The sequence below is a fragment of the Schistocerca americana genome, chromosome X (genome assembly GCF_021461395.2).
Source record: "Schistocerca americana isolate TAMUIC-IGC-003095 chromosome X, iqSchAmer2.1, whole genome shotgun sequence".
Taxonomy (NCBI): domain Eukaryota; kingdom Metazoa; phylum Arthropoda; class Insecta; order Orthoptera; family Acrididae; genus Schistocerca; species Schistocerca americana.
The window spans coordinates 343,160,510-343,304,688 of NC_060130.1; the positions used below are offsets into that span (position 1 = coordinate 343,160,510).

General features: G+C 40.1%; 1 protein-coding gene across 1 annotated transcript; it reads left to right on the forward strand.

The window, feature by feature from the left end:
• Positions 1-24,013: 24,013 nt before the first annotated feature.
• On the forward strand, positions 24,014-87,840 carry LOC124555514. Its single transcript, XM_047129460.1, has 4 exons — positions 24,014-24,206; positions 58,940-59,100; positions 59,536-59,932; positions 86,822-87,840. The coding sequence occupies exons 1-4, from the start codon at positions 24,135-24,137 to the stop codon at positions 86,891-86,893; spliced, it is 702 nt and encodes a 233-aa protein (XP_046985416.1). The 5' UTR covers positions 24,014-24,134; the 3' UTR covers positions 86,894-87,840.
• Positions 87,841-144,179: the final 56,339 nt, after the last annotated feature.

Sequence of the window (144,179 nt, forward strand, 5' to 3'; positions counted from 1 at the left end):
AGAAGGACCTTTCTGACAGTTTCACACAAGTTTATATGACCATTCTGTGCATTATCCTTGAGAGGAGGGAGACCATGTAGAATACCTGAAGCATTTAAACTACCACCTTAACATTTCTCTATTTTTTATTAATCTAGTCTCAAAACTTTTTGGACTGATTTGGTGTGACAGTGCTGTACCAGTGGAGTTCAGAAGCTGGCTGTGTATCATTATTATGAACAAAAGTATTGCTAACATTCAGTTACACAATTCTTCACCAGTTGCAATGGAAACTAATATAAACAAACTGCCTTTCAATCTGTTCACATAACTTGAGGAAGCACTGTCAGTGATAGAACGTGAACAACAAATGGGAACGTTACCTTAAATAATTTATCTATGTCACCTTTAATAGAGGCTTCACAGTGTTTGCTATGTCTCTGTTGCACCACAGGATATATTCCTTCCAAATACATCTTCATAGCCAAATCACTTGGACATCCTAGGGGCAAGATGATGGTTGTGTCCCTAAAACCTCTGGGTGGATTGAGAAACTATCTCATGATAGCTTAATCATCCCTTCAGATAACTGATATGAAGTAGTTAAGCAGTTAGAGGTGTTACTTTTAATTTTTGCAGCAGCAGTCTTTGAAAATAAGCCAAAGTCATCAAAAACCTGATGAGACTTTTACAGAAGGCCAATTGAAGACATCTCTGCATGAAGTCAGGATAACTTTTGGGAACCTGTGAAGCATCAACACCACTTGTAAAACATTATGACAGTTCAATCTTTTATTCCCATTGTTTACAAGTAGTCATTCTTTCACACCAGCCTCAGTTGTTGCTCCTTCAGCTGCGTGTTGGATTCTAGCTGACATTCGTTGAGTCAGCTCAGAGGATGCACATCAAGGCAGGGTTTAGCAATCTCAGTGCCACAGCAGGTTGCCAGCAAATACAAGGGGGGGGGGGGGGGGGGTCGAAAAGTTTCTAGCCTAACACATAAAAAATGACAGAAATTTCATAATACCAATTTAAATTTCAATATAATACCTGTGTACACTAATACACTTGCGGGCATGCTCAGATAACTTCTGAAACCCATTCAAATAAAAGGTCTTCTATTTCGAATCCAACCAAGTTTTCACAGCATCAATCACTGCATCATTTTTTCAAATCATTGTCCTTTGAGATCAAGTGCCAAGAGATGAATGGTGGCCACTTTCAACATGTGCTGTAGTCAGATTAGTACTGTATTTCCTCTACTTTGCTGTGTTTCTTTATAGCCTGCAACTTTGTTCTCCAGGCCACTTTTATTTGCCCCACCCTGTATTTCTGTTAACTGTTGCAACTGAGACCTCCATTTCTCATACGAGAGTTTTAATTCATGATACTCATTCTACATCTCTTCCAATAATTCTCCTTTCCTGCTTCTTTCTGTAATGCCGTGAACCATTCCTGTAGTCTTCATACGTCACTCCTTACTTCCCAAATACTGAATGTAAATGGGACTGTCCATCTGTGACTTGGTAGCTGATCACCTGACGGCTCAGCAAATAAAATTCCATTTTACAGAGGCTGATTCCGTATCACATCTCTTCTGCAATAGCATGGTAGTACTCTACTTGAAATACCTTGGTATGCCACCTGGAATGAAAGGAAATGCTGTTAATTCCTTCCCTCCCTTTTACAAGCAAATAAATACAGAACATGACAAGTAAAGAAAATTAAGACTAATCTAAGTAACTAACAAATACCGTATGTGCATTTTACATGAAATAATACTATTTCCTAGATCTAGGTGCATGAAGTACATTTCCATGATGTTTCTTTTTCCTTGATAACTTTTTTTCTGCAAGGGTTGAATGAATCTATGGCAATGTGTCAATCTCACCTCTAAATAATTAGACTCTGATTACATGGACTATAGCAGTTCTAGTCGATAACTGTAATTTTACTTTAACTGGCAAAGTCATTTCAGTAACTTGGTAAGGTCCATGATATTTCATTAAAAACTTTTTTCTTTCACTCTTTAGGGGATACAGATTAGCCAGTAGTACCCATTGCATTTATTTATTTACATGTAGGGCCAAATTGAAGAGCAAATCTCCAATGTCATGGGACATGTCAGCGCATGAAATTACAATATAAAAGTAATAAAGGATAAAAATAAAATGTTTATGAACTGAGAAAAAGTCAAGCCATTAGTTTAAGTAAATGCAGTCAACAATATAACATAAGAATCAGCTTAATTTTTCGTGGAACTCCTCAACAGAATAGAAGGAAACTCTTCAGTTTTGATTTGAAAGCATGTGGATTACTGTTAAGATTTTTTAATTCTTGTGGTAGTTTATTGAAAATGGATGCAGCAGTATACTGCACACCTTTCTGCACAAGAGTTAAGGAAATCTGATCCAAATTCAAGTTGGATTTCTGCCAAGTATTAACTACGTAAAAGCTGCTTATTCTTGGGAATAAGCTGATATTGTTACCAAGAAATAACATTAAAGAATACACGTATTATATGCCAATACATACATTATATGCCAACTAGTTCCACAGATGACAAAGAGATTGATGAAATGTATGATGAGATAAAAGAAATTATTCACATAGTGGAGGGAGACGAAAATTTAATAGTCACGGGTGACTGGAATTCAACAGCAGGAGAAGGAAGAGAAGGAAACGTAGTTGGTGAGTATGGAGTGGGGGCAAGGAATGAAAGAGGAAGCCACCTGGTAGAATTTTGCACAGAGCATAACTTGATCATAGCCAACACTTGGTTCAAGATTCTGAAAGAAGGTTGTATGCATGGAAGAACCCTGGAGATATTGGAAGGTTTCAGATAGATTATATAATGGTAAGACAGAGATTTAGGAACCAGATTTCAAATTGTAAGACATTTCCAGCGTCAGATGTGGACTATGACCACAATCTATTGGTTATGAATTGTAGATTAAAACTGAAGAAACTGCAAAAAGATGGGAATTTAAGGAGATGGGACCTGGATAAACTGGCAGAACCAGACATTGTAGAGAGTTTCAGGGAGAGCATTAGGGAACGATTGACAAGAATGGGGGAAAGAAACACAGTAGAAGAAGAATGGGTAGCTTTGAGAGATGAAATAGTGAAGACAGCAGAGGATAAAGTAGGTAAAAAGACAAGGGCTAATAGAAATCCTTGGGTAACAGAAGAGATATTGAATTTAATTGATGTAAGGAGAAAATACAAAAGTGCAGTAAATGAAGCAGGCAAAAAGGAATACAAACGTTCAAAAAATGAGATCGACAGGCAGTGCAAAATGGCTAAGTAGGGCTGGCTAGAGGACAAATTTAAGGATGTAGATGTGTATATAACTAGGGGTAAGATAGATACTGCCTACAGGAAAATTAAAGAGACCTTTGGAGAAAAGAGAACCACTTGCATGAATATCAAGAGCTCGGATGGAAACCCAGTTCTAAGCAAAGAAGGGAAAGCAGAAAAGGTGGAAGGAGTATATAGAGGGTCTATACAAGGGCGATATTCTTGAGGACAATATTATGGAAATAGAAGAGGATGCAGATGAAACAGGAGATAAGATACTGCATGAAGAGTTTGACAGAACACTGAAAGACATAAGTCGAAACAAGGCCCCAGGAGTAGACAACATTTCGTTAGAACTACTGATAGCTTGGGAGAGCCAGCCCTGACAAAACTCTACCATCTGGTGAGCAAGCAAGATGTATGAGACAGGCAAAATACCCTCAGACTTCAAGAAGAATATAATAATTCCAATCCCAAAAAAAGCAGGTGTTGACAGATGTGAAAATTACCAAACTATCAGTTTAATAAGCCACAGCTGAAAATACTAACACGAATTCTTTACAGATGAATGGAAAAACTGGTAGAAGCCAACCTCGGGGAGGATCAGTTTGGATTCCGTAGAAATGTTGGAACACATGACACAATACTGACTCTACGACATATATTAGAAGAAAGATTAAGGGAAGGCAAACCAACGTTTCTAGCATTTGTCGACTTAGAGAAAGCTTTTGACAATGTTGAATGGAATACTCTCTTTCAAATTCTGAAGGTGGCAGGGGTAAACTACAGGGAGCGAAAGGCTATTTACAATTTGTAAGAAAGCAGATGGCAGTTATAAGAGTCGAGGGACATGAAAGGGAAGCAGTGGTTGGGAAGGGAGTGAGACAGGGTTTAGCCTCTCCCCTATGCTATTCAACCAGTATATTGAGCAAGCAGTAAAGGAAACAAAAGAAAAGTTCAGAGTAGGCATTAAAATCCATGACGAAGAAATAAAAACTTTAAGGTTCGCCGATGACATTGGAATTCTGTCAGAGACACCAAAGGACTTGGAAGAGCAGTTGAATGGAATGGACAGTGTCTTGAAAGGAGGGTATAAGATGAACATCAAAAAAAGCAAAACAAGGATAATGGAGTGTAGTCGAATAAAGTGGGGTGATGCTGAGGGAATTAGATTAGGAAATAAGACACTTAGAGTAGTAAAGGAGTTTTGCTATTTGGGGAGCAAAATAACTGATGATGGTCGAAGTAGAGAGTATATAAAATGTAGACTGGCAATGGCAAGGAAAGCGTTTCTGAAGAAGAGAAATTTGTTAACATCAAGTATTGATTTAAGTGTCAGGAAGTTGTTTCTGAAAGTATTTGTATGGAGTGTAGCCATGTATGGAAGTGAAACATGGACGATAAATAGTTTAGACAAGAAGAGAATAGGAGCTTTGTAATGGAGTGTAGCCATGTATGGAAGTGAAACATGGACAATAAATAGTTTAGACAAGAAGAGAATAGGAGCTTCCGAAATGTGGTGCTACAGAAGAATGCTGAAGGTAGATCACATAACTAATCAGGAGGTATTGAATAGAATTGGGGAGAAGAGGAGTTTGTGGCACAACTTGACCAGAAGAAGGGATCGGTTGGCAGGACATGTTCTGAGGCATCAAGGGATCACCAATTTAGTACTGGAGGGAGTGTAAAAATCATAGAGGGAGACCAAGAGATGAATACACTAAGAAGATTCAGAAGGATGTAGGCTGTAGTATGTACTGGGAGATGAAGAAGCTTGCACAGGATAGAGTAGCATGGAGAGCTGCATCAAACCAGTCTCAGGACTGAAGACCACAACAACAACAAATTTAAAAAATCTCAATGTCGTTCAACTATTACAGCAACGCACAATGTCAAGTTACGCATACATATAAATACACAGTATATGCACAAAAAAGAATAGTTCATAAAATCTAAATCTGAAATAAGTCATAAATTTTCAGTAAAGTATAATATTTAAGCTAAAACACTTTCAAAAAGACCTCTTACACTAACAATGTTAAAGAAATTATGGTACACTCTCCAAGCAATTACAACTACTCTTTTGTTTTCACATTTGTAAAATTCATTGACTGAGTAAAAAAGATAAAGAACTGTGCAACCTGTGACTTCATACGTTGAATGGAACTTCTACCTAGTCTAGGGGCAGTCTGTTGAACATTTTCATATCCACCACCTCATAGGTGTTCAATGACTTAAATAGTTGATAGTAAGGTATATCAATATGCCTATTATTTGTAGTATCCTGTCTAAGCTGGTATTCTGAGAAGTTATTCTTTGCATACAAGAGAACAGTGTAAATGTATAAGTTTATTACAGTTAATATTTTTAGGTCAACAAGCAATCTTCTGCAGTAGGCAAGTTTTTTTTCTGAGTTTGTAATGTTCCTAATAACTTTCTATTGAAGTACCAAAAATGTCTTGAATGTGTGTGCTATTGCTTCAGAATAAACACCCACAGTATATAATACTGTGAAAAAAAGCAAAATATACTGATTTTACACGAGACAGAGGTAAATGATTTTTTAAATTTCTTGACAAGCACACTACTCTAGACAACCTTGCACTAATGTATTTAATGTATGGATCCCAAGACAATTTACTATCAATAACAATATTGAAAACTTAACACTACCTAAGCTGTTTTCTACAGGCAAAACTCTTAAACTTAATACAGTTTGTTGAGTCTTACTCTTATTGAGCAAAAATCTATTTGCTCAAAACCAGACTGATACTTGTGAAAGGGTGTCTTCAGTCATAATTCGAAGGTTATCGAAATCTGGAGTGACACTGAAAAAATTGGTATCATCAACGTAGAGAATGGAGTGAGTATTTCTATAAAAACGGCAAGTCATTTAGCACCATAATAAATAACAAAGGTCTCACAACTCAACCTTATGGCACGCCACACTTAATTACAGCTTTCTATAATCAATCCTTTTCCATACAAACATTTATTAAGAGAGTTAGATAGTTACATATTCCATGGATAACTTTGCACACCACATGGGGTTGCTGTGCAGTCTGAGGCGTCTTGTCACAGTCCGCGCAGCTGCCCCCATCGGAGGTTCAAGTCCTCCCTGGGGCATGGGTGTGCATGTCGTCCTTAGTGTACGTTAGTTTATGTTAGATTAAACAGTGTGTAAGCTTAGGGACTGTTGACCTCAGCAGTTTGGTCCCATAAGATCTTACCACAAAATTCCAATTTCATTTTGCATCGCAAATTAATTTGTATGTACAGTTACATTCTGAACATTTCTAAGGGTTTTTTTTATGAAAAGAAAAAGATATACAGATGTGAATTAGTAATTCATACCCACCATCTTTTACATATTACAATGGTAGAAATTCTTCTACAGAATAGAAGGAGTTGCGAAAGAGAAACTTTCTTAGTTTATTATAAAATTTTACTTTGCTGTCTGTCAGACAGTCAGTGATCAAGAATTTTTGTTGTAGCATTGAGCACCCCTTTTTGAGTTAAAGACAACCTTAATGTGGACACCGAGCGAGGTGGCGCAGTGGTTAGCACACTGGACTCGCATTCGGGAGGACGACGGTTCAATCCCGTCTCCGGCCATCCTGATTTAGGTTTTCCGTGATTTCCCTAAATCACTTCAGGCAAATGCCGGGATGGTTCCTTCGAAAGGGCATGGCCAATTTCCTTCCCCATCCTTCCCTCACCCGAGCTTGCGCTCCGTCTCTAATGACCTCGTTGTCGACGGGACGTTAAACACTAATCTCCTCCTCCTCCGACCTTAATGTGGAATAATGAAAGTTATTTTTTCCTTCTTATATTGTAATTATGTACCTGTTTGTTTCTTTTGAATTGTAGTGGATTATTTACAACAATCTTAATGAGAGAATAAATGTACTGTGAAGCAGTAGACAGAATGCCCAACACCTTAAACAGATGTCTATAAGATGATCTTGGGCTAGCACCACATATTATTCTTACAGCATGTTGTGCAATGAAGACTTTCTTTCGTAAAGGTGATTACCCCAGAACATTATTCCATATGACATTACTAAATGAAAATATGCAAAATATGTCAATTTACAGATTTTTCTCTCCCCGAGGTGTGCAATGATTCTAAGTGCAAATGTGACTGAACTAAATTGTTTTAGGAGTTCCAATTTTTTTTTCCTGTTTCAATTCTTATTAATATAGACCCCTAAGAATTTTAAAATTTCCACTCTATTTATTATTTCCTCACCATGTGTTACACTTATCATTGGTGTAGTACCACTAGATGTGGAGAACTGAATATGTTGTATCTTTTTAAAATTGAGGGTGAGACCATTCACAGAAAACCAATGATAATTTTAAGAACTTTGTTTACTGTTTCTGTACATATACTTGGATTGATTATAATACTGGTGTCATCTGCACAAAAAGTGGACCTAAGACTGAAACTTGGGCAACCCCACACGATTTCTCCATCAGAATTCTGTTCCTGGACTATATTGCCTGCATTACTAAGTACAACCTTCTGCATTCTTTTGGTTAGATCTGACATTATCCTTTGATTGTCTATACCACCAGTCTCATAAAATGTCAATTTATCTACGAGAATGCTGTTATTCACACAGTCAAATGCCTTAGAAAGGGTGCAGAAAATACCAACCAGCGCTATTTTATTATTTAGTACTTGTAAAACCTGGTGACTGAACATGTAAATGGCATCCTCAGCACAGCAACCCTTCCTAAACCCAAACTGTGATTTGCTAATGACAATATTGTTGCTAAGGTGAGATACTACTCTAGAATACATAATCACCTCAAAAATTTTGGAGAATGTTGTCAGTAGTGAAACAGGTCAGCAGTTATTGTCATATGTTACCAACTTTGTTGTTAATTATTCCATAATAAACTAATTTGTTGAGAAACAAATCATGCCGTGCACAGTTGAAGGCCTTGCGAAGGTTGCAAAAAGTAGCCTGAGCAAAGTTTTTCTCGTCATAAGCACTTAAGCACATTTTTAATCAAAGAGTAAGTGATTTTCCCTTCCTGCTATTTCTTGCCACCTGAAACCTTTTCTTCAGTGGGAGATGTTCAATCAGTTCTTACTTCTCAGAACTCTACATGACCACAAAAGTTGACAGACACACCCTAACAGTCGAAGCAAGGCATGTACACATAACAGTGATGTCAAGGAGAGGTATGACTGCAGTAAGCCTGACTACAAGATTATGTTCCTTTTCAGTAACTCTTTGCATTTCATAGAGGAATATTTATTTGGAAACTTGTAGCTTGTACAGTGCAAAAGAATTATATACCTCACTCTCCTATTAAATGAAATGTTCATTTTTGATGAGAACTCGTCAGCATGGAACTAAAATATAGTCAGTATGGGGCCATACTTAAACACAAATTAATTTAACAGCCTGTAAGCTGATTCATTACACACCATTATGATACAGTACATTGTTGCTGTATGTAAAGAAAGAAAGAAGGTTAGCGTTTAGCTTTCCGTTCATGATGGAGTTACCCTTAAGACCAATTCACACTGGCAATCACGTCATGTCACCATCACGTCAGGGTCTATTCATGTCAATTTGCTTAGCCCCATACCGAATGGTGAAAGTGATTTTATGAGAGATCATCCATCATGCAAAAAGTCAGTTTATTAAGTTATTAGTTGTATAAGAAAAAACATGTAATGGAGGAGGTGAACAGGGGCTATTTATTCCCTTATAAATATTATTTGATGTAATTGTATATATATATTTATGCTAGCAAATGAATGTTGATGTTTCCAAATGTTGGTTCACTTCTCACAAGGGAACCTCCCCATCGCACCCCCCTCAGATTTAGTTATAAGTTGGCACAGTGGATAGGCCTTGAAAAACTGAACACAGATCAATTGAGAAAACAGGAAGAAATTGTGTGCAACTATGAAAAAAATAAGCAAAATATACAAACTCAGTAGTCCATGTACAAGATAGGTAACATCAAGGCGAGAGTGAGTTCAGGAGCTCTGCGGTCCCGTGGTTAGCGTGAGCAACTGCGGAGCAAGAGGTCCTCGATTCAAGTCTTCCCTCAAGTGAAAAGTTTATTTTCGCAAAGTTATGATCTGTCCATTCATTCATTGACGTCTCTGTTCACTGTAATAAGTTTAGTGTCTTGTGTTTTGCGACCGCACCGCAAAACCGTGCGATTAGTAGACGAAAGGACGTGCCTCTCCAATGGGAACAGAATACATTTGATCGCAAGGTCATAGGTCAACCGATTCCTCCACAGGAAAACACGTCCGATATATTTTATACAACACTGGTGACGGCATGTGCGTCACATGACAGGAATATGTTGTCGACCCACCTAACTTGTACACTTGGCGAACGGGTAAAACGAGTCTTCTACCTTGCTCGATTTAGGTTTTCTTGTGAATGTGATAATCACTCCCAAAAAAGTGATGAAAACATAAGAGTCTGTCACATAAACTGCAACAAATGAATGCAACAGTTTCACAGCTGCACAGTTTTCCCTGTGCTCTGTCAAAACATATGTTTTTCAACGTTTTCAAATTTTTCCGTGTGTAGACCGGCAAATCCTGCATATGTCCAAGCAAATCTGAACATGTCCTGGAATTTTGGAGAGCGAAGTTGATTATGTGTGAGTGCCTGATCTTTGATAATTGTCTGAAAATAAAAAATTAAAGTTTTCGCTTGAGGGTAGACTTGAACCAAGGACCTCTCATTCCGCATGGACTACTCAGTTTGTATATTTTGCTTATTTTTTTCATAGTTCCACAAAACTTCTTCCTGTTTTCTCGATTGATCTGTGTTCAGTTTTTCAAGGCCTATCCACTGTGCCGACTTATAACTAAATCTGAGGAGGGGTGCGATGGGGAGGTTTCCTTGTCAGCACTTTACCACACAAAACTGACCAAGAACATACATTATAAAGTTTGCTTTGGCTATTAATAAACTTTATCACTCTTAGTTCCTCAGTTCTGATACCATACTCTGACCATAATGGATGGTATTTCATAACATCACTTTCACCAATCAGTGCTGGACTTCAGCAAATTGATGTGATATCTAGTATGAGTATACCCTTATATGACATCATGATCCGTTAACATCTAGCGTAAATCAGCCTTCATGGGAAAATTCAGGTGAGTCTTGTCATTTTGAAAGGAACTAAGGGACAGTTGGTGTCAATGACATTACAGTTCAAAATAGTTTCAAAAAATCTGGTTAGTGCAGTTTTTAGTGAATATTAGTCAATGTGTTTCATGCCAAATTCAATTTCCCACAGGCAAGAGCTTCAAATTTGATTTGGCTTCTATATAGCTACTATGGCATGATGGGGGGAGTGTTCAAATGTTATTTATGAAATTCTATCTTAAGTATTCTACACTTTTGACAAGTGATGTAGCTGGGTGCTAGAAACATTTAGTTGCACCAGTTCCCCAAGTTTATTTCAAAAATGGCTCTGAGCACTATGGGACTTAACATCTGTGGTCATCAGTCCCCTAGAACTTAGAACTACTTAAACCTAACTAACCTAAGGACAGCACACAACACCCAGCCATCACGAGGCAGAGAAAATCTCTGACCCCGCCGGGAATCGAACCCGGGAACCCGGGCGTGGGAAGCGAGAACGCTACCGCACGACCACGAGATGCGGGCCCCAAGTTTATTTAGCAGCATGAGTTGTTACATAGGTAACTGTAGGTTTTCAGTACTGGTACAATACATATGTTTGTTTCATTATCTGACCCCACCCATACCATCAACAATATCATTCAGAAATTTTGTTCACACAAAGTTTTAGAAAAGAATGAAGAACTGCTTGATAAACTGGAGGCTCAAGTCTTCAAGAATTCTCTCGGAAAGATTCAAGGGAAGAGTGAGAAACATCTCTTTAGTGCAATGTTATGCACCGGCTGAAGAAGCTAGTGACGAATTTCAAGCCAACTTCTATACAGAACACCAGAAAACAGTCCAGAGCACCAGCAGGAATGATATTTTGATTAAAATAGGTGATTTTAATGCAAAGGTTGGTGCAGACGATCTTGCATTAGAGCAAGTGATGAGATGACATGGAGTGGGCAATATGAATAATAATTAAGAACTTTTTGTGGATTTATGTGCCAATAATTATCTAATTATTGAAGACACAGTTTTCCCTCATTAAGAATGTCATAAAATATCGGAGATGTCTCCAATTCTTCAAACTCAGAATCAAACTGACCACCTTGTTTTTAGCACAAAGTAGAGAAAATCCCTCATGGAGAATCCAAAGACGAACAGACATAGGCAGTGACCAACATCTTATGACTGCACATGACCGCATCAATATAGCCACTACAAGAAAATGTTTCCACACTCAAAAGAAGATATTTGATGTTGGAAAGTTAGAAAGTTGGAAAATGAAAGTACCAGCCAAGAGTTCAAACTAGAGCTGAGAGGTTGGATTGACGGCATTTGTGTGAATGAAGATGAGGTCATTGATGAACACTGGGAGAAGGTGAAAATAGTCTTTACAGGTACGGCTCAAAAGATTGTTGGCTTCAAGAACCCAAGGAGAAAGGAAGAGGTGTCACAAACAACCTGAAATTGTATCAGACTACTGAGAGGAGTAAAACCAAAACTGGACAGTTGCAAGACATGGCTCCAGAAGATTAAACTACAGGAGGAATATATAGCCAAAGACATGGAGGTGAAAAGAGTGTTAAGGCTAATCACAAGAAGTGGGTCTCAGAACTGGCTGAGAAGGCAGTGATGGCAGCAGGTGCTCACATGAAGGTGCTCTATGATGTCACAAGAACCCTCACCAGAAAGGGAGATTCCTGTGAATAATGAACAAGGTTATCTCCTCACCAGCTAAGATGCACAACTTTCAAGATGCTGAGAGCATTTTATGGAGGTGCTGAATAGAGATGATTACAGAGAGGCTGAACAAGAAATGGAACCTGAAGATGAAGGTAATCTTGAAATGGTAGAAAATATGGTTAGTCTGGAGCCACCTTCAAAGGAAGAGATCTTGGCAACAATCAAGCAGCTAAAGAACGGAAAAGCCCCAGAGGCATATAACATTGCACCAGGACTTCTGTCCACCAACCCAGACACAGCCACTGACCTTCTCAACCCTCTTTTGATAAAGAGCTGGAACTTGGAGAGCATGTCACAGGAGTGGAGAGAACTCCTCATCAAATTGCCCAAAACAAGAGACATCACCAACTGCCATAACTGGAGGAGAATCACCTTGCTTATGAGCACAAGCAAAGTGTTGGCACAGATAATCCTTCACAGAATCAAGTGTTAACGTATCAGAATTGGCGAGGAAGGGAAAGCAGTGAGAACCCATTGATGGTTCAACATGTGAGTTTCAAAGTGGTTCTGTCCGGTTTTCCAACGTGACTGATCTGCTGCAACCAGCCAACAGGCAGAAGGTACTGACTGACATCAAGTGAAAAATAAAAATCCAATTTTATACTACTAAATCCATTCAGTATCGGCCCCCACTGTACACAATGTGCAAATTGAACTGCGGATAAGAAAGGACCAAGCCAGTTTGGTTGTAGAAGTGACTATTCTTAACATGCTTAGAGTCATTGTGGAACAATCAAATGAATTCATCACTAGTCTTCAAAACATTTTTGTATACTTTGAAAAGGCCTTAGCCTGCATTAAAAAAGTGATATGTGGAAATCTTTGAAAAAGTATGTGATACCAGAGAAGATATTATCAGGAGATTTACAATAACTACAGATGTCGAGTCGTCCACGAGGATAAAGCTATGGAGACCTTTCTAGTTAATTCTGAAATTTGCCAAGGATATGTTTTATCTCGAACTATCTTTTTACTGGTGCTGGATGAAGTGGTGATAAAAGTGATGGAGAAGTAGAAGAAAGTAATACATTGGGGACTGATTGAGCAGTTGGAAGATCTTGAGGTTGACAATGACATCTGCCCCCTCTCTTAGAACCATCTGAGAAGGAAAGAAAGCTGCGGGACCTTGAACATGAAGCCAGTATTGTTGAGCTGAAAGTGAATGCCGCGAAGACAAAGATTATGAGAATCAATAAAAGAAATATCAGAAAGCTGAGAATGAACAACAAGGATGTTGAAAAGGTAAACAAGTTCACACACACTGGGAGCTTAGTTACTGAAGACATAGGAGCAGCTCATGATGTCGGAGCTAGAATCCAAAAGACTAATGGGGCGTTCACCCAGCTGTATTCATTATGGAGGGCAAGAGAGAGTTCCATATCAAATAAACTATGAATATTGAGAGCAAACATGAAAGCAGTGCTGCTATACGGATGTGAAACTTAGAAGTTTAACTCTACAATCACCAAGAGTTTGCAGGTCTTCCCCAGTAGATGTCCGAGAAAAATTCTTAAAATATTCTAGCCAAATGTCATACCCAACGAAGACTTTTGCAACAGAACTAGAGAAGACCCTATCACAATCTAAATCAAAAGAAGACAGTGGAGCTCGACTGGACACACACTCTGAAAAAGCCCAGACACTGTAGACAGATGAGAATTCTGGAACCCACAGGGGAAAAGGAAACGAGGAAGGCCAAAGACATCATGAAGGAGGACAATGTAGGAAGCAGCCAAGAAAGAGGGGAAAACATTTACAGAGTTGAAGATCCTTGTCAGAAATCAAGTGCACTGGTAGAGTTTCATCAAAGCCTTATGCTCTGCAAAAGAGCGACAGAAAATAAATGGTAAGTGAAAGTATTTGTATGAATATACACTGAGGTCACAAAAACCATGGGATTGCAATGTGCACATATACAGATGGCGGCAGTATCACATACACAAGGTATAAAAGGACAGTGCATTGGCAGAACTGTCATTTGTGCTCAGGTGATTCATTTGATAAGATTTCTGACGTGATTATGGTCACATGACGGGAATTAACAGTCTTGGAATGAAAAGTGGTAGTTGAGACATTCCATTTCGAAGCTCATCAGGGAATTGAATATTCGGACATCCACAGTGTCAAGAGTGTTCCAAGAGTACCTCTCAACATGGAAAACGCCGTGGCTAACAGCCTTCACTTGACGACTGAGAGTAGAGGCGTTTGCGTAGTGCTCAGTGCTAACAGACAAGCAACACTGTGTGAAATAATGGCAGAAACCAATGTGGGACGAATGAAGAACATATTCGTTAGGACAATGCAGTGAATTTTGGTGTTAATGGGCTATGGCAGCAGACGACCAACATAAGTGCCCTTGCTAACAGCACAACATCGCTGGCAGCACCTCTCCTAGGCACTGTAAAACCATGGCCTGGTCAGATGAGGCCCAATTTCAGCTGGTAAGGGCTGATGATAGGGTCTGAGTGGGGTGCAGACCCCATGAAACCATGGACCCTAGTTGTGGAGGAGGAGGAGGATATTGTTGTTTAACGTCCCATTGACAACGAGGTCAGTAGAGACGGAGCACAAGCTCGGATTAGGGAAGGATGGCAAAGGAAGTCGGCCGTGCCCTTTCAGAGGAACCATCCCGGCATTTGCCTGGAGTGATCTAGGGAAATCACGGAAAACCTAAATCAGGATGGCCGGATGCGGGATTGAACCGTCGTCCTCCCGAATCCGAGTCCAGTGTGCTAACCACTGCACCACCTCGCTCGGTGGACCCTAGTTGTCAACATGCCACTGTACAAGCTGGTAATGGCTCCGTAACGATGTCGGATGTGTTTACATGGAATGGACTGGCCTCTCTGGTCCAACTGAATGATCACTGACAGTAAATGGTTATGTTTGGATACTTTGAGATCATTTGCAGCTATTCATGAACTGCTTGCAAACAATGATGAAATTTTTATGGAAGGCAATGCTATCTGTCACTGGGCCACAGTTGTTTGCAATTGGTTTGAAGAACATTCTGGACAGTTTGATGATCATAATGATGATTGGTTTGTGGGGTGCTCAACTGCGTGGTCATCAGAGTCCTTACAAAGTCCCAATTTCTTCACAGTCCAATTTTGTCCACAGTAAAATCAAGCCAGACACGAATGATGAGGATGATGATGAAAAGATGAGGACAACACCAACACCCAGTCCCTGGGCAGAGAAAATCCCCAACCCAGCCTGGAATTGAACCCGGTACCCTGTGATCCAGAGGTACCAATGCTAGCCACTAGACCACAAGCAGTTGACAGGACAGTTGGAGCCAATGATTTAACCACCCAGATCACCCGACATGTATCCCATTGAACATTTATGGGACATAATTGAGAGGCCAGATTGTGCACAAAATTCTGCATAGACGGCTATAGAGGCAGCATGGCTCAATATTTCTGCAGTGTACTTCCACATTGAGTTGATGTATTAAGCCAGGCAAAAGGAGGTCCAACATGATATTAGGAAGTATCCATCATCTATGGTATCTTATAACACCACTTTCACCATTTGGTCAAGCTTGACACGACGTCTAGTGTGAATACACTCTGATGTGGCATGATGATCCATTGATGTCTAGTATAAATCGGCCTTTATGAGAAAATTTAGATCAGTCATTCATTTTGAAAGGAACTATGCCGGCATTTGCCTAAAGAGATTTAGGGAAACCAAGAGAAAACATAAATCTATAAGAGCGGATGGGAATGTGAACCGCCGTCCTTGTGATAGTCTTACAACTGTGCCACTTCACTAGGCATATTGTTCAAGTTGCCATGGAACATAAAATTAAATTATGACTTCATGTACAAGTAAATGTCCGACTAGATTACATATTTCAACATATAGGTAGTACTGGGCATTTCCCTTTTCTAAGCAACAGTGTGGGACCACGTCACAGACATCAAATGCTTGTTGTTCAAAATAGTTTTTATAATATATGTTTAGTTCAAATTTTAATGACTATTAGTGTTTGTGTTTCATGCCAAATGCAATGTCCCACAATCAGGACTTGCCTTCTATTACTACTATGACATGATGGAGAAGTATTCAAATGATATTTATGAATGTCTCTTTAATTTTTTGTCCAGATACAAATTACAAAATGTTTCAAGCAAATTTTCTTTGGCCATCAGGGGGACATCAATCAGCATGATCGCCTTCATTGTAGCTTTGTTTTTTTACAAAGATCAGCGGTACGACTTTTTTAAATGGCACCTTGTATTTTTTATTCGGTAATTCATTTCCTCTCCTAAAGACCAATTCAAAAATGTATCACAGTGTACTGTGTTATTAATTATGCTATCAATTACATGACATAACATTGACGTTGATGCTCCCAGCGCTTAGTGCAGGTACTCGGGGTAATGGAACACATCCACGTGCTGACGTTGACAGATGACAAATGTAAACCTAAGTAGGATGCACGCCCTTCATTCTGTCAACCATCGTCAGTTGAAGAGTTGTGCGAGTAGAATGTACGCCAACGAAGAGAAGGTTGAAATGCTACATATCTACAGGGTATGTAAATTAGCAGAACAGTAATTGCAATACTGTTTTCTTATGTACGGGTACATTTAGTACAGTAGTATAGTCCTTTTAAGTACTGTTGTGCTGAGTAGGCATACAGTAAACGCTGTCCTTCCTACGAACTGCATCAACATAATGTTTCTTTTATTGTTGTTGTCGAAGGTAATCAAGGTGCTACACAAGCAGCGGAACAGTACAGAGAGCGATATCCTGACAAGACCTCACCTTCCCGACAGATGTTTTCTCTTCTTGTTGCGACGCTTCAGAAAAAGGGAAGTTTCAACTCACGACAACGCAATCATTGTAGCACTCGCAAAGATGAAGCTGCTGAAGTTACTGTTCTTGCATCCGTTACTATGAATCCACATGTGAGCACAAGACAGCTCGAACACGAGATTGGCATTCCTAAAACCAGTGTACATTGTATTCTTACACATTACTGGTTCCATCCTTACCATGTACACCTACATCAAGAATTGCATGGGAATGACTTCCAGAATTGTGTACAGTTCTGTCACTGGGCACAGCAGCAAATCCTCACCAACCCCAACTCCTTCTCCAATGTTCTATTTTCCAATGAATGTTCCTTCTCAAACAAATGACAGGTAAATACAAGGAACATGCATTATTGGTCCAGTGACAACCCACGATGGCTTTGACAGGTGGAACATCAGTGTCAATGGGGAGTTAACGGCTGGTGTGGGATGCTTGGTACTACAATTATTGGCCTTTATTTAACCAATGGTAGTCTAAACGGCACTTCTTCCTCTTCTGGATGAAGTGCCTCTAAGAACCAGAATGCTTATGTGGTATCAACACAATGGATGTCCAGCACATAACGTCTTGCATGCACGTCATGTTCTGAACTGAAGGTATCCTTCCAGATGGATTGGTTGAGGAGGAACAGTTACTTGGCCTGCTAGGTCTCTTGATTTAAATCCTCTGGATTTTTTTCTTTGGGGATGCATTAAAGACATTGTCTATCACGACAGTCCAAAAACTCCAGAGGACATGTAGGAACGTATCGTGCTTGCTTGTATTTCTCTTCAGCAGGAAACATTGGAAGCAGTAAATAATTCTTTCATTCAACAAGTGCACCAGTGTATCAGTGTCCAGGGTCACCACTTTTGAGCACCTTTGAATGTTCTACTCCGGGTCAATGGTACAGGACAGTCAAAGTCAATTTAGTGGTATATTTTTACTTGGTTTTTATTTGTTTTCTGACAACTCCAGCAAGTGGATGAGTTTGTGATCCCAGGTTCAAAGTAAATGTTGTGTTATGTAATTAATAACATTGTGTTTCAGTGAATGGCACACTGTGAATAGGTCTTAAAGAGAGGAAATTAATTACTAAATAAAAAATACAGGGTGTCACTTAAAAATCTCATACCACTGTTCATATCTTTGCAAAAAAAAAAAAAAACAAAGCTACAATGAAGGCAATCATGCTGATTGATGTCCCCCTGATGGAGACAGAACATTTGCTTGAAACATTTTGTAATTTGCAACCGGACAAACAGTTATTTAGGGTGTTCAAGATAAATGGAACACTATATATAAAAACGGCCATGATGGGTACTACACAGGGAGCAATTTTTGGTCCTTTGGCTTGAAATTTTGAAGACACACTTGTGAAAATCCAAAACAAACTATCTAGATTTTGATGGGTGTCAGGCGATTTCAAGGTAGCCAAATGTCTGTTCACAATTATGACTTTATGCTGTGCTTCAGACCGCAATATTGGGCCTTTTGATTCGAAACTTTGAAAACAGACTTGTGAAACATCAAACTGGAAAGACTCCTTGTCATCTGAGGCCAAACATCTGATATAAAAGCAATATGTTCTACCTATTGGAATTTTTTTCTTACAGGCTATATACACTCCTGGAAATGGAAAAAAGAACACATTGACACCGGTGTGTCAGACCCACCACACTTGCTCCAGACACTGCGAGAGGGCTGTACAAGCAATGATCACACGCACGGCACAGCGGACACACCAGGAACCGTGGTGTTGGCCGTCGAATGGCGCTAGCTGCGCAGCATTTGTGCACCGCCGCCGTCAGTGTCAGCCAGTTTGCCGTGGCATACGGAGCTCCATCGCAGTCTTTAACACTGGTAGCATGCCGCGACAGTGTGGACGTGAACCGTATGTGCAGTTGACGGACTTTGAGCGAGGGCGTATAGTGGGCATGCGGGAGGCCGGGTGGACGTACCGCCGAATTGCTCAACACGTGGGGCGTGAGGTCTCCACAGTACACCGATGTTGTCGCCAGTGGTCGACGGAAGGTGCACGTGCCCGTCGACCTGGGACTGGACCGCAGTGACGCACGGATGCACGCCAAGACCGTAGGATCCTACGCAGTGCCGTAGGGGACCGCACCGCCACTTCCCAGCAAATTAGGGACACTGTTGCTCCTGGGGTATCGGCGAGGACCATTCGCAACCGTCTCCATGAAGCTGGGCTACGGTCCCGCACACCATTAGGCCGTCTTCCGCTCACGCCCCAACATCGTGCAACCCGCCTCCAGTGGTGTCGCGACAGGCGTGAATGGAGGGACGAATGGAGACGTGTCGTCTTCAGCGGTGAGAGTCGCTTCTGCCTTGGTGCCAATGATGGTCGTATGCGTGTTTGGCGCCGTGCAGGTGAGCGCCACAATCAGGACTGCATACGACCGAGGCACACAGGGCCAACACCCGGCATCATGGTGTGGGGAGCGATCTCCTACACTGACCGTACACCACTGGTGATCGTCGAGGGGACACTGAATAGTGCACGGTACATCCAAACCGTCATCGAACCCATCGTTCTACCATTCCTAGACCGGCAAGGGAACTTGCTGTTCCAACAGGACAATGCACGTCCGCATGTATCTCGTGCCACCCAACGTGCTCTAGAAGCTGTAAGTCAACTATCCTGGCCAGCAAGATCTCCGGATCTGTCCCCCATTGAGCATGTTTGGGACTGAATGAAGCGTCGTCTCACGCGGTCTGCACGTCCAGCACGAACGCTGGTCTAACTGAGGCGCCAGGTGGAAATGGCATGGCAAGCCGTTCCACAGGACTACATCCAGCATCTCTACGATCGTCTCCATGGGAGAATAGCAGCCTGCATTGCTGCGAAAGGTGGATATACACTGTACTAGTGCCGACATTGTGCATGCTCTGTTGCCTGTGTCTATGTGCCTGTGGTTCTGTCAGTGTGATCATGTGATGTATCTGACCCCAGGAATGTGTCAATAAAGTTTCCCCTTCCTGGGACAATGAATTCACGGTGTTCTTATTTCAATTTCCAGGAGTGTATAAACCTTCTAGATAAGATTTGCAGATTGCAAGACATCAATCATAGACACACCTCGTTTTGGACAGAGCAAATTTAACTCTTTGGATGGGGGGAGGGGGCTTAGTGATGCATCAAACGCTTCACGAGTTCCTATCAAACAAAATAAATCTTTTTTTTTTTTCTTTATTGTGATTTTAAAACCTGTGGAACAGGTAGGCTGGCAGCGGCACAATACGCCGCTCTTCAGCCGAAGAGAGTACAATGACATAAACAGAGAAGATACATCACTTGGAAAAACGGCGGGAAAAAACAGTAGACACATGAACATAAAAAAAACATGAAGCCGTTCACACTCGATGACAATCCACACTACGAACTGTTGACACGACGCACAAACACTGAAGAAGACGATGGCACTGGTGAACGATGGAGTGTGACGGTGAACACTGAACACTAAACATGACGGCACACACGAAACACTGATGGCAGTGATCTTGGCTCTGAGTACTATGGGACTTAACTTCTTTGGTCATCAGTCCCCTAGAACTTAGAACTACTTAAACCTACCTAACCTAAGGACATCACACACATCCATGCCCGAGGCAGGATTCGAACCTGCGACCGTAGCGGTCGCGCGGTTCCAGACTGTAGCGCCTAGAACCGCTCGGCCACACCGGCCGGCGGCAGTGATCTCCGGCGCGCGAATGTCCACTTAGCGTGTGCGAGTCCGGGGATCTGCCAAGAGGGGAACAGGGGTGAGGTGGGGGAGAGGGGAGAGAAAAGATGCCAATGGCTGAGGAGATGGGGGCAGGAGGAGAGGGACAGGGGAGGGGAAGCCCAGGGGAGGAGGGGGGAGAAATGGAGGAGAGAGGGAAAAGGGAGAGAAGGGAGGGAGGGTGCCCAGAGGAGCAAACACAGGAGGAGGGCGGGAGGATCAAAGTTGGTAGGAGGGGTAGATGGAGGGGAGGAGGGCATCATCAGGGAGGGGGAGCTGGCGGAAGCCACCTTGGGAGAGGGTAAGGAGGGTGGATAGATGGAGACCGGGTGGGACGTGGGAATACAGGCGCGGCAGCGGGCGGGGGCGGGAGAGGATGGGCGAGACAAGCGGGTGAGGAGGATCGAGTTTGCGGGAGGTGTACAGGATCCGTATCCTTTCAAGGAAAAGGAGGAGGTGGGGAAAGGGGATGAGATCGTACAGGATCCGAGTGGGGGAGGGGAGACGAATGCGATAGGCGAGGCGGAGAGCATGACGTTCAAGGATTTGGAGGGATTTATAAAAGGTAGAGGGGGGGGGCGGAGATCCAAGCCGGATGGGCATAACAAAGGATAGGGCGGATGAGGGATTTATAGGTGTGGAGGATGGTGGAGGGGTCCAGACCCCACGTACGGCTGGAGAGGAGCTTGAGGAGACTGAGTCGGGAGCGTGCCTTGGCTTGGATTGTCCGGAGGTGGGGAGTCCAGGAGAGGCGGCGGTCGAGGGTGACGCCAAGGTACTTAAGGGTGGGAGTGAGGGCGATAGGACGGCCATAGATGGTGAGATAGAAATCAAGGAGGCGGAAGGAAGGGGTGGTTTTGCCTACAATGATCGCCTGGGTTTTGGAGGGATTGACCTTGAGCAACCACTGGTTGCACCAAGCGGTGAACCGGTCAAGATGGGATTGGAGAAGGTGTTGGGAGCGCTGTAGGGTGGGGGCAAGGGCAAGGAAGGCGGTGTCATCGGCAAACTGGAGAAGGTGGACGGGGGCTGACAGCGGCGGCATGTCCGCCGTGTACAAAAGGTACAGATGGGGGGAGAGGACGGAGCCTTGGGGCACACCGGCAGAGGGGAAAAAGGTGTAGGAATCTGTGTTATGGATGGTGACATAGGAAGGACGGCAGGAGAGAAAGGAGCCGATCAGACGGATGTAGTTAATGGGAAGGGCGAAGGTTTGGAGCTTGAAGAGGAGACCGGAATGCCATACGCGGTCATAAGCACGTTCGAGGTCCAGGGAGAGGAAGATTGCGGAGCGACGGGAATTAAGCTGTTCAGAAAGGAGATGAGTGAGGTGAAGGAGAAGGTCGTCAGAAGAGAAGGACGGCCGAAAGCCACACTGGGTAATGGGAAGTAGGCGGTGCTGGCGGAGATGCTGGTGGATGCGTCGGGTGAGGATAGATTCCAGGACCTTGCTGAAGACTCAGGTAAGGCTGATGGGACGATAGGAGGAGACGGCGGATGGCGGTTTGCCAGGTTTAAGGAACATCAGGATACGGGAGGTTTTCCACAGGTCGGGGTAGTAACCGGTGGACAGGACTACATTGTAGAGCCTGGCCAGGGTGGAGAGGAAAGAGACAGGAGCTTCACGAAGGTGACGGTAGGTGACACGATCGTGACCAGGAGCGGAGTTGCGTTTCGTGCGGAGTGTAACAATGAGATCTTGTGTAGTGATAGGGGCATTGAGTTCCGTGTGTGCAATGTTGTCCAAGTACTGGAAACCAGGAGCGAGGGGAGGGACAGAGGTGTCAGTGCGATCGCAGATATCCGGGAAGAGGGAGTAATCGAACTGGGGATCATCGGGGATGGAAAATACATCGGAGAGGTAGGAGGCAAAGTGATTGGCCTTACTAAGGGTATCAGGGAAAGGGTTATCATCATGGAGAAGAGGATAATAGGGGGAGGGTTTAGTTCCGGTAAGGCGACGGAAGGCCGACCAGAACTTGGACGAGTTGATTGGTAGGGTAGCATTTAAACGGGTGCATGTCTGTCGCCAGTCCCGGCGTTTCTTAGCCGCGAGCAAATTACGAATAAATCATAATAAGCTACTGCACTTTTAAAGATCACTGTAAATAGCGTCCCATTCTGTAGGAATAGACTAAACTCAATTCAACTCGGGTTCAGAGGGCGCGACGGCGGCAAACTCCAACCTTGTGCGAAACCATCAACAACAGGGGCGGCCGCCGCACACCGGATTGAACTGATTTAGAGTTATTACCAAGCAAACTCGGGTTGACTTTAAATCCCCTCAACCTGAGCTAATCCAGTTTGGTGACTCAAGTTGCACCTGTTTCCCCCCCCAGTTCATTTAGCAGGCTGAGTTGTTCCGTAAGTTCGGTAACTATAGATTTTCACCACCGGTACAATAAATATGTCATTTCCATTTTTTGATCAGTCATATCAACAACATCGCTCGGATTTATTGCACACTCAAAATGCTAGAAATCCTTCATAATTCTCATATGTCACACATTTCATTTGCACACCATAGTTCATTCAAATTAATTACTAGCTTACCAGTTACCCTTTTCACCCACAAACATTGGATTAGACACATTCTTATAAATTTAATGCCAATCAGCTTATTTTACCTGCAATCTCGAATCATCGTTCTCTGTCGTGGATATCCCAACACATTCTTCCAAAACCAGGGCCTACGCATGCATTCTCTCTGCGACGTCTCTTAGTGAAACTTTAACTAGCTCTCACAATCAGACTATAAATTAGTCCCTGACAGCTACCCGTTCTACGAAATTCTTTACACATCAGAGTTCCTCCCTTCTTTTTCCCATTGCTAAAGGCCATCTCGCGACTTGTACAGTACATAAAACCATAAAATCTCCTCTACATAAAATATACAAAAATTTTCGTGTCATTTGTATAAAAATACAAATAACCCGCCCCACAGCTGATCTACAAACCTCCAAAATATAACAGCAAGTTTTGAATCGTTCAGGAACTTATAATTTCATTTTGATTTTGTAAAACTTATGTAACCCTATACCTGTAATCATCTTTATTGTTTATGTAGACAGTGGTTTAATCAAAATTTAAGATGTAACACATTCTTTTAATTGTGTTAAAATGTTTTACGAAGAATGTGTGTCGTACTGACGACCGGCCGTCTCACTGCCCATGTGGACAGATGAGCATAAAATTATATTAGTTGGAAAAAAATGTCGTCCGATTTCCTTCTTTATAGATTTTACTTTGCAAAATGTTGAGGTTTTTAGGCCTGCTGTGCAGTTTCTGCATGAATTGAATGACTACATCTTGGTAGTCGAAGAACTTTGGATTGTGTGGTTTAAGCCTGTAGTAACTTTGTTTGAGCTCGAAAAGTAATTGTAAACACTAAACGCAGCATGTTTACGTACATTGACGGTCGGCGATGATGGATGAGCATATATTATTACATCCAGAGTTACTGGACGAAGATGAGCTCTATCGGATACTTAAGGATGTAAGTACATATATGTCGATAAATAATACTTAGATTTTGTAAACAAAGTGAGGAGATAGTGGTACATAAAGCACCACGAATAGTGAGGTATTGTGAGTGGAATACAGTTTTGACTCTTTTTACGTAGTTGAGCAGCACACTGTCATTTTATAAACTGTTACTATTCGGCAGTGTCGGAGGGGTTGAGAGAACATGTAGATGCGAGCCGTTTGTAGTACACTGTTGCACGTCGAGTAATAATTAGTTTCAAGTCAGGGTCAAGATAGTTATGTAAAATTCTATGGAAGTGACCGGTGGTTTGCAACTCATTCCAACAGATCATATCGTTTGTTGAATGGCATCAATTGGCCCCCATGGAGTAAACTAGCTCACTGACATTGTATGTACATCTGTGACTTCTCTTCGTGTGTTACGTGATTTACCTATTAACTAATTACTATATATTAGATTCTTGCTTTTAAACATGAATCTCCTAGTATTGTACCTTGCCATTTTATGTATGTAGTCCTCACATATATGAATATGAGATTTAAGATACTGATGCTTTAGAAAATTTCATACTGAGATAGTGGTTGTTGTTGTCTTCAGTCCAAATACTGATTAGATGCAGCTCTCCATGCCACTGCAGCTTAAATCCTTCTGAATCTGCTTACAGTTTTCATCTCTTCATCTCCCTCTATGACTCCCCCCCACACACACCTCCAATAATGAATTGGTGTATCCTTGATGTCACAGAATGTGTCATATCAACTGATCCCTTCTTTTAGCCAGGTTATACCATAAATTTCTTTTCTACCCAGTTCTCTTCAGTAACTCCTCATTAGTTATGTGATCTACTCATCTAATCTTTGGCATTCTTCTGTAGCAGAACATTTGAAAAGCTTCTGTTCTTTCATTGTCTAAACTGTTTATTGTCCATGTCCAAATGTGGCTACACTCCATACAGATACTTTCAGAAAAGACTTCCTAACCCTTAAATCTAGGTATATTCGATGTTAACAAATTTCAGTTAAAGTTATGTATTGGAACCCCTGGAGACCTTGGTTATTTGTGGTGACAGAGCGATCTGTAATGCAGCCCGAGGTGTAGGTTAGGTGAGAAGCTGACAACTTGGTTGAGAGTTGGCGAAACCAATGAGTGTGATATCAGAAAATATGTTGTTGGTAACAAATTCACTGGTAGTGAAGCCTAATGTTTATGTGCACACCATATTGAAAAATGTAAAGGGGTGGTGAGTTCCAATTCCTATCTTTTATCCAAATTTCTCTAGAAACACTTTTTTTGCCATTGTCAATCTACATTTTATATCCTCTGTACTTTGGCCATCATCAGTTGTTTCACTGCCCAAATGTGTCCCATTTCCTAATCTAATTCACTCAGCATTTCCTAATTTAATTTGGAAACACTCTATTATCTGTGTTTTGCTTTCGTTGATGTTCATCCCATATCAGTGTGATGGCAAAGAGTTTATGTTTAGGTAATAACAGAAATAAGAAAATGAAGAAATTTTAAAGGTGCCTGATTATACTGGCACAAGTGGGTTGTAATAGCATCACATCTGTTCTATATTTTCATGGACTGGAGGGTCTGATATTTTCACAGTTAACTTCAGATTAAGCAATGAAGAATGCTGATTATCCTCGGATGCCAATTTCACCTGCCTTTCCATAAGATGTGTTAACTAAGATAGAAGTTTGTCAAACTTTAGGCTTAAAACAGTGGTATTAAAAGTATAATTATGCGGGAACAGAGCTCAGTATGTTAGTATTGACTTCACAACACTAAAAGTTGTGGTTTTGATTGATATTTGTTAAAATAATTTTACTGCTGGTCATTTCATAGTGTACATATTGATATGCATTTGTGAGTAAAACAGAGCTTAGTTTTTGGTCTGGTTATTTATACTGCAGTTTACTTTTCCACACTCATTGTAAAGGCACTGTTGTAGTGTAGTGATTTGAAGGCAAATAACAAAACAGATTATTGTCCTCTTATAGGTATTTGTGCCATGACCTTCCGTCCCTTGACTTCGGGCTTCTATGCTCTGCATTTCTTAAAAGTCAAGTTTTACTACCTGTAATTGCCACAGTCACATCCTAAAATGGGGGGTGACTTACTAGACAAGCAGAAAACTCTTAATGACGAAACCATAGAATGCTCACAAAAGATACAAGTCATGTGAATGTGGATGCTGATCTTTTTTTATTGTGGTGTATTCAAAATTAGATGTGCTTAGCTTCATAGGAATCGTAACGTACATATTTCATTTACTGTGAATTCCATGTTCGTGAATGTATGTGTCAAAAGTTTAGTCATAAAAAGTAGATAGGAAACAATGTCACTTCTTAAATTTCATAAACCTATGAAACTACTGATTAGTCAGTCTTACTAATCATCGAGGTCACACTTGAGCACTGTGCAATTCATGGAAGAATGTTTATTAAGTTGATTTGTGATTTTTTTTTTTTTTGCTGTGAATTGACCTTGTTACAGCTGAGCATATTTGTGTAAGCTTCATAGTGACCGCAGGATCTGTCACCATCTAGCTGCTACAGAACTTATTCTCAATATAGCTGTGCTGTAATAGGAATAACAATTATCAGTTAAAACTAAGTGATCTCTTCCAGCTCAGACATTAAATTTTATTTGTATAAAGCTCACACACACAGTTGAAGACCCCCATGGAAGAAATGCGATAAGTCCATTTAATTTAAAAATGATGTTGTCACATTCTGATGGCCAGCTGTTGGTACTGCAACACAGTTAAAATGACTTTCAAATAACTTGGCAAATCACTGAGATACAAAGGGTTTCACTGTTAGTGGCAATGGAAAGAACACACTAAGTCAATCCTCCCATGGAAAGAATGGGACAAGTCCAAGATTTGCTACTGAGGTTTACATTACACCTGTTAGGTCAGTTTGATTGTGACTGGAGATATGTTCGGTTGAGTTTCTTACTCTGTGTTATTTTGTTACAGCAGTAGCGTTTAGTGTGAACTGTGATAGTAATGTAGTCCTCTTAGGATCTTTAAAATGTGTGGATCATCATGAGATGAATGTGAGAAGCCATTTGTTAGTCACTCAGCTAAAAAGAGAAAAAGCTATGGCAGAATGCATAAGATTTGTAGGTACCTCAGGGCAATGTCTCATGAATTAGGCAGTGACTGCAAATGCCCAAACAATGGATGTTTAAAACAAATCAAACACCATGAAAGAAAACAGCTGGTCAAGAATTTTAATTTGTTTGGTAACTGGAGTGATCAATCTTCTTATTTAATCAGCTTAGTATCTGACATTAATTGCCCATAGAAGGTGTAGGCATGACAATTTTAATGCTACAGATTGCTCTTTCCTATACATTATAAGAATCAAACAAAACGGTACCATGAGAGATTCATGTTTGCCAAAAGGCCTTCCTTGCCCCACATAAAATAATAAAGCACAGGTTACAGACTACACAGTAGTGTATGAAGAATACTGGAATATCTCCCAAAGACAAAAAAAGACATGCATGCTAACTGGCCATGGAAACTATCCGAAGAAAAGGAGGCAGCCATTGTAAACGAAGTAGCTGCTTCTAAGGGAGGAAGTAGCTACTATGACAAGGAAAATACTGTTGAATTTACCTTCCAGAAGAACAATCAATAAAAAAATGCCTTGAGTTATATAAAGAAAAAATACTCTGAACTTCCTATTGCATAAGGGACATACAAGAAAATATTTAACAGCAAATTCAGCTAAGCATTTGGGTACCCATATACTAATACCTTCTCAGTGTGTGACATTGCCCTGAGGTACCTACAAATGTTATGCATTCTGCCATAACTTTTTCTCTTCTTAGCTGAGTGACTAACAAATGGCTTCTCACATTCATCTCATGATGATCCACACATTTTAAAGATCCTAAGAGGACTACATTACTATCACACTTCACACTAAACACTACTGCTGTAACAAAATAACACAGAGTAAGAAACTCAACCGAACATATCTCCAGTCACAATCAAACTGACCTAACAGGTGTAATGTAAACCTCAGTAGCAAATCTTGGACTTGTCCCATTCTTTCCATGGGAGGATTGACTTAGTGTGTTCTTTCCATTGCCATTGCCATTGCCATTGGTTTGATGCAAAACTTCTACATAATAACTTTGAAAGAGAAAAGTTAGAAACTACAAATAAAATTGAAGTACTTAGTATGGAAGATCAGGTTCACAGGCAAAGAACTGTTACATTTTATTCAAGAAAGCAAAAAGCGAGGCAAGAAAGTAAAAAGGTAGGGGAAAATGAAGCAGTATGCAAGAACTATCAAAAAAATGTAGCCTTGGAAAATCTCCAAGCACTAATCATTTTACAGTTTCAACATTCATCAAATGTCCAACAGTGAAGCAATACTTTACACTTACACTGAAGGTGTAGGACGTAAAGGAGCAAATGAATTTATTAGCTGTTTGCACAATTATGTGAGTGAAATCCTTTATCCAAAAGTGAGGTTTTTTGTAATGCTCTGAGATTCATTGCTTTTGGACAGAATAAGAACTATGGAATGCTGTTATACCTTCACTATGTCTTTCATACCATTACAAGATTAGATAGTGTCAAAATAGTATGTCCAATGAGCAGACACTGTTATTTGGAATGTGATAAAAACTTTGGTTTCATAAAGAAGAAAACTATCCCAGAGTTACCAGAAGGCTGGGTTAATGCTTTTGAAACTGCAAGAGTGAATTGAAGGCCATACAGACTCATTCCTGATCAACAAGAAATGGTATGAGATTAGATGAACTTTTTAAAAGTGTGTTACAAACTATAGTATTCTTTCACCACATAATCTCTCAGGGAAGTTCTGGTCTAGAAGGAAGATCAGATGTTCCAAAACAGGATTATTTATCATTGAGACTCGACACCAGTAGATTTGAAACATGCTGATGGTCTTCAAGTAGATGTCAGGCCTGAGTATCAATGCAGCAATGTGATGAATTCTTATGGCCCCATTGAGTAAACAGTAGTGTTTTGTAATATAAACTTTTTATATGGTAAATCAAGATTCTTGTAGGAGTATATTTTCAGAGCTCGTGCCAATATCTTATGAAAAATATGCAGCTCTTCAGAAACTTAAGCAGTTTTCTGCTCAAGACAAGAAATTTGTATTCCATTCTACCACATAACGAACCAAATCCAAGACCAAAAAAAAGAAACTTCCAAAGCTAAACAACACAAAGAAGGGACAAAAGCTTACCAAAAAGTGATGGACTTATCAAGTCCTGTCTGCATCAATGATATACTTCCTCTGCTCGTTTTGTCTTCATCATATTATTTAAATTTTTATTTTTTTCTAATGTACTTCCTATTTGGTGTCATAATTATGTTGGCTATGCTCAAATGGAGTTTAAGTTTTTTTGCTTGAAGCTTGAAAGCTTAAAATTCCTCTCCTAATAAAAGTACAAAATGTGACTCATCCCATTTTTTTCTGTGGGCTTGTCAATTATAAAAATCATTCTCATTTATCATTGAAGTGTGAGTGTAATAGTTTTGTTTTATGAGTTTCTTTGTGCATTTTGTGCATCATAATGTGCTCTCAACCTGGTACCTTGGAAAGTATTCCGTGATAGAAATAAAATGAAATATTCTTACATTTTGGGCCTCTATGCTTCTGCTATGCAAGTACTGTCCTTGACATAATTGTTTCATGAGCCATTTCAGCATTAATTGTTCCTTCAACACTTCCCCCATGTATCCTCTTGAATGAAGTCATGCTTGGGTGCTTTTTTCTTTTCTTTTTTTTCAGTTGTGCATTTAGTTCTTTATGTATTTGCTGAGAGTTCATTCATTTTTAACCAATTTTTCACTTTTTTGTAATATTTCAAAGGTTTCCTGATCAATTCGGTTTTCTTCTGCAGTCCCTTGAACTCAGTTTGATTCGGGAGTTCCAGTTAATAATGATTTTTTCCCAGTCTCCCTCTCCCCCTCCCCCTCCCTCTCCCCCTCCCCCCTCCCTCTCCCCCTCCCCCTCCCTCTCCCCCTCCCCCCCCCCCTCTCTCTCTCTCTCTCTCTCTCTCTCTCTCTCTCTCTCTCTCTCTCTCTCTCTCTCTCTCTCTCTCTCTCCCCCCCCCCCCCCCAACCTCTACCCCCCCTTACCCCCAGTTTTTTGTTTTGCTGCTGCCTTTGTAATGGCCAGACATCTTTCTTAGACTTTCTTCACTTATGCTTTAGAGTTCTTTGTGTTTTATCATGTTTTTATTAACTCACTTTCTTGTCTCTTCGTTCGATACAGATTTTGCAATTGATAACATCCCAGTGAGCTAGAAACTTGAAGTTTTAAACATAGTTCAAAACTGGATGATAGTGCAATATTAACTTACTGTTCAGTAGTGGTGGAAGTGAGGAAAATGGATAATGCCTGACACCTACATTGCTCTGCATGTTTGATGTATTTTTTATGGTGGTATCAAAATGCGTTTCGGGGAGTGTATGCATGAACGGGCACACTGGGGTGGAGAAGAGGAAGTGGAGATGTACAGAACAGCAGTTTCAGGACATTGGAAATCCAAGTATCTGAGAAATCCACACATGAGCCCTGTGTGTGACTGCTGTGTACGGACGCAGGAGGAGCTGGCCACTGTTCGCGAACAGCTGAGCGTGTTGATGGCCGTGGTCAGCCGTCTTCAGGCTGCTGCCTCAGAGTGTAGCGGCAGTGGGGAGTCTGGTGCGTCGCATGGTACACCCCAGGTGTTACATGCTTCACCCACTGTCCCTGCTGTTGAGAAATCTTCGCGGGTACAGGGCGCGGTTGGGCCACCCTCTCCCCAAGGGGAGTGGCGGGTTCAGCGGCATTCGCGGCGCACGAGGCGGAGGGTAAATGTGGAGGCTGGCCGTGTCGCATCGCCCGCTCTGCCTGTAAGTGGACATGTGGCTGCTCTTTCAGCAAGGTCCGAGCAGGCACATGGGGGGAGGGATTTATTAGTTATTGGGAGCTCCAACGTTAGGCGGGTGATGGAGCCCCTTAGGAAAATAGCGGAAAGGTCGGGGAAGAAGGCCAGTGCTCACTCTGTCTGTTTGCCGAGGGGTCTCATCCGAGATGTGGAGGAGGCCCTGCTGGCGGCGATAGAGAGCACTGGGTGCACCCGACTGCAAATTGTTGCTCATGTCGGCACCAATGACTCCTGCAGTCTGGGTTCAGAGGTCATCCTCAGTTCGTACAGGCGGTTGGCGGAATTGGTGAAGGCGGAAAGCCTCGCTCGCGGGGTGGAATTAGAGTTAATTATTTGTGGTATCGTTCCCAGAACCGATTGTGGTTCTCTGGTTTGGAGCCGAGTGGAAGGCTTAAAGCAGGCTCAGACATGGTAATTGGATGTCTCTATAGGCCCCCTGGCTCAGCAGCTGTTGTGATTGAGCACCTGAAGGATAATTTAGAAAATATTTCGAGTAGATTTCCCCAACATGTTATAGTTCTGGGTGGAAATTTTAATTTGCCGGATATAGACTGGGAGACTCGAATGTTCATCACGGGTGGCAGGACCAAAGAATCCAGTGAAATTTTTTAAAGTGCTTTATCTGAAAACTACCTTGAGCAGTTAAACAGAGAACCGACTCGTGGCGATAACATATTAGACCTTCTGGTGACAAACAGACCCGAACTATTTGAAACAGTTAACGCAGAACAGGGAAGCAGCAATCATAAAGCGGTTATGGCATCAATGATTTCAGGCATAAATAGAAATATTAAAAAAGGTAGGAAGATTTTTCTGTTTAGCAAAAGTGACAAAAAGCAGATTACAGAGTACCTGACGGCTCAACACAAAAGTTTTGTCTCAAGTACAGATAGTGTTGAGGATCAGTGGACAAAGTTCAAAACCATCATACAATATGCGTTAGAAGAGTATGTGCCAAGCAAGATCGTAAGAGATGGAAAAGAGCCACCGTGGTGCAACAACCGAGTTAGAAAACTGCTGCGGAAGCAAAGGGAACTGCACAACAAACATAAACATAGCCAAAGCCTTGCAGATGAACAAAAATTATGCGGAGTGTGAGGAGGGCTATGCGAGAGGCGTTCAATGAATTCGAAAGTAAAGTTCTATGTACTGACTTGGCAGAAAATCCTAAGAAATTTTGGTCTTATGTCTAAGCAGTCGGTGGAACAAAACAAAATGTCCAGACACTCTGTGACCAAAATGGTACTGAAACAGAGGATGACAGACTAAAGGCCCAAATACTAAATGTCTTTTTCCAAAGCTGTTTCACAGAGGAAGACTGCACTGTAGTTCCTTCTCTAGATTGTCGTGCAGATGACAAAATGGTAGATATCGAAATAGACGACAGAGGGATAGAGATACAATTAAAATCGCTCAAAAGAGGAAAGGCCGCTGGACCTGATGGGATACCAGTTCAATTTTACACAGAGTAGGCGAAGGAACTTGCCCCCCTTCTTGCAGGGGTGTACCGTAGGTCTCTAGAAGAGCGTAGCGTTCCAAAGGATTGGAAAAGGGCACAGGTCATCCCCGTTTTCAAGAAGGGACTTCGAACAGATGTGCAGAGCTATAGACCTATATCTCTAACGTTGATCAGTTGTAGAATTTTGGAACACATGTTATGTTCAAATATAATGACTTTTCTGGAGACTAGAAATCTACTTTGTAGGAATCAGCATGGGTTTCGAAAAAGACGGTCGTGTGAAACCCAGCTCGCACTATTCGTCCACGAGACTCAGAGGGCCATAGACACGGGTTCACAGGTAGATGTCTTGTTTCTTGACTTTCGCAAGGCGTTCGATATAGTTCCCCACAGTCGTTTAATGAACAAAGTAAGAGCATATGGACTATCAGACCAATTGTGTGATTGGATTGAAGAGTTCCTATATAACAGAACGCAGCATGTCATTCTCATTGGAGAGAAGTCATCTGAAGTAAGAGTGATTTTAGGTGTGCCGCAGGGGAGTGTCATAGGACCGTTGCTATTCACAGTATACATAAATGACCTTGTGGATGACATTGGAAGTTCACTGAGGCTTTTTGCAGATTATGCTGTGGTGTATCGAGAGGTTGTAACAATGGAAAATTGTACTGAAATGCAGGAGGATCTGCAGCGAATTGACGCATGGTGCAGGGATTGGCAATTCAGTCTCAATGTAGACAAGTGTAATGTGCTGCGAATACATAGAAAGATAATTTAGCTACAAAATAGCAGGTCAGCAACTGGAAGCAGTTAATTCCATAAATTATCTGGGAGTACTCATTAGGAGTGATTTAAAATGGAATGATCAGATAAAGTTGATCGTCGGTAAAGCAGATGCCAGACTGAGATTCATTGGAAGAATGCTGAGGATATACAATGCGAAAACAAAGGAAGTAGGTTACAGTACGCTTGTTCGCCCACTGCCTGAATACTGCTCAGCAGTGTGGGATCCGTACCAGATAGGGTTGATAGAAGAGATAGAGAAGATCCAACGGAGAGCAGCGCGCTTCGTTGCAGGATCATTTAGTAATCGTGAAAGCGTTACGGAGATGATAGATAAACTCCAGTTGAAGACTCTGCAGGAGAGACGCTCAGTAGCTCGGTATGGGCTTTTGTTAAAGTTTCGAGAACATACCTTCACCGAAGAGTCAAGCAGTATATTGCTCCCTCCTACGTATATCTCGCGAAGAGACCATGAAGATAAAATCAGAGAGATTAGAGCCCACACAGAAGCATACCGACACTCCTTCTTTCCACGAATAATACGAGACCGGAATAGAAGGGAGATCCGATAGAGGTACTCAGGGTACCCTCCGCCACACACCGTCAGGTGGCTTGCAGAGTATTGTGTAGATGTAGATGTAGATGGTTGTTAAGTTGGTGTATTGGACAGATTTTTGTGCACAGTCCACAGAAGTCTACTCAGCATGTCAGTCCATAGTTATCCAACCCTCATGTGTCTGTCTGGTGTATTTTGTGATGACATTTGTGTTTAAAGTCATACAGTTGCTACAGGCCTTAATGATGGTGATAAACAACAGTGTATAGAATTTTGTTAATTCATTGTGGGCATGGAGATGAAAGATTCCAGTTTCGTTTCTCATTTATTCATCAAAGCCTCATGTGTTTTCTGCTATTTCCCAAAAAAGGGTTTATGGGTTGTTCTTTTTTGCAATAAAGACTATTACAGAAACTGTGTACCTAGGTAAGATGTCAATCTGGCTTAATCCACAAATGCAAGAACATGCTGAAAATGTCATTTATCAACAGGACAGGATACCAGTGCACTGGGATCTTCTTGTAAGAACATTTATTTGCAATCATCTTCCACAGTGCTAGATCAGTCCACAAGAGGGGTGGGGATCTTGCATTACACTTTGGCCTCAGAGGTCACCTGATTTAACTGTGTGTGTGTGTGTGTGTGTGTGTGTGTGTGTGTGTGTGTGTGTGTGTGTGTGTGTGAGTAAGTAAGTAAGTAAGTAAAAGACTCTGTGTGAACTGTGATGCCACATAGCTCCAGAAGTAACTCCAGGCAAGCCCACAGAGTTATGGGATGGGTTTGATTATTACCTGGATGTTTTTTGTATGTCTGGTGGACGATGCATTGAACATTTGAGAAAACTAAATGAAAACTTTGATACTAAATGCAACTGTAAAGAGAAGCCCAAGGTTCTATGTGCATGCATGTAAATGAAATACCCTTGTAAAATTGGATGGTTCTTTTGTAGATAAATACACAGTAGTCCAATGTATAAGTTAAAATTTACCCAAAGTTTCTTCCTTTGTGTGGAAGGAATTCTCTTGTGAAATTGTATGAATCTTTTTCAAAAACAAATTGCATTATTGCCAATTGTGTACATTGGCTGAGGGTAAATTTGAAAGTGTTGAAGTTATCCACCATGCTTCATGTGCTGCCATTAAGGTTAAATCTCTGTTACTTCCTTTAGTGAAGGTGTTTGTAGTGATTTCTAGTATATTTAGATGCAGAATCTCTTAATTCATAGCATGATTAAACCTCATTTTACCTCACTCAGTGCTGGCGCAGTGGTTAGACGCTGGACTCGCGTTCGGGAGGACGACGGTTCAATCCCGCGTCCGGCCATCCTGATTTAGGTTTTCCGTGATTTCCCTAAATCGCTCCAGGCAAATGCCGGGATGGTTCCTTTGAAAGGGCACGGCCGAGTTCCTTCCCCAATCCGATGAGACCGATGACCTCGCTGTCTGGTCTCCTTCCCCAAACAACCCAACCCAACCTCACTCAGTATTAAGGACAAACATGCAGTAGCCTATTGAAAATGGTAGTACACAAAACAATGGTAGTTAAGTAAGTCTTTTTGTGGATAATAATGGAGAGGACTCTGCACTTCCACTTGTGGCAGATGACTGTTGCAGTAAAACAGAGCCCTGCTGAAACCAGATATGTGACTACAAATTGTGAAAATGTTTATTCAGTCAACATGTCTGTATGCACATTTATGTTGTCATGGTCTTCTTTCAAACGAGATCAATGTAAACACCACTCTACACCAAACAACAGCTTTGACTATTGTGCTAATATTCCCAAAAACCATGTAGATGTTGTAAATCCGGGTTAACTGAAACGTTATGTACTGTGTCGCGAACTTGCATCCAAACTGTCACTTTTAAACTTCAGGCAATGCTACAGATCAGCATGTCACTGCAGGTAAAACCAGAAAAATTGATTTCTTCATAGTTTCAGAGTTGGCAAATTTCAGAAAATAAGGAACTTGGGACCTGCTTTGTAGGCCTGTATGAATGTCACCACCACAATCTAAACATTATATATATTGATGAATCAAAGTGGGGAACTGTTTTGGCCATTCGGATGATTTTCAGGATCTAAATTTGAAATGAATTTACCGTATATAGTGCAGAGCTTCATACAGCCTTGTAGGTGCTGAACCATATGTGACGTGACTATCAAAAAGTAAGGTTTGTATCTGTCCTGCATTCCTCAGCACCTTTCTAGTCCTTTGGCAAATTTGCCAAACCAATACAGTTGTTAAGATTATAGAAGACTGTCTTTCTATTAAAAAAGCAACGAAGGATGTGTCAATCTTTCTAGGACCAGAAAAATTTGGGTAAATGTATGAGCTGACTGAAAACTTGAGATTTGCAGACTCATACAGTGTTGAACATTATGCAGTTCTCCTCCTATGCCCTTTTTTGTAGCCCATAACTACCAGGGTGTGGAACATTTTTAAAAAAATATTTTCAGTTTGCATTACAGGCCACCTTTTTAGGCCGGAGATTAGTATATTACCACTTGCTGCCAAATTCATCGTTATCTAGTGATCAGCAATCCCCAAGTGCTTCCTACTTTCTTTTCTATTCCATTAATACACAAAGCAAAGAAAAAAAAATGACTGATTGTATGTATGGGTAAAAACCTTTGTCCCTGTTTGGTTCCCTGTATGAGATACTCTATACAGACAGCAAGGTTATTGTCCTATCTTCTTTGAACAGTGGTTGTCAAAATTTACTTAACAGGGTTTTGCAGAAATATAACCTTCATTAAAAAAAAATAAATCAATCAGCTGTTATGAGCATGTGTTCCAGGTTTGTATGGATTTATAATGGTTGTCACAATGCTAGCAATATATATCTATGAATTCCTTGACATCAGTTGTGATGCCTGCTGATAATGATTATTAATGCTGTGGCAGTATTCCAGAATAGACTGCACTGTTCTCTCATAAACTGTTCCCTTTGAACAGGTGTCTTTTTCACCATGAATGTATAAGCCAGATATGTAGCCATTTAGGTTATATAGTCAGTGAAAGTAACTATATCTACTAATGTGCACTGAAAAACATGTATTCCATGTCCAGAGAGAACTGCTGTCTGTGAGGCACTTACGGCATTATTTGATAATAAAGAGAACTATCTATTGCCATTAGAATGTGTTTGGACTACAATTACAGTCTCATATGCACAACTCTCCATCAATCGTTCAGTTTCATGAAGGCATGTAATCATATGCATTTGTCGGCAAGATCAGCATTTATACAGCTGCAACTAGTTTCGAGAATATGAAGGACTACCTAACAGTATTAGCCAGGTCTCTAAGTGCCATATCACCATTGAAGAGCTCTACTTTTGCAAGTAGCAAAACACAAAATTTGCAAGAGGGACAGGAAACTGCCTGGGAAGTGTGAAACATACATAGAGGCATATTTGTAGCACTAAAATTCAGTTTTGGATCATACAAAAATTTTTAAACAAAGATTCATTGTACAACTTAATTATGTCATGTACAATGTATTCTCAGTATTGGTGAAGGACATGATATTTCCATTGTAATCATTTCTCTAAGTATACTTCATGACTTATTACTTTTATGAATAACTACACAGAAACATACACACACACACGCGCACACGCACACACACACACACACACACACACACACACACACACACACACACACACACACACACACCATCTTACAGTCATGATACTGTACCTTCATAGCTGTTTTTTCTTCTTCCAAGAAAAAACTTTCACGCAAATTACTTTTTGTTCAAGACAGTAATCTGGAATCACGTGTCCTAACAAGTTCCTTCAGCAGCAACAAGAGATGAGCCTGCACAGTCACTGCTAAGTCACATACCTCCGATGATCATTTGTAGGGGATACTGCATTGTTCTCAGGTCCATAACAATTAGGTGATGTCTTGCAGTTTGTGAAGTTGTAAATTTTGTATCATAGTCACAAATTCTTCTTTGCCTGTAAAATTAGTAATCAAGGTAATAGATTACACAAGATTTTATTTTTTTCTTGCCTCTCTAGATCACAATGCATATTGTCTATAGGTGTAGTTTCATGTTCTTTAAAGCTGCACGCAATGGAACTGTGCATTGAGTCCCATTCCATCCAAGTATGACGTTTCTCTGGCTAATTGATACCAGCGTACCAGTTGCCAATCTTAGTTGAGTGTTTTCTATTACATTTCTGTTCTGATGCATGCAGCTGTCAGAATACAAAATGACTTTGACCAGATTTTCCTTAATTGCTATGGATAGGTTGTCCAGATAAACGAGCAAAACTTGTTGCAACCAATTCACCATGAGTCCTACTGAATGAGAAGCCCATAGCATCATGGCTGTTATAGGACTGTACATTGTAAAATTATGAACAGCCAGTTATGTTTCATAATTAAGTGCACTTGTTTATATATATGTACCTAATTTCATGGCTAGAGTCCACGGTGCACACAGTGAAGAGCTTTCACTGGGCAGCTTTATTGCGTACATCTTTCTTGCAGCCTTTCCTACTCTTCCATTCTGTTTGCTGCTTATGAATGTCTTCGCTCTAACTGCAGCACAATTTGCACTGATCTCTCTTTTGAGAAATAAGCTGAAATAATCTCTTTGAAAATCAAGTTTAATTTTTAGAAGAGGAACAGTCTGTTGGTTGCACTTTTCTTTGGAGAGTCTGTAAACCTGTAGTTTGGATTGTATAACAGGCTTAAGATAAGGTCTACAGGAGAATTTTCTGCACTAATGCTATGGCAATTTTGGAAAGTTCTCCAGAAATACTTTCAGGAACTATTTTGCATAATTTTTCTTCATTTGTTCTTTTAGAACATGACATTTCTGAATCGTGGCTCATCCCATTGGAGGAATTATACATCCAAAAAGTGTGTGTATTCTTTGATCTTGACAGGATTGAGAAACATCTTTTTGTATACTTTGTTTTCCCATCTCATACCTCAGAGTGGTAAAAGCCTTTACATTTTCTCCTTGGTTCATCAGTAATCTCATGACCTTTGGTTTAAATAATGTCCACAGGACAGGTTACATAAATCTTCCCCTGCTTTCAGAAAGTGACAGATACTGCCTGCCTATCTTCAGCAGAAAATTCATGACACTTTCTTTGCAAAGATTTATGACACGTTTGAAGAACACATTGGTCCTTATTTTCTTGGTCCTGTTGGAGAGTAACTAGCAATTTTGTCGTTTTGACTTCTTTGTATCCAGTTTATGTCTGTCAATGTATTCTCAGAATTTTGTTGCCATTGGAGGTTTGTGTAGGTGTGACATGGCCATAAAGTGCTTGGTATTCACTTACAGTGTCCTTACTGTCATCACTTTCCAATTTTGTTCCAGCATAAGTTACTGTCATCTCTAGTGGCAACTATGACTGCAGAATTATTTCGGGCCTTCTTGGGTACAACCAGTGAAATCTCTTGATGAAAAACATTTAGTAGCTATTTAGAGAAGATTGAAGATGAAGATGAATATGAAGTTTATGTACACTGATCAGCCAAAACTTTATGACCACCTACCTAATAGCTGGTACGTCCACCTTTTATCATGCCCTTTGCGGGTCCTGGGGTAAGAATAGGACGGAGGTATTCCTGCATGTCATAAGAGGCGACAAAAAGGAGTCTCACATGTTTTGGCCTTTATGTGATGGCCCTCTTTAGGGTTTGACTTCCTTTCTTCAAAATTTTTCCAAAGAGCGAGCCAATTGGGGAAGGGCGCCTTACGTAGTGCACCATGGCCCTCGTGCCTTGAGATCTGTAGCCTGCTTTCTCATCGTCGCATTGCAGTCCCACTTATTCTCCATCTCTTGGGCGAGGACACCTTCCTGTGTGCGTTTTCCACCATGCACTATGCAGTGTCGCTTTCTGCGCCGATGATGACCATGGACTTGTTTGCACCTGATATCCAGCACACTAGCCAGTCCATTGTGGTGGGGCCACCATGTACCCTGTTGGTTATAAGCCCCCTGACAACACAGAGATCACTCCATTGATGCCTGCGCTGTTAACTCCCCATGTATACCAAGGAGTAGATGCCTGTCACCCTGGGCATCGGGAATCCTGGCAATGGTCATCCTGCCAGGTGGCCTTTGCTGTGGCTGGGTGGCGCCCGTGGGGAGGGCCCCTGGTCAGAGTGGGTGGCGTCAGTGAGAATGACGTGATGAAGCATGCCGCGCCATCACTTGTTGGTGATAAAACACCAGCAGTCTCTAAGCATTCTAAGTCTCAGTACAATGCAAGGAAGTGCGACCCTAAATCATTCCCATCCCTGGCCACACCATGGGAACCTATGTTTCAGTGAAGCCACAGTTTTTTGTAGAGCATTTAGAGGACAAGTTTGGGGAGGTGGAGGGCTTGTCCAAAATGCGCTCCGGGTCAGTCTTGATAAAAACAGCTTCCCCTGCACAGTCATGGGCTTTACTTGCATGTAACAAGTAGAGGGACGCCACATAAGAGCTTAAGTATGGTCGAGGATATTATATTCCACAGGGACATTCTTTTGCAGCCTGACCATGAGCTGCATGCCAATTTAGAGTGGCAAGGTGTTCATTTCGTGCAGCGCGTCCATCAGGGTCCGAGGGATAATCAGGTTGCCACTAGTGCCTTCATCTTGGCCTTCGAAGGTGACACCTTACCCGAGAAGGTCAAGATGATGGTCTACTGCTGTGATGTCAAGCCACATATCTCTCCCCTGATGCGGTGCTATAAGTGCTGGAAGTTCGGCCATATGCCTTCATGCTGTACTTCCAGCGTCACATGTCGAGATTGTGGACGTCCATCACATCCCGATACTCCGTGTGCCCCACCTCCCATCTGTGTCAACTGCGGACAGCATCTTTCACCTTGCTCGCTAGGCTGCAGAATTTTACAGAAAGAGAGGAAAATCATGGAATACAAGACTCTGGACTGACTGACCTACACTGACGCTAAGAGAAAATATGAGCACCTACATCCTGTGGCTATGACCACCTCATATGCCGCCACTACAAGAACAGTTGTAGCGCCATCAGTTTTTCGCATTTCGGCCAGAATGCTACACCTGCCCTCTTGGTGAGGGGCAATTCCCCCCGCCCCCTCCCCATAGCTCCTGCATCACCTACCTCGGGAGCACTGCCCCCACCATCAGGGACACCAGTCCCCACTTCCAAGCTGGAGAAGCGTAAGTCTTCTTCGGCTCCTCTCGCCAGGAAGGGATCCCATGGGTCACTCCCTTCCCAGGTTTCTGCTAGTGCGAAAGATGACGCCCACCAGTGACTGAAGTGCCCAAAAGAAGCTGATCGTTGGGCTTCACAATCCTCCTCAGTGAAGCCCTCTCAGCAAAAGAAACCCAAGGAGCAGCGAGAAAAGTCCAAAAAGAAGAAGATCCCTAAGACCAAGGAAATTGCAATGGCACCCACACCACCATTACCTACAAGTTCTGTGTTTCAGGATGAGGTGGAGATTCTGGCGTCCGCTAAGGACCTAAATCTCACTGGGCTTTCAGACACAAGGGATGTCAATCACACAGGTACTCATCTGGTGGCAGCAGGTGAGCCTGAGGTGTAGACTGCCTCATTGAGTGTTTTCATGCCTCCCCAGTCTCACGGTATCGTCCTCCAGTGGAATTGCGGCAGTTTTCCCACCACCTGGCTGAGCTATGGCAACTGTTAAGCTTTACACCTGCTCTCTGCATTTCCCTCCAGGAAACCTGGTTCCCGGCAATGTGGACCCCTGCCCTCCGTGGCTAATAAGGATATTACAGGAACCATAGTGACTATAATCTAGTGTTAGGTGGAGTTTGCGTTTATGTCCTAAACTCAATCTGTAGTGCAACTGTGCCCCTTCAAACCCCTGTTGGAGCTGCAGCTGGCAGAATGACGACGACACATGAAATAACTGTCTGCAATATATATCTTCCTCCAGATGGTGCAGTACCCCTGAATGTATTAGCTGCACTGATTGATCAACTCCCTAAACCTTTCCTGCTTTTGTGATATTTTAACATTCATAACCCCTTGTGGGGTGACACTGTGCTTACTGGCCAAGGCAGAGTTGCCGAAACTTTACTGTCTCAGTTCGACCTCTGCCTTGTAAATACTGGGGCTGCCATACATTTCAGAATGGCTCTGGTAGCTACTCAGCCATTGATTTATCCATTTGCAGCCCAGGACTTCTCCCATCTATCCACTGGAGAGCACATGACGACCTGTGTGGTAGTGACCACTTCCCCATCTTCCTGTCACTGCCCCGGTGTCAGGCCCACAAATGCTTGTTTAGATGGGCTTTAAACAAGGCAGACTGGGGAACTTTGACCTCTGAGGTCACCGTTGACTCTTCCTGACATGCTAACATTGATGCGATAGCTGAGCAGGTGATTACAACAATCGTTAATGCGGCGGAAAACGCGATCCCTCGCTCTGTAGGGTGCCCCCGGTGAAAGGCAGTCCCTTGGTGGTCGCTAGAAGTCACTGAGACAATTAAGGAGTGTCGGCAAGCTCTACAGCGGCATAAGCAGCACTCTTCCCTGGAGCACCTCATAGCCTTTAAGCGGCTCCGTGCCCGCATTTCCAGCTTATCAAAAGATAGAACCAGCAGTGTTAGGAGAGATATGTCTTGACCATCAGATGCCATACGTCACCTTCCCAAGACTGGACGAAGATCAGACGTCTTTTTGGGTACCAGACCCCAAAAGGTGTCCCTGGCATTAACATCAGTGGCGTGTTGTCTACCAATGCAAATGCGATTGCTGAGCACTTTGCTTGAGCTTCTGCATCGGAGAACTACCCCCCAGCCTTTCACACCCTCAAACGGCGGGTGGAAGGGAAAGTTCTCTCGTTTGCTACGCACCACAGTGAACCCTATAATGCCCCATTTACAGAGTGGGAGCTCCTCAGTGCCCATGCACATTGTTCTGACACGGCTCCTGGGCCAGATCGTATCTATGGTCAGATGATCAAACATCTCTCGTCTGACTACAAGTGACATTTCCTCATCATCTTCAACTGCATCTGGTGCGATGGCATCTTTCCATCACAATTGTGAGACAGCACCCTCATTCCGGTGCTTAAACCCGGTAAAAACCTGCTTGATGTGGATAGCTGTCGGCCCATCAGCCTCACCAACGTTCTTTTTAAGCTGCTGGAACATACTGTGTGTCGGCAGTTGGGTTGGATCCTGGAGTCATGTGGCCTACTGGCTCCATGTCAGGGCGGCTTCCGCCACGGTCACTCTACCACTGATAATCTTGTGTCCCTCGAGTCTGCCATCTGAACAGCCTTTTCCAGATGCCAGCACCTGGTTGGCATCTTTTTTGATTTATGAAAAGTGTATTACACCACCTGGCGACATCATATTCTTGCCACATTATACGTGTGGGGTCTCCGAGGCCTGCTTCCGATTTTTATCCAAAATTTCCTGTCACTATTATACTTTCCATGTCCAAGTTGGTGCCTCCCATAGTTCACCCCATATCCAGGAGAATGGCTTCCCGCAGGGCTCCGTATTGAGTGTATCTCTATTTTTAGTGGCCATTAATGGTCTAGCAGCAGCTGTAGGGCCGTCCGTCTCACAGCCTCTGTATGCAGACGACTTCTACATTTCGTACTGCTCCACCAGTACTGGTGTTACTGAGCGGCGCCTACAGGGAGCCATCCACAAGGCACAGTCATGGGTTGTAGCCCACGGTTCCCAGTTTTCGACCGCAAAGTCGTGTGTTATGCACTTCTGCCAGCGTTGTACTGTTCATCCTGAACCAGAACTTTGCTTTAATGATGATCCACTCACTGTAGTGGAGACATATCGATTTTCAACGCTCGATTGACTTGGCTTCTTCACCTCCATCTGCTTAAGTGGAATTGGTGGCAGCACCTCAATGTCCTCTGCTGCCTGAGCAACACCAACTGGTGTGCAGATCGCTCTACGCTGCTGCAGCTCTACAGAACCCTTGTTCAATCCTACCTTGACTATGGGAGTCTGGTTTGTGGTTTGACGGCACCCTCAGCATTGCGTTTACTCGACCCAGCGCACCACTGCAGCGTTCGCCTAGTGACAGAAGCTTTTAGGACAAGTCCGGTGACCAGCGTCCTGGTGGAGGCCAGACTCCCTCCATTGTAGGTTAGGAATGCACAATTGCTCTCCAGTTACATTGCACACGTTTGTAGTTCTCCTGCACATCCAAGTTACCATCTCCTTTTTCCGCCCACGGCGGTTCATCTCCCGCATCAGCGGCCCAGGTCAGGGCTTACAATTGCAGTTCGTGTGCGATCCCTTCTTTCCGAATTGGAGTTTTTGCCTTTACCACCTATACTTGAGGTTCATTCACAAACACCTCCATGGTGTACACCTAGGCCGTGGTTTCGCCTGGACCTTTCACGTGGCCCTAAGCACTCAGTTAACCCTGCGACTCTCTGCTGTCACTTCCTCTTGATTCTCGACATGTACCGAGACCATGAAGTGGTTTACATCAATGGCTCAATGGCTGATGGTCATGTTGGCTTTGCCTATGTTCATAGAGGACATATAAAACAGCACTCCTTACCACATGGCTGCAGTGTTTTCACTGCTGGCAGCCATATCTCGTGCTCTTGAGCACATCTGCTCATGCGCAGGCGAGTCATTTCTCCTGTGTACTGACTCCTTGAGCAGCCTGCAAGCTATTTGACCAGTGCTACCCTCGTCATCCTTTGGTAGTGACCATCCAGGAGTCCATATATGCCCTGGAACAGTCCAGTCATTCAGTGGCGTTTGTCTGGACCCCAGGTCACATCGGAATCTCAGGCAATGAACTTTCTGACAGGCTGGCGAAACAGGCTGTGCAGAAACAGCTTATGGAGATCGGCTTCTCTGCAGCTGACCTGCATTCAGTAGTACGCCGCAAGGTTTTGCGTCTTTGGGAGATGGAATGGCATAACCTCAGTATACGCAACAAACTGCGTGCCATTAAGGAGACTATGAATGTGTGGAAGACCTCCACACGAGCCTCTCGCCGGGATTCAGTGGTTCTCTGTCAGCTGCGCATTGGCCATACTTGTGTGTCACACAGCTACCTTCTGCACTGTGATGACCCACCTCACTGTCGGTGCGGCACGCAGCCGACAGTGGCCCATATCTTGGTGAGCTGTCCTTTTTTGACTGCTCTGCGATGGACTCCTCAGTTACCAAACTTATTGCCATTAATTTTAGCTGACAGCACCTCATTGACTAATTTAGTTTTACATTTTATAGATGACGGTGGGTTTTATCATTGTATACAAGTTTTGGCGCATGTGCGTTGTTCCTTTGTGTTCTCCACTCTAATGCTTTTAGGTTGAATGTTTTAATGTGTCGCAGAGTGGCTGGCTTTTCCTTTCTATTCTCGTGGTCGGCCAGCCACAGTCATGTGCCCTCTTGTTTTTACCCCTTCCACCTGTTTCTTGCTTCTCTGTGGTTTTTTTTTTTCCTTTTTTTCGTTTCTTCCCATAGTAGTGTCAGTTGTCCTTTTGGCGTTCTTCTGGTTCTTCCTTTCTCCTGTTATTGTGCTGTACGTCTCCTTTCTTTTCTTCTTTCCCTTGTCTAATTATTTTACTGGGAACAGGGGACCGATGACCCCGCAGTTTGGTCCCCCCCCCCTCCCCCCCCCCCCCCTCCACCTCTAAACCAGTCAACCTACCTACCTTTGGCATGGGTTACAGCAGTGACACATTGTGGCATGGAAGCAGTGAGGCCTTGGTAGGTCAGTAGAAGGAGTTTGCACCACATCTGCGCACACACACGTTACCTAATTCTCGTAAATTCCGGGGAGAGGGCGATGAGCTCTGACACCAAGTTCTATTGCATCCCAGATGTGTTTGATTGGGTTCAGATCTGGCGAGTTGCAAGAACAGCCCCATCAGCACATCAATTGGAATTTGTGACTATGTTCCTCGAACCACTCTCATCACACTCCTGGCCTTGGGACATGGCACATTACCTCACTAAAAATGCCACTGCCATCGGGAAACATGATGTCACGAAGTGGTGTATGTGATCTGCAACAAATGTATGATACTCCTTGGCCATCGTGATGCCTTGCGCGAGCTCGACTGGACCCATGGATGCGTATGTGAATGTTCCGCAGAGCATGCAGCTACCGCCTGGTTGTCTGCCTCCCGCAGTACAAGTGTCAAGGAGCTGTTACCCTAGAAGACAATGGATCATACTTTCCCATTGACATGATGAAGAAAGTATTGGGATTCATCACTGCGTGTGCAGACTCACTTGTACTCTGTCCAGCATAAGTCTGATGTTAGTTCTGCCAGAGTTCTCCATCTGTCCTGTTTTAGCAGTCTGCCCAGCCTATGACGTCCAACATTTGTAATGAGGGGTGGCCGCCCAACCCCACGACTTCTGGACATGGTTTTACCTTGGTTTCACTACATGGTGAAGGCACTCACCACAGCTGTGCAACAATTTATCTGTGTGTAGAAAGATTGTTTTTATTTCTCGTTTTGTAAGTTGTCCATTTTCATGAACTGAAGCCATGACTACTTTTTAACATGGAGAGATAATGAATAGTAATAAAATCCTGTGGCTGTGCATGTTTTGGCATTTATGCAGTATTGTTGTCATAACCTCTGTGATCCATTTATGCTGTATGTTATTATTTTGCAGTTAAATGGGATTACTTTTTTTTCCATATCTGACTTATGCAGTATTGCTTCAGCATAATTTTCTTTGTAAAGAACTAAAAGTTTGTCATCTTTGCAGTTACAGCAGTTGTGCTCAAAGTCAAGGGTACCAGTTGACCAAAAACTGGTAAATTGACAAAATGTCAATTATGCGGTATTGTTTTTGGAACGGTGATATGTTAGACATAAGCTTCATGATTTTTAATAGTCTGGCACTTCCTGTGTTTCTCAAAGGAAGAGGCAGCACAATATCCCATGTAGGCTATGGACTCCCAACTTTGGGCTGTTTGGTTGCACACTTCAATCTCTACTGCATCTACACCAATATTTGCAGTCTGCAAGTACTATACTGGTTGTAAATATTTGTGTAAGTGTGAATGCCTCTAAATTGACTGTTGTAGTCATGACTTGAGGTGTATGTTTCATGACTATTTTTGGAATATGGGCTCTCAAAATATTGGAAGTAACACTCATCTACATGCACAACACTGTTCTTGTAGCATTTTCCAGTGGAATTTGCCAAATGTTTCTGTGGAACTCTTGGACTAACTAAGAACCACAAGTTTTTTTAATCTTCTCTCTCTCTCTCTCTCTCTCTCTCTCTCTCTCTCTCTCTCTCTGCCCCCCCCCCCCCCCTCTCCCTGTTGATCCTCCTGCAGCATTAATCCAACTGTGTAAGGATCCCAAGCCAAGGGCCAAGGTCTAATGCTTTGTTTGGATGTGGTTTTTGTGATCAGTCACCTTAATGGATGAATTATACTTCGCCAGGATTCTTTCATGGGATAGGTCCATGATTTCTGCATTCTCACAGGTTGATTTGTGTGGACATTCCACCATAAATTGCTCTGGTCAGATGATCCTAGATAATTTGTGGTTGTGACTGGTTACTGGTTTTGCAATCAAATGATATTTAAGTATGTTGTGTCTGCAGTTGTAGGAGGTGGATACTTGGTAGACTTTTTATACTAGAAACACAAAGATTTATAGTTCCATGGTAAAATTTATACTGTTTTGTTTAAAATTTTACAGGTAGCCGAGCTGGTAACAGCAGTAATTGAAAGTACTTATCTTTCTCAGTTAAATTGACATTTGTTCATCTGACTGAGTAGTATCCTTGAGTCACTGACTTTTTGCTACTTGTATACTGATGGTTGTGGTGCAGGTATGGATTCCCTGTCTCGCTGAGGCATTGATGGCAGTTTTCCAATATTCATCGTGTCTTCCCCCCCTGGTTCTCTGCATGCACTGACTTTTAAATGGTGTGGATGAATACCATTAGTTACATCGAGGTTGTGGTCATTTGCAGCAACTTTTGTTTGCATGTTATGCACATTTAGATTTGCAGGGAGTGATGGAGATCATGGAGGGAGTGAAGTGGGCACGGGTGACTGGTCTGGAGTTTCTGTACTCGACTGACTTCGGAATGGTGCAATGACAGTGTCGTGTGCAATTGGCATAAACATTGCCGATCCTTCAGAGTCAGTTCATCTACATACACCATTAGACTATGTTCATTTTTGTTGAAGGTCAACTGCGTCTCAGCAAAGTCATCTGCAAGTTGTCTTGCACTTTATAATAACTTGATCTCCCAGTAGTTAAATGCAGTGTCTGTGAACAGCGTGTGAGATAGTGATTTTATCTGCCAAGCACACCTCCTTGAGCTACACTGGATACTAATTTCATTTCTAACAGTTTATCACAGTTAAGAACGGTCTGCCAAGTTCTGTTTCCAGGATGTCTTCAATTCAGTCCATACCCAGTCTGAGATTTGTAAGCAGTTGCTTTGCTTAGTAGGTGACACTGCACAGCTGTAGCAAAGTCTTTACTAAAATTCAGACTTTCTGCTGGAACCTTCGTTTCACCAGATATAGTCATATGGATCTCATTATCGTACAGAGCAAGGCATGTTTCACACAACTCCTGCTTGCAGAGTCTGTGTTGATTCCTACAGAGGAGTTCCTTGGTCTCAGAAAATGTTGTAGCACAAAATGTCTTCCATTACACTATATCAAAGTAATGTCATTTGTTACATTAACAAAGATAGAAAGTTAATATGAGAATGTAATTTTTCATTGTGATGTTCTTAGATAAAAGTTTCTTGGTTTTCTTACTGCATAAGATTTATTTGTATACTCAAGCTTTCAGTAATTTCCTCTTGGTTATACAATCAAATCTGATGTGCCAAGGAAACAGAAATATTTATTTAATTGCAGGAAGGTTTTTGTATATTTAGTTTGTAATCTCCAAGATTGGAATTTTGAAATATAAGGCTGACTTCATTGCATGCTGCTTTTAATAGTTTCCACAGTGAAATTCTGTCTTCAAATCTGACAAAGAATCCAAAGAGAGTTTGGCTGTGTGTTACGACACCAGTGGCAAGACACAATCAATACCTTCGTTGTGTAATAGTGGTGGTAGTGTTGCTGATAGCAGTTCAACCAAAACGGAGCTTTCCGAAATTCCTTCACCAAAGATGACTAAGTAAATATTCCAGAATGAGTAGCTTAGAAGTAGATATCTTCAGTGTAGCAAAGCACTTTAAATGAGTTAATAAAGGCAGATCTTCTGCTAAAGATGGTATACCAATTATGTTCATTTCATAGTGTACTGATATAAGAGCTCCATACTTAGCAATCACTTACAACTGCTTGCTCGATGAAAGATTCGTATCTGAGGACTGGGGAATAGTACGGGTCACAGCAGTATCCAAGAAAGGAAGTTGAAGTAATTTGTTAAATAATACTCATATCGCTGACACCAATTTGAAGTAGAATTTTGTAACATATACTGTGTTCAAACCTTATGAATTACTGTGAAGAAAATGGGTTATTGAAAAATAGTCAACACAGATTCAGAAAACATTGTTCAGTTTGTAGTAATTGATAGAAAGTCAGTGAATAAAATAATAAAACAGTCTGAAATTCCCCAAGGAAGTATTTTAGGCTGTTTGCCATTCCTTATCAATATAAACTATTTAGAAGACAATCTGAGCAGCCCTCTTAGATTGCTTGCAGATGATGCTGTCATTGACCATCTAGTAAAGTCATCAAAATATCAAAACCAATTGCAAAATGATTTAGGCAAGAGACCCATATGATGCGAAAAGAGGCAGTTGTCTCTAAGTAATGAAAAGTGTGAGGTCAAATCCGGATGACTACCAAAAGAAATCTATTTAATTTCATTTACACAATAAATCACACAAATCTAAAGGCTGTCAATTCAACTAAAAACTAAGGTATTACAGTTTCAAACGACTTAAATTGGAATGATCCCATAGAAAAAATTGCAAAAAGGCGAACCAAAGACTGAAATTTATTGGCAGAACTCTTAGAAGATGCAACATATTTACCCAAGAGACTGCTTACACTATGCTTGTCTGTCCTCTTCTGGAGTATTTCCATGTGGTATGGAATCTGTACTGGATAGGTTTGACATAAAACATCAAAAAAGTTCAGAGATAGGCAACTCGTTTTGTATTTTCATGAAATAGGGGAGAGAGTGTCACAGATGTGGCAACAGAGTTGGAACAGCAATCATTAAAACGAGCTTTTTGTTATTGTGAGATCTTTTCACAAAATTTCAAACTACAGCTTTCTGCTCTGAGTATGAAAATATTTTGTTGCACCCATCCTACATGGGGAGTAATGATAATCATAATAAAATCAAAGAAATCCAAGCTTGCATGGAAAGATTGAGGTGTTCATTTTTCCCATGCACATTTCAAGAGTGGAACAGTAGATAGTCTGAAGGTGATTCAAAGAACCATCTTCCAGACACGTAAGTGTGAATTCCAGAGTAGTCATGTAGATGTATATGTAGTTTGTGGTCACTGAATCCCATTTGTACATTAGCTGAATATCAATTTTTTGGCTCAATTTTTGTCATAAAGATCTAACATGTCCCCTCAAAAGTAATTTGGCACACCAACTGCCCATGGTAGTGGGAAGAAATTTTGTACAGTGCTACATATATCTTTGTCCCTCTAAACCCATGCATCCTCATTCTGTAGTGGGAAAATTTAAATTCTGTTCCTTACTGTGGCATAAAATGAGAATTTACAAATGATACTTTCCATGCTTTCTCTTAAACATTCCACCATTTCAATAATTTATCCAAGTTTAAATGAAACAACAAGTTTACTGTTACCAGTCACTGTTTATTTACCTCCACGGTGCGTTTCAAAGGTTTAAACCTCCATCATCAGGTGGATTTACATTTGTTAGTATGGTGTGTGTGTGTGGGGGGGATTACAATTTTTCGGATGAACTTGTGGCCCTGTCTAGTGGAGAAACAAAACACTATTTTAGAACATGGTTTTGGGTTTCTTTTGACAAAAACTAAACTTGTATCTAACAGTAAAAATAAAAGAAGTAAAATAGAGTACCTATAGTGGTCACAGGTTCCTTTCACCACTGTAATGCATCACATGTATAGTGTCATATTTTGTAAACAAATATGGCGTCTGGAAACTATTGGGTTTAAGGATCATCTAGCACAAGAGAAAACATTATCACAAATTACAAAGAATATGCGTTGTGACAACATTGTTACAGAAGAAATTTTTTAAAGGATTTTGGAGATGTTTATTTTGAGGTGTCAAATGCATGCATTGGAATAAATATTTCAGTTGGTATATAAATCCAATTTTGACAAGTTAATATAGCTTAAACTTTATACTCGTGCGCACAATCAGGTGGCATGTTACAAACTTTAAGTACAGTAATTATGTTGGCTACAGTGGTAAAATTATACACAAATAACAATTTTGGTTGGGAAATCACAGTTAGGCTGGAGGCAGAAGGAGTGGAAGAGAAAGAGAAAGTGAGAGGGAGGGAGATGGTGGAAGGAGTGATATTATGAGAGCAAACTTTACAAAGCAGGTGGTCTTAAGATTACAACTGTTACATGTAATAACTGCCTAAAGGTTGGGGTAATACATTGGTTAATGCATTAAAATATGCTGATGGATGTACAGTTTGTGCCAGCAGTTGATGTACGTATAATTTCAAGCTAACAGGGGATACAAGCTGTTGTGATGATATATTTGTAAATGAGGTCAGTCATACTTGTGTTGTTAACTTCGTGTTTTGTTTCATGCAGATGGGTGGCTGTTGCTGATGTGTGGTATTTTGTATTTTTTAGTGCTGCCATGTGTTCTTTGAATCTAATTTCAAATGATCTGCCTGTCTGGCCTATGAAGAAGCAGTCAAGGTCCAAAGATTCAATTTTGTACACACCTGTGTGATGAAGTGGGGTAACTTCTGTCCAATCTTGTTGTCTGTGGTAAAGGATATGCTTATGCCTTTTCATTTGAAGACATTGGCAATCTGATATGAAATGTTACCTAAAAAGGGGATAGTATGGAAGATGATGATTTCTTTTTGTTACTTGTGACTTGATTGCTTTGCCACTATTGAGTGTTTTAGGGTGTCTACTATGGAGCTGTTATAACCATTTGCCATGGCTGTTTGTTTTGTGATTTCAATTTCTAGTTCACATTTGTCTTCAGAGAGTGGTAGTTGGATAGCTCTATTGCTCATGACAGGAAACTGGCAATTTTGTGGGCTGTGGGGTGACAAGAGAGTTGTGGATTGTAGTATGTGTTGTGGTAGGCTTCCAATAAATTTCAAACTGATGTCTGTTATTCTTTATTCTAATGGTAAGGTCTAAAAATTTATACTGTCATCTGCTTGGTGTTCAACTGTGAATTTCACGTTTTCATGGGAGTTGTTGAATAATTGGTTCAACTCATTGATGTCATGTTTTGTGCCTTTGATTAAAATGATGGTATCATCTGCATATCTGTGGTAGTAGATGATATTTTTGAGGAGGTGGTGACTGGAATTCAGGATTTTGTCTTAAATCACTTATAAATATTTCAGCTAACAATCCAGAAACGTTTGAGCCCAGTGCCAGACCATCTGTTTGTTTGTAGATTTTAGTGTTAAATTTAAAGTAGTTGTGTGAAAGTGTGAATTCAAGCAAGTCCATTAGTTCAGTAATGTGAGTTGAAGGGATTTTTTTGTGCTTTTGTAGGTAGGCATTGATTATTTGTTGTGTGGCATCTATTGGCACAGAGGAAAAAAGGTTTTGTATGTCAAATGAAGCAAGTGTGGCTCCATCAGGTACTTCTACGTTTTCGACATGTTATGTAAATTCTGCTGTGTTTTTAAGTGTTCTCTCATTATTGAATGTATATGCTTTTTTTGAGAATTTTGAAGAGCAATTTGTTGAGTTTAATGTTGGGCTGTTTCCACAGTTCACTGTAGGCCTGATGGGGGTCCCATTTTTGGGTATCTTAGATTGTGATCTAAGGCAAGGTGCTTGTGGACTAATTGTTGCAATGTTTCTTGCTTCTTGAATGGTGAGTAGGAAATTGGTGTTTAAAATGTGTTTAATCTCTTTTTGTATTCGAGCTGTTGGATCTTTATGTATTTCTGTTACATTGTTGGTTTGGAAGAGGTCTAAAGTTTTTTCTATGTATGTAGCTCTGTTCATTACAACAGTTGTATTACCCTTGTCAGCTGATACAATTATTGTATTATTCATGTTTGATTTAGTCTTAGTAGTATGTGTAAGGGCTTCTTCTATTTTCTTGTTTGCTGGGAATGGTTTTACAATTTCCTTCTCAATAATTCTGTTAATTTTGTGGCAGGCTGCTATTCTGTCATTTTGCTTCTTAAAGCCAATGGTTGAAATCTGTGGGACACTAGTGATGAGCTTCTCTTGGTTCTTTTGTTCCAGTGGAGCTGTAATGTTGTGTTTTAAACTGCTGCTGAGTAGTGCCTCTTCTTCTACAGTGAATATTATATTGGTGTTGTTGAGGAAAGGTGTGTAGAATGTGTGTTTCCTTTGGCTGTTTTGGTTCAGTTTGAGAGGTGACTTGTTTTATAAGGTCAACTAGTTTATTCTTCTGTGTGGCTTTTGTTTTCTGTATGGTGAACTCGGTGTACTTTCTGACTTTTTCAGTTATGGAATCGTACTCTAGTCTATGAAGCAACATCCCCAACTGTAATTCTGCAATATAAACTTCTTTCAGATCGTTTTTCACCCTGAGTTTCCGTGTGTTTTCCAATGTTTTCTTTTCAGTTGTTGTGTATGTTTTGATGGCAGTCTTCACATAATTTGGAATCATGTTGTTTTTGAGACAATTTTTTGTTGAAATTAATATGCTTTGTTGTCATTGCGAGCTTCCCCCCCCCCCCCCCCCCCCCTTTTCCCAATTTTGGTGCTTATTTCCAGTCAGGTTGTTTTGTAATTGTTTTCTGTTTATCTCATTAGAAATTACTGAGCTTTTTTGGCAATGAATATGCTGCCACTATTGTGTTCAATCTACTTTTTCTAATTCTATACATAGCTTTTAAGACTTTTTGCCCTTTATTTTAGGTTTCAGTTAATTTTCCAATCAAACTATTCTAGATTCACTGAGGTGAAATCATGGGACATCTCCTAATATTGTTTTGGAGCTCATTTTGCCCAGCATAGTGGAGCATCTTGATGTGGCATGGACTCAGCAAGTTGCTGGAAGTTCTGTGCAGAAATATTAAGCCATGCTGCCTCTATAGCTGTCCATAATTGCGAAAGTGTTACCAGTGCGTGATGATGTGCACAAACTGACCTCTTGCTTATGTCCCATAAATGTTTGATGGGATTTGTGTGAGGCGATGTCAATGGACAAATCATTCACTCGAATTCTCCAGAATAGTCTTCAAACAAGTCTCTAACCATAGTGGCCCAGTGACATGGCGGATGGTCATCCATAAAAATTCCATTTATTGGTAACATGAAGTCCATGAATGGGTGCTTATATGAACACATATTAACACACTTGGGCAGCACAGACACATGGCATGCAAATGCAGAATTTTCGAAGTACCATCTATTAGTTCAATGAGCAATAAGTTTCCAGAACAAAGTTTGGAAGGTAGGAGATGAGGTACTGGTGGAATTAAAGCCGTGAGGATGGGTCGTGAGTCGTGCTTGGGTAGCTCAGATGGTAGAGCACTTGCCCGCAAAAGGCAAAGGTCCCGAGTTCGAGTCTTGGTCTGGCACACAGTCTTAATCTGCCAGGAAGTTTCAGCAATAAGTTGTACATTGTAGAGCCATGAGTGCATCATTTGTACTTTTTATGGAGGGGAATGTACATCCTTTTAAGTCACGAAAGAAAATTTAAACATAATATTAGTTAACTACAGAATGTGAATGTCCCAGAATTAGTCTCACTTATTAATGTAACAAATACTGAGGTGAAGAAAGTCATGGAATAGAGATTTGCACATATACAGATGGCAGTAGTACTGTGTACACAAGGTATAGAAGGGCAATGCATTGGTGGAGCTGTCATTTGTACTCAGGTGACTCATGTGAAAGGTTTTTGGTGTGAATATGACCACAAGATGGGAATTATAAGACTTTGAATGTGGACGCATGGGACGTTCAGTTTTGGAAATTGTTATACAATTCAATATTCCAAGATCCACAATGTCAAGAGTGTGCCGAGAATACCAAATTTCACCATTACCTCCACCATGGGCAACACTGGCCGAGGGCCTTCACTTAATGACCAAGAGCAGTGGTATCTGCATAGAGTGGTCAGTACCAACAGACAAGTAACACCATGTGAAAGAGATGCAGAAATCAATGTTGGATGTATGACGAACAGTGCAGTGAAATTTGGCATTAATGTGGTATGGTAGCAGACAACCACTGGGAGTGCCTTTGCTTACAACACAACATCACCTGCAGCACCTCTTCCGGGCCCATGTTCCGGGCTCATGACCATATTGATAGGACCCCAGACAACTGGAAAACCATGGCCTGGTCAGATGAGTCCCAATTTCAGTTGATAAGAACTGATGGTAGGGTTTGATTGTGGCACACACCCATGAAGTTTGGAAGATAGGAGATATGAGGTACTGGCAGAACTGAAGCTGTGAGGTGGTGTTTTGACTCATACTTGGGTAGCTCAGTCGGTAGAGCACTTGCTCCTGAAAAGCAAAAGTCTCGAGTTTGAGTCTGGTCCAGCACACAGTTTTAATATGCCAGGAAGTTTGAATATGTGTCAACAGCAATAGGAAATTAAGCTAGCAGTCATTTACTTCCATTCAGAAACACTCAATAAAGTGACTAATCTGCTGTCACAAAATAAGTACAGAGGTTGCTAACTCATAACATGGCACCCTTATTGTACATCACTAAGTAGGCTGTGCATCATTCCGTGTCCCCCAACTTTTAGCTGTTCATATTAATAAGTGATTGAAGAAATGTGTAACTGATGGATACATCTTTGTGGATCGTGAATGCAAGTTACTGTTTTCTAAAAGAACTAGTTGCTCATGATGGGAGGGCTGTTGCAGATTAAAATACATGGTTTTGTGATACATTTTTGCTATTTCAACTAGACTGCTACTAATAAATCACAGTCAGGTGATATTAACTGCAGCCTTTACCCTCATCTGGATGGCCAACTTATACAGGGCCTGTTAATCTTAGACACCCAGTGAATCTTTGTTTACTGGGCATCCGTTGTAATAATACTCTACAGATACAGAAGGAAGAAAAATTAGAGTTCAAAATTCTGTTGGTGATGTCATAAGACATGGAGTTAAGGATCAGATTGGTGAAGGATAGGAGGGAAACCACCCGCCTACTTTTCAAAGAAGCCAACCCAGCCTCAGCCTTAATCAGATTAGAAAAATTGCTGAAAAAATCTGGATGACTAGACAAAGAACTGAATCACCATTCCCTTATGCGAGCCCAGTGTCATACCACAGCGACACATTGCTCATATCTAATGATAGTCGTAATACTACTGATTTTGTCTCGAAAGAATATGACTTAGCATTCTTGAAATGTTTCCCATAGCTAGGGGGCGGGAATGGACACGGCATAAACATACAAGACAACTACTTTACATTAGACTTGTTTAATTGTTGTATTCAGTTTAGCATTTGAAGCTGTCGGTTGAAGCTAAAGGTGGGATACAATTACACATGCAAGTGAATGTGTTATTAGAAGAGAAGGTATGTTCAGCTGCACAGCACAGTGTCAAACAAAAACAAACATGTCAGTGCAACAAAATGAGATTTTCACTCTGCAGCGGAGTGTGCGCTGATATGAAACTTCCTGGCAGATTAAAACTGTGTGCCCGACCGGGACTCGAACTCGGGACCTTTGCCTTTCGCGGGCAAGTGCTCTACCAACTGAGCTACCGAAGCACGACTCACGTCCGGTACTCACAGCTTTACTTCTGCCAGTACCTCGTCTCCTACCTTCCAAACTTTACAGAAGCTCTCCTGCGAAACATGCAGAACTAGCACTCCTGAAAGAAAGGATATTGCGGAGACATGGCTTAGCCACAGCCTGGGGGATGTTTCCAGAATGAGATTTTCACTCTGCAGCGGAGTGTGCGCTGATATGAAACTTCCTGGCAGATTAAAACTGTGTGCCCGACCGAGACTCGAACTCGGGACCTTTGCCTTTCGCGGGCAAGTGCTCTACCAACTGAGCTACCGAAGCGTGCTTCGGTAGCTCAGTTGGTAGAGCACTTGCCCGCGAAAGGCAAAGGTCCCGAGTTCGAGTCTCGGTCGGGCACACAGTTTTAATCTGCCAGGAAGTTTCATATCAGCGCACACTCCGCTGCAGAGTGAAAATCTCATTCTGGAAACATCCCCCAGGCTGTGGCTAAGCCATGTCTCCGCAATATCCTTTCTTTCAGGAGTGCTAGTTCTGCATGTTTCGCAGGAGAGCTTCTGTAAAGTTTGGAAGGTAGGAGACGAGGTACTGGCAGAAGTAAAGCTGTGAGTACCGGACGTGAGTCGTGCTTCGGTAGCTCAGTTGGTAGAGCACTTGCCCACGAAAGGCAAAGGTCCCGAGTTCGAGTCTCGGTCGGGCACACAGTTTTAATCTGCCAGGAAGTTTCATGTCAGTGCAAGATATACAGTAATGTTTGGTTCATGTTGTTAGTATTTTCCACTCAAAATAAAAACTGACAGATCTGATCTGTTTCACATTGATTAATATAGTGTGCCATACCAAGTGTGTAAATTATTGAATCTCTTTATTTTCTTTCTTTTGTGTGTAGTGTCAGCATAACCATTGTAAAATTCTTGAATCCTTGATAATATAACTGGACTCTCGAATATGTGCCACTTGTCTTGTCTCAATGGGAATTTTTATGAATTACTTTGATATGCTCCTCCAGAACTACAAGTTTATAACTGGTGTTGAATCGCATAACAAACCTGTTTTATTTCTTTACACATCCACTTTCCATATACTGCTGTCGGCATTTATTCTCACAGTATTCATTCAGTTTATCTATGTTTGGTGCCGTATCACGTGCCTAGTTTGTCATGTACCTTATTTGCTACTAGTAAATGGGATTTTAAGTACAATAATTTACCAATTCTTAATCTTGCAGTGCCATTTATTAAGTCAGTTGATACTAAGACTTCTACTGAAAGTTTTATAATACACCCCCAGAAATTTAGAGACTAACCCACACAACTCTGTATTGAATACATTTCTAAAATGAACTGTAGAAAGACCAAGTTACAGATTTATTGGACCACATAATGAAAAATTTGATAAAAATTACAGTTTTAATGTCAGGGGCAGAAGCATTCTTTCAGAAACTGATGACCGAACACACTGTTTTATTGAAAGAACAGCAGAAACAGCATGTCATACACTGCTATGATACTGTCTCAGAAAAACCATTTGAGGTTCATTGCTGGCAGTATAGTTAGAAAACTAAGTGCTTATAGAAAGGTGATTGAGCTACTGAAAATGTGTCTCTACATGAGAGTACAGCTGAATACCTGCCATTTTTGTAGCCCAGATACCTGCCATTAATGTTGATGAAAGTACTTGAAGATGATAAAGAATTAAATGTGGTACAAATAGCTGCAAAGACCTTACTGGGTGTGTGCCAACATACGACTACTAGAGTTAATAAGCAGTTTTGTAGTGTTAAGTGGATGAATTGAAACAGAAACAATTAGGTTTTGTGTTAATCAGAGTGAGACTGACATCACACAAAATTTATTTACGTAACATGGGTCCCAAAATTAGTTTCAAAATTCATTTAAAATATATCTAACAATTTTTACTGCCTTTAGCATAAGATACTTCTCCTTGATGAAACTTCCTCAAATCTGACTTTTTCTCCAATCATCCCTCTCCTCCCGCCTGTTGCAGTCATCACCCCCTTCATGCCCAGTACATATTTCTATGCACTGTAGGTGAGTGCCTGATTTTAGTATGAAGGGTAGTAGTATTTGAGAGGAAGTCCTTTGCAGCTGTAATTTCAAGCATCACCATCAACAAAATTGAAATTTGTGTTCATTTGTGTGTTCTTTTGTAGAGGGGAGTGCGGATGGACTACGGAATATCAAAGCGTAAGCTTCTTGATGTTTTTCATAGACTGTGTGTTCCTCTGCCACAGAGGCAATACAAACTTTCTCGAAGAGGGAAGGAATTAACAAAAATGCGTGAAAAGCAAGAACAGGAAAAGGCAAAGCAAAGGTATCGGGCAACTTTATCTCTTTGCTTAACGTTTTTAAACTGTTATAGCTTGTTCTTCATGCTATTCCTAAAATAAAGCAAAAATATTTGCTTGTTTGAGAGATGTGTAGCTCATTATCTGTACATTTGACACAATTTAAGGATTTCTAATTTCTTGGTATCATGTTAAGTTACTGAGTAGAATCATTGCTTTCTTGTATGTCACTCATTTACAAGTATGAGGTCTGGGATCGTGATTTGGATACTGAACAGCTTGGTTACTGGATTAGTCTGAGGTTAAGTTGATTTTTGCAATCTCATGTTTCATTAAGCATTTTGAAAAAGCAGCTAGCCAACTCATATTTACTTAATGCTGAAATATTTTAAATACTCTTAACAACTGTATTTTGTAAGTACTGTACAGATGTTTTCAATGTATTTTCTTTCCCAATACAGCACATCTGTTACAAACAATAGCCCATCATCATCATCAGCATCAGCATCATCCTTGTCATTATTGTCGTCATCATCAACAATGCCATATTCAAATCGTCAGAAACAGCACTCTGACCATACAGGAAAGGATCGTTTAAAACCACCTCCAGATCTTACTCAGAGTAAAAAGATCAAGTTGAACACCAGCACCTCCACATCTGGAAGCAGTAAAGCAAGTAATGGAGGTGATAATTTCCTTGACAAAATAATCATTAAAAGTAAATCAACTGACAAGAAAGCTGATGTAAAAGTAGAGAAGAGCCAAAATGAAGAACAAAATGCAAAGAAGGATGTTTGTTCAGAACCTACTAAAGCAAAAAAGATAACACTGAAGAGACCTGTTATTGAAATGGAAGAGGTAAGTTAATACAACTACAATCTACAATGTTCTGAAGCCTTGAAACAGCATATTTTCTTAATAGCGTACTTTTCTAACACAGTTGTGAAGATACCGTAAGCACTTCTGTATTTTCTTGCATCACAACATGTAATTAAAAAATTTGGACATATTTCTACCACCAAATGAGGTGCCACAAAGGTTAAGACAATTAACTTGTATTTGGGAGGATGGTATGTCAGATTCCTGTCTGATCATACAGATCTAGTTTTTCCACAATTTCCCCTAATATCTTCAGGCAGTGCCAGGATGGCCTTTTGAAAAGGGCACAGCAGATTTCTTTCCCCATCATTCCCCAATATGAGGTTTGGCTCCTCTAAAGACATTAAACCAAAATCTGCCTTCCTTGTGTTTCTGCTGTGTTGTCTAAGCATCTGATCCATTTTATTGAGTCCACCATTCTTTCATATTGACTTATTTCTGAAAATGACACTGATTGTAAAATTAGAGGAATTTCACTTCATTTGTAGGCTTGCTGGCATTCATTCTTCCTGCACACCATTCACAAGTTGAACAGGGAAGAGGGAAATAATAGTGGTACATGAGGTACCTCCTGCCTGACACCATAAAGTTGCTTTTGGAGTATAAGAAAAAAGTTATGTAACACACTCATTAGTTGTAACAGTATTACGAAAAGTTGCTACTCACTATATAGTGGAGATGCTGAGTTCCAGATAGGCACAGTCAGAAGACTGTCACAATATTCTTAAATTACATCCTCGATTTTCCATTGTTTGACTCTTATTACTTGCATAGTTTGTGTTTTTTAACCAGAAACCTCTGTCTTAATACTCTTTTGATCACAGATAGTTGCTGCATTCTGCCATATGTGTTGTGGAGGTAAAAGTAAGCCTGCATTTCTAGTGCAGTTCAGTAGTGTTTGCTGTGTCTCTAATGTCACTTGTACATACTGTTTAGTCAACCAACTAGCCTGGAAGGATCATTTCAATTTTTGGCTGTGTTCACATTGTGACTTTACAGCAAGAAAGATTATCAACATAGGAAGTTTCGTGCTGAATTGGCATAGAACATTATGACATCATTTGAACATTCACTCACTATGGAGAGATGCAAAACATTGAAGATCTGCCTAATAGTGGTTGCATGGAACCAGCAACATGAGCTAATGATAACTACCACCAAATTATGGCTTCTAGGTACCTTGAGGAGTATACAATAGATCTGTGCACTGCCTTTTGAAGGCAGTTGGTAGGGCTGTGCCAATACAGACAGTATGTAGCCATCTCCATATGAACAATTTTGCTTCCAGGCATCTGTCACGAACCACACTACAAACCCCTGAACACCATGGTGCACAAAGAAAGTGAGAGAAACAACACATTGAATAGAACGTGGATCAGTAGTGTCTAGTACTCTTCATTTATGAGTGCTGGATTTATCACATCTGTTGATTGAGTGTTGTAGAAAAGTGTGGAGGTGTCCGGGTAACAATGTTTGTGTAAGGCATGTGGGTTCAGCAGGAAGATGAGTCAGTCTTGTTTCAAGCCTGTATTGCACATGGAGACTGGATGCTTCTCATCACTATCAAGGGTAATGGGAGGGCAGTGCAGTAATGAGGCAGGATCCTTCAACCCACTGTCAAGCCCTAAAACCAATATTTTGGCATGTGAAAGGAATGATCTGTGGTATCTGCTAACAAGAACCTAAAGGATCATATTTGATATCAGTTTAAAGTTGCAGTGCATTGATGTAGGATGCCTTCTCACACAGTGGTTGACCTCAGGAGTGATGCTGCTGACGAGTGGGACAAGTCTGACGACCTTGCTGACTGCACAATTAGGGATCCAATAATGTTACAGTGCATGGGACAGAGTAACACATTATTGAATTAACCCAGAAGCAATTTATTTTTTGCAAATGTACTAAATCCATTGTGTATATGACCAGGGACAACCGGAAGATCTGGGAAAAACCCGGGAATTTTTTCATCCGGGAGAAAACCGGGAAAAACCCGGGAATTGTTTACAATTCCGGGAATTTTTCATTGTTTTAGTTTTCAGTTAAATTTTTGTGATTTTGAGTGGTAATAACCAATACTCTAACAAAGAATGTTACTGTAACCCGCTACTGCAGAATAACACTGCAGCAACGAAACATGAACGAGGAGAGGAGAAAAAAAAAAAAAAAAAAAAAAAAAAAAAAAACGTAAAATAAACTTAAGTTGCAAAGGAAATGGGCCATATACAACGACAAAACACAGTGCTCATGCAAGCGTCTGCCAACAGCAAAATGTGTCAAATGCTTTTGGAAGACTATGCAATACTTCATAACAACAAACTGCCTCCGATGAGCGTGACATGACAACTGTTTACTTTAGATTCCTTTGAGCAGTTGCGGCCGGGCTCTTGTGCGCGCGTAGTAGAGTTGCGTATGAGTAGTACCGTCTCCCACTTCTGGTTACGGAAGTGTGGCTGGGCGCCACTACTTAATATTGCCCCGGTTCAGAAATATCGTAGATCCGGGGCTGATGCACAGAGCAGTCCGACTTGTGCTCAGAGCCATTTGAGCTAGTCCGAGTTGTGGTGGGGAGGTGGGTCGCCTCCACGTGACCTGTGTTTACGTTCAGTGATTTTGTTCTTTCCTCTTCGTTTATTGCTCTCACGTTAAATGATAAAACAGATTTTTGTGACCGGGAGATATCAAATGAATTAAAATACGTTCACATAGTTACGGATGGCCAAAAATATGTCATTAGTTTCAGATTTTATTTCCACCTTTCTGACAGTCAAGCATTAATCGCCTTGCGGAACGGTGAAGTTATCTTTGTCGGTTTGCTAAAGAGATTTGGCTTTTATTTATCTTTCCTGTGAGGTAGTCAGTTTATTTGAAACAAACTGTTTAATTTCACACTGTTGGTTGGTTTCAACTGTTCGCTGATTTCAAGTGCACGTATGCATTATGCCATGATAAAGAACCGAACATGAGATAATACACTACTGGTACTCCAAGAAAATATACATCCGAATTTGGACATACGAATGTGCACTTTAAGCCGAATTATGCATTTTAGTATGGTTCACGAAATTCTCTTGAAGTTTCCTTTGATGTCTTGTTTATTTTATGACATAATGTAAGATCTATTAATGTTTTATTACAAGTACGAACATATGGCCTTCCTGCATCATCGTGCGGTGACAACTGTTATCTGTGCGCTCTCTTGCAACTGCTGAAACGAACCTATTTCTAACAGGTAGCAGCAAAATATTGCGAACGGTGGTTTGAAAAGCGTTACAGGCGCTAAAAGCAAATTTCCTTTTACGCAAGATGAGCCATGTGCGAGAATGTACGATGAATTTCTTAAATAACAAAGCGTTTGACTCTCATTTAAAAATCAAGTCTTTGAGGATGGCCATTTAGAAGAATTTTGAGCTCAGGAGATCACACATTTACGTCGTTATTAAAAATTTTACTGGCAAATTTGTGTGATTGATCTTAAAGTGAATCACGTGCAGAAAAGATCAACATTATATGTGGAAGCTTAGCTTCTCTTCCAGCTTATTAATCTTGGAGACCAATATTATATGTGAATGCTGTGTATATTAATTTAAATCATTAACTTATCTTATTTGTGTTTTTGCGCTACTTAAGAGTGATCTTGCTAATGACTGTCGACATCACGTGTCCTATGCTGTCATCAGATGGCGAGATCTCGTGACAAGAGTGATGAGTGGCTTACAAAAGTGCATCGCAATCCTGACTTCAATTCTTTGGAAAGTAACATGCGGTATTTGGTGGAATTCGAATTTATACCTACGTATTACAAAACTATGCAGCGTACACATTGCTGCACATCAAAGGTGTTTCAAAACGTGTTTTTTCCCCCCTGAGTTTCGTTTTCTAAATTGGTGGGAAATTCTCCGTCAGTGTATAAAACCATAAACATTCAAAGGATTGATGAGTTTTACAGGGCCAAGGAATAGTATACGGTCACTTAACACGGAAAAAGTGTGTTTTCGCCCGGGAGAAAGTGTATTTTTAACCAGGAAATCCGGGATTTTTTTTCCTTGTCCACATAGACACCCTGTAAATCTCTAAACTCTGTCCTAATAGGCCTCAGAAGGGACAACAGTACTGGCCGACCACTGTGTCATCCTCAGCCGGTAGGCATCGCTGGTTATTTCTCAATAAAGTAACATTTTCAGTTTCATAAGGTTTATTCTTTCTCTCCCTGCTCCCCTTGAATTTAAAGCTCATGCATGTCTGTAGCTATGAGTTATGATCAAAAAGTGACAGGAGTTTTTGTTTTTCTTAAAGAGTCTTTATTTATCAACATCAACTTTGTCCCCTTCATAGCAATCCCTCACAGAAATAATATGCTAGTGCCAGCACTTTTTACAGTCTTCGAAGAACTTCCGAAACTCACTCAAAGATCAGCTTTTACTGAGCAGAACGTGGGGCACATGCCACACCCCAGTAGGTATATGGTTCTCTTTGTAGCTGTACTTGATATCTCTAACTTTTTGTGGGACTCAGATGGCTCCTGATGATCAATGATTACTCTCTTGGCCTTCTTGGGAGCTCATTTTGCAGTGTTAATGCCCAGTAACCAATAAAGAAAATGAGGGAGGGTAACCCACAAACGTGTGTTCTAAGCAAAGAGTAGAAACAAGTAACCAGAAAATTTCAATGTGCTAATATATTCTTGCCCTTTCCAGTAGCAAAGAAGGGTTTACAGGGGCTGGCTGGGACACTTATATCAGTGAAATGCCTCTGTAATAGCCTTCTCCTAGTGGAAACTTCTACATACTACTCCAGTTAACAAAGGGGGAAAAAATGGGGGGGGGGGGGGGCGGACTATATAGTCACAAATTTTTGCGCAGTGCTAGGAGAGGAGTATCTTCAACAACATACTAAAAATCCTATTGGGTGAGGTGTGAGCATTGGGGTGGGGACATTTAAATATGACTTTTTTTTATGTTTTTCTCGAATAATTCGAAAACTGTGGCTCCTAGCGCAAATGTTTCCCAGTACCAAATTAGACTACATTAATGTCGTGAAAAAAAGGTCCTATTCGTCTCTTCTCTGAGACTAATAGCTTCCTCATTGCAGATGGAATAATTGCAGATTATTAAAAAATGGTGTTGTAACAATATAAAATTGTTTGTTTTTAAAGTTGATTAAAAATTAAATGTGTGTAGCAGTGGTGCCATATTAAGGGAAAATAGTGTTCCTGGGGTGATACAGGGTGATTGGGGGGGGGGGGGGGGGTAGTGAGGAGTAGAAACGTGAGGGGAGGTAGGTCGCCATATGGTGTTCATGCACTTCCTCTTTCGTAGGTCTGGAAACTGGAGATAGAGCAGGTGATTCCCCACTCTGTCTACCCCTCTAGGTCACAAGAAGCAACTACAGGGTGTCTCAGAAAGTTATAGTGACACACACACACACACACACTCACACACACACACACACACACACACACACACACACAATTCCCCCAGAACTAGTCCACAAACTGATTTCCTGTGCCATATCCCCACATACCCCAATTCTACCACCACACCCAAGAACCAGCTACGAATGACGTCCCCTTTGCCACCCAATGCCACCCCAGAGTGGAACAACTGAACCAGTCTTTGTCAGTGCTTTCATTATCTATCATGCACCGAAATGGTGGATATCCTACCCAAGACCCTTCTCACTCCTCCGAAAATGGTGTTCCGTCACCCACCCGACTTCTACAACATCCTAGTCCATCCCAATGCCACTCATAATCCTAACCCCTTATCATAGGAAACATATCCCTGTGGAAGACCCAGATACAATATCTGCCCAACCCACCCACTGAGCATTTCCTATTCTAGTCCTGTCACAGGTTTATCCTACCCTAATAAAGGCTGAGCCACCTGTGCAAGCAACCATGTCATATACCAGCTCTGCTGTAATCATTGCACATCTTCTTATATTGGTATGACTGTCAACCAGCTATCCACCAGGCTGAATAACAACTGCCAAACTGTGGCCAAGAGGAAAGTGGACCACCTTGTGACCCAACATGCAGCTGAAAATAACATGGTTTATTTCAGTGGCTGCTTCATAACACGGGCCATCTGGATTCTCCCCTCCACCACCAGCTTTTCTGAACTGCGCAGGTGAGAGTTATCCTTACAACACATCCTCTTCTGCTGAAATCTTCCCTTGGCAACACGCCCACCAGTCTTTTCCCCTTCTCTGTTCCTCTCCTTTTCTGCTCCCCACCCCCCTCCCTCCACCACAGCCTCATGACACTGCACCTGGCAACCTTCTCCTGCCATAGTCCCTCCACACTCCACCAGACAGTGCTCACTTCTCCCTCTCCACCCGTATCCTGCTGTCCCGTCCACTTTCCCGCCCCATTCTGGATTGTTACTTCCATTTGTTACAGCAGTTACATTCTGCCCAGAGCTGCTGGAGGTAGTAGTAGTGTGCTGGAGGTAGTGGTTGTGTGCATGAGGTCTGGTTGCTTATGTGGATGTGTGTTTGTTTTGCTTTCTGTGAATAGCCATCTATCTTTTTCATAATATTGTTTATATTCCAACCTGGCTGAAAGCTCAAATGTGTTACACTCTTTTTGTTGTGCCTGTCTGCAACTCAGTGTGTCATTTTCACAGAGAGTAGCCATCTATCTTTTTCATAATATTATTTATATTCCAACCTAGAATTTCCATTGTTCAAAAGTGGATCCTCTGTAAAACAAGCTGCACTCTGTTAAGTTAATTGGATGTTATTCAGCAACAAGACCATCTCCAGAACTGAATGAAACATTTAATGACTATAATATTCTAGAATCCACTTCAGACTTCCTTAGAGAGAAGATGGACCCTTGTGAAATGAACTGTATCACTCTGAAGTGGACAGATGCTGAATGCTGTGAAGATTCAGGAACAGTCCACCTACAGAGAATCTTTTGACCTGAGTTGTAAAGGCTAAAGCCTGAAGGGTAATGAGAGAGCCAGTTGAAATCACAATAAGAGGTCATGAAAACCAGTATTTTACGGACTATTAAGACGCTATGGACTGTAAGAAACACCTTAATTTTCAAGCAATTTTTTTAAATAACATTTTGACTGTTTTTATTATAATATTGAAAAGCCAGACTAAAAAAAATTCTTAGTTTATATAACCGAACTGATCTTTAAAATCCCTGAAGATCTTCATCTGAATTTTCTTCTTCCTCCTCTTCTTCCTCTCTGTCACCATTGTTGTTGCCTTCGTATATATAAGATTGTTTTTACTGCCGTTGAGAGCGTTACTTATGCTGCACTTCTTGAAAGGTTTACCAATAATGTCTTCTCACTCTTGACTGCAACTGTTTTAACTGCTGACACACTTGTGTGATTGTAGGCTCTTTTAAAGCTCCTTTCGGTGTGAATTCTTGTTAGGTTTCATCAGTCATACATTTGTTCAACTGCTCTCTCATATATACTTCAAACAATTAATTTTTCGAGATGTCAAGAGGTTGCAATTAGTCCTCACAGAATAACTGCAAGCTCTGTATTTCCCTGTCTCAGTTTCTCTTTCACAGAATTTTTCAAATGACTACTAAAGTGATCTAGCACATGAAGAGAACTCTTCTTCAGTCAAGCAACTTTCCTTCTCTCTCACACTCTGTTAATGCATAATTTTATACAAGCCGTGTCCGTCCAACCATTGTTATGTAAATGAATGCCACCATGTGATGGTATTGCAGAAGGTTTTGGCATTGTTTTGCCCTTGATAATGATCATTGGATTAAATTTAGTACTATCAGCATAACATGAAAGGACAGCAGTGTAGTGCATTTTTCATGTCTACTTGTTTTTTATAGTTACAGTTTTAGCACCTTTGATGGCAACAGTTTTGTTACTCGGTACATCAAATGTCCAAGGAGTTTCATCCATATTTGCTATTTGGCACAGTTCCACACCAGTTTTCTTTCAATTTTAAACAATAAAGCATTGAAAAGATAATATTTCTCTTCATACTCTCTTGGCATTTTCTGATATATTTTGGTTTTGGTTTACTTTTTAAGTTCATGATGCTTCATAAACCTGTACCTCCAACCAACTCCATGCTTTAAGTCTGTTAAGTTCCACTGTAGCACAAGCTTGTGAGCATGTATCAATTCCTGTGGCATTTTGATGGTGTCCTTGAATCCATTTCAGTACATCATCTTCTAGTTTTGGCCATTTACCATTTATTCCTCTATTTGCACATTTAGTCTTCCACCCTTTTTTTTCAGTTCTGCTTTACTAGATCACCACTCGTGAGTTTTTTTTTATGTTTTGGAGGGTCAAAACGCTGCTCAGCTGCTCTGTTTCCATGTTGTTATACATATTCTATTACTTTCAATGTATTGCTTGTATTGTATGAATATCTTTTATTTTTTCCCATTACAAAGGTAGCTACTAACGAAAATATTGTACTATTACCAACAACACAAACCACTTTCAATTCAAGATCAGTGGCACCGTAAACTGTAGTGATGCAGTGGGCAGGAGGGAGGCAGAGTGTTAGTAAGCTTGTGAATCGCTGCAACTTATGTTTGTTGCATCAGTGCACTGCTACTGTCAGTGGAATCCATTGTTGCCAGATAGAGACAGGTTTCCTGCAGCATCGAATATATGGCCGTTTTTAATACGATCGGGAATTTTAAATGAAACACTGGACATTTTTATATTGATTCTGAGTATAAGATGCACCTGAATTTTGGAGGCAATGTCTTGAAGAAAAAAGTGCATTTTATAGTTCGTAAAATACAGTAATTGCCCCAACATCTTCCACAGAAGTGTGGGAATCAGTAAGCAGGATTTCAGCGAAAGATAGGGCAATTCATCTGACAGCCATTTTAAAACAATGGGGTGCTCAACAAATACACCACATGAGGCAACACACACAGTGGCACAATATTTCTACAGAATATCACCTTGTCTGAGCCAGAGATTGGATTTTTGTGCTACAAGTAAGACCTGGTGATGCTCCGAGTTAATATTTACTCTAACAAAGAATTAAAATTACAGCCTGCCCTTCTTCTTGAATTCTATTCTACATTCACTACTTCCCATGAAATCACTCCAGAATGATATGCGATATGGAAAGAAATCTTAGTTACCTTTTGTAACAAGTTCTGGTCTGAGGGGCAATACCCTGACTCATGGAAAGAAGCTGTCATAGTTCCTCTCAAATCAGGGGAGGGATGGCCTGCATGTAAGTTACTGTCATGTTACAGCCCTCATGAAATTTTGCAGAAAAGTTGTAGACTACTAGATAGGAGTATGGGAATAGCTATTACAAATGTTATGATTATACACTCCTGGAAATTGAAATAAGAACACCGTGAATTCATTGTCCCAGGAAGGGGAAACTTTATTGACACATTCCTGGGGTCAGATACATCACATGATCACACTGACAGAACCACAGGCACGTAGACACAGGCAACAGAGCATGCACAATGTCGGCTCTAGTACAGTGTATATCCACCTTTCGCAGCAATGCAGGCTGCTATTCTCCCATGGAGACGATCGTAGAGATGCTGGATGTAGTCCTGTGGAACGGCTTGCCATGCCATTTCCACCTGGCGCCTCAGTTGGGCCAGCGTTCGTGCTGGACGTGCAGACCGCGTGAGACGACGCTACATCAAGTCCCAAACATGCTCAATGGGGGACAGATCCGGAGATCTTGCTGGCCAGGGTAGTTGACTTACACCTTCTAGAGCACGTTGGGTGGCACGGGATACATGCGGACGTGCATTGTCCTGTTGGAACAGCAAGTTCCCTTGCCGGTCTAGGAATGGTAGAACGATGGGTTCGATGACGGTTTGGATGTACCGTGCACTATTCAGTGTCCCCTCGACGATCACCAGTGGTGTACGCCCAGTGTAGGAGATCGCTCCCCACACCATGATGCCGGGCGTTGGCCCTGTGTGCCTCGGTCGTATGCAGTCCTGATTGTGGCGCTCACCTGCACGGCGCCAAACACGCATACGACCATCATTGGCACCAAGGCAGAAGCGAGTCTCATCGCTGAAGACGACACGTCTCCATTCGTCCCTCCATTCACGCCTGTCGCGACACCACTGGAGGCGGGCTGCACGATGTTGGGGCGTGAGCGGAAGACGGCCTAACGGTGTGCGGGACCGTAGCCCAGCTTCATGGAGACGGTTGCGAATGGTCCTCGCTGATACCCCAGGAGCAACAGTGTCCCTAATTTGCTGGGAAGTGGCGGTGCGGTCCCCTACGGCACTGCGTAGGATCCTACGGTCTTGGCGTGCATCCGTGCGTCGCTGCGGTCCGGTCCCAGGTCGACGGGCACGTGCACCTTCCGCCGACCACTGGCGACAACATCGATGTACTGTGGAGACCTCACGCCCCACGTGTTCAGCAATTCGGCGGTACGTCCACCCGGCCTCCCGCATGCCCACTATACGCCCTCGCTCAAAGTCCGTCAACTGCACATACGGTTCACGTCCACGCTGTCGCGGCATGCTACCAGTGTTAAAGACTGCGATGGAGCTCCGTATGCCACGGCAAACTGGCTGACACTGACGGCGGCGGTGCACAAATGCTGCGCAGCTAGCGCCATTCGACGGCCAACACCGCGGTTCCTGGTGTGTCCGCTGTGCCGTGCGTGTGATCATTGCTTGTACAGCCCTCTCGCAGTGTCCGGAGCAAATATGGTGGGTCTGACACACCGGTGTCAATGTGTTCTTTTTTCCATTTCCAGGAGTGTAGTAAAATAGCCACAGGTATTTTTGTGACCACTACTGTTAATGACATGTTTCAAAAATATCATCCATCAGATTCTGAAAAGAGATTTTTACAAAACCAATTGCAAGTTTCAAACACATTGTACAAATGTGGTATAGCCAGATATTAAACATACTAGTTAAGTGAACAGACACTCTACAGTGTACTGAGTGAAGTTCAGTGTGCGTAATTAAAGAGGAACTGAACATCCGTGGCTGGAGAGCCACCCAAGAAAACTAAAGTAGCTGCAAGGTGGAAACATATCATGCTCAAGTGAAGCCAATGAATACCAAAAGATGTGTACAGACACTTTTTTTTTTTTTTTTTTTTTTGTAATTACTACTGCTTTGCCCCACTGTAAACATTAGGCTAGTTTTATAATGTGGTACTTGATGTACTTTTATTGGTTGTAGCCACTGTTTATTGTGGTATACTGTACAGAAACAGGAGTTTACCCCTGAAACATTGTTTTTATCCTTTTACATTTTACTTCATACTGTATTCACTAAGTTGGTGCTGTGCGATTTTTAGTTGTGCAAAATTTCAATAATTACAATAGACAGATATTGCTACAAATTGTACTTCATAACCAGAACCTATAGTGCAAGGCCTCACATTGCACACTAATTTTTATGTTATTAATTATGTGGAACAAAGCAGTAGTAATTACAAAAAAGTGCCTTTCTGTATGAGTTTTTTGGCATTCATTGGCTTTGGTTGTGTACGAGATGTTGCTACTTAGTGACAACTTCAGTTTTCTTGCGTGGCTCTCCAGCCAGAGATGTTCAGTTCCTATTCAATATGGTACATTTAAGTTGACTCATTACATTGTATGGCACGTGTCCCTTAATTGGTATATATAATACCTGACTATACCACACTTGTACAATGTGTTCACAACTTGTAATTGGTTTTGTAAAAATCTCTTTTCAGAATCTGATATTGATATTTTTGAAATGTGTCATTAAAAAGAGTGGTCACGAAACTACCTGTTGCTATTTTACTATTATTGTGGTGTCCATAATAGTTGTGTTCATGCTCTTATCTAGTATCAACATGGGCGCACATCTCATTTGCGAGTTTATATCACAAATGCATCGTAGGCTACGTGGTTAACAAGTATTTTATGTGGACCTTGTAAATAAGAAATGTAACTAGTTCCCTCCAATGTGGATTCAGAAAAACACTGGTCTACTTTTGACATCTTAGTGTTCATAGAGGCAATTAGTCAAGATCATTCCTGTGGAAATGTAATCTTATAGCGGTATTCGTAGACATCCACCAATCACATCATATTAGTAAGAGGTACTACATCATGGTTCAGTTGCATGATTGGTGCTTCTATGGTCATCTCCCCCACCTACTGAGATCTTTTCTCTGAAAGTGCTATTTTAGATGTGGAATTGCCACTATCAATGGGTTTTATGCAACCTACAATGCCTTCAAAAACTGTGCATGAGATTTTCATACTCTTGCACTTGCTATGTGCAATCTAGGAGTCCTACAGAAAAAGGAACAGAATCTTTTTGTATGAAATTTAAAGTACTTAAATTTTGTACTGGGATACGTTTTCACAGGAGGCCACTGTTTTCAAGTTATTCAAGAGAAACACATTTGACGGTCAAATTTGTATGTTTTTCTTGAATAATTCAAGAACTATGGCATCTAGTGTCAGTGCAACCTTCATACCCCAAAATGTGCATTATAAGCGTATCCGGTTAGTTACTGGGCCAGCCATACTTCTAAGTGCAGAAGCTGGGGAGTAGCAACCAGCTATCTGGTGACAACTGCTCACTGTGAAAAATTCGTACAGCATAACATATCTGCACATGCTAGAGAATGCATGTCCAAAGGTTTTATCATAATTCAGAGTTGTTGATTCTTTCTCGTTTTTTATACCAGTGGTCAGCCAGCCACATTTATCTGAATTTCACTTGTATGCTCTTCCCTTTCATCTTCGAGATTTTAATCGAGATACATTTTATTGCAAGACTGTAACTGTTCTTTTAACACGTTCAAAAGAAAGCTCTTATGTTTTTCAAGTCATGAATCCAACAAGAAATTTGTGTGGGCCTAATAACTGTACAATTTGGCGCCCTTAACTCATACCAATCAACCATTCCATTGTAGGACAGGAAAGCAATATGGCAAAAGTGTATGTGTAACACATCAGCGACCAAGCCCGAAGCATCGCACAGGCCACAATGCTGTATTCAAAATACTGCATCCAAGTGTAGCTCGGGGCATGACTTTCTTGACGCACAAGACATCTTTCAATCAAAAACTGGACTCATTTCATATGAGAATAATGTATGGACACCTCATTACCTCTCCCTTGACAGGTGCCGCCTTCTGTTGTCAATTTCTAGAATCATTTCCAAAGAAATATTAGTGAACGTAACAGCTTCTGTCTTGAATAGCTGAGACAATATGTGATCGTGTTGACATAGTTTTGTGCATGTCCTCATCACGTTTCACAGTATGCTGCAATTCTGCTACAAATAAATCATGTTTATTGAGTGAACAAGAAATTTTGGTAGCTCAAGAGGAAGAAATTGTTCAGTAACTCAATTTTTAAATGATAATTATACTTTCTGTTATCATTATTTTAATATCAAAGAGGTAAAGTAAATATGAAAAACAAATCTTGAAGTTTGTTTTCTTAGTACATAATAATCTTGAAGATAAATCAATCACATATGTGCCAGTAACGCTTTAGATAATGCCCAGTTTTCTCTGCCTGACATTATAAGTGTGAAGTGAAACTGTAAAGAATTAAAATTCATCAATACAATTGAGAATAATAATGAAGTACAGCCCCTGTAACGGGCTAAGGGGTTGTAGTATAACCGTTATACTGTTTGCAGAATAATATTTCATTTTGTGTCAGTTCTTGTCCAATGTAAGTGGGTAATAATTTATTTTCTGGTCACTGCAAATTGAACACTAATAAGTACAAATTGTATACAGTCCAGTGACATCAATGTGGCCACCACCTATGTTCAGTGTCAACATGCAATAACCACTCATGGGCGGCAGGTGGCAGCTCTAGCTCTGGAGGGTATATTAAGTGTGTCGGAGGACGCATAATGTGGAAATGGAATTATTTATCTGACATCCAAGAGGATATGATCATCGATTTTTCTACCGAGGGTGAAAGCATTTCCAAAACAACTAAGTTTGTAAACTGCTTGTATGCCGCAGTGCTTAAAGTATACTGTGCAAGGCAAAATAGTACTACCAAAAACCAGTACTGAGACAACTGTGATGCCCTACAGGCCAAAGATGATGGGTTAATAATGGCTTTGGAGATATGTATGGATGAATAAGCATGCAACTGTTGAGTAAGTGATCACCCAGATGAACGAAGTGGCTAGCAGTAGGGTCTCCTCAATGACTGTTCAGTGAAGATTGCTGCATGTGACCTCCGCAGCAGGTGCCTGGTTCTTGCACCCATGTTGCCTGCCATTTACCTGTGACGAAAGCTGGAATTAGCACACCAGTGCCACAACTGGATGTCCATTGAGTAGCGACAGCGGGCCATTTAAGATGAATCAATTTTATGCTTCAGTGTAAAAATGGCTGTTGGTGTGCACAGTGTGAAATGTCTGAAAGCAGACACCCTGCAACTAACACCCAGCAACTAGGAGTAAGTGTTATGGCTTGGAGAATGTTCTTGTTGCATTTCCTGGGTGATCTCGTTGTACTGGAAGGCAAAATGGATCAACACAAGTATGCATCTATCTTTGGGGACCATGTCCACCCCTACATGTAGTTTGTTTTTCTTCAGCATGATAGTATCTACCAGCAGGACAATGCAGTGTCTCACATAGCTCGCAGTGTACGTGCATGGTTTGAAGAGTACCAAACTCCCTAGATTTAAACACAATCGAGAAGCTATGGGACTCTCTTGAACAGGCTGTTCATGCCATAGATCTTCAACTGAGAAACCAAGACTAAGTTATCTGTGCACCGTTCAATCTTTCGACCAACTTTGTTGTATGGGAGTGAAAGCTGGGTGGATTCAGGTTACCTTATCAACAAGGTTGAGGTTACGGATATGAAAGTAGCTAGGATGATTGCAGGTACTAGTAGATGGGAACAATGGCAGGAGGGTGTCCACAATGAGGAAATCAAAGAAAAACTGGGAATGAACTCTATAGATGTAGCAGTCAGGGCGAACAGGCTTAGATGGTGGGGTCATGTTACACGCATGGGAGAAGCAAGGTTACCCAAGAGACTCATGGATTCAACAGTAGAGGGTAAGAGGAGTCGGGGCAGACCGAGGAGAAGGTACCTGGATTCGGTTAAGAATGATTTTGAAGTAATAGGTTTAACATCAGAAGAGGCACCAATGTTAGCACTGAATAGGGGATCATGGAGGAACTGTATAAGGGGGCTATGCTCCAGACTGAACGCTGAAAGGCATAATCAGTCTTAAATGATGATGATGATTATATACATGGGGAACCTGAATTCCACTTACAAAATTTTGAATGTTGTTCAGGGAAGTTTTCTGAGTACTTGTGATCACTGGGGACTCATTACAGCATATTAATATAATTATTAGACCTTGGACTTCTGGTTCTAAAAATCTTAAATTAGGTACCTAAAATAGTTTCTACCACATACAAAAAAATAGGTTATATAGATAAGAACATAGATGATCAAAATCTGACATTTTATTGTTTAGAAAGATAAATATATTGACAAAAATCCACATTTTATTATTGTCCATGTCCATATTTACAGTCAAAGTAAATAACTAACTCTTTCTCCAGATTTTCCATTTAGAAACTGCATCTATTGTTTGTTAATAGCATCTCATAGGCCGAGAATGAGCATTTCACGTCAACAGATGTCACCAGAGGATATTTAAATTATGGTATTAGGCGCAATGGGACCGCACACTCATGTTCAGTTGATTTACCTGATAAGATGTCAGCCACTGTGCAGAGGCGGCGGGGGGGGGGGGGGGGGGCAGGGGCTCAGCATTCATTTGCTGGGTACGGGCTTGGCGACCCCGGGGTTCCTGAGCTGGGGACTGGTAAGCGCCGCCAGTCCTCTGTCACCGTAAGCTCTGGGCATACTTCAACGACCACCGTGCGGCGCGGCGGTGGAATGTTGTGTGTCTCAGGGAGTGGGGATCTTGGCTTGACCGCCCGGACCGCGAGGATGGGATAAACCTCTATAAACAACCCCTCAATCTCAAGGTGTGCTGCGCGCTGATGAGATGCATGGCTGTTGAGGTGGAACAGTCGTTAGCGGGCAATCTCTGGGGTACCTGCCGCACCTCAGTTGTATAAGGCTTACCTAGGCACATGGGGCTCTGTCTAGGTGGACTTCTAGTTCCCTAGCTGCTCGTGGGACCGAGATGGAACCCTTGAACTTTTCTTCTTCTCCTCCCAGCGGAAAGGGTGGACCGCTGGTAGGTTCTAACACCCAATCTAACAAGAGGGCTCGTGTAGCCAGTCCTCCTGATTCAGGTAGTCATAACAGAACGCATGCTGCTTCGCAGAATGTGTTTCTTATAATTAAAAGAAAAGATGGGGGTTTCGATAAAGTTTCACCGTTTTATATACAGAAGGGCTTAGAAGGTATTGCTGGCACATTAAAATCTGTGAAGTGCTTGCGAAATGGCACCTTGTTGGTTGAAACATCTAGCTTCCAACAAGTCCAGAACCTTCCGAAGGCACAATTTCTTGGGGAGTTTGCGATAGAGACTGAATTTCACAACACCTTGAACTACAGCAAGGGTGTTGTGACTTGCAGAGATCTTGTTGACATTCCCCAAGACATACTGAAGGTTGAATGGTCCCGGGAAGGAATTGTCGACGTGCAACACGTTATGAAACGGGTGGATGGTACTCTCATAAAGACTGACTCATTTATCCTTACATTTAACAGCACCAAATTGCCGGAGCATGTGAAGGCAGGTTTCCTACGTCTTAGTGTACGGCCTTATTACCCGAACCCCATGCGGTGTTTTAAATGCCAACACTTTGGACACACTACTCTCGGCTGTAGAGGGGAAGCCACTTGCGGGAATTGTGGTAAAGCCGCCCATGAGGGAGTTGGTTGCTCCTCTCCTCCCAAGTGTGTTAACTGCTCTGGGGATCACCCTGTGTGGAGTAGGGAATGCAGAGTTTTCCTTGAGGAACGGAAGATCCAGGAACTTAAAACCACAAAACGCATCCCGTACGGTGAGGCAAAGAAACTATACAAGTCCCTGCAGCCACCCACGTTCACTGCCTCCTTTTCTTCCGTTCTGAAACAGCCAGTCTTGAAAACTGATGCCACTACACAAACGGAGGTTTCTACTGTCAGCACTAGCACCTGCGTTTGTCAATGTGCGTGTGCTGCTGCAGTTCCTGTGAAGCCTGCTGCTCCTCCCCGGCCTTCTGACCAGGCCGTGGTAGCTGACATCTTAGACCTTCCTGCCCCTTCCCGGGTCCAGTCTTGTGTACTGCCCAGCACTGCTACACCACCTACTGCTTCTGAGGTTTTGGCTCCAGTGCCACCTCAGACCAAAAAATCTAAGCCAAAGGTAAAGACTCACCTGCTGAAGGAGACTGTAGTGTCGGCAGACTTGCCAACACTACGCACACTAATTGAAAGAGGCGGCCAAGATGCACGCGCTTACTCACGCAGGCGGGCGTTAGGTCTGAAACAGGATACGTAATGAATGAATGCTATAAAGAAAAGTACGTAGCTGCTGGAATACTTAACTTTAATCCATCCTTGTTGTACATCGCTCTTGACTATACAAGTGAGACTCTGTAGATACAAGCAATGTAATGCTAATGGCGCCTTGCTAGGTCGTAGCCATTGACTTAGCTGAAGGCTATTCTAACTATCTGCTCTGCAAATGAGCGAGGCTTCGTCAGTGTGCATCGCTAGCTAAGTCGTCCGTACAACTGGGGCGAGTGCTGGTAAGTCTCTCGAGACCTGCCGTGTGGTGGCGCTCGGTCTGCGATCACTGACAGTGGCGACACGCGGGTCCGACATGTACTAATGGACCGCGGCCGATTTAAAGCTACCACCTAGCAAGTGTGGTGTCTGGCGGTGACACCACAGAGACTGAAGTTATACAGTCTGCTGATGTCTATGCCATTCTCTCTGACGTCTCTCTCGACTCCTCTTCAGAGGCGATGGAGGTTGATGTCAGACTGAGGCAATCATCTCGCCCCAAAACTGAGCCTCCACCTGTTGTGGGCTCTCCTCTCCGACAGAAAGTGAGAATGAAGGTACTCCCACCCTGATAGATGGCTCCCATTATACAGTGGAACATGAATGGATTCCGGGCACATGTGGAGGAACTGAACCTCCTAGCACGGCAACGCCCCCTGTGCTTGTGTTTACAGGAAACGCATTTCAAACCATTTGATGCTCCTGTACTAGGGGGCTATACATTATATCGCAAAGATGACCTGACTGGAGAAAGGGCCAAAGGCGGAGTCGCCGTGTTTGTCAATAATGACCACCACTCCTCTGCTCTCCCCCTGGATACTGACCTGCAAGCAGTTGCAGTTGAAATTCATTCACGTCAGAGGCTTACCGTTTGCTCCCTTTATTTACCCCCTCTGGATGCAATGACCTTAGACACACTCACAGATCTTATCGACCAACTCCCCCGCCCATTTCTCCTCCTGGGAGACTTCAATGCCCATCATGTCCTGTGGGGCTCCACTTCTCTTTGCACTCGAGGTCGAATTTTGGAGAGCCTCCTAACATCTCAAGTGTTGTGCATCCTCAACACAGGTACTCCGACTCATTTCTCTATAGCTGCTGGGTCATTCTCAGCCATTGACCTATCTTTCTGCTCTCCAACCCTCAGCGACTCTGTTCACTGGGAGGTGATTGACGACCTTCATTCCAGCGATCACTTCCCCATCCGCATTCATCTCCTGGGTGGTGTATTGCTGGAGCAGAGGCCGCCATCGTGGATGATTGGCAGGGCTAACTGGCCACTGTTCACTCGGTTGGCTGTCTTTGAACGTCACAACAGCGTACAGGAATGGGTGGATCACATCACACTTGTGATCCATCATGCTGCTGACCTGTCCATACCACAGTCTTCTGGCCCTCTTAAGTGGCACCTTGTGCCTTGGTGGACAGAAGAGTGCCGTTCAGCCATCCGGGACAGGCGTGCGGCTCTTCGCCGATTTAAATGCTGCCCAACAGCTGTCAATCGTACCGCCTTTCGAATCGCGAGAGCCAGGGCACGCCGTGTCATTAAAGAGAACAAGAAAAGGTCATGGCAGGAGTTCCTGGACTCCATCAACCATTCCACTTGTTCCACAAAAGTATGGGAAGCCATCCGGAGGATTTCCGGTAAACGCAGCCGTTTACCAATAGCTGCAGTCCTGAACCAGGGATGCCTCCAAACAACACCCAGAGCCATTGCTCAGACGCTGGCAGAGCATTTTGCATGAAGTACTGCCACTGCAACCCAGGATCCAGCGTTTCGTCGCTACCGTGCGACTGTTGAAAGAGCGAACTTGGACTTTCGGTCGAACAGTTCTGAGGCCTACAACTCCCCTTTCTCCATGTGGGATCTTGAATCGGCACTTACTGCGACTTCTGACACTGCACCAGGTTACGACCGCATCCGGTACTCCATGCTTCGACATCTGCCAGCGGCGTCAAAGGAAATCCTCCTCGAATGTTTTAATCTCATATGGCAGACAGGAGTGTTCCTCATACCTCTCCTCAAACCAGGAAAGGACCGCACATGTCCCAGTAGTTATCGTAGTATTGCCTTGACAAGCTGTGTCGGAAAGACCCTGGAACGGATGGTTAACCGTCGTCTGGTCTGGCTGTTAGAGACTAGAAAGCTCCTTAGCCGCTTTCAGTGTGGATTCCGAAAATTTCGGTCCACGGTCGACAACCTGACCCCCCTAGAGGCGGCTATTCAGCAGGCTTTCCTCTGTCAACATCACTGTATTGGTATCTTCTTTGATATCAGTAAGGCATATGATACTACTTGGAGACACTGTATTCTTGGACAACTGCATCAATGGGGCTTTTGTGGCCGCCTCCCCATTTTCATTCGGGCTTTCCTGTCTCAGCAGTTTTTTCGGACCCGCGTTGGTAACACACTGTCTGATCGCTTTGAGCAAGAGAACGGTGTCCCCTAGGGCAGTGTTTTAAGTGTTACCCTCTTTGCCATAGCCATCAACAGTATAACATCTACAGTGAGGAGTCCAGTACAGTGCTGCTTGTTTGTGGACGACTTTGCTGTTTTCTGTTCCTCCTCCAGTGTTGCAACTGTGAGCCGTCAGTTGCAGCTAACAGTGCGGCGGTTAGAGGAGTGGGCTGCAAAGACGGGTTTTCGGTTTTCTGCCAATAAGTGTGTTTGTGTTCATTTTAATCATTCTCGTCGTCTTTTTACTTTGCCTGCCTTGCATATGGGGGATACTGTCCTACATTTTAGAGACACAGTGCGGTTTCTGGACCTAGTTTTTGACTCCAGGTTGTCATGGCTGCCACACCTACGTGACTTGAAAGCCAGAACCCTGAAGGCACTGAACATCCTCAAGTGCCTCAGCCACAGGTCTTGGGAAGCGGACAGGGCGCGTCTCCTTCAGTTTTATCGAGATTTTGTGCGTTCATGGCTGGACTATGGGTGCACAGTATATGGGTCAGCTAGACCGTCTTATTTGCAGATCCTTGACGCTGTTCACCATGCTGGGATTCGACTGGCCACGGGTGCTTATTGGACCAGTCCCGTACCCAGCCTCTGTGCTGAGGCTGGCGAACCGCCACTTACCATCCGGCGGCAGCTCCTGCTGGTGCGCCAGGCTTGTCACTTTCTTGCAGCTCCCAGCTCACCTGCTCACCATCTTGTTGCCCATCCACCTCTGGACCGCCTTTTTTCCCGCCGCCCCTGGGCTACGTTGCCGTTTGGGATCCGTGTGCGACGTGTGCTAGAGTCGCTTGGTGTGGAGTCTGTACAACCCCGAACCCAGGGTTTTAACCGCCTGCCACCCTGGTTACTGAAGAGGGCCGGAGTGATTTTAGATTTATTGCAGTACAAGAGAGATTGCACTCCTGCCACCGTTTTTAATGCGGCATTTTCTGCCATTTTATCTGAGCACCATGACTATGTAGCTGTTTCTATGGATGGGTCGAAACAAGGGGATTCCGTTGGTTGCTCAGTTGTTTTTCCCAATCGTGTCCTCAAGGTCCGACTGCCTCAGACTTTTACTGTCTTTGATGCAGAATTGTCTGCGATCTTGCGGGCACTGGAGCAGATGAGACATTCTTCCTCTCCTAAATTTCTTGTCTGTTCCGATTCACTCAGTGCCCTTCACTCATTGCAACGTTTGTATCCGGCAGACAAAATAGTCCAGACCGTCCAGGATGCCCTCCTCCGACTACAGCGACTGGGGAAGGTTGTGACTTTCTGCTGGGTTCCGGGGCATGTCGGCATTGCTGGGAATGAAAGGGCAGATCTCGCAGCCAAGGAGGTGTGTCTCGAACTACAAGTATCTCAGTGTGCTATCCCCTTGCACGCACTCACCTCACTGTTGAGCTCATGAGTCATGCGTCGGTGGGAGAATGAGTGGCTGGAAGTGACTGACAATAAGCTCCGTCTAGTCAAGCCCACAACGCGTGTGTGGTGTACTTCCTTTCAGCCCCATCGACGGGACGAGGTTTTCCTCACTCGGCTTCAAATAGGCCACAGCCCTATGACGCATGGCTTCCTGCTCCGGCGAGAGGACCCTCCAATGTGTGGTGCTTGCGGCGTCCAGGTCACTGTGCGCCACGTTTTATTGGATTGTGTTTTATTTTCTGACCAGCGGGCCGCGGCTGACTTGCCAGCGGACCTGCCTTCTCTTTTAGGCAACACTTGGACGAATGTGGTTAAAGTTTTAAAGTTCTGTGCCATGTCAAATGTTTTTACAAAGATTTTAGGGAGAGGATTTTAATTTGCTCACTGTGTGACAAGCTCGCCAATATTTTATGTAAGTGGCCAGCCAATGACAATTTTGTGTGGCATTCTTGTTGCTATGTTTTCCCTTTCCTTCGGTTTTACTTTCTTATGTAGTATTTTCCTTCTTTTCCTGCTTTCTTTGAGTGTGTTTTTCAGTTTTATTAGGTCTGTCCACATTCGTTCCTTTTAATGTGTGTCAGGGCGCTGATGACCTCGATGTTGAGCGCCCATAAGCCCCAACACACCACCACCAGAGGGGGGGGGGGGGGGGGGGCGGGTCAATCCTGTTTTTTTCACTGTCTTTAGTTCTTCACTAAAGTTCATACCCATAGTACCTGGAAACAAGTTTATTTTTCTGTCACGTCTTCTATCATTCGCAGTTGTGTGTAGACAGGTTTGTCTGAACACTCTATAGAGCATTAATAATAGGGACCAAAAATGCATAATGAGATTTTGTGTGTGCAATGTCATTGGAGAGTTCTTTAGAAGATCTTTAGCTGAATAATGGTCACTGCCTCCTCGCGCAATTTGAACATGTTCTTAATGTCTTTCAAATGCTCGCTGTAATATTTCCCGGACTCTAGCCATGTTCCCCAGTGATTAAGTATGTGTTCTGGTGGAAGTGGTACGTTGGGAAGTTCCTCTCAAAGTAACTGGATTCTTGTAGGTGCTTTAATAAAAACCTTTTTGATGGTTGAAACTAGCTTATTTACATATCGATATTTATGTATCATCTCAGCTACATATTATGGCATGGATTACAAGTACTTTATTTTCATCTAGACTGTTGGGGAAATGTAATTTGAGGGCTTTATTAACAGAGTGAGCAATTGTTTCCTGGTTAGTCTTTTTTAGCTCCTTGCTGCATTCCAGATGAGGTGCAGAGCGAGTGTCAGGATTTAACTTTCCAACAATCAAATTAGCCACATACCGACCTTGTCAGCCAGTTGTCTCATCAACAGAGATCCACATATGTGAATCTCTTCCCTTATCCCGCTCAATGTATTTTCATATAAAGTGTCTAAATAGTTCTTTCTCAGTGTGGATTCTGATGGAATGTTGCAGTGACAGTATTTCTCTACAAAACTTTTGGACTGGCTATTTTCAACTGCATTGAATGGTATATTTGCTGCAACAATGGCTCGACACGGGTCAAGATGAAATTTGTTTCTGTTTGTTGCATTTGGAGTAGTTACAAACATTTGTTTCAAGTTTTATTTATTTTTTAAATTTGCCTGGTGTTTAATTCCTGCAACATACTGACTTAAATGCGACCTCTGGTTAGGACATACCTAAAAACTAAAAGAAATGAGAAATAGTTTATGGAAGTATTTAAATAAGAGATCTGCTTAGCAAAATTAACCTCCATTAAGGGTTTAGAAACAATATTTTCTCATTCGCATGTGTCTGGTCCAAGTTAACTTGGGAAAAACAGTGGCATCACTGTTCTTTTTGAGTGGGCGTAGCAGATAAAAGGTTAACGTTTTAATTGTGTCTTTGTTGTACACAGTGCAATGAATAACTCTTCCGTCTGTAGAAAAAGCAGTAAATTCTTGTAACCACTCTGAATCAGAGATGATTTGGAATTGGCTACTTTCGGCATGCTTGACTTTCCACAAATACACTGTCAATGTGAAATATTTCACCACGTCCAAGCAACACTCTGACCAACTGAATGAAGACAGTGCATGTGTTTTAAACAGGCTGTTCCGACAGGGCAGGAAGCACTGGAGGCAGCTTACAAGGCTCCTCCGTGCCCTGCCGGTCCATTTGATGATTCACAGCAAACAACCACGCTCTGCAGAGCAGGGTGGGCTATAACAGCCTGGCTTATTCTGTCATCGTCTGACTCACGATTGGAGTTCATGCATGCAAACAAAGCAGTTATCATTCAAGTACTGTTTTCTAAGTAGCCGGGAAGACTAGAAGAGTAGTTTTAGTCATGCAAATTTTATTTGACTGTCAGGTTCTAACATGAAATTAGGTATTTTTAGGTGCTGTAAAACTAGCAGTTTTGGTCATAAATTGGCGTAATTCGTGTATGTGCAACTTCTATTGCCTTTATTTAATGAAAATAGGTTTTTACCTAAAATCCGAGGTCTAATAATTATAATTTGTTCAGCTTGTTATCCTATTCATCTTGGTTTCTGCGAAAGTACCTTCTCAGCAGTGAAAAAGCCTATCGTATGCAGCACCAAAATGGACAACACAAAACACAGTTTAACGCAACACCCCTCGATGCAACACATCACTATAGGAACTGTTCAGCATAGAATCATTGTGCTTTATGTAAACATATACATGAAGTGCATATTGGCCAACTCATCATCTGTAAATACTTTGGAGTAAAGGAGATCACTTAACGAAAAGCAGGAGCATTGAGTCATGACAGGTGCACGCAAAAAGAAAGAACTTGTTAGCTTTCAGAGTAATCGTTTTTGAGGAAGAGCACATGCATGCGCCCTTACATGGCACCAGCTGGTATAACAACGCAAGTGCTGCATTTTGACTGGTTCACTAGGTTGGGATTGGGGGTGGCGTTGGGTGGGGTGGGTAGAGGAAGAGAGAGGTGGGAGGCAGGTAGATGGGTTAGGGGCAGGTGGCTAGTGGCTGAGAGGGAGGGAGCTGGTTTGCCAGGGGTGGAAGGAGGGGTGGTGGCAGGTGCACAGGCTAAGCATTTGTGCACACTTGTTGGATCCAGTGGGGAATGGTTCACACTGAAGGTGATGTGGGGATGTGAATTGGGATGGGGTGACAGACTTGAGGAAGGGGAAACTACTGCCTGGGAGATGTGGGGACAGTGGGTTACTGGAGATACAAGCCAGGACAATTATGGGAGTGAAGGATGTGTTGCAAGGATAACTCCCATCTGTGTAATTCTGGGAAGCTGATGATGGAGAGGAGAATCCAGATGGCTCGGGTTGTCACGTGGCTATTGAAATTGAGCATGTTATGCTCAGCTGCATTTTGTGTGATTTGGTGGTAAACTTTGTTTTTGGCAACAGTTTGGCCATCTGAAGAGACCGGGCAGCCTTTGAAAGCACCCATGTCTTGTACTAACTGTGCTGCAAACGCTGTACAGCTTTTTATGTTGGTATGACTACAAAACCATCGAATGAGGTGGTGCAGTGGTTAGCACATTGGACTCGCATTCGGGTGGACAACGGTTGAAACCTGTGTCGGGTTGCCCTTATTTAGGTTTTTCATGATTTCCCTAAATCGCTTCAGGGATTGTTCCTTTGAAAGGGCATGGCTCAATTTCTTCCCCATCCTTTCCTAATGTAATGGGATCGATGACCTCGCTGTTTGGTCCCCTCCCCCTTATCAACCAAACTACCAATTACCAAACCACCAGGATGAAGGATCACCACCAAACTGTTGCCAAGAACAAAGTTGACCACCCAGTGGCACAACATGCAGCTGAGCATAACTGTTCAATGTCAATGGCTGCATCACAATCTGTGCCATCTGGATCCTCCTCCTGCACAACCAACTTCTCTGAGTGACATAGATGAGAAGTATCCTTGCAACAAATCTTTCACTCCTGTAATCATCCTGCCCTCAGTCTCTTGTAACTTACTATTCCCACACCCTCCACCCAACAGTTTCCCCATCTCCAACCTGTCACCTCCTCCCACTTCATGTCTCCACATCACCTTCAGTGTGTGCCACTCTTCACCAGCTTCAGCAACCATGCACGTGTGCCACCCCTCCGTCCAACCTTCCTAGCCAGCAAACCAGTGTTTGCGAGTGAGTGTGTGCAAGCAAATTATTTGGACTGTGATGGAACGTAATTATATTCCTGAACTGTGCTGTATATTTAGTGACTGTGGGAACAGCGGTGTGTAGTTGGACTTGACTTGTAGTGTGGGGTGATGACAGTGAACATGTGTACTGTCTTCACAAACAGTATAAAAATTATTGTTGTTATGTGAGATGTGTATGTGTATGCTCCTCGGGTAATGTTGTAGTCCATATTAACCATTCAGATAGCAGTGTAGAAATTACTGGAAGAAAACGTTAATCTACAAGGAAATACCATATTAATTCCTGTTAGGTCACATGTTTGAGCCAGTTGGGGGTTTTTAATCTTTAGAATCCAGGGATGTACTATAAATAAATTGAAAGTAACTGATTTTTATGTTTTCATTATTTTGTAATCAAAGTTAATTGTTAATTTTTTTGAACATATAGGTGGTAGAAAATGATAATGACCTAAGGCAATTAGGCGCATATCCTGCAATGTAATGTGATGGGCTCAAGAACATTTTGTACATGATGGCATGCCATTGAGGCTGGCAGTTCAGTACATCTGAAAGTTGATAGACTGATGAGAGACTTAAGTTTGTCTGCCTATGGCATTTGTGGCAGTGTGTTGAATATGTAGAGAAAGAAATCGGAATTTTTGATGTTTATTAATTCTCAGATTCTTATGGTGTGTAACTTTTTGTGGCCTAGGAATGGACAACATGGAAGAATAGGTGGCAGTCAGTGAAATATTGGTGAGGAGAATGTGGTGCATGACAAAGGATTAGCCATTTTACTTCACATTGTGTGTGGGTAGTGGTTATAGACAATGTGAAGCCACTTTCTGTTATCCACTGGTGAATATCCAATGAGAATTTAGAATTTTTAATTATAGAGTATAAACGTGACAACTTATGAGGTTGCACCAGTGGAGGAAAGCATGTTGGATCCACTACCAGAGAACATCATCTGTGTCATTTAATGTGAATGTTATTAACAAATTATTGAAATTGTCCATTTCTGACTTATGTTGTAGTGGAATCCTTGTATTGCCATAATAATAATAAATGACTAGATAAGGAACACAAACTAGGTGTTTTTGATTTTATTTATATATTGTATCGAGACATGCTGCAAAATCCTTCACATGTCCATTGTTTCAGAATGCTTAGGGAGGAAAGAGATTTTGAGTTGCAATACAGTCACGTAGTGTGTTTCAGATCTCAGTTATACATGGTAGCTTTGCTGTGGCTAACATTAACTCCCAACCTTCAATTCACATGTGATAACACATCTTAGTTATAGACAAAACATTCACTGATAGTCACTAAAAATATGAAGAATTAAGTTGTTCTGTTGCAGAACACCAATTGAATGTTTTCAACTGGCTTCATAGTGAAAAATTAATTGTAAATTAAATAGTTCTTATTTTCTTTGCAGGAGCGAAACACAGACGCGGTGTCAGAGGGAACAAAGACAAAAAAGGTCAGGCAGAAGATTAGTTGGCCGTAAAAATAGGAAAAGAAGCTATTTTTATCATCAGTGCCTACCATACTTCTCCCCGAAGAGTCTGATAAGGCTATAATGTTATGAAGATAGAGTATTCAGGAAAGCATGTATGCTTCATATACATAATTAAATACATACAGTTACATGTGTGGGGTCCGTTTTGTGTACTTTGTGCTTGTGCAGTGTAAGCATATAATGTGAAAAAAGTCCTGTCATGCAGCTAACTAACCATTTGTACAAAGAATAACATGGAGCAGTGATTAATGAACTGGAACTGTTGGATATTCTATTATCTATAAGAACTGGAGCAGATTGTCAGTTGTTCTTGGTGGTGTACTGTACGTGATGACAATGCACTCAAGTTCAAAACTGAAGATTCTCTTTTTATAAACTCTTTAAATTGCTAAAGTTTTATGGGGAGTTTGCAGTCTCAAATGGTACTCCAGATTCTTGCACTTCAGTACCCACAGTCTTAATGTTTATTACCTTAATATGTAGCTTTCCAGGCATCTTATGTACAGGTCACTGAAGAAGTATTTTAAGTATAACAGCATTCAGTCTGCCAGCTCAGGTTTCTCAGAATGATTTTTATTTCTTATACATGTTTATGGGGACACTGTGTTCATACGTATGATTCAAAGTGACATTTGCAGCCCATTTCTAACATGATCATTTACACTATTACATGTTGAGACATCCTCTTCTTGTAAATTTTCATTATTTTTTAATGGTCTTACCCTACTGTCATAGACAGTGTCATTTACCTGCCAAAAGCCAGAAGTGCTGGTACTAATTGGTAGCTGTTCTCATAGGGACATCCTAGTCTTCTCAAGTAAGTAAGGTGCTTAAGCAAATGGTTTGTAAGCAGTATATTGCTTCATTTGTCCAAATAGAGCTACTTTGGTATCATATTTCATTTACGTAATATGATGACTGAGATTTTTGATGTACTAAATAGTTTTTTTACCAGTTCCTCTCTCCTTTTTAATTTTTTACTTTTTCTGTTATGGTGTATCAAGTGAGGAAATGAGCTCTCTCTCTCTCTCTCTCTCTCTCTCTCTCTCTCTCTCTCTTTTTCTAAAACCATGTATCTTATTTGTCTTCAGGCTCAAGGATGAGCTTCGATGTTAACAGATGACTTTTTCATGACATGGAAGGGAGAGGATCTCTGCAATTATTTGAAGACAACCCTTGTGGGAGGAACCAAATTTCATGCTATGATGTCAAGCACAAATGTTTTCATATTTCAAGACTACATATATTCTTAAACTATTTGGTATACTTTTTTGAAAATGAAGAATGTCCTGTAGTATTTACATAAATTACCTGTGTAGTAGATTTGGGTGAAGTCTGTTAGGGCAGATAATTAATAGAAAATAATATATTTTTTAACGTCTTGGAACTTTGATCTGTTCCAAACAAAAAACTTTTTAACTAGTATGAAAAACACAGATTCAACTAACAACATTCAGATCTCATATTTACATGCTGAATACCACTGAGCAAATAGCTTTGGGTGTCAGGAGGAAGTACGAACCCCAATGTTGTGACGGGTACTACTGTCTGAAACATTTACCCTGAGTAGTTCAGTAAAACTGATGTCTAAAGAAGTATCGCTGTAAAATCTATTTAAATGGCAGATGGGAGTTGTTTAAACTTTTTTGTTAGTGAAAAAAAGTAAGAGTTAAATCACTTCATTAAAAAGCAAGTGCGGGTTCCTGGTACAACAGTAGATCAAATTTGAAACCATTGCGGAAATTTGAAACTTCCTGAAAGATTAAAACTGTGTGCTGGACTGGGACTCAAACCTGGGACTTTGTGGAAATAACTGAAACTGACAGTAAGTGAAATTAAAATACTAAGTTACAGCTGATGTTTCAGTCTTTAGAATAACTCAACAGTTATAAAAATGTCTATTTCAAACTTTACTGTGTTTTTAAAGTAAAAACTGAAATAGAATAATCTAATCATATGCATTTAGTAATAGGGAAAGAAAATTGTCCTTACAGGCTAGGTCTTTGATTTGTTATACTCACTGCAGCCCAAGCCATTAAAATTCATGTTTTGCTAATTGTCCACAACTTAGTAAATGCAGTGGTGACCTATCAATCTATCAATTTTTATGTGACACACATATGAGCTAGCCCCCCCCCCCCCCCTTATTTTTGAAATTTTTTATGAGCTCATTAACTACTAAAGTCTTTAGGTGCCTTCTGATGTTCACTCTACTTCTCAAATATATATATTAGTTTCCAAGTTCATTTTGATACATCAGTGTCAATGAAACTTTAACATACTAGAGTTTCAGAATCGATTTAGCACTAGGTAATTTTTTCAGTTTACAATGAATGTATCACATACTTCTTGATATCTTCCCATACAGATATCTTTTCTTTGAAAAATAACACGTCAAAACCTAATTAATTTAGTTGTGAAACTTTTATAATGCTTTATTTCACAATAACATTTTTGGTCATTGAGGCTCCTCCTCATGAAAGCTGTTGCTTAAATTTTTGTGATAGAGATATAACTCATATTCTTTCATTACACTAAAACTTTGTGCAGCAGTAATTGGAGGTCATATTCAGTTTCATGGGTGAAAAGTAAATTTCTGTTACTGCTTTATAATTTTCCACTATTATAAAAGAAAAGACTTAAGATCTCTACCACAAAAAAGTTTTCTTGCATGTTCATTGTATCTTAATCGTATACATATCAATAACTGAGAGAAGATTCAGGGGGATTGCATATTCACCTGTTACTTTTCATTGTATGACTTTTCAAGATTTTTCGAGATTGCATATTAGTTAGTTGGAGGGCAGATTCATTAGGCATGTAAAATAACCAACAATGAATCGACCCTCTTCTGTGACAACCTCATCCATTATTATTTATAATGTCTTTACAGTTATTTTAGAAAATAGTTTATTTGAGTTCAGCTAACTGATTCCATTATAGGCTAACTTTTTTGTTATGGTGTAGAGGTGGCAGTGTAGTCTACCTCTTGTAGGGGAAAAGTATTATTTTCTTTTCTCCTTTCTCCAAAAGTAAGTTGAACTGTATCATTAGTCTAATTTTTATCTAACCTTCACAACTTTTAAACAGTTGTGTACATTTGCTTTGTGTATCCCGTACTTTTGAGTCCTGGCTGCAAGCCTTTGCACCATATATGTGTGTATCATGGTCAGTGTTTCCTTCTGCTGCCACTCCATCCTCCAGATTTTCAGTAACACACAAATTTTCATAAAAAAAATGACAACCAGTCAAGTTCAGATAAATAATTCAGAACAATACTACATTTTTATTTTATATTCAGATATTGTATCACTTTGTATGTTGGGATTGCCTGCCATGTGGTGCTGATTGATGTCTTTGCTGTGCAGTGACTACATGCCAGTTGTCATGAGGGTATTTTGTGTTTTTGTTTACCATTGTTTGTTCACATAAAGTACCCATGGTTTTTAAGCTATTGCTTCACAGCTTTCTAACCTCATTTATACCAGTATCCATAGTGATGGTAAAATTTTTGGTTTCCAGATTTCATTTAAACACACTTCGAAAATATTTGTAATGCTACGGTAAGCTGTAGAATTTCATTTTCCCACATGTCTTGTAAGATGAAATAGTAAAAGTTGCCACTTTCTTCACAAAAAAGGAAAATTTTTCATGGACATATTTTTAATGGCTCATTCATTAATAATTTTTTTTATTTATTGAATGCCATTTTCAATCAGAAATCACTGACGTTTACCTTGAACCTTATTACTTCATATCACTGTGGTATTTTGAAACTGATTTAGCTTTATCTAGAAATATGCTGTCATTTTTAGCAGGTTACAAAAGTCTTTGCAAGACATATCATCATTTATTACAGTTTGACGATCTGATTTTATGAGTTATGGTGAACACCTTTTCCTAACAATGGTCTACTTGCTCTTCATCACCAAAAATACTCATTCCATGAATGTATTTGAACCTGATATGTATAGTACAACATGTATGAACCAAGATATATTCGTCACTTTATGGTGAGGCACTAGTGCCCCATACACCACCCTTAGTGATAAAATCAGTGAAGTTATCTTTCATCAGAAAAATTTTCGTATAGCTGATCCATGTTGACTTGATCATGTAAACAGAGTATTTCTACCGCATGTTCAAAGTCACAATATTGTGTTTTCCCATTCAAAGGAAGAGGTTCCAACTTTGCCATACAGGTGTCATAGAAACAATCAGATTCACTTGAAATCTCAAGGGATGTTGCTGAAATTTCTTTCATTAATTTCTTGGTTTCACTCCCATGGAATTTATCATTCTTTCTTTGTGTGGCCTTCTCACAGATCATGGACAGACTGTTATGTGATTTGATAGTACTTAGCTCCCTCTTTTCCAGGTATTTTGGTACTGATTGCATTTGATCTCTCATATTTGTCTCAAAAATGCAAATATATTTCACCAAAAATTCCTTTCTTGGACCTTCAGCTAAAAATACTGATGCAAGTTGCTTTCAACAAGTATCAAAGCTTCTTAAATAGCTCTTTGTAGTTGACCCCATACTCAATCTGTTAATGGCAGGAGTTACAGAGAGCCATCTTGTGGGCACATTTAATATCTCAGACCACTCAGAATCAAGCCTTTTATGTGTTACAGAGAAATGACTATAGATCTTCAAAGATCTCTTCCATGATGTGCTTCATCACATTGTGAACCATCTGGTTTGAACAACTGGCTCTCTGCAGGTTGGGATTCTTGAGAAGCAACAATTGATAAACAGATTGTTTCACGCCAAAATTTATATTACCATTGTCAGCACTATATGCTATTAAATTATTACTATTTGGTGAATGGCTCTCCAGGCTATCAACAGTTAACTTTGCCACTGCATTTGAATATTTATCTGACTGTTCAATCAATGTCAACAGTTCTGTATGCCTACTAATGATTCAAAGTATCTCATTCATATTGGGAACATCTTTGTGGTGCCTCTGTTTGAAGCATGCGTTGCTACTGAGAAAATCTTACTACTTTCAGGAGATTTTTGAGGATGAACGAAATCACTGACACTTCTTGATGCTAATAAGTTGTTCACTGACACTTTTTGATGCTAATAAGTTTTTCGCTGACATTTCTCCTTTCATCTTGCCACAGGAAAGTCTTACAGCTGTTTCTGAATTTGCAAATATACATGACATCAATTTATTGCTGCATGTCAAACTTGTATAACTAAGGTTATTTTTGACTGTGTGATACAAAGGTCCTAACTCACAAGCTGTGACAACATTGGCTTCAGATTTTGTATTGTTCACAAAATATTGAGAAACTTTCATGGTTTGACTAATTGCTTTCTCCTTTAACTGATGTTCTTTGTAGTGGGCATATTGCTTGAGATCAAACTGTTCACCATGTGAAATGCTTAATTCCTTCCTGCACATTGTACAAAGAACATGTTTATCAGAGGCTGAACCAGGTCTAACACATGTAAAAGTGTCTTTCCACTGACTATGATTCCCGAACAAAAGCAAATTAAGAAAACTGGCATATATACTGTATGGATTCAAGAAATTTATCACGGCAGTGAAGTTTAAGAACATGTACATAACATCAGAATTGGAAATTAAGTATATTGACAACACTATCAATTGTGCAATCAGGTGAGCTTAAGAAGTACCAGGCTAAGCATAGACTACCAGAAAATCTACAGGGCATTTCCATAAGAGCATGCAAAAATTTAACATGACATAGAGGATGCTCCACTGAACAATTTGAGGTACGGAGCCTGGGGTCAGAGAAGCCAGCTTAAGGAGATAATAGGAATAAAATCACAGTACTGTGTACTGTCTAATTTACCTTAGCTACAGCTAACTGCAAATACCATCATTGCACAATGAACGTACTATTTGTACTGTATCTTGCAAAATGTGCTGAAACTGAAGCATCAAGGGGATTCTGCTCAGGTGACCTCGCAGGCCATAGAATAGGACCTCCCCTTCCAATCCAGTGACCAGGAAATACTTCCTAGTTATCAGGCTCATCGTAGTCATTTCCTTGCAGAAAATAAAGAATGCACAAGTAAATAAGCAGTACAGCATGTGTAAACTTGTACACATGTCAGTTGTAAATAAACTGGAAAACAGAAATGCTAGACAAAGTGGTAGATAAGTTTACTTACATTCCTCCTTATGCTAGCTTCTCTGAACCCAGATTCTTTTCCTCAAATTGTCCAGTGGAGCATTCACTATGTCCTGTTACAGTTTTGCTCGGTCTTACAGAAACACCGTGTGTATCCAAATGGTAATAATAACAAGTATAATCAGTCGGCATTTTTGTTATATGTATATTAAGGGTAAGAATTGTGTTGGGTTCTGTGATAGGCCAGTGCCAAATATTAAAAAACTGAAGAAAGTGCTGTACGGGGAAATAAAAAAAGTAAGGCTAAGTTAACAGTAAAAAAAGTAAGAATATATGAAAAATTCACAACCTGGCAATCCTGTGTACTCTCATCTTCAAAGTATGAATTTCATGCTAATGACTTATTGATATCAATAAATACTTAATCCAGGTTTTGATAAATCAGTTTAGTCACTTCAAGGTATCCTGTGTTTTGCTTTAATGCACATCACTACTAATCTCCCATCATTGAAAGAACAACAATAAATTCAATTCCTACAGCTTAAAAAGAACATAAATATGTAGAAGTTAGTGTCTACTTATTGTTCTGGGCTGCTCAAACAACCAACTTCTTGTTGATAAATATTCAACACCTCTACTGTACCTGAGAGAAGTTGCCTGCTGCCTATTAATGTGTATCTTGGTTTGTTCTGCATCCCTGAAGGCACTCTTACATGATGGGAATAATGGAACATGATGTGGGGGAGGGCGGGCGGATGGGTGGATGGATGGATGGGGTTTTCTTTTCAAACTGTGCTATTTGTGTCCCACCCATGATTTTACATTGTTGTTGTCACAGAAGTGGGTAATGGGTGTTAATGATGGAACTAGCAACTCTGTACTTGTAAGCTTATACTGTTAACTCTATTGCCCTTTCATTTTTACAAATAAAGCAAAATAAAAACCTTTTAATTTGGGGGTTATATGTTTCGTATTGACAATTATTAATGAAACAATTGCAGCTGTATTAGAAATAGTCACACGGATAGGAATAGCGAAGACTTCACAACTTTTGTCTTGCAGGATGTATTAAATCATTAAAAAACAATGATATGAAAGAAACAGTGATATGATGGAACTTTTGGCAAAATAAATAGAACAGAGAACTTGATGATAGCCGTTAAAGAAATTATAGGGATAGGCCTGCTCTGATTTTAACTTCTTGAAAATGATGTTGAAACAAAACCCTTCTAAAAAAACTAAAAAATGTGATTGTTTAAAGGAGAGATACCTTGTGCACACAGAATTAAGGTTAGAAAGTGAAGTAAGGAGATACAGTAATGAAAATAAGATTAGGGAAATATGATTAATGTAATCAAACTTAGTAAAGAAACAGTGTGTTTGGAAAAACTGCAGTTCAGTTTTTCAGTTGAAGTTTCTAAGAATGGTTTCATTGAAATGGGTTAAGATAGCCACACATTGTACAGTGAAGGTTTGTACAATGGATAGGCATGTAAAAAAAAGAAAAAACACTATAACTCACTATTGCAGACCAACTACTCCAATAGTTGTTTTTATATTTATCCTCCCTCTCTCCTTCCCTCTCAATGTTTCCACTGTATGGTGAGTGGTTGTCTTTCTTCATCCCATTGTTTGTATTCAACCAAAGATTTTTTAGTATTAATGTTAGACTGGTGTTGCCGATGAATCCTACGCTAATGAAAGGTCCCTTATAACTGGAAAATGTTTGTTAGATGATGATATTTAGCTCTTAACTTGTATTCTCTGTAATTTTGTCAAGGGTAGAGTCTATTGCACTATTACTCTTTAAATGAAATTGTTCTTCAGTGGAAATGATTTGTAAAAGTAGTCTGTGTGTATCATACAAATGTTAGGAGAAAAAAAATTTACATTTAAGAACCAAACAAGTAATCTTTTCACGACAAACTCAAAAGCATTGCCAGAAAATAGTTTGTGATGATGTCTGAGATGACTTCTAGTAGTAGTTTGTGCTTATTGTCAATGTACACTGCTGTTGGAAGATTTTACATTTATAAGGAGTGCTCAAAGGGTTTTCGTTAGAAGGCTCTCTGCTCCAGAATTGGTATGCCAATCGTGCAAAATCGCCACAAACATTGAATCATCCCACCAACATACCAGGTTGAAGATACCATTTGGTGAAACACTATGTCTAGCTGTGTAAAGGAATCTTTAACTGCTTGCTGCACATCCTCATCTGACAGAAATCATTGACAATTCAAGGCCTTTGTCAAGGGGCTGAAGGCTTGATAATCACTTACCTGTCTCCCACATTTTGTCTGTAATGAATGAGGTGGCCTGCTAGATCAACTGATGTCATGTGTTGAATCGTGACCAGCATGGAACTAGGTGAACTGTTCCACAATGGAGTCTTTTGACAGACTTGTTGTTCCATGCACATTCTTCATTCTCCGATGGATGGCTGCCAGTGTTGGTCTTTCATCAGACAAGAAAAGATTAACAGCACATTGGTCCTATTTGGATGCATTTGGTTATAAAGTCGCCATTGTTCATGTTTCTGCATTTACCACACACATGTTGGAAAGCCACAAATGCCACAATAAACCCTTGCTTACATGTCAGTGGTTATTTACTCTCATCAAGGTTGTGCTACGTTGCATGTAGACTGCAGCGAAGCCCTCAAATGGAACCTTTTGATCATCCCTTATATTTATTTTCATATACAAACATGATAATTAATTATGCTTTAGATCCATTTAATGCATTATTGCATTCTATGTGGAAGAATTTCAGTAGAATTTGTGCACGTTCTATGTGGAAGAATTTCAGTAGAATTTATGCAAGTTAAATTGAGGTACCATCTTTCACAAGGTATTTCTAAAGGTTCATTTGTGTCTACAAGTTCCATCAGAAGGCACCTTCAGCTTTTCTGCCCCCCCCTTTTCTAATATCTGCTAGATTTTGACATTCAGTATTTAACTCATGGCAGTACCAGAAAAAATGTGCCGAATTTCTCTGCCAGTTTCCACAATAAACTGCAAGTCTACTGATAACTGACTGATGTATTCAGTTTACATTGTAGAGGAAGGCAGTGCTACACCATATGACATCCTTTAGGATCATGCTAGACCAGCTTTCAGATAACTAAACATTTTATTTTATGATGAGACTAACATTACCTGCAGAATGCTAAGAAGGTATTGCCAAAGATGATTTTGCAAGAGCAGCTGAATAGGAATGGAAGAGCAATAAATTTGGTATTAGGCATTTTTTACTGTTCCACAGTGTCTGCATCTTTCATAGATACTGGTTTTGATCCTGCTACACTGTTGTTTATAGTGATTTCTGCCACCGCCCCCACCCTTCCCCCACCCCCACACTTCCATTCACATAATTTGCCAGCTCTTTTCTTTTTTAAAGTGTTATTGTTAGTCTTGGAGATCCATTTATGTTTGTTTCTTGTAGTGTTCCATATGATTAAATGTTGCTTTGTGTAGGAGATCACTTTGTTTAACTGTTTTTATTTCATATCTATTTGTGATAAGGCTTAATTCTCATGATTGGATTTTAGTAAGCAATTTGGCTACTCTCTCTCTTTCTGTTCTTACACATTTATTTTGTCTACTTATGGCCTTAGAAGTTGGATGCTTGGTTGCATAAGAAACGTATTGTATTTTAGATCAAGTTATTTAATTTCAGTGTTTAATACGTTCTATATTATCCAATGATTTATTTTGCCAGAGTTTAAGCTCATTTCGAGTAACTTTCCCTAATCATTAGTTTTCCACAGTACATGCACAGCTGTCTTGTTAAATACATATAATTTTGTTCATTATGGGCAGTGAAGACTCTGTCTGTTAAATGGGTCATTAGATAAACATACAGTGGAAAGCAATGTGAACAAAAGGTCTTTTTATTGAATAGATTTGGTACTTATTTGGAGGCTGTGGACACAACATAGTTTGAAATGTATGATTGATAATGATTGTGACATGGTATGTGGGGAACCACAGGTACCTCTGCTGAGTACAATATGAAGTTTTCGCTGTTTATTTCAGAGAAGTGTGACTACAATTATAAAATTCCAAATGCTGGGCATACATTAATTTATTCATGTATCTCCTTAATAAGAGAGGTGCCCAACAGTTTAAGCATGGAGATAGTAAAGTATCCACGTAATTTGAGTGTTACATATCTCCCTCCCCCCCCCCCCTCCCTCCTGCTCTCTCTCTCTCTCTCTCTCTCTCTCTCTCTCTCTCTCTCTCTCTCTCTCTCTCTCTGTATGTATGTATGTGTGTGTGTGTTTTATTTTATTTTATTTTGGAATTGAAAACAGGCAAATTTCCAATGGTTGACTTACTCTGAAACTTAACTGCTGTTGCCACAAAATAATTTAGCAATGTACAGGAACATAGCAACTGGAGGCCCTGCCCATTGTTCATTTCAATTTGCACAAATAAACTAATTTTGTATATCCATAAACAATAGCTAATATGTTACTTTATCATTACTTTGATTTATTTCTAATTGTGTGCTATCTGGCATCACTGAATTATTTGAGCGGTTCAGGTAAGCATCTCCTGCACCAAATGCTTATCAAATCAGGTTATGGTACTATGTTCATAGATGTAGCTTTTAAATTCATGAACATCTCATTTGAATTAAGGTGTGGTTGTTATTTTCTGCTCTAGTGTTTACTGTGTCTGAGCAGCTTTTGGTAATTTCCTGTGGTCTTTCTCTGTGTTATCCAGGAAATAACTGTAAGAAATACTCATTAAAATATGAGTAAAGTACTTCTAAGTATTTTTTTATTTTTGTATTTTTGTGTTGTTGTACACACATACACACACACACACACACACACACACACACACACACACACACACACAGTTACTGTATAGTGACATGTTAAAAAGTGTCCTGTAATTTTTTGTGAGCTTTCGTATAATAACAAGTATTAAATGAAGAATGAAAATGCTTTAATGAAAAAGTTGGAAAAGAATGAGTGCATTTTTTTAAATATAAAATTCACATAGTTTTTGGATGCCTTCAGCAGAAAAGACAGTGGCAGGTTCATCTTATGCAGGAACAGGAGGCTTTTGAAAACAGCGTTAACCATAGCTGTAACAACTTGTATGTCCCTGCTCACTCTAAATGAACAGTGTTGAACCAAAAATAGAATGGAAGCAGCTGGGCTCCACCCTGGAAACTAAAGAATCAAATCTTGTTCTTACTGTGCTCATTGCACATTCCAGGCCCAGTGAATAAGATGACAAATATAGTAGTCCTAATGCAAAAACAAACAAATATGAAATAGTTTGGTAATCACATATGTGGATTGGAATGATATCTTGCAAGGATGATGAATATAGCAACTTGACTTATGATCAGGATTTGGTGTGTCTCATTTCACACATATGTAAACCAATAAAATTGATAGGACTCCTGTTGTAATCCAATGTCAACTTAATTGAATCTCCAAAAGTAGACAGCAATGATTTTTAATCATGTAAAATTATTCGTATCACTTTAACAGCTTTCAAAGCTGACATAGGTAATGAATTCTTTCATTGAAGCTGCACTAAAATAATTTTCATACTATATAAGGACCCAGTTAAATAACAAAGGTTGTAAGTGTTTGAGTATTTAGTTTTACAGGCTTCCTCTGGCTCTAGGATCTGAAGCAGAAGAGTAAAAAAAAGAGACCAAGAGTAATTAATTAGGGACCTTCTTGATGGAACAGGTGCCACAAGTAATAATGCTGTTTCTGAGATATTTGTGTTGATTATTTTTCCATCAGATATCATTAAAATAAAGTGTGGCAAATAATTTTTCAAAATCTATTATGTAGATTACTGAGTGAAATTTCACTGTACATAGCACATTGACATTGTCTATTACTTAACATCTGACGTTATTGTAACTCTTTTAGAGGTATTTGTCTGTTCAGTTTCTGTGATGTAGCAAAAATCAGGGAAATGACTAGGTGAGATTACAATCATGTTGTGAAAAGTTACTGCATATTCAATAAATAAATTCAATTTTTTCTTGAAAACAAAACCAGTATTGCAGTGTTTTTATTGCCTGAAATGGGATCTTTGTCCACAGATCACAAAAGTACTAACCACAAACACAGTTATGAAAAGTGTAAGACCACATTTATGAGGCAAAAGGAGGCACCACTTTTCTGTTTGTTAGACAGAAACACTCACAGCAAGACTGACAAGACATAGGCGTAACAAAAATTTTCATCAAGCTTTGAAAGCTTCAAAACAATATCCTTGTCCTAACAAGGATGGTAACAGATATATGTAACATTAGGGAACAGTTCATTATAGGCAGTTAATTTTAGGCAGTTAATGAAAGGAAGTTACTGAATCCTTGAAAAAAGTGTGGAAATTAACAATTTTTGATCAAGCATTGAATTTATTTTATTGGGAACCTTCAGTACAAACAACACATAAGTGAGGTCATGTCGTTGAAACTGTGTTTGACACTACAAAGTTGTATATATGGAAATTTTGACTTTGGTCTTCGAGAAGCTTGTGGGAGTAAAAGTGGGGAACTATAGGGAACAGTATGTTTTTGAACAGAAGATTACCAAATTTGAAAAGTCTGCAAGCTTTTTGATTGTTTGTGTTTGATATAATACAAGAGTGGTACTTGGGTCGTTATAGCTCAGCTGACTGGTCTAAGGATCATTTGTTAAATTTTCTTTTATCCAAAATGGCTCATGATAAAAGAGTACATGGGTTATAGTGGAATGTATACTAATATGTATACTAAAAAATCTGCAGTTTATTTTTGTACTAAATGTGAACACACTTTAGTATCTGGAGAAATGATTAGAGATCTCAGTTTTTCTGTTAAACTGTGAAACTTCTTACTACATACTTACTTAACTCACCTTCCAATGAGTTACCGGAAATTTCATGTAAAAATTCAATGTTAGCATTTAGAAATGAGTGTAATGAATGACTGGCATCTCCTATGGCAGTTGTTACTGTAGAACTGATTTGGGCCTTCTTGGATACAGCCAGAAAAATTTCTCAGTGAAAAATATTTAGAAATCAGTTTAAGAATAACAACTGAAAGGTTACTGAAGTGTAGCTGAATGTCATTAAGCTGAATGGCTCTCGAAGGTAGACATTCAATTGCAACCATCAGCCACACAACAGTTTTGTTAGACTTACGTAGGTGTGTGAGGCTCCTCCTGAGGTGCAGCAGCAGCTCATATGAACGAGATGAAACTTACGTAAATGCTATTTGCATATGTGTATCACTAATGGATAATGTCAACCAATCTGCGGAGGAAACCAAGAGGACAATTTACCGGAGAATGGTTAAACTAAAATGAGGGTTAGACAATAGTAACGAGATGCAGTTGTGTGCAGGCATGCTCAAGGATGTAAAAAGAAACCAGTAATCTTTCATAATGTGCCCCTGGCCCCCATTCTATATACAAAATGGATCAGACTGGTTGACAAGCAGACTGAAGTCTGAAACAAGTTAAGATATTTCAAAATGGAACCTGTCACTTTTTTTTTCTAAGTAGCCAAACATTTTGTATGTAATGCTTCTTAACTATGACATTGTTGCCAAATTAAATAAAATTTAAACTCAGCTGTGGGGATCAGATGAATTTTGATGCATTAGGGATACCAAAATAATGAGAAGAGAGATGTTACTGAAGCAAAGAACATACGACACATGAATAGCAACTGTGAAAACACTGCTGCCCTCATTTTTATATGTGTCTGTCTTGCACAAGCGTATTAAGGTCAGATTAATCTGTTTTGTCCATTTGTAAAGAATCTATTGTGATGCTCCAAATGCCACACATTTTGCCATACTACATTAATATGTTGAGGTCGTGCTACTTCTGGAAATGTGACCATGTAGCAACTGAATCAGGTGTAGAAGATACATCTCCCACTGGAATGTTTGGACTCCTCAGGCAAACATCAATTTAGTACAAAGTGAATCTGTTCTATGCTGAAGAAAAGAAGACACAAGAATTATTATACAAAACTTGTGCCATGCATTGAAGCAGCGAAATCTTTCAGAAGTATCCAGCTTCTGCCATGTGAAGCATTATTTGTCTCATTTGTGAAACACTCAACAGTGAAAGTTAGTGAATCAACACAGGTTCTAGCCTATTGCTCCAGATACCTACATGCATTCTTCATTTTCCCTACAGCACGTACATTTACCTTTTCACTTGGAAGGAAAACTGAAGGAAGGTAAGATTTGAATGTCCTGTAAACAACAAGGTTGATTAGAGATGGACCACAAGTCCGGATTATGCAAGGATGGGCAAAAAAATTGATTGTGTCCTTTTCAAAGGAATCATCCTGGCATTTGACAGGAGCAATTTACGGTAATCACAGAAAAACTAAATCTGAATGACCAGATGCGGAATTGAACTGTCATCCTCCCGAATATGAGTCCAGTGTGCTAGCCACTGCACCACCTCATTCTGTTTTTGCACTTGTCCGTCAGAGAGTGGATTCTTGAAATTTTAAGAAGGCTTTCTACAGTGCACAAGTTCATTCGTGTAGTGTCTCGCTTTGGAGTTTGTCGAGCATTTCTGCTCCTACATTAGCAAGTATTACTGAAAAACTTGTTCAAGAAATTCAGGAAGTCAATCCAAAAGCTCTGTTCAGCCCCTGTGCTAATCATTCTTGTTTTGGAACTGCAGAGAAGTTACACTCATTTTCTATATATAGATGGGAAATTATTTTAGGAAGAACAATAAAAACAGGAAATGATTGTCTGAAGCTCGCTGGAGTGCTGTTTATAATTCAGTTAAACTCATAAAAGAAGACAGGGAAACAATTGTGAGCACTTTGGAAGAAATGCAAGATCCATTAAAGGGAAACATTAATAGTAGTACTGCAACAAGTTTTCTCCTTCCAGCTATATTTCATTTTACCTTTTTGACCTACATCAATTTTTTGTACATGATACTAGAGGATGTAAATTTAGTCCAGCAGAGTCAACAGTCTCCATAAATGACTTTGGATGAAGGACTTGCCAAATTAAAAATCTTGAATGAGTTTTTATTAACACAAGGAACTACAATTATAGACACTGCAGTTACTTTTGCCACTAAAAATTCCATTGATATGCACTCGAATGTCGAATGACGAGGAAGAGGGACACTACATAAGACAATGCTTGGTGAACTAGCTCATGACACTGGAATTTTGAAGTAATGCGATGATCATTGTTTGAATGCACGGACCGATTTATACAAGAAGTATCACAGTTATACACAGTCATGAAGCAAATCACCAAAATTTACGGTTGAAGCTTCAGATGACAGTCTGGCTGTATCACAGGGGACTCGGGTAGAAATTTACAGTAAGTTTGGAAAGTAGCAGGTGCAGCAAAAAATAAGAAGGCATCAATGTGCATCCAAAACAAATGTGGATAGTGCAGCTAGATGCACAGCCCAAGAAATCCTTCAATGTGTAATTACGTGGGACTTCAGTGAATAATTGAATGCTACTCGACCATTGTCTCTTATTGCCATCATATGAAACTAAAAAAAAATTATCTTCATTGTACAACAAATCAAGATCATCTAGCAAATTTTTCCATTTAATCAATTGAAAGAAATGTTTCAATGACATTATTCAGAACTTGATTAAAAATAAAAGCACGACAATGGTTACTGTAATAATATCTATAATAACTACTACCCTATCTTGTACTAAGCTTCTGAAACGAACTGGTATTATAATTGTATATGCTTTGTTTTCAGACATATAAAATGAAAGGTAATTTTCTCATTCTATTTATTATTTCTTTGGACTTTCTCTGATTGTTGCAATGCTAAATGCCGATTCGTATTCTGTGTTTCTCACCTATTTCTTTAAGTATGTGTATTACAGTTACTCGAGTGTAGAGTACACACACAAATATTTGCTTTTTTTTGTAAGCCTATAAATCTACCGGTTGATTGTTATTAACATTCAAAAACCACAGGAGTGATGTAGGTGATGATAAGACAAGTAATTTAATATAAGACACAGGGGATTGCAAACGTTGGGAAATGTCATAAAACTGTTGAACATGTGACGTCATCAGATGGCATACCAACTCACATGTGCAGAAGTCGCGAGCCGGCCGTGGTGGTCTCGCGGTTAAGGCGCTCAGTCCGTAACCGCGTGACTGCTACGGTCGCGGGTTCGAATCCTGCCTCGGGCATGGATGTGTGCGATGTCCTTAGGTTAGTTAGGTTTAAGTAGTTCTAAGTTCTAGGGGACTGATGACCACAGAAGTTAAGTCCCATAGTGCTCAGAGCCATTTTTGCAGAAGTCGCACTTAGGCATGAAGGGGTAATTGAGCGATGCAATACTTGCAGTCATACAAACACTGCAAATTTCGAACACCTTTTGTGCATGTGATCTGTTGTAAACTTAGAAGTTACAAAATTATTGTCCTCACTGTAACCAAGTTAAAGCTGTTGGTATTTTGTGTTCCTGTGCTTTTGTCCCTTTTTTTTCCTTGTTCAGAGGCATTATTTAGTATAGAAAATATATGTCATTCACTGGTAACGACGCAGTTTGGGAGCATATATTAATTCACTTGACACAATATGGTAGGGTTTCGTTGCACAGTACTTTGGAGTCAACCATCAGAAACTGTTGAGACCAGCAAATAAAGTAATAAATCTTACCCCAGTGTAAACACACAACTGTCCAATGTAATGAAAAAATGAATAGTTCTAATATGTATGTTCTGGGCCAGAACATGCTTTTGCAAAAATTGATGAAACCCAATCAGTTAAAATTTAGTATAAATTTATACAGTTAAAATTTAATATGTAACAATATAAATGTATTTTATTCATTCACCCTTAATTCGTTTTTTGAAATGAGAAAGATGAGTCTGCAGGTACATTTCAACTTCAAACATTTTAATTTTTAAATAGATAATAAATTTTTCCCCTGTAAGTAAGTTTTCTCAAATAAAGCTTGCTTAATTAAAAAAAATCAAATTTTCTTTGTTATAAATATGAAACAAAAAATGTATTCCAACTTAGAGTTGTTATATGGATCACTATATTTACGAATGTATTGTAGAGAAAATGGCTATTCAAATTATTACAATTGACAAAATTATTGTAAAGAAGAAGGATATTTGAATTTTGTTAAGTAGACTATATCTCAGTGAATTTATTGAAAAATATAATAAAATGAAATGAGACACAAAAGTAAAGAAGATCTTCATCAAATTTGTAAAGCAAAAAGTTTATCCGGCCGCGGTGGTCTAGCGGTTCTAGGCGCGCAGTCCGAAACCGCGTGACTGCTGCGGTCGCAGGTTCGAATCCTACCTCGGGCATGGATGTGTGTGATGTCCTTAGGTTAGTTAGGTTTAAGTAGTTCTAAGTTCTAGGGGACTGATGACCACAGTAGTTAAGTCCCATAGTGCTCAGAGCCATTTCATTTCAAAAAGTTTAAAGCAATATTCTGAACTTAATGAACAACAAGTAATCAATCCTGTTGAAAAAATGATGATAATGAAGCGACTGATAATCGTTTCTAAAGCTTGTAGTAGATAACCATTATGAACTTAAACAAAAAAACTATAAGAAAAAATTTCAGGTTATAACATTCTAGATGTTAATGATTTTTTTAAAAACTTTTGAATAAATTAATGGAAAAAACATCTTTTCAATCTAGAATAATAACTTATATAATTAATAATAGTGAAAACATTGTAGAACTGCAAGAATTTTTTAATCAAATTAAAGTAATAGTAATTGCTAAATTTAAGAATATTTTGAAACAAAGGAGATCGACTAAAGTTAATATGAAGTTTTATTGTAGTTTTAAGAGTCGAGTAGAAATTAGTCTTATATTATAAAACGAATAATGAAGTTTTATAAAGAACAACGGATTTGAAAGATTATTACCACAGATCAAAAAATTAAGTATTGACACAAATGAGGGATATGCGAGGCAGAAAATGTGGTTGGCCTTCAGACTCCATAAAAAATTTATAATTGTGTGTTAATAGACACAATCCGATTTTTGGTGGTCCTTATATAGATCTACCAAAATATATAAAAATTAAAATGGTGTAGTTAATGTTAAAAACGAGATTCGAAAATGTTTTCTGTATGCATAAAATCAGTTTTGTATTTAGCAAAAGAGCCTGTGGAAAGGGTTAATAATTATAAAAATATTGGGCTAGAAATAGATGAAATTTTTGAAAAAAAAATTTCCCATGCAGTTAACAGATATTCCAAACTTTGAAAAATCAAATATTTTCATTAATGTTTATGCTTATGATGAAAATTTATTATATAACCTCTTTACCATACAACAAATAAACAAGAAAAAGCATGTTAATCATAGATGAAAATAATTCTCAGTATTGTTGGATAAAAGATTTATCGTCATTAATTAGATCACAATTGACTAAACAAACAGAAAAAATTCATCCTTGTGATAGATGTTTAAGGATTTTTTTCCTTCACGAAAACAATAAGACAATTATCAGTTGGGTTGTTTGGGGGAGGAGACTAGACAGCGAGGTCATCAGTCTCATCACATTAGGGAAGGACGTCGACTGCGCCCTTTCAAAGGAAACATCCTGGCATTTGCATGGAGCGATTTAGGGAAATCACGGAAAACCGAAATCAGGATGGCCGGATGTGGGATTGAACCGTCGTCATCCTGAATGCGAGTCCAATGTGCTAACAGCTGCGCCACCTTTCTCGGTTTATTTTTATTATGTTTCCAGTTCGTTTCCTATTTAGTTTTGGTGTATTCACTGCTGAGGTGTTCAGGAGGAAACAAATGCAATTTTATTGTACCATCAATTGTTTTATGCAAGTATGAGAAGTAATTAGCTATTTGATCTGAAATGTCTACCCATTGTTATGTTCAATGATGACTTCTGGTTTTAATTTTTCATTTCCAGACTGGTTTTAGCCTGATGGAACTGTATCCAACAAGTGTTTTGTTGAAAGAAAGACCATGTCTCTTCTTATCTTCTATTTTGCAACTACAATGCTTTCAGATGACAGTTTACCTACTACTTAACAATTTTTATGGTATGATTCATAACTGGTAATAGATGCCTTCTGTTCTTTCTCAGTGTCCCCACCAAATTTGTCTCTTATTCAAGGAGTTGTTTCACAGTGTGCTAGCCACTGCATCACATGGCTCGGTAAGACAATTATGAAGACGATTGTAAGGAACATGAAGTAAAAATAAATGTTGTAAAAACGGAGAAAAAAACTAAATTTAAGAATTATACTAATTAATTATGGCTACCTTTTGCAAATTATGCCGACTTAGAATGATTTTTAAAAGATGTTAGCACTTGTCAACTAAATCCTGAGAACCTTATATTAATAAATATCAGAAGCATTAGCCATTCTCTTTTAGTTGTTACATAACGTATTCTAATGGAGATTATAAATCACCCATAACATATGTTGGTAACATTTCACTGCAAAGATTTGTAGAAATGTCAAAACAATCTAGAGAAATGAAAGCATTGTATGAACAAAATGCTCCAATAATAATGACTGAAGGAGATAAAATAAATTTTAAAAATTCAGAGACTTGTTTTACTTGTGAAGAATAATTTACTGCTGGAGAAAAAAGTAAGGGAACATTGTCATTTAATGGGGAAATATCTAGGAACCACACATGAAGGTTGAACTCTTAATTGTAAAAACAATTCATTTATTCCAGTTTATATTCATAATTTAGCAAATTATGATGTTCATGTGTTAATTAATGAATTGGCAATAAGTAAAAAAGATATTCCAAATAATGAACAAGAATATATGTCCTTTAGTAAAGTAGTTTGAGATGGATTAACTTTAAGATTTTTGGATACTTTTAAATTGATGGCAACGAGTATAGAAAAATTGTCTTGTAATGTTATAAATGAACATTTTAGAAAAACAGCAATATATTTCGAATGTGGAAAGTGTGATTTAATAATTAAAAAAAGGTTTTCATCCGTACGAGTATATGGATTCTGAAGAAAAATTAAAGGGAACAAAATCTTTTTTTTATTTGGCACATATTCAATATATCTGATGAAGATGATAATCATGCAAAATTAGTTTGTAAAATTTAATATTAAAAATGTAGAACAATATATGAAATTATGTAATACATCTGACATTTTAATATTAGTGGAAATTTTCTGGGATTTTAGAGATACTTGTATTAAATCTTATAAACTCGGCCCAGTTTGTTATTTTCCTGGTCCAGGTTTATCTTGGAATGTCATGTAAAAATTACTAAAATTGAAGTAGAAGTATTAAACGCTTATGATATGATCTTGTTTACTGAAAAAGGAATTTGAGGAGGTATTTCTCAAGTTACTTAGAGATACACTAAAGCTAATAGTAAATATATGAAAAATTTTGATCCAGAAAAAGAATCAAGTTATTTAGGATAATTTATGTAGTTTTGCTATGTTTAATTATTTAGCATTTAAAAATTTCAAGTTGATAGATCCAGAAAACTAAAATAAAAAATTATACTCAAAACACCAGTTGGTTATAAATACGAATTTATTTTTGGAGTCGATTTTGAATATCTAAAATCATGGATTTACACAAAGATTTACCTTTAGCGCCAGAAGGATTAAATAAATTACTAACAACATTAAGTAATGCAGAAAAATACGTTTTACAATATAGAAATCTCAAACAGTAATTAAAGCTTGAATTAAAATTAACGAACTCTGATAAAATTTTAGCATTTAACAACTCAGATTGGTTGAAAAATACATTGATTTCAATACAGAAATGACAAAAAGGGGCTAACTATTTCAAAAAGACTTTTATAAATTAATAAATAACTCTTTTGTCGATAAAATGATAGAAAATATTATAAACAGGCAAAATATTAAAACAGTAATAGATGTAGAAAAAAATACAAAATATGTTTAAAAGCCAAATTATGAACACACAACAGTATTTTCAGAAAGTTTAGTAGCAGTGCAAATGAAAAATACAAGAATTAAATTCGGTAAAGCTGCTTGTCAGAATGAGAATTTCACCTTTTTCTAAAATTAAATTGTACCATTTTCATTGCAATGTTATGAAACCAAAATATATAGAATATGTCGATATATGTTATATGCATACCAATTTTTTTATTTATAATATAAGAACTGAAGATTTTTATGACAATATGAAATCGATGATAAACGAATGTTATACAAGTCATTATCGTAAAGATAATATTTATGGAACTGCAGAAGTGAACCAAAGAATTTACAAAAAAATAAAGACGAAAATTACAGATAAATTGTTAGAGGATGTTAGTTTAAGATCTAAACTGTACACTTATAGAGTAAGGGAAAAAGAATATGAAAAATCTAAACGTTTCAGAAAATCTGTAGCACAAAGTGAAATTACTTTTAATGATTATATAAATTGTTTAAATGAAAAAATGAAATAGTATAGAAAAATAAATTTGATTAGATTTGTTAACACAAATTATACACTGTGGAATGCAATTAAATTGTTTTATGTTCTGAAGATGAAAAAAATTTACCATGTGGATATTATAAAATGAAAAGTTAGTGTCTGACCCACCCTGATCAGTTTTTAATATTTTTCGCTATAAGCAAATTCTTGAGATATTTTAAAATATATTCAAGAAACAAATTTTCCACCAAAACATTGTTTTTTAAAAAAAAAAAATATTTATGTGTTTGGCGAGAAGTGTTGGCACACAGTTTACAAAGTTTATTGCCACAATTTAAACACTTTCTTCCTTTTTTTGCGTACTATAACATTTATAAATATATTTAAAAACATTATTAACTTATTTTTTTAATTTCGCACTTAAAAGTTTTTTTATCCCAGTTATTAAGAAGCTCTTTTGTATGTTTTAAGTTATCTTTTTACACGTGCTTCAACACAGTCCATTTTTTAGGCTAAGTTCTTTTTGTATTTTTTATCTAATTATTGTTTTTTTCTTGTTTGCACGAGGAACTTTCTAAATATATTTAAAAAATGTGTATTAAAATCTTTTCTAATAAATGCCATCATTTTTAGATCTTTTAAATAACAAAATTATATATAACAGTACAGAAGTTCTTGTGATACATGATGATTAAAATAATCCTTGAGTTTTATAGGAAAGATGTTACTAATATTTTAGGATATGAAATATCCAGGAAATCAATTAATGATCTTGTGAAACAAAAATGTTGTGAAATTTATGAAAATTTCATTATCACCAAAAACGTGCTATCTAAAAATATTCTTCCTTATACAATATTTATCAATGAACCTGAAATTTATTCGTTAAATTCCAAAATGCATTTGTCAGAAAATTTCCAAGGTTTTGTTTATCAAGACGTTTCACCATCTATTCACGAATGTGGTAAATATAAGATTAAAAAGGAAATTAGAGGTCCTTACAGAAACCAAATAGAATACAAAAATTATTGCATAGAACAGCTTCAAAAATTAAATGAAAATAATGAAGAAATCATCAAATTGGAGAAGAAACGAAAAGAAAATTTAAGAGAGACAGTTATTACTGCTTCAGAGATGATATCGAAAGAAATGAAGGAATAAATACATTTTTAGCTCATTTTGTTCCTCAAACAATTGATGAAAAATCTGAGGCCAAATTTTGTTCTTTAAAAGTGGTATAATGATAAATGTGAATGTATATATAATGCCATTAGAATACAAAGAAGAAATTTACAGAAACAATTAAACAATAATGTAGAGAGTCAGCCTTATTGTGGAGAAATGTTAAGACTGAATTGTGATCATAGTTCGACATATTTACATCAAAGAATGAAGGAAAGATTGAAAATTGCCTGGTGTCACAATTATTTTAATATTTTGCGTAATTACACACAAAAACTATTGATTAATTAGGCTTCATCAATTAAAGTGAAAGTCTATATTCTTTTTTCATATGTAAACTTTATATAACATTCATAACGATTTTTATACACATGTAATAAATTATATTAATTACAGCCATCTGATTCATATAACTCAAATGTCAAATTATCAAAAAATGTCAACCTTAAATTGTTTTATTGACTTATATTCTAATCTCAAAGTACACTCTACCATCTTTAATAAAACATTTAGTGGAATGAATATTATATTCAATAATGGATGTGTTTATAGTTTCAATAATTAGTTACATTTATATGAAAGAATTTTTACAAGACAGTTCTATTTTTATCCACTCAACTGTTTTGTGACTTATTGAATCATAACCATTTAACATATACTTTATTACCATCCTTTCTCAAAACCTTTTCAACAAGATAGAAGACTGGATAACTTGTTTTCAACAGTTCTTGTTGATAAAAAATTACTTTCACTTCTTCTCCACCTAATGCTCTTAATTTATATGTGATTGGATTAGAATGAATGACGTTTTCAGCTTCAGATATTTCTGTTTAGCCATTAGTCGTGTATCCTTTCTCTTAAGATTCCTATTAATTTACTTATTTTCCATCATTGTCTATTTTATATTTACTGTTAGTATCTGGCAAATTTGTTAAATAAACAGTTTTCAGTAACTTTTTTTTCATTTTCTTTATACACATTTTCCAGCTTCAGTGTTGAATGATGTGTGTTATTGCATTCGTCAATTAGAATTTTAAAAATTCAATCCATTTATAATTACCTTTAAAAGTAAATTTTTTCCACACTTTTTCTTTCAATGTTCTATTAAATCTTTCAGCGACAGATGCTTTTAATTCAGAAAAAGTTGAATAGTGATTTAACTGGAACCACCCAAGCAAATATTGAAAACACATCAATAACAGTTAGTAAATATTTATATCCTTTATTTATTTTTGAAACTCCTTTTAAATTACCTGAATCTCTTTGGGTTAAATCTGCTTGCCATAAGTCGTCAATACCTAGAGAAATGACACTAATTTTAAAAAAATTTCTCATAGGTTAATGTAATTCATTAGTAAGTTCTCCACAGATATTTAGACCTCAGCCTGAGAAAATTGTTTGCCGAATTTACCCATTTTAGCTTTATAAATCGAACAGAGTCTTTCAATTCTTTGTCTTCCATTTTTAATTGTGCTATAAGAGAATTTTCTACTTTTTGTGCACCATATGTGATAGTTGTGGAGGATTGATTCATGTACATGGATTGAAAATTAAATAATTTTTTCTATGGAATCATAAACATTTGATTCTAAAACTAATTCACCAAAACGAGAATAATTCACCTAAAACAGGTACAGCCTTAACAGATTGATTTAGATACATGAAAATTGTATCTTTCATTCTCATTTCGCCGGCCGCAGTGGTCTAGCGGTTCTAGGTGCTCAGTCCAGAACGGCGCGACTGCTACAGTCGCAGGCTCGAATCCTGCCTTGGGCATGGATGTGTGTGATGTCCTTAGGTTAGTTAGGTTTAAGTAGTTCTAAGTTATAGGGGACTGATGACCAGAGATGTTAAGTCCCATAGTGCTCAGAGCCATTTGAACCATTCTCATTTCAAGTGATAGATTATTGAATAGTGACGATTATAAAATTTGTGCCAAATATAAAATTTGCTTGTTAACGACATTATATCTTTTTATCTCTGCAAGCCTTACAAGTTAACAGTATTTTAACATGAATTTTGAAGTAGGAGTCAACTTCTATGCTAGTAACTGTGGCCATACAGTAGTATAATGATAAAAACTCTTCCCATATTGCTGTTAGTAGTTCTAATAGGGTGAGTACTTTTATTTTGATTTTCCTTAATCCTTCCTGGAACTGATCTGATAGTAGCAGTGTTGGCGTTAAATGCCCTGAACAGAGCAGCTTAGTGTTCTCAATGTGTGCATCAGTAATACTTTTGGCTAGGCTGTGAAGTGTTTTTGCAATTACTAGCTTAGTGAGTACATTATCCAGGACTGTAAGCATACCAAAGCTGTAATTCGTTGTATCTGCCATTGCCTGAATGTGAGACGTAAACTGTCTGGTATTATTTACTGTGTCTTCTTCCAGACTGGAGAGCTGAGTACTATGTTTCCTGGTTACTGTCTACATCTGTCTGTACTTGTTGTAATGCCTTGTTAATCTCATCTATTGTGATCTCCAAAGATATCTATGAATGTATACTGCATTCACATGAAGTTTTTGATTTCTTACATGCAGCAATGTTAAGACTTTGTCTGGTAAAATGCCATTTCATTTAGCAAGAAGTCTGTCACTTGAGCTATATAATCGACCAAAATGGCGTACAAATGGATCCACTCCCCACTGATGATGCCAAACATTTTCTGAGATCCACCACAGTAAAGTAGTGACAGTCTTATTCAGGTCTCACATATTTTTATTGAAATTTCATTCCAAAATTCACTGTTACTATGTCAGACTCTTCACTTAGTTACTGAAAAAACGAATAAAGTTTCATTGGTTATCTGACTGTGAAGCAGATTTTCTAAAAGTTTTATTAACGTCTAGTCTAGTTTCTGGCATTCCAGATTTCCAGGAAGAGATTATACTGTCATGTAACTCTAGCAATTTTGTGTTAGCTTGCATTTTAAGTCAGGAGACAGATGAACAACAACACCCCGTATGCACCCAGACAGCTTAATAGAGCAGAAAAGAGTTGTTTGACAGTTGAGAAAGAAATGCTTGCATTAATATACAGAATTAGTTATTTCAGATGTTATTTATATGGACGACATTTGAAAGTAATAACAAATCATACAGCACTCAAATGGCTATTAGGACTTAAATATCCAGCTGTTAGATTAAATAGGTGGGTGTTGTGTCCCTGTGGATTCAATTTCAAAGCGATACATTGTCCAGGGAAATCACATGCAAACAGAGACAATATCAGCCACAAAATACATGCTGTGGAATGTGCTGGCATGAATGAGGCTGAATGGAAGAGAGCAATGACCCAGATTGTCAGCGGTTTTCCAGACAGTCACAATTCAGCATGGAAAAAACAGTGTTGTACAGAAAGATGAGATGCAGAGTACGCATAGTAGCACCAGAGAAATTAACAAAAGAGAATTTTGGGCAGACATGCTGGTCGAAAGGCAATGGAACACACAGTAGTTCAACATTACTGGTGGGTAACAAGTAGACAGGATGCTGAATGTTACATCAAGGACTGTAAACCTTGCATGCATAGAGCAGAGCTCATTCACCAAAGGCAGAGCTCATTCACCAAAGGATTATGCTACAAACATTACGTGAGACAAATTAGCCATTTCAAATTACTGAAATGGGTATCTTTGGGCCATTTGCAGCAACATCAGCAGGAAACTGCATGAGTTGACAATAACTGATCATTTTTCACGTTTAGTTTGTATGATAGCCATACCAAACCAGCAGGCAGGAATAGTAGCACATGCAATGGTGGAACAGTGGACACTAAAATTTGTAATGCTTGAAACAGTAACAACTGACCAAGGGACAATTTTATGTGCAATTTAATGAAACAGTTATATTGGTTATTGCATTTATGACAAGTGCTTTACACCCACAGGCAATGGTTGAATGGATAGAGTTCATCATACGATTTAAAAAATGCTAAACTACTTCATTAACTCGCATCAGAATTACTGGGTCGCTCTACTTCCATATGTCAGGGGAGCATAGAGTTCGAAAATCCACAAAAACACAGGCTACCTCCATGTGAAGTGGTTCTTGGCCAGAAGACGCTTTCCCCCAAGCCTACTACAGGAAGTGATGTTTCATCAATGAAAAATTTCTCTTAAAGGTTAAAAATTGTTTGGTGATAGATGATAAAGTTGAACATCAAAACTTTGAAATGACACGGCAGAACCCATAATAAGAAAGCCATGTTTCCTAAGTAGCATGTAGACCAGTGGGTTATGATGAGCAACCCATGTGTACCAAAACAAAAGGCTAAAAAATTGTGACACATTAACAGGGTCCCTCTCAGGTGACTGAATTACCGTCGCCTGTTAATATTAAATTGCAACTTCCAGCTCGTTCTATGATAGTTTATGTCAGTCGTGGTTTTCATTTTAAGGGAACCATAGGGCAGTTACCTCCATTGTTGGTAAGTCTTAAATGAAGGGAGTAAGAAGGAAAAGGTTTGGAAAGAAAGAAAGAGAGTACTGCAGCTACCCTGACACTACACACTTAAGACATGAGCAAGAATAATAAATTGGCAAAAGGATTCTTTCTTCCTCTAGGGCACATGGCTCTAAACCAGAGTGGGGAAAAGCAGTTCCAGTGCCAGGCATGAGGCTTTTGACGAAAAGAAAGAGAACGTGGGAAGCTTCATCATAATAAGTCTACTACACTTTTGCAGTGTGGCAGCATGCCTCCAGGTACATCTTCTAATAAGTGGTGTCTTGTTTACATGGCAACTGGCTATGATAACATCAGTCTACAAATGGACTCTAAGGTTAAATTACAATATTTGGGCACTTATAATGTCACATCATTTATGTGTCCTCATACCTTTTTGAAATGACTAAATTTTAGTTCTTGTTTTATACCCTAGAGTATCTAAATTTGGACAAAGTGAAGAAGGAGCTGAGTTAGTAGTACTTAGCTGTATGATGCTGAAGTTTTGAGGATAATCCCCCAGACTGCTGCTTCTTCTTCTTGCATAAGCTTCTAAAAATAGGTTCTGGTAGCAGATTTATGTTCGACATTTGTCTTCAAATAAACAGTCTTGGCCATGGTGTCATTTTTTTTTTCGACGTGGTTTAGTTCCAAATTGTGACAAACTTTCACAGCTGGGTACAATATTCACACATATTAGTGATAACAATAGTTCATAGAGCGATCCTTAAAACATATCGGCTTCTTAGCATTCCTAAGAACCAAGTGGTCATATGTGTCGATATGTCAAAGACATTATTACACCTCCATATTCAGGCTAGAGTTCGTTATTCTGGATTTAGTTGTCACACTTCTTAGAGAGAGGTTAATTCCATTATAAAAATATGAAACATACAGTTTGAGAATCACACTTACAGTCATATTCATAATTATGTATGAGGATATGATGTTCTATGTTTTGCTGACAATGTTATGCTTAAATTGATGTGGGCATGTTTTCCACTCTGATTGTCAAACAGGTGTTTAAAAATTTTATGTTTTTCTACAAATAGGTTATGTCTGTTTTATGTTCCATATCTGGATTTACAAATAATAAAAGTAATTTCCCTGTGAACAGTTTTATGATTAAACTATGCCTTTGAATTCAAATGGCTGACATAATTTTCATTTTTCAAATTTGGCTATTTTTTTATTTAGGATACAACTGACCATAACTAGGAAGCATTTCAATGTCTCTGTCTCCTAAGTTTTGAATGAGACATCAAGTTCCAAAAGGTAATTTAATTCATAATTCAATACTATTGTACAACTTGTAACTTAAGGTTTTTGGTTTGTTATTGAAATTAACAGAAGTATTTCTATGACGTTGACACTCAGAGGTTTGTTTGCCATGCAATATGCATTTTGTCTATTTCAAAATTTACGTTTTCTCGATAGTTGTGTAGTTGTTAACTTGGCATATGTTTACATTGAAGAAAATTTTCGATAAGCTGTAACATCCATATTATACTTCTTGTCTATAGAAGTTATAGGGTGCCTACACATGTTATCTGTCGAAATATTGTACGAACAGATTAAGTGGTAAGATCTGGATCTCCTGAAGATCGTGAAGATGAACTAGAAAGCTTTAATGAATGTACTGATGCCATAGCCGTAATTTTATACATTGCAGAACGAAATTTGGAGGTTAGAAGACACATCTGACGAATTACAACACATGATAAATGAACAGACAAGATTCAGTGATGGGATTATCAGCTGCAGTTGTAAGCTTTTACACAATGATGGAGAGAGATATGGAGTAAGTTGCACAATTGCAACAAAAAAGAAGTTAGCTAGATGTAGGAAATCGAATCTTGAAAATAATGTCTGGAACAGCTGACGTGGATGACCTAGATAAGACTAACAAGGCATTAAAACAAGTACAGACAGATGTAGATGATAACTAGTAACCACAGTACTCAGCTCTCCAGTCTGTAAGAAGACATAGTAACCAATACCAGACAGCTGTGCCCCTTGGCCACAATGTTTACGTCTCACATTCAGGCAATGACAGATACACCGAATTACAGCTTTAGCCTGGATAACATAACATTCAGGTAGTGATTTCAAACGTACTCCACAGCCTTGCCCAAAGTATTACTGATGCACACATCGAGAGCACTGAGTTACTCCATTCGTGGGCATTTAACACAAACACTGCTACTATCAGATCAATTCCAGGTAGGATTAAGGAAAATCCAAATCACTCGTTCTGTTAGAACTACTAACACGAATAGGGGAAGAATTTGTATCATTATATTAGTATATAGCTACAGTTACTAGCATAAAAGTTGATATCTACTTCAACATTCATGTTAAAATACTGTTAACTAGTAAGGCCCGTACATTTCAGTGTTCCACCCTCCATGCATACCCAGTAGTGTGGAAACTGTTGAAAGTGTTCGAAATACTAATGGTGATCTCAAATATACAGTCCCATGGCTTTCATGCCCCTCTCCGTGCAGGAATTGCTACTCTGCTGGCCAGGGCCAATAACCATTTGCCCTGCAAAAAAGGTACATAACATTCTGACTTAATGTGAGTTTACCTTGTTTTACCTCCAGTAATCTGTGACAAAATGTTCAAAAGAAATTGTTGCAGACAAAACACATTTCTCAGAAGAGCAGGTCCACACTGAGCATTCTATGCCAAACAGTCATTGTTTGTACTTGTTACGAGCAAGAGCAACAAAGAGACACACAGTGAATAGAACTACAAGGTCAGGAATTATTAATCAGTGGTCCCAATATGTTATACCTGGACTGATCTTCCAATTATCCAGCACCACAGTAGGAAATACCACACCGAATATGGCCCATACATTGATTCACATACGCAGTCTGCCCCTAGAAATCCTACCCACAGAAAACCTAGCTTACCTAAATCACACATTAGACCTGAGTCTGTTTGACTCATTATATCAAATGTTAATGACGCCAAATGATCATACATCAGTGGAGCACATTTCAGACCAGGTACAAAGTCCTGAATGATTTTAGCAGTGACAGGAATCGTATAATAGCAGTTCAAGCGAAAAGTAGCACAAATGCTATCCATGCCAACGTTCAGCCTACAGGTTCAAATCCGCCATAATGGCACCAACAAGAACCAATTTGACAAATGACAAAGTGAACCATGAAGAAAGACCTTTGTATACAGCTAAGTGCTTGTGAAAGTGTAAATTGTAAATAACCGTAAGTGAACCAGTGTCTGTCTTTAAGCAAAATCCGAGGGCAGATTTTTCCATAGAGTGGAGGAATCACAAAGGGAAATAGTTAGGGTGAAGGCTCTAGTTTTGGCCACTACCCCACTTATGGCCACCTCAATGTCAAAGGTTAATTTTTAAGCTTCTCTGGAATACCAGCCAGTTCTACCATAGATTATAATAAACTTTGTGAAAGGCTCTATTCATTTGTCTACATAATCATTCTTTTGTCTGTTTTTGTTTGGAGACACCATTTTGTGAAATGATCAGTGTTGAAGAAGCTGGGTTTTGCAGAAGTTTTCTTTAAGCAACACATGATCTGTTTTTTGTATTTTACATGTTTAAATAAAACATCAGAAGAAACTTAATCTTTTCAGAGGTAAGATAAGACATCATATTTTCATTTCTGTTAAGTTTTATATGGCTCAGCCTAAAAACATGTTATCAAAAGTATGTGGCCATTAACAGATCCATATTTAGCCCTGGTTCCGGGTTATGGCCAAGCATGTGGCCATAAGTGGAGACATATATGTATCCTGTTTTGGCCACTTCTAAAAACTGATACAAAAACGTCAATATTGATGTTCTGCCCTACATTACACTAGGCTAATTTTATTTAAATAGGCTTATTAAAAGATTTTTGGTATTTTTATATAAATACATACCGCATTGAAACTTCCTGGCAGATTAAAACTGGGTGGCAGACCGAGACTCGAACTCGGGACCTTTGCCTTTCGCAGGCAAGTGCTCTACCAACTGAGCTACCCAAGCACGACTCACGCCCCGTCCTCACAGCTTTACTTCTGCCAGTACCTCGTCTCCTACCTTCCAAACTTAACAGAAGCTCTCCTGCGCTCCTTCATCAATATTGACATATATTCAACACACAGCAGCATTTTACAAAATACAGATATTCCTTCAACACCCACCAACAGTCTTATTCCTGCAGATATATCAACAACCCACAATAGTATTTCACATAATTCAGGTACTCCAACTTCCAACCATAGTCCATCTTCAGTGCGTATCCAAGTGACATCACCAAAATAATTAGCAACAGTTTTTGAAGGTGTAATCACTTGGCCAAAACCCAAACAATGAGGCACAAAAAGAAAGAAAGAACACTCACCCACTGTTGTGACTAGTGACAAGTGGGTGGAATATCGTGAACTGAAGGAAAAAGAGAAGCAAGAGGAGGAGCAGGAAAAAAGGAAGAGAAAAGCTATGGAGGAGTTAAAGTCCAAAGAGCAGCACTTGGCATTATCTTCTTGTAAAAATGGGTAAAACAAGAAACAGACAAGAGTTAAGTGATAGGCCGACAAGTTCTTCCGAGAAAGAAGAACAGACGGACAGTGGAAGCAGTTTAGATGACTACTTAGAAGGAGATGAAGATGATATACCAGAAAATGTTAAATTATCTTCGAGTGAGAATTTGAAAGTAGGGGACTTTATTTTGGGAAAATTTAGTTTAACAGGAAATAGAACAACAAGACCTGCAATTTTTAAGTATGTATCTGTAATTTTGAAAGTGCTTTCTGATTCTGAATATGAAATTCAGTGCCTAAAAAGTTCTAATGTTCAGAAAATTTGTTTCGAATACATTGAAAATGATGTTTCGACTAGAACGGGTGAAGATGATATAGGGAAACTGCCAGATCCAGTCTTGATGCAAGAAGGACGTTCATTGAAAACAAAGTTTCCTGGTTCCATTGATACTAGGAAGAAATAAACTTGTCTGGAAGTTGATTTAAGTAATTATTGGGACAATACTTTGCCTAATGTTTTTTTTTCTGTTCATTCAGTTGCTGTACCTTTTACCTATTTGATGTATGTTTGTTGTCTTATATACTTGTATAAAGCACAAATTACCTTCTGGCACATGGATTAACAGTTATTTTAGCCATAGTTTTAATGTAATATGAAGTGGCCATAAGTGGGGAAACAACTGGCCATAGGTAGGGTTTACATGGCCAAAACCGGGGAAATGCGCCATTTATTTTTCAATATTTTTTTCTGCTTTTGTTATACAACTTAGAATATTTGTTTTTACATGGTTGTAATGTGTAGACTTTGAAGCAATAGATACGATTTTTTGAAGTTATTTGTATACTTTCTTCCTATAGTAAAAATGTGATGTATCTCAAATTGCCCTTAATGTGGCCATAACTGGGGCCTCGACCCTATAATGGGTCTTGGAACCAGAAATGTGATGCAAGAATGTAATGAGCCTACACTGGAGTCACCCAGGCCACATGAGTGGACCAACACCTCTTCCATGTCACAGACAAGTGCATGTCGAAACCAGGCCAGTCACCATGAACCCCTACCTACCACTGTTTATGACAGCCAGTCATTGCTTCCATTCCAGATAATTTGGCATGAGACACAAACGCTGCCATCACCTCAAAGTTAGTGGGCAGTAGCAGCATTTAAGGCTACCCAACCAGTCCATCAGCATTAGACCAATTTGGGAATTATGTGATGTTGAACCTGTGTACTCAGAGCTGTGATAATGATGCAGACATGTCTATCACTACAGGGACATGAAACACTGCCTGCTGCTTAAGCATCTGGGTACCATAGCAGTCCCGCACTCTGCTGTCATCCTCCGAGTATGACATAGGCGTTTATTCCTACCATTGCCAGGGTATCAACAGAAGATTATACTCTGGGCAACGGAGCGTGGTGCAGCCAGACTTTCTTGCAGTAACCACTGATAGCCACATCTTATCCAACTTGGGAAACTGAGAATACGGCGACACAGCAGCAGCAACAGCAACAGGGCATGGAATCCACAAGTGGGGACAGACGCACTGGGAAATGCCAAAATAGTCACATGGCCCACATCATTACTTGCATTTCCAAGTCAATGACTGTAAACAAGCTGCAATAAAGAAGTTATTCTAACCCTGTTCAGATCTTCGTCTGCAGACACCATCGTTCTTCAGCAGACAACCACAGTCCGCCTCCATCTATCCTGGAAATCCCATTACAACCAAAGGTGCAGGAGCCATCCAACCTTGGCGCACAGGGAAATGTTGTTGGTAACTCTCATAGTCACATGCTGCTCCCTGCCGCCGTTGGATAAGCAGCTGAAGCAGCAAGTCGTATACTCTTAGCTCACTTATTTGTTACATAGTTTAATTATTAATTTCTTTGCGTGTTTTTGGTACTTGCATTGTTTAATTCATAAATTTCGGGCGTATTATAGTATTTGAGAGTGTAGCGTCGCGTTTTGGTACCCGAATAGTGTAAAATCGCGTAGTCGTCTGTCTTTTGTTTTTGTTTTGAACGACCCGAATAGTGTAAAATAGCGTAGTCGTCTGTCTTCTGTTTTTGTTTTGAACGGCCAGTGTCGGTTGGTCACAGCCAGTGTGCTCCCTGCCGCCGTTGGATAAGCAGCTGCAGCAGCAAGTCGTATACTCTTAGCTCACTTATTTGTTACATAGTTTAATTCTTAATTTCTTTCCGTGTTTTTGGTACTTGCATTGTTTAATTCATAAATTTCGGGCGTATTATAGTATTTGAGAGTGTAGCATCGCGTTTTAGTACCTGAATAGTGTAAAATCGCGTAGTCTCCTTCCGCCGCCGAGCAGTGTGTCAGCAGTGTGCAAGTAGCAGCATTACTGCATCTATTAGGCAATCTTGTATTTTAATAACCGTTTAAATTTTGTGTCGAATTGTTTGTGCTCTCTGTAGATTAGTTCAGACGTTCTTTGCACAACAGTTTTTAGCATGGATAGGGACTGCAACTGCTGTGTTTGGATGCAGGCTGAGTTGGCATTCGGATGCAGGCTGTGTTGGCATCCCTTCGGTCCCAGCTTCAGGCAGTGTTGGCTTCGGTCACACAGCTTGAGGCTGTTGCCAATGGGCATCACTGTGGGGGTCCGGATGGGGGTTTGTCGGGGACGGCCAGCTTGTCCCACGCATCCCCCAATCGGGCTACGACTGTGGCAGGCCGGGATACTGCCCACATTGAGGCTGATCCCTCACCTGTGGTAGAGTGGGTCGTCGTCTCGAGGTGTGCCAGGGGGCGAAAGACATTCCAGAGGGCTGAACAGAAGGCCTCTCAAGTTTGTCTGACAAACCGGTTTCAGGTTCTGTCTCATGCTGATGCTGATCTTCGGCCGGACATGGCTGCTTGTCCTGTTCCAGAGGTTGCCCCTCAGTCTGCAAGATTCGGGCGGTCGCAGAGGGTGGGCTTACTGGTAGTTGTGACCTCCAACGTCAGACGCGTAATGGGGCCCCTTAGGGATATGGCAGCAAGAGAGGGGAAGAAAACTAATGTGCACACCATGTGCATACCGGGGGGAGTCATTCCAGATGTAAAAAGGGTCCTTCCGGATGCCATGAAGGGTACAGGGTGCACCCATCTGCAGGTGGTCGCTCATGTCGGCACCAATGATGTGTATCGCAATGGATCGCAGGAAATCCTCTCTGGCTTCCAGCGGCTATCTCATTTGGTGAAGACTGCTGGTCTCGCTAGCGGGATGAAAGCAGAGCTCACCATCTGCAGCATCGTCGACAGGACTGACTGCGGACCTTTCGTACAGAGCCGAGTGGAGGGTCTGCATCAGAGGCTGAGACGGTTCTGCGACCGTGTGGGCTGCAGATTCCTCGACTTGCGCCATAGGGTGGTGGGGTTTTGGGTTCCGCTGGATAGGTCAGGAGTCCACTACACGCAGTAAGCGGCTACACAGGTAGCAGGGGTTGTGTGGCGTGAACTGGGCGGTTTTTTTAGGTTAGATGGCCTCAGGTAAGTACAGAAAGGGCAACAGCCTCAAATGGTGAGGGGCAAAGTCAGGACATGCGGGGACCAAGCAGCAATCGATATTGTAATTGTAAACTGTCGAAGCTGCATTGGTAAAGTGCCAGAACTTCAAGCGCTGATAGAAAGCACCGAAGCTGAAATCGTTATAGGTACAGAAAGCTGGCTGAAGCCAGCGATAAATTCTGCCGAAATTTTTACATGGGCACAGACGGTGTTTAGAAAGGATAGATTGCATGCAACCGGTGGTGGCGTATTTGTCGCTGTTAGTAGTAGTTTATCCTGTAGTGAAGTAGAAGTGGATAGTTCCTGTGAATTATTATGGGTGGAGGTTACACTCAACAACCGAGCTAGGTTAATAGTTGGCTCCTTTTACCGACCTCCCGACTCAGCAGCATTAGTGGCAGAACAACTGAGAGAAAATTTGGAATACATTTCACATAAATTTTCTCAGCATGTTATAGTCTTAGGTGGAGATTTCAATTTACCAGATATAGACTGGGACACTCAGAAGTTTAGGACGGGTGGTAGGGACAGAGCACCGAGTGACATTATACTGAGTGCACTATCCGAAAATTACCTCGAGCAATTAAACAGAGAACTGACTCGTGGAGATAACATCTTGGACCTACTGATAACAAACAAACCCGAACTTTTCGACTCTGTAAGTGCAGAACAGGGGATCAGTGATCATAAGGCCATTGCAGCATCCCTGAATATGGAAGTTAATAGGAATATAAAAAAAGGGAGGAAGGTTTATCTGTTTAGCAAGAGTAATAGAAGGCAGATTTCAGACTACCTAACAGATCAAAACGAAAATTTCTGTTCCGACACTGACAGTGTTGAGTGTTTATGGAAAAAGTTCAAGGCAATCGTAAAATGCGTTTTAGACAGGTACGTGCCGAGTAAAACTGTGAGGGACGGGAAAAACCCACCGTGGTTCAACAACAAAGTTAGGAAACTACTGCAAAAGCAAAGAGAGCTTCACTCCAAGTTTAAACGCAGCCAAAACCTCTCAGACAAACAAAAGCTAAACGATGTCAAAGTTAGCGTAAGGAGGGCTATGCGTGAAGCGTTCAGTGAATTCGAAAGTAAAATTCTATGTACCGACTTGACAGAAAATCCTAGGAAGTTCTGGTCTTACGTTAAATCAGTAAGTGGCTCGAAACAGCATATCCAGACACTCCGTGATGATGATAGCATTGAAACAGAGGATGACACGCGTAAAGCTGAAATACTAAACACGTTTTTCTAAAGCTGTTTCACAGAGGAAGACCGCACTGCAGTTCCTTCTCTAAATCCTTGCACAAACGAAAAAATGGCTGACATCGAAGTAAGTGTCCAAGGAATATAAAAGCAACTGGAATCACTCAACAGAGGAAAGTCCACTGGACCTGACGGGATACCAATTCGATTCTACACAGAGTACGCAAAAGAACTTGCCCCCCTTCTAACAGCCGTGTACCGCAAGTCTCTAGAGGAACGGAAGGTTCCAAATGATTGGAAAAGAGCACAGGTAGTCCCAGTCTTCAAAAAGGGTCGTCGAGCAGATGCGCGAAACTATAGACCTATATCTCTTACGTCGATCTGTTGTAGAATTTTAGAACATGTTTTTTGCTCGCGTATCATGTCGTTTTTGGAAACCCAGAATCTACTGTGTAGGAATCAACATGGATTCTGGAAACAGCGATCGTGTGAGACCCAACTCCCTTTTTTTGTTCATGAGACCCAGAAAATATTAGATACAGGCTCCCAGGTAGATGCTATTTTCCTTGACTTCCGGAAGGCGTTCGATACAGTTCCGCACTGTCGCCTGATAAACAAAGTAAGAGCCTACGGAATATCAGACCAGCTGTGTGGCTGGATTGAAGAGTTTTTAGCAAACAGAACACAGCATGTTTTCCTCAATGGAGAGACGTCTACAGACGTTAAGGTAACCTCTGGCGTGCCACAGGGGAGTGTTATGGGACCATTGCTTTTCACAATATATATAAACGTCCTAGTAGATAGTGTCGGAAGTTCCATGCGGCTTTTCGCGGATGATGCAATAGTATACAGAGAAGTAGCAGCATTAGAAAATTGTAGCGAAATGCAGGAAGATCTGCAGCGGATAGGCACTTGGTGCAGGGAGTGGCGACTGACCCTTAACATAGATAAATGTAATGTATTGCGAATACATAGAAAGAAAGATCCTTTATTGTATGATTATATGATAGCGGAACAAACACTGGTAGCAGTTACTTCTGTAAAATGTCTGGGAGTATGCGTGCGGAACGATTTGAAGTGGAATGATCACATAAAATTAATTGTTGGTCAGGCGTGTTCCAGGTTGAGATTCATTGGGAGAGTCCTTAGAAAATGTAGTCCATCAACAAAGAAGGTGGCTTACAAAACACTCGTTTGACTTGTACTTGAGTATTACTCATCAATGTGGGATCCGTACCAGATCGGGTTGACGGAGGAGATAGAGAAGATCCAAAGAAGAGCGGCGCGTTTCGTCACAGGGTTATTTGGTAACCGTGATAGCGTTACGGAGATGTTTGGCAAACTCGGGTGGCAGACTCTGCAAGAGAGGCGCTCTGCATCGCGGTGTAACTTGCTCGCCAGGTTTCGAGAGGGTGTGTTTCTGGATGAGGTATCGAATATATTGCTTCCCCCTACTTATACCTCCCGAGGAGGTCACGAATGTGAAATTAGAGAGATTCGAGCGTGCACGGAGGCTTTCAGACAGTCGTTCTTCCGGCGAACCATACGCGACTGGAACAGGACTAACAGCTCTTAGAGTTTCCTGAAGATCTGGAGTAAGTTTAATATGAGCTACATCCCTTGCTGTAGTTAATATGTCTGTGTTCTGACACATAGTATCTATAAAATCTTTACCCTTCACAATAATCACAAACAAACTCTTGGTAAACCATAGAGGATCTTCAGCCCATGGATCGTGCACTTGGCCCCACCTCTTCAAGCCTACAACGTAAGGAAACACACGATTTAATCTCAGTTATGGCCATAAAAGAATGTAGCTGCAATCAGTTTGCTGGAACACTGTTTAATAGCTAAAGACCAACCGCTGAATGATGCTAGTCTCGCCTCATACATTCTATATTCAGTCTGAGGTAACTGAATATAGTTTTTGATGTCTCACACATCATGTTGTTGAACTGCTCAGTGGTGCAGAAGTTGAATGTGGAGATTTTTCTATTCTGTACAGGCTGCAAGTAAAGTATGAAAACAGTTCAAGGTGTAACATTTGAACATTTGACCTGAGAGAGAGAGAGAGAGAGAGAGAGAGAGAGAGAGAGAGAGAGAGAGAGAGAGAGAGAGAGAGAGAAGAGAAAGAGAGAGAGAGAGAGAGAGAGCTTATAATACAGGTTGCTGCTGTATGGAACAGAATTAACACATCTCACCTGAGATGAAACAGTTCATTTATTGCAATGTCAACGACAGTGAGACACTCAGAAGATCATGCATATTTCAGCTGTTGTTGAAGTTAACAATTAATTATTAGAAGAGACGAAAAGCGAGTGGAATGGGTTTGCTAAAAAATTGAAGTATTTTCAGTTGAACCATACAAGAAGTCTGGGTATGGAAGAGAGGCTGCCCATTCTGTGGCACATTACCTTACTATCATATTCAGGTACTACACCACTGCATACCACCCAGGAAATGCGCTGTGTTATCCTGTCTGCAAATTGTCCTGATGTACTACCCGATTAAGGAATTGCATCATGCTAAACTGACAGCGAACAGTACTATCCTGTCCACATAGTGTGTAAGGACGTCACTTGAGCGAGCAGACTCCAACCATCTCACAGATATCTCTGATGGTTCATCTGTAAATGCTTTAATTTATGAGCAAACGCATTACAAACACATTTTATCTCTTGTAATAATGAACTGTTAAATCCAAACACAGCTGAAGTATGCGAAGTCTCTCACTCTCCATGAGACTGCAACAGTTGAACTGTTGAGTTTAAAATATGGTAAGTCTCCTCTCTCTCTCTCTCTCTCTCTCTCTCTGTCTCTAGCATCAAATGTTACACCTTGAACTGTTTTCATGTACTACTTGTAGCCTGTACGGAATGGAAATACATCTGCATATGTATCATGAACTAAAGCGCACTTGTGCAGTTCAGTGCACGATATGTGAACATCGCCAACTACATTTGGTAATCTCAGCCTAATTATAGAATATATGAGGCAAGACTCCTTAGATGGCTGTTCATTAGCTATTAAGCAGCATCCTGACGAACTCAGTGTAGCTGCATACTTTTATGCTTGTAACAGATATCAAACCAAACCATGTGTTAGGTTGTGTTGAAGCATAAAAGGGTGGGAACGATTCGTGAGCTGAACATGATCAGTGGTTTTCCTAGTGTTTGTTTGTGATTCCTGTGAAGAGTAAAGATTTCATTGATACCATATGTCAGAACAAAGACACACTCACTACATCAAGAGGTGCAGCTAATATTAAACTTACTCCAAATCTTCAGGAAACTCTAGCAGTAGTTAATCCTAAAGCATAATGTATATCATCCTTTGAGCAGCATGTGACTAATTACGAACAAATCCAGTTGGAAAGACCACATAGATAATATTGTGGGGAAGGCGAGCCAAAGGTTGCGTTTCATTGGCAGGACACTTAGAAGATGCAACAAATCCACTAAAGACACAGCTTACACTACACTCGATCGTCCTCTGTTAGAATATTGCTGCGCGGTGTGGGATCCTTACCAGGTGGGATTGACGGAGGACATCGAAAGGGTGCAAAAAAGGGCAGCTCGTTTTCTATTATCACGTAATAGGGGAGAGAGTGTGGCAGATATGATACGCGAGTTGGGATGGAAGTCATTAAAGCAAAGACGTTTTTCGTCGTGGCGAGATCTATTTACGAAATTTCAGTCACCAACTTTCTCTTCCGAATGCGAAAATATTTTGTTGAGCCCAACCTACATAGGTAGGAATGATCATCAAAATAAAATAAGAGAAATCAGAGCTCGAACAGAAAGGCTTAGGTGTTCGTTTTTCCCGCGCGCTGTTCGGGAGTGGAATGGTAGAGAGATAGTATGATTGTGGTTCGATGAACCCTCTGCCAAGCACTTAAATGTGAATTGCAGAGTAGTCATGTAGATGTAGATGACTATAGGGGCTATTATCAACATTCAACTGGGGAAAATTTGTTTTCTTGAAGAGACAGAAGCGCTATTATTTCCATGCAGACACATTGCTATTTGCATTGTTTTCACCTTCCTTTTCCTCATGGGATGTGCGTAGGAATCCTGTTCTGATTGCAGAAAAGCTTTTCGCCATACCAAACTCAACATGAATTAACAATTTTGACATATAAGATGCTGAACTGCATTTATTTTCATTCGTTATTTTCTCCCTGCCAATAATAATGAACTGCTAAATTCAACAACAACTGAAAAATGTATGAACTGCCATTTCCTCCTAACATAGTGACAATAAATGTAAATGTTAAGTTTCTTTTACTCTCTGACATTGCAGCAGCTGAAGTGGTAGGGATCATCTCATCTAAAAATGTGCTAATGCTCTATGGCATAGGAAGAACTGGCTGCAAAATCTCTCTGACGCTGACTCTCTGTCCTACAGCTGAACTGTTTAGTCTAATGAGAAATATGTATTAGGGCATAAAACAAAAGGCAATTTAAAATATGTATGTATTATTTAATATCATACATATTTTGGTACAGCTTTTATAAATTGATAACATATTTTTTTCTTCCTTAACTGAGAAAATGTATCACTAGTGTTAAAACATTGCCGTAATTTTTTTCTACATTAACCCAGTCACCACTCTGCAATGTTTTCCAAATAACTGCTTTTTACGTGTTTTAAATTTAGCTTGTGTTGCATTCAAATCAAACAAGAGCAGTAATATAACCAGGTATGCCTTCTATAAACTCCGTTTGTGTGTCATTTATGTTTATTTTAGTTATATTAGCTGTTGTCATGCAATCCCTCATATATTTCCGCTTGCTGCACAGTTGATCCCGATCCTTATCACTGAATGGCATTGTAAACCGTGCTAGACATTGTTTACTTCTCTAACAAGCTCGAAGTCTATATGAGATACTAAACTGGTACTACACATTTCGACCCATTGGAAGTCAGTTGATAAATATTGTTTAAATTCAGCATTCTTAAACGACTTCTCTGGTGCTCAGCGAATGTTAAGAATGTTAAAGGTAGTGCAAACACAAACTCAGCAAACAGTTCTGTGTACTGAGTTGATTTCCACTCCAACGTGTTGGAAGTTGCTTAAGGGAATGTGTTGCATGCTGCTTTCTGCTGTGTTTAAGTGTATGAGCATTACATTGTACACATCAAGGAGCTGTTTTGCTGAGGAGAGAAATAAAATGGACAGGCCTAGATGTAGGCGGATGGAGTAAACCAGTGTATCTACCCCCAGCGGAAATTTCAGGGGGCACCAATTCACATTCTTGAAGAAAAAAAAAAACTTTGTTTCACAAAGCGCCTAGCATCCAGCGCACGTTGGTCTATGGATTATTCATATAACTTTGAAACGTGCCCCAAATGTTTTTGAGCTTCTGAACATATGCTAAGTTGATTTCTGAACGAATCATAAGTTGTTTTTTGAATGTGTGCATAATGTACGTGATTTCTCTGCTAGGGGAATCCTTGTTGCATCTACATAAAAACTTTCCTACACTCAAAAGGGGACAGAGCTACACGAGCTGAGCCGAATAAACGGAATGGGGGAATGCCAATCGCTATTTATGTGGTCGATTGGATGTGCGAATGATCAACATAGCTAGAATTATTAGCGAAATCCATAGATTCAGACTAACAGAGAGGAAATAAACGACTGTCAGTAATAATAAGTAAGAAAGATTAATATTATCTTCTCGGTGTATCCAAGAAAATGAAAATTTGACAGAAAATTTTTGCCAGATCGCTACACTACCAGTTGCAAAGTACCTGATTAACGGGCGCTTTAAGTTCTATTCTCGTAATAGGGCCGAAAACGCGTTTTACGAACACGTAATAACGCCTAACCAGTGAATAAACGCGAGATAACTGAACTGATGATTCTGACAGGATTAGTGAAGTTAAGCAAAGAATAAGTTTTGACAATGGTGGGATTAGTTACGGAATTAGTGATGACAAGATTGTTTGTTAAAAGGAGGAAGGAGAAGAAATGGGAACATAACACAAATTATATGGAAGAATATGACAATTCCAAATTTATATGAAAATTTCGTACTACTGCTTGTCGATCTCATGCTTGAGAAACTGGTGCGTAAGAATGAAATGTGAAACTATTTCATAACATAAAACAATTTGCTTGTAATAGGCCTTGTATTAGGCATTTGATATCGCTACTTGTGAATTATGTTCTGTTGCGTTATTTATTTAAATAAGATACATAAAAATGACCGACCATTCGTGCCTAAACAGTCTCATTTATTTTGCGTGTGTTACAATTGCTGCATTATTAAAAAGACCAATTTCGTTTTATCTAGCAGATACAGACAAAATAGACGTAATCAAATCGAGAAACCACACCAGTCTTGGGTAGTATCTGTTTTAACAGCTTTTTTAGTACCGTATTAGAAAAAGACATTTTGATTTTTCATGTAGCAAAACGTTTGACAAACGTTGATGAGGTAATAGATTCTTTCGCAAAAAGGAAAGCTCGCCGTGTAAAGCTGTAGCAAAATCAGAGAGAAAAAATGCTGGGACCTAAGGATTGAAGAAATCTGCCCTGTCTTCCTTGCCTCTTGAGCCGGCCGAAGTGGCCGAGCGGTTCTAGGCGCTACAGCCTGGAACCGCGCGACCGCTAGGTCGCAGGTTCGAATCCTGCCTCGGGCATGGATGTGTGTGATGTCCTTAGGTTAGTTAGGTTTAAGTAGTTCTAAGTTCTAGGGGACTGATGACCTCAGAAGTTAAGTCCCATAGTGCTCAGAGCCCTTGTCTCTTGTCCATACTGGGTTTATGTTGGCTATAGACTTGGCCACTGTTTCTATGTTTCGATACAGTGTATCGATACGTGGAACTGTTTCAGTGTTTCGGAACGGCTATGGTTCACTGTTTCGAAACAGTGGTGTTTCATTCCGCCCCTGTCTCGGATAACCGGACCAGATTCGATCTCGAGCCAGACACGGAAACTGTATCGTTGTTTCAAAATAAGGCTGCTTCAGTCCACCTGTGCTTGGAACGGACTAATTGTATCGAAACAGTGATGTTTCATCCCGATCTGTGTCGAACGAGATTCGAGCTTGGCACAGGTACTGAAACACATTTAACATACCACTTCATGAAGCACTTTCAAGAGTGTCGAAATCTTTTTGACAAGCAATAGCATGAAGCTTAAGATTTCCAAAAATAAAGCTTCGTTTCTAGCTGCCTGCCCTATTCCGAAATGGCGTAACATCTGCTTTATAAACATCAACCGAACAATAAAATAACGCACACTAATCACATTCAAAATAATAAATGTGTGAAAATCATTCAGTTGAATTTCCCATTTTTATGACATACGCTTCTCTGTTCATGAACAGTAATCATATTAAGAAACGCAAGTAAGCCTACAACTTTTGAATAAAAAAAAGGCGTACAGTGACAATTATTAGACATACACATAAATTTAATGTAGGTGTAATTGCAGTCAACCTATTTGACGTATCACTGATAATGTAATGGTGAACAGAAAGGACTGGGAAGCACGGTGAATTTATAGCAATGGTTCGAAACAACTTGAAAGACAAAAATTTTATCTGTTATATTTTGTTATTTATTCGAATTACTTGGCGTTATTTGTGAGTCTATAGTCACTGTGCCTATTATCCACAATGATTCCTTTTGCGTGCATGGAAATTAGCAGGATGAGTGTATTACCCATACTAATGGAATGTATGAATCACAGTGGCGTATCCGTTGTTTCTGGAGTTTACTCCCACCTCCAGTTCCTTTCGTGGTGGTTCTTCTGTCTTCAGCTATGGCGTTACGAAGCACGGTGTGGGATTATTTTATGAAGGTGAATCCTGAGGAAATTAAGTGTAACTTGTGTTCAGCAGTGTTGTCGATTAAAAGTAGTTCAAACTCTTGCTTAAACAAAAATTTGCGACATAAACATCCAACAGTTAATTTAAGTGAAACTCGTTCGAAACCAGTTTTTATGAATCTGGGCAGTGACGAAGTCAGTTCAACTTCCACAGCAACTGTTCAGGAATCTGACAGTTCAGTTGTGGGTATGTGTGGTAGACAAACAAAGATCACTGGATTTGCAACAAGACCAGTTTCTTCATCCAAGCGAGCCATAATAGATGAACAGGTTTTAAAACTTGTTGTTAAAGAATATCTTCCGTTTAATGTAGTTGAGAGTGTAGAGTTTAGAAAAACGACTTGTTTATTAAATGAAAACTGTGTACCTCCCAGTAGAAAAACCGTCTCCAAAAGCTTACTCTCTCAAGTGTTCGACAACACACTAATGTGAGTAAGACCTACAGTGCAAGCTGCATCTTCCATCTGCATTACGACTGCTTGATGGACATCTGTGGAAAATGAGAATTATATTTCAGTGACTGCTCACTTCATTGACGAAAACTGCAATCTGAAGTCATATTTGTTATCTAGTTTTAAATTCCATAGCAAGCATACAGCTGAAAACATTTCCCGTGAATTACAAAATGTGACTTCAACTTGGGATATTACCAATAAAATTATAGCTTGCACTACAGATAATACACCTAATATGGTGAAGGCAGTGATGATGTGCAAATGGTGGCATATATCTTGATTTGCACATTCACTGAATTTGATTGTGCAAGTAAACCTTGGACCAATTACACAGACAAGGACAAAAGTGAAGTCAGTAGTGGGTTTTTGAGCATGTCACAACAGAAATTAGCAGCAAAAGAAATGAAACCTTGTCAAAAGTTGTCTTTTGAAGCAAAGGTTTACAGAGTCAATGTACGAGACTGAGAAACTCAGATTACAGCAATGAAGCCATAAATACAGTAATTGCTAAACTTGATGATGGAATATGTAGCCGCCTCATTCAAAAGTTTGCAGATAAAGCAATTGCTTGTGGAGCAACATTACTGGATCCTCGCTTCATGGAGCATAGATTTCAAAAAACTGGGCATCAATTAAAGCAAGCAAAAGATGTCATAATTAACAAATGCTGTTTAATACGACAGAAACCCACAAGGTGTTCGACAGACAGTCCACCACCAGCCAAACCACTTGAGGTGAGGACATTCAACTCTAGCAGTGGCAACATTTGGCAAGATTTTGACCAAGCTGTAGGACAGTTGATCCGAAGTGTAGATAATCGACGTGCTGCAAGTATAGTCGAGCTTGATAAGTATATGAAGATGCCAGATCACAATATCCATTACTGTGGTGGAAAGAAAACCATGTGTTGTTTCCTCCACTGTTTGAAATAATGAAACGACGTCTTTGTATTATGGCCACCTCTGTTCTATCTGTGCGCATATTTTCAAAGCAGAACCAAACAATAACAGATAGCCGATCCCGTCCTTCAAGCGAAAATGTATCAAAAATGATATTTCTAAACTACAGCTTAGAATAGGTACAGTAGATCTACTCAGAAATGAAACAGTAAAATTTCAATTGATTTTGTTCTTCTCTGGACAATGTGCACTGAATTTGTATCCGCCTGTATTTTGTTTAGTCCACTAAATCTTACCGAGCGAGGTGGCGCAGTGGTTAGACACTGGACTCGCATTCGGGAGGACGACGGTTCAATCCCGCGTCCGGCCGTCCTGATTTAGGTTTTCCGTGATTTCCCTAAATCGCTCCAGGCAAATGCCGGGATGGTTCCTTTCAAAGGATACGGCCGACTTCCTTCCCCGTCCTTCCCTAATCCGATGAGACCGATGACCTCGCTGTCTGGTCTCCTTCCCCAAAACAACCAACCAACTAAATCTTACATGTAGCTACCTCACAAGGACATATTTCTCAAATTTGTTGCACACAGAAGACACGTTTTTGTTCACCAGTACATTAATTTATGTGTTCGATTGTTTTTGTCGCCGGATGCTGTTATAAAAATTGCATTCCAACAGCAACTTAATTTCATCTCTGATTTCCTGGGGAAGTTTACAATAAAATGAAAATATATGTGCTTGCTGTGAGTACTTGAGTGATCTCCATATGACTTGACATCAAACAAACTTCTTTAGCAAGAATTATAAGTGGTGTAGAGACAGATCTGCCGTGATGTAGGTATCACAAGGGTATTGCACTGTATGAATTGTCTTAAATTTTAGTCTGGATTTTCTACTTCAAGGAAACATACCGACCTCTGCATTTCAGTTACCTTGAAATATTTTAACATGATTTCCAGTTCTATCAAGTGTACATATTAAGAGCTGTATTCAACTGACTTGTAAATGTTTGATGAAAAACTGCCATACTTGACCATTGCGTTATATGCTCCAGTCTGTTATGGTAATTTTTTGATCTGCGTGCATCAGTCACTTCGCAGGCCTGCTCTGTGAGACAAACAACGAAAAATTTAACTATAGGAAAAGTGCGAGTGGCACATTCATAAATGTTAATTCAGTGCCTCGTATCTCAATAAATTACATCTCATGACATGCCTTTTCAAGAGCACATACGGACTTTCACTCATAAAACCTATCAAAACTAGCAGCTAGAATACAGGGAAACGTGTTTGGCAAAATCTATTATGTCAAACATACATACTCTGTTCTCAGCCAATTGAAAAGTATGAAAGTCACACGACACGAAAGCAGTGCATTTGCTGCAGGAAATACGAAACTACCAAGACATCTAAGAGAAATTTTCACACTTTCTGCGATATCATTCGCTCTCTCGCACCTCACTTGTGTTTATATGGACATAATTATACAGTAGACATTCTAGATGATAAAATGTGTAGGTTTATTCGATTACAAAACACAAACTGTTTCACTGTTTCGAAACAGCGTATCGAAACATTACATTGTACTGTTTCATTTGTTTCGAAGCAGTTATATGTTTCAGTTTGCCCTTCTCTAGTTGGCTATATTTAATTTTATGTCAACAAGATGAAGTTGTTAGCTAATAGGCAATAAAGACTGCAAATTTTCTCAAGGGTTCTTATTCTCCTCGTCACAAACAATCACACCCTATATTAATTGTGAGTTTTTTAAGGGAGGTAAGATGTCAAACCGGCCGACTGGGAGCAGGATAGCCACCTCAGGACATTATAATTCCCATTGTCATGAATACAGGTTTGATGGGGTCCATTACAAAATATATACGTTTGAATAGCACAGAGCGAAAAAACGGTGAGATGTGATAGAAGAATGCTGTGGGAAGAGGCGTAGCACTGCACTTTGGCATGCTTAAGACACAATAACATGTCTTACACTTCATTCAATATTTATGTTTTGTATATCAAACTCTTGAAAAAGATGTGCGCTACAAAATGAACATATTTTTGAAAAACCGAGTTTTTTAAATTTTTGGCATTCTATCTCAAATGCTTGAGAGGGGTGGGGGTTCCACTATCAAGTTTTTGCGACAGTTCGCAAATATTAAAATATCATAGAACCAGGGCTGAAAATGGAAACCACAAGAACACATAAATATACATAATGAATTGTAATATGCACCGAGAGAGAGAGAAATTGGTTAATGCTTACAACTAAGTGTTGAAGTCAGCTTTCTCCGCCTAGAGGTGCCACATCTCTGATGACACTTCATGCTGATCAACCTTTCACTGTAGTGGGAAAAGCATGAGTATAAAGTTCACCTTTTGGCTAGAAAACCTGGACATATGCTGTGAATGAGTGGTGAGGGTAGGCGAATGCAGTACCATAGAAACTGGAACAACTACTTTGGACTGACAGCTTTACACACGGTGCCTATAATCTCAAGTCAGCCATCTTGGATAGATAGTTGGCGTTTCGACATCATTGGTGATGATATCAGAAGTCTTACAACCATGTAAGTTGTGCCACTATCCTCAGACCATACATCTTGGATTTGACAAGTGACCATCTTGGATTGTATGAGGGTATGCTGAGGTGCATTAGAAATATCATGCTGTAATCAAGTTTTGGATTCAAGGGGTTTGTCCACACATGGAACACCCTCTCCTTCTGCATGACAATGCCAGATCACACACGAGTGCTGTGACATCTGCAACAATCTGACACTTTAGGTTCACCGTCAGTGATCATCCTCTGTACAGCGCCGACTTGGCCCCATCAGATTTTCATTCATTTCCAAAACTTAAAGAATACCTTCGAGGACTTCACTTTGATAGTGACGAATCAGTGCAAGCAAAGGTGGCGTTGTGCCTTCATCAACAAAATCAAGCATTCTACACTGATGGTAACAACAAACTAGTCTCTTTTGTGAGAGAAATGTGTTCATTGCGATTGAGAAATAAATATGTCGACATGAGGAATAAAAATGTGGAATATTAATAATGTTAATTATATTTAAAAAGCTTCAACAGTTTTCACATAAAAAAGGAGGCATTAATTTTCAGCACATTCTCATGTACTTAGCGCAAGTGACTTACTTCCACTGTGACTTCATGCAAAACATCGTGGGATATGGTCATGTGCGAGCTAAGAAGTCTTTTTGACAGCACTGAACAGTTGTGACAGCTATGATATTGCACCTATTAATAGCTCCATGTCAGGACAATTAGTATGTCAGTCCCACAGAAGTGGGTGTGTAGTCTGCCCTACAGCTCTCATGGAACCCTACAGCTTGCATGTATTCAGCAAATAGTGATAATTCGTTACAATTTTTGCTATAACAAGGGAATTTTGTTGCAATTTTGCTGCAAGATGGGCCGTTTGTTACAATCTTGCTGTAACATGTCAGTGTATGGGGTGGAATGCCATGGAGTCTCCATGATGATAGCATAAGTTAACTTCATGAAACCACTGCGTTGATTAATTCCTCAACACCATCAGACAATGTACGATAAATGTAGTTTAAATTGCTACTGGTCGGTCCAAGAATTATTCAGTTTCCCACCATAGTCCTGCTACAGTTAATCGAAATATTTCAGATTAATCTGCATAATATCGTTGTCCTACCAACCTTCAATAACTGTGAGTTCAATAACTGTTGGATATATTTATAGTATAACTAGAGGCGAACATACTTCAATGTCCCAGAACCCAGCAAACTTGCATAATATGCTCAACATTACATGTGTGACCATTTCACCATTCATCTCTGACGCTCGCTTTTGCGACCAGAAAGGCTTCCCATACTAACACCATTATAATTTTCTACAGTGTAAGGATCAAATAGTGTTATAATGTTCTCAGGAGTGCTTACAATGATGCCTTAACCATCAAATTCATCTGGTCTGAACGAGTCTGACGTACTACTGGACGTCACCTCTGCACCCATAGTTTACAGGACTTGTCTAAACATGTGATGCCAGGTATCTTTCGAAACCTGGAGGAACTCGCTATGGGACTGATTCGCCAGCATTCTTGATCTGCCAACAATCCTAAGCGACATGCAAAGTGCTATTAATTCATAACAGCAGACTGTCACTATCATGACCATCCACAAACTTGGTCAGCAAAAGACTTGCCACACAAATGCCCCCATTGAAAGAGCCACAGTTGGAATAATCAGAAATGATTTAGAAATCCTGTTGAAACTCTGATAGCTATCAGATGTTTCAACAGGATTTCTAATAGAGGTGTATCCAGCAGACCAAAGCAACTAACACCAGTGTTCATGAGAAGTGATTTGGAAATCCAATGGAAATGTCAAATGTCTATGTCTGACAACTAACTCATTGCATATTTTCTGTGATGCTTCCAAATGGGTGTACTGCACTGTTATTTATGTTTAATTGGAAACCTGAAAGAATTCTGATAGTTCGCCTAATATGTAGCAAACCAAGACTTTCACCAATGTAAGGGCTCTTTTGCTATTTGTAGAACTATTTGCAGAATTATGGATCCAAAACTTTCACACAACTTCTGCCAAGCTAACAGTGATCTAAGAAATATGAGTATGTGCAATGCATCAGCGATTGTTTTACGTTGGATACAAAGTGATTCAACTGCTGCAAAACCTTAGTCTGCAATTAAACGATTGAAATCAAAAGCACATCCCCATCCCAGTGCTTCCACTGTTTAAGCAAGGTAGTCCAACAGATCTACTCTTTACATACTTGTCTGCCATATAAACTTGTCAAGAGAACACCTTGCCATCAGATAGAAGTCTCACAACCCATTGATCTATTACGTTCACAAAAACCTTTCGTAGTTACAGGAACAGACTTTGAACACTTGTTATTCATTATGTTATTGCTCTCTATGGATATTGACAAATTCCTAGGCGCCAAAGCATATTTTTTCGAATTTCAGTTCAAACGATTTCACTCCGCTCACAGTATTTCGACAGCTGACTTAGTCGCCACCTTAAAAGTGCTCTGATTTGTGGTTGTAGGTCTCATCCCTCCTAGCACTGTCAGTCCTTGATGCCTCTGTGTTGTTAGACTTTACATAAAACATGAGATGACATGTACACTCTTTGAAATAAAACCTGGACGGTGGCTGGCCACCACAGAGTCTAAGTCTGCACCTATAATGACGTGGAACAAATAACATAGCCACACTGGTAGTACACCAAGTGTGGCTCTCAGCTCCAACTGACAACACTGTAGGCGGCAGGCTGGAGGAAGTCTTATGTTCTGTATTTCGTGTTATGCTACGTCGACACCCAAGGTCTAGTGACAAACGAAGCGTTGTCTGAATGCAACGCCCCAACCGATAACACACGTTGCCTATGTCTTCATAGTGCCTTTTGGCTGACTGCTGAAGTCCTGATTGTAATGATTCCACAGCTACAATATATTTCACTTTCTGACATGTTGGTAATAACTGTTCCATTCAGTAACACTTTTGCAAAAGCTTTCTTGGCAGCTTTTGTATGCTGCATGTGTTAGAGCTCTCCGGAACCATTTTGCTGCCACCTGGCAGCAGCTGTGGCGGCAGCGCTAAGCTCCCATATCCTTTGTCGAATGCTCCAGCTTCAACTGATCGCAATGGACGGTAGAAAATGCGTTACTGTTGTTGAGTGTTGCTCCACAAATTGTCTCTGAATTGTATTTTACTTTCGACAGTAGCGGAGGCAGACGACTAATTTTTATATGATGAGTATTGCATTACACTGGTATCCAAGACATGAGTATGGCTCAAAATTAACTTTATAGTTTGTGATCCAATCAGAATACTTCACTGCGCTGTTTAATATTATACTTGATGCTCTATAGCTTGTTTCTTTCCGTTTTAGAAGTGATTATTCATGCAACTTTTTCCTCAGGAGCTCGTATATTTTCGTCAAGCCACAGTGAGTAATTGTGGTGTAATGTGTTTTATTGCCGTCGTTTGATTTCTTACAGTAAATGTACGCAGTAAACTGTTTGAACACCTGGAAGTGCATGCTCTATAGCAACACAGGTAAACTGCATATTTTGAGGTCCATGTATGCATTCTTGGAGAACTTAACGCTGATCGGCAGTGGTATTTAAGTTATCCAATCAGATTTAAACCAACAAAACTGCGCATTTCTGAAGCTGCCCAGCACTCCGTCTTCAGGCCACGAGTGGCCTACCGGGACCATCCGAACGCCGTGTCATCCTCAAAGGAGGATGCGGATAGGAGGGGCGTGGCGTCAGCACACCACTCTCCCGGCCGTTATGATGGTATTCTTGACCGAAGCCGCTACTATTCGGCCGAGTAGCTCCTCAAGTGGCATCACGAGGCTGAGTGCACCACAGCGCTTAACTTCAGTGATCTCACAGGAACCGGTGTATCCACTGTGGCAAGGCCGTTGCCCGAAGCTACCCAGAGTGGATGGAAATTGCTAACGTCAATGTCAGCAAATGTCTACAGGGGTGCATAATTCCTATTACACAGATTTAGCACAGAGTAAGTATGTATATTCAGTTAATAACTTCATAATTATTCCACTGACATATGGGTCCTACGTGATGAACAAAACTCAAATTCGTATCGTTGACGGTCGATATCAGCTCTTCAGAGACGTTTGCATAGTGAAGAAGGTTATTATTCACAAAGCAGTTTACTGAATCGAGCTTGTGAGAGGACTTAATGGGTAAAGGATTCCTTCAGATTTTGTTAAGGAATTTCTTCTAACGATCTGCAGCTTTATTAAATAAAAGAGAAAGTTCAGCACCATTCAGGTAGCCGGTAGTCCGCCCGTGACAGTGCCAAAGAGATGCCACACATACCGTTTATTCAATTGCCTAATACAAAGTGGTGGATAGGAGTGATTCCCAGCGCTAATATACTGTTGTAATAGCGCTGCACCACCTCTAACACCACAGCTCATATGACCTGAATTACAATGATAAGAAACATGAAAAATGCAGGAATCGTACTTGTACTTCAAGCCATATTGAAGGATGAAAGGGATACAAACTTCACCCAGGTTGGAAAAAAAAAGACAAGGCAAGTATACGTTCTACATGGGAATTCAAAAAACAAAATGTGCACATTCATTCTCTTGAGGTGGAAACTTTAAAAAAAAATTCAGTACTATGCCTGCAAAAGTCAGCAAAAAATTCTGTGTGATATTGACAACAGTTATGATAACAACCAACCCCACAATTGTATTCATTTTTTTCTCTTTATTGTCATTTCATTGCAACTTTCCACTCTTTTGGTATTGACCTTTCGTCAAGCAAGCAGTTGTATTTGATTGCTAAGTATGGAAGTATTGTATCAGTATACGCTGAAAGGAACGTTACTGGAATGCTGTCTCGACCGGAAGACTTGCCTTTGTTAAGTCCTTTAAGCTCCTTCGTTAGACCGAGGATAGTTACTTCTAAGTTACTTATGTAGCAGTTGTTCTCGATACGAATTATGGAATATATATTTCGTTTTGTTTGGTGAAGGGATTTCAGAAAACTGTATTTAATAACTCCGTTATAGTGGCGTTGCTGTGACGGCCGCACCGAAGAATCGCGTGAAGGGCGGAACTGCGGCAAAGCCGACACAAGCAAACGGTGCCCGGCACTCGCGCGGCCCGCGCGCACGGCTTACCCGCTACGCCAAATTTTGGCAACGGTTTGTCGCGCACCGGTCCGCCCAGGACAAGCAGGCGTGAGGCGCGCCGTGCGAGTTGGTCAACGCGACGAGACAGTCTCAGACCTTTCTCGCCGTGGACCAAGGGAGTCGCGTTAACGCGACTTCCCACAAACGCGTACACGAAGTCTTGCGCATTCGCTCATTTCACGGCATGCATCCGCTCGTTCCGCAGTGCTTTTTCTCCCGTCCGCGAAAGTTACGGGGCTTCGCGGGTGGCACCGAAAACGTAACTTTTGGAGATGCGGCCGTTGTCTCGCGTGGTCCACGCGGTCGCACCACGGCTCATCAGTGCAGCGCACCTGTTCGGACAGACATTAATGATGAACATTATTTGTAGCATCTTGCTAAGTATGGGAAAATGAATATGTGTCGCTAACAAAAACTATTCTCGTCATTTCCTGTCACCAAGCCTCTCTCTTGAGCATAGCGTGTGGGCGCGGCGGTAAAGCCAGTTCACTGCACGTTTATGACTTTAAACGGTGATAACCATGTCCCCTCTTCACTGTCGTTGGTTACATTACCTTTGGTATCACGCAGTGAAGGTATTGATTGTCATGACACTAGTGTACTTTGTATATGATCAGAGTCTCTTCGTATTTTCTGTCAGATTTCGGGACAAAGTTTCATTGTGGAAGCTATTAAAAGCATCTAACATTGAAGTCCGTGCTAAATTTTGGCCTTCAGTAAAACATCGCCAATTTGGAGATTTTGTGCTCTTTTAAGTTTGGCATGCTTTTTTCGTTGCTTCAGCAACAGTGTTCTGACCTGTTTTGTGTATCATGGGGTATCAGCACAATCTTTTATTAATTTATATGCTATAAATCAACTGCTTCAGACATAGTTTCTCTGAATTTAAGCCACATCTCGTCTACACTTTCATATTTATTTGGGAAGGAGTGGAGGCTGTCTCTTAGGTAAGCGACAAACGAATTTTTATCTGCTTATTTATATACATATATCCTAAATTTATCATTTGGTCACTAACCCCTGTATCTGACATGATGCTCCCTATTTTCTCAGAATTATTTGTTGCTAATTTTCGCAACCATTTATAGCTGGATTGGGCTCCTGAACTAATATTTTTCAGAGAAAGCATTTAGTATAATTTACGGTGCTGCTTCATACCTACCAACGGCTTTGAATGCGTATTTTCGCCAACAAATAGAGGGTAGATTGAAGTCACCACCTTGCCGCGCGGGATTAGCCGAGCGGTCTCAGGCGCTGCAGTCATGGACTGTGCGGCTGGTCCCGGCGGAGGTTCGAGTCCTCCCTCGGGCATGGGTGTGTGTGTTTGTCCTTAGGATAATTTAGGTTAAATAGTGTGTAAGCTTAGGGACTGATGACCTTAGCAGTTAAGTCCCATAAGATTTCACACACATTTTTTGAAGTCACCACCAACTATAATTGTATAAGTGGGGCACCTAAAAGTAATGAGACTCAAATTTTCTTTGAACTGTCCAGCTATTGTATCATCTGAGTCAGGGATCAGTAAAAGGAACCAGTTATTAATTTGTTCTGGTTGTCAAGTATAACCTCCACATATTCTAATTTACAGGAACTACCTGCTTCAATTGTGCTACAAGATAAACTACTTCTAACAGTAACAATGATGCCGCCACAAACTGTATTTAATCTATGCTTTCTAAAAACTGTCAGGTCGTTTGTAAATATTGTAGCTGAACTTATCTCCGACCTTAGCCAGCTTTCAGTACCTATTACGATTTGAGCTTCGGTGCTTACACACAGTCCCTTTTACCTACGTAGTTACCTCCTGCATGTAGTGGACACATGACCTGTTAAGCAGAAGCCTCATCACCCTATGGCTGAAGTCGAGAAATTTGACATTATCGAAAATGTCATGGATTGCTATCTTGGTTCACTATTTTTTATTCCACACTTGGAACCACGCATTAGTACCTATAGGGTGATGTCACAGAAATAATACCATCTGGTTAAGTGGTTTAATGTGGTACAAGCCAGGGGAGTGAATAATATGTTTGAAGACTTGAAAAAGAACTGGGGGGAAACACGTTAGTTATAAATAGCTCATTGAATGTGCTTCTGAGCTAGACATGTCATGCTAGTTACTATCTGCAGGGTAGTGGTATACGGGAATGTAGACCAGATAGCATTCCGTTTCTGTGTGGTTCATGGTGCTGAACTGTCACATGTCAATAACATGCTAGAAATTCATAGCAGAGAGTCTTCCTGAAGTGTTCTGATAGGTGAGCTCTGTAATACTTCCTCAGGCTATTCCATGAAATCAGTACACATGAGGATATCATACACTTAATGGATTTGCTGACATGCATCTGAAATGGATTGCACTGCATGGTATTCTTGTGGCTAGTGCATATTTTCACTGTTTTAACGTGGTTCTTGCTCATATTGTGTTAGTAATCAAGTAGGTTAATACTGTCAGAATTTGAGACTGAACATTGTTTGTACTCAATTCCAATATAACTGACATCAATCACGATCTTACTGCACTACTTTCATGTCAGCGTATTGTGGATTTTTATAAATTACCGCTACATTGAACTCTTGGTATGATGACAATTCTATAATAGCACATTTAACGTTGCAAAAAGTGACACCACTTTCATCGGTGCAATATATGATCCTAGTGGCGTAGATGTTGGAGACTATGGAAACTCAAAGTCTGGAAATAACTGTGTGTTTCCTGCACCAGTACATGACAGAGCTTCTCTGGAAACACTGTTACATGCTGCTCCAATACATTCTTGATGCCTAGTAAGCTTGCACACTAGGTGTGAGTGGTGGGAAGAAATCTGCTGAAAATGTTGTATGATCTGTGTAAAACACTTACAGTTTTTATGAGGAATCGCTTAAAAATGCAGTGCTAGTCTGAATAACAGATCGCATTCTATTTATACGAAGGATGGTTAGAGTTTAACATTTGGTCTATTTCGATATCAAATTTCTATCACACCACGGCATACCATCAGCGAAAATCAGTATTAGTTAAAGTATAGTACTCTCGCCATCAAATGAAGGTGTGGTACAGCTGGCTGAGAGTCCGTGGCTACAGATTTACTTTTTCCACGATAAGTGTACGACTGGCAGAGTGGCTCTCGAGAACGGCCGTGCCCCTGCATTACGGCTGCCGAGATGAGATGAATGGAGCGATGAAGGTGGTATCGGTTGCCTGCAGCAGTGCTGGCATCACCACCGTTTGGCCACTAGTAACTTGACGATTGCGCTAGTGTTGCCAGAAGCGGAGAAAATCGGCAATGTGCAAACAGATTTTTTAAATCAGTTTTTAACTTTCGATTCGTAGTGTCGTAAGTTGTACATTCATCTACTTTCATTCTTCTTTATTTGCGATGGATAAATAATAGGTCTGCGTAAGTTATAGGTAAAACTCGCGAGCATGAACATGTCAACAAATTAAGTGATTTCCGATGTGGCGGAAGTGTCACTTAAGCGGGCAATATTTCCACAAGTGCCACCTCTGATTTCGTGTTAAGCTGTGGTATTGCGCATCATCCATACAATTACAGAATTGGAGGAGTATAGGAACCACCATCCACCATATCTGCAAACAACCCCCCCCCCCCTTTCCATTAACATCTGGTAGTATCGTCAACTTGAAGAAATTCGGTAGTTAATGAAAACAGTTTCTTGCATGAAACTTCCTGATAAACAAAAACTGCGTGTCAAGCCGGGTTCCCATGCTCGAGTCCCGGTCCGGCACACAGATTTAATTTATCAGGAAGTTTCAAATCAGCACACACCTCCCAGCAGGGTGAAAATTCGTATTACTTTCTTGCATCTTGCTGCGAGTACTTGCCGAATTTGTCATTTTTTGAAAGTTTCTCTCAGACTTACAGAATTTGTGTGTGTTCAGTACCAATGCGAGAATGTTGGTGTCGACAATGAGGGTTGCACAAAGACAGATAGGCCGAAACGAATGTACCATTGGAACCCTTAAATACATATAATTGGCACCGGCAGTCAATGAAGTGCGAA

Excerpts from the sequence above, each read along its gene's own strand:
- LOC124555514 (XM_047129460.1), top strand. The coding sequence starts at position 24,135 with ATGATGGATGAGCATATATTATTACATCCAGAGTTACTGGACGAAGAT. Across the intron at positions 59,101-59,535 it reads CAGGAAAAGGCAAAGCAAAG|CACATCTGTTACAAACAATA; the intron begins GTATCGGGCAAC and ends TTCCCAATACAG. Across the intron at positions 59,933-86,821 it reads CTGTTATTGAAATGGAAGAG|GAGCGAAACACAGACGCGGT; the intron begins GTAAGTTAATAC and ends TTTTCTTTGCAG.